Here is a 144,179-nt window from a genome sequence, read left to right on the forward strand (position 1 = left end):
GCCATTAGGTCCTGTGTTCTCAGGTTTTATAGCTCTCTTATTCACCAGCCCTGGTGGAAGGCTTTCTGACGTGCTTCTGACCGCTCAAGGATAAGGTCACATGGCACCCCAGGCCTGTGTAGTGAGCACACAAGCCTCTTTCTTCCATCCACAGGCAGTGCTGCCTGCGTGGTCTGGGCTCATGTAGGAAATGAACTAGATGTTGTGATTTGAGTAGTACTGGGAAATTCTCTCCTTCCTCCTTCCTTTGCCTCCACCCAGCCACCAACTTACCCAAATATTCCAAATATCTTTCAGGTGACTGATATCTGATCCCAAAGCCATCTTGAACTGTCAAGAGTGCAAGTGAAATTCATGTTGGGGGATGTTCACCATTAGTTTAACATGGTTCTCCCAGATTAAATGAAAATTCATAGGTTAAGAAAATGGTGACTATAACTCTTAGAGCTGTTGGTGTTTCCTAGAGAATCATCCACTGCCACTTCTTTAATAATTTCAAAATGCCTTACATTTATAAAGTGATCAATAATTATTTGCTTATTTGACAAAAAGAGATATAAAAAGAATGCAATAAAACATGGACTGGTAACCTCTCATATAGGACACATAGGTACTTACTTATTTCCCGACCAAATAAATATCAAGTATGTTATTTGACCACGTTTGCCCAAAAATCTCTTCCCATTAATGTTTTGCCCTAACTCTCTTAGTGTTTCTGATATCTTTCATGTTCCTCTTAAAGTTTAAACAAACATCTCTGATTGTGTCAGCACCCACATGGGCAAAATAATTTCAAAATTATGTTTTAAAAAAATCTCAAAATTATTATTATTATTATTACTTGAGACAGAGTTTTCGCTCTTGTTGCCCAGGCTGGAGTGCAGTAGTGAGATCTCGGTTCACTGCAACGTCAGCCTCCCGGGTTCACGCACTTCTCCTGCCTCAGCCTCCCAAGTAGTTGGGATTACAGGCACACATCACCATGCCTGGCTAATTTTTTTGTATTCAAGATTATTTTTTAAAAAATAATTTCAAATTCCTATTTGAGAAACAGAATAAGTTCCAGCACACTTAAGGAAAAAACAATAGTAAAGTAGTGGGAGAAGTGGATCTGGAGAGCAGTCTTAGCCCTGCTGCTGCTGCTACTGTTGGTGGTCGTGCAACGTATTGTCTAAACCAGACACTTGTGAGCGTGAAAGGAAGGTGCGAAGGCAAATTAAGCTGCAGTGACAGGAACTCAACAAACGAGGGTGCGAACTCATCCTACAAGTCAGTTTCTCTCAGAAACTCAGTTTCATGGTCTATGAAATTGAGAGTAAGACAAAATGCAGTTCATTCAACTCCAAAGCCTTTAGCTGAGAGCCAATTCTCATTTCTTCTTCCTAACTTCACATCTATTTTAAAACAGAAATGCATACTTTGTTTATTCATGTCTCCTCTCACGTCTCTATTCAATGAACATTTCTGGCCACACAAAATCATTCTGGAGATCAATTTCAGGAAATTCAGTTTTCCTAATAGTCTTAAAGACAGCCACAGCTTTCAGCACTCTGTCAGAAATGCTGTTACTCAAAGGGATGTGTGGACCACTATATCCACTCACTCTTCCTTGGATATAATTTTCCTTTTAATTAGAGCAGGAAAACAGTGATGGACAATGATGGGAAGACCAACGCAGAATACTTACTCTTCATAGCTGAGCCCGTTTTCTCCAACTGCCCCATTTTCATTCACAGATCTCCTTTTGCCACGTGGATAGATTTTACAGCTTCATTCTGAAATGGCCAATAGATTACACAGGCCCCTTCTTCCTGGCTAACAAGAATAACAATTTATTACTGATCCATGTATTATTTCAATTGATCCTCATAGCCATTCTTGAGAGATCTGTATTTCATGATTCAGAGAGGACAAGTGACTTGTATAAAGAGAGGCAGCTAGCAAGCATCAGGAAGAAGTGGAACCCATTCCAACTTTGTTATGCCACACTTTCCCTCGGAAATCCTATCATTAATGAAGTGAAAAGACTAACAACACTGAGTAACATTTGTGTTTTAATATATTTAAACTACTTAAATACCAGAAGTAGGATGGCATCAACACTGCAGTCAATTACATGTCCATGTATGAAACTCTTATTCAGCATTTGGCATGACTGTCCTTAATCCCCAGCTAAGGGAAAGTTAAGGATTATTCTTTATGAAAAAAAAAATCACAGGATGCCCGAATGTTAGAGCCAACACTTGTGGATTGTTCAATGATTTTATGTCTTGATTAAAACGACAACCACAAAAACTCATTTCATCTAGCCAAAAGGAAATGGACAGTATGAGAGAGAGTATTCTTAAAAGGGGTATCCATAGAACAGGTCTCAATCTTTGCTTTAAAGGACAAAGTAAACACCTCATTTAAAAATAGTGAGCAACTCAAAAGATCTTACATGCTTATTATGAAAAAAAAGTTGATGGGACTAAAGACTCACTGGGGAAAAAAACACTGAGCTATTTGGAAGTGTCCTCTTATTCCTTAATATGACTGCCAAAGAAACTAAGTTAACCATCCCCCAAAAGGCCCAGGATTGGATTTCAAAATTTAGGTGCTCTAAATAATCACTAAGTACTCTTGAATCCATGTTAAATGCTGAAGTATTTATAAATATTTCTTTTAAATACACAAAATTTTAAGTTCATCCAGGCAGGTGCAGGAATATATCATATGCCAACAAACTGTCAAAACTTTTGACAAAGAGTCAACAAATTGTGGCAATGTTTTTAGAAGAGCACACGGCTTTGTGTGACATAAAATTCAATGCCAAGAAAAATCACCAGCCCCATCTGCAGTAACTCATTTAAAAAAAAAAGATTTAAAAAATTCCCATCTTTCTACAGATGTCATTTTCCTTGCCAAGGAATTTAGTCTTGTAAACTATTACTATGCCTGACTTAGCCTTAAAAGCCTTTGGACCTAGTAACTGATCAAGGTGTGGGAACCACAGTCTAAATTCTGGTTCTCAAAGTTGAGTTGAAAGACAATGACAAACCTCAAGCAACCTTTGCCAGAGAACAATGAAGCTGCAAAAGGGATTGGAGTCAGAAGAGGGAGGATGCCAATGCTTTCTTAAAGAGCCACAGTTTAAAACAGGAAATTAGAATAATTTTTTAAAGTGCTGCTGAACAATTACCTTCATTACACACTGGTACGTAATTTCTCTTACAAGGTGCATTTTGTTTATGCACTGATTTTGACATTGTTTTCTGAATTTTTTTTTTCGTTTTAATAGAACAATGAGAATCAGAAATAGATGTGTCTGAGAATGATGGGTAAATTTCATGTATATCAAAAAGCAAATATCCATCGTAGAAACAATGAAGGCTAGGCTCTCAGCTAGGAATCAGAGGGTTTTAACCATGTAACAACAACAGCAACAGCTACAATGGTGTGACCGTTGTCTTCAGAGTCCATCCTGTAAACGGGGAGATCAGATATCTACACCTACCAAAATAACCAACAACTGCAAGGTAATAAAAGAGAAGTGCCTGATGAAACAAATAAGTAATAAAAGACAGGTCATTTCAGGATCCAGAAAATCTGTATGCAAGAGGAAGAACTGAAAGTGTGTTCTGAAGACTACGCAAGCATTAAACAGACAGGTAAGGGTAGAATTTCTGATAAGGGAAAGAGCTGGGTAAATTAGCAGAAATGAGTAACTATATGGAATGGGTGGAGAGTGGCAAATGAGTTTCAAAATAGAGCAGATGGACCATCCTGGCTAACACGGTGAAACCCCATCTCTACTAAAACTGCAAAACAACAACAACAACAACAACACAAAAAGCCAGGCTTGGTGGCGGGCGCCTGTTGTCCCACCTACTTGGAGGCTGAGGCAGGAGAATGGCGAGAACCCGGAAAGCGGAGCTTGCCGTGAGCCGAGATCACGCCACTGTGATCCAGCCTGGGCGACAGAGCGAGACTCCATCACAAAAAAAAAAAAAAAAAGAGCAGATAACTTCTATTCTACATACTGCTGGAAGTCCTAGCCAGGGCAGTTAGGTAAGAAAAAGAAATAAAAGGCATCCAAATAGGAAAGAAAGAAGTGAAAATTTCTGTGTTTGTTGATGATACGATATTATATATAGAAAAGCCTAAAGATTTTACCTAAAAAACTGCTATTACTGGCAAACAAATTCAGTAAATTTGCAGGATATAAAATTAACATTGATGAAAGAAATGGAAGACAACACAAATAAAGGGAAGTTATTGCATGTTTAAGGATTGGAAGACTTAATATTGTTAAGATGTCCATACTACCCAAAGCTATTTATTCAATGCAATCTCTATCAAAATTCCAATGTCAGTTTTCATAGAAATAGAAAACAACTGTGAAATTTTTATGGAACCACGAAAGACCCAGAATAGCCAAAGCAATCTTGAGCAAGAATAAAGCTGGGCAAATCACATTACCTGACTTCAAAATATGCTTCAAAGCTATAGTAATCAAAACTGCATGATACTGGACTAAAAACAGAAACACCGACCAATGGAATAGGGCAGAGAGTCCAGAAATAAACCAATATATTTACAGTCAGTTGATTTTCAATGAAGGTGCTAAGAATACAAAATGGGGAAAGGACAGTCTCTTCAATAAATAGTTTTGGGAAAATTATATATCCTCATACAGAAGAATAAAACTGAACACTTATCTCACATTATATACAAAAGCCTACTCAAAATGGATTAAAGACTTAAAATTAAGATCTGAAACTGTAAAACTACTAGAAGTAAACAGGGGGAAAGTGCCAGGACTTTGGTCTGGACAACGATTTTTTTGAATAAGACTCAAAAGCACAGGCAACAAAAGCAAAAATAGACAAATGGAATTGTATTAAATCAAAAAGCTTCTGCACAGCAAAGAAAACAATTAGCAGAATTTGTAGACAACCCATGGAAAAAATATTTATAGAACAAACATCTGATAAGAGGCTAATATCTAAAAGATATAAGGAAATCAAACAACTTAATAGCAAGAAAACAAACAACCTGATTTTAAAATGGGAAAAGGGCCTATATATGTGTGTGTATATATATATGTATATATATACATATATATACACACACATATATACATATATACACACATATATACACATATATATACATATATACATATATACATATATATATACATATTATATATATTTTTAAAGCTCAACATCTCAAATCATCAGAGAATGCAAATTAAAACCACTGTAAGATATCACCTCACAACTGTTAGGTGATCATCAAAAAGACAAAAGACAGCATGGACAACACCCGCATTGGTGAGGATTTAGGAAAATGGGAACCCTTGTAATGTTGACAGGAATGTAGATTAGTACAGCCATTATGAAAGACAGTACAGAACTTCCTCAACAAACTAAAAATAGAATCACCATAAGATTCAGCAATCCCACTTCTGGGTATATACCCAAGTAATTGAAATCAATCTATCAAAGAGATTATCTGCACTCCCATATGCATTGAAGCATTATTCACAATATCCAAGATATGGAAGCAAACTAAGTGTCCATCAACAGATGAATGGATAAAGAAAATGTACTTATATACAATGGAGTATTATTCAGCCTTTAAAAATGAAGGAAATTTTGTCATTTGTGAAAACATGAATGAATCTGGAGGACATTATGCCAAGTGAAATAAGCCAGTCACAGGAATACAAAAACTGCATGATCTTATGTACATGTGGAATCTAAAAAAGTCAAACTAATAGAAGCAGCAAATAGAATGGTGGTTACCAAAGGTTGGAGGGGAGGAATGAGAGGGGAGATGTTGATCAAAGTGTACAAAATTTCAACAAGACAGGAAATAAATTTTAGTGATCTATTGCAAGCATGGTGACTGTAGTTAATAATAATGTACTGTACATTTCAATTGTTAAAAGAATAGATTTTAAATGTTCTTAAGAGAAAAATATATATATATTATGAGGGAATTCATATGTTAATTGGTTTGATTTAATCATTCCATAAGGTATACATTTATCAAAATATCACAATGTACACCATAAACATATACAGTTATTATCAATTAAAATTTTTAAAAAGCACTTATCAGCCTTTGGCTGAGATTAAGTGTAGTAAAAATTTTTTTAATCATATAAAATAAAAATAGAGGCAGATAATGCAAGAGTTTTTAATGCCAGGTTAAGCAGTCTGTACTTTACAGGCATTAAAAGTCAGTGAGTATTTTTGAGCTGAAGAAAACAAGTAATGTAGTATGTATATGTAATGTATATATGAGATACATATATATACACATTACATTATATATAATATACATAATATATGCATATAATATACATAATATGTATAATATGTAAACATTATACATACACATCACATTATGCATACTATAAATATACATTGTTTACATATTGTCATATTAATATAATGTCTGTATGTACATATACTCACACATAGTCAGGAGCCACGAAATGACATTTCAGTCAACAACAAACTGCATACATGACAGTGGTCCCACAAGATTATAATGCTGTATTTTTCCTGTTCTGTATCTAGATATGATTAGGTCATGCTCTATAGGTTTGTAGCCTAGAAGCCATAGGTTACACCATGTAATCTAAGTGTGTAGCAGGCTATGACACCTATGTTGTGTATGTACACTCTAGCATGTTCACATGACAAAATCATCTAATGATGCATTTCTCAAAATGTATCTCCATCATTAATATATATTTATACATTTAATATATAAATATATGCATGACTATATATTCAGTCAGAATATGAGGTTCAAATTGGATTTAAGAATAAAAAAGCTAGAGTTGAGGGTACAAGGTAAGAGCTTATGCTGAATCCTAATTTGAGGTTATAATTCGAAGAACCAAAATTATTGAACCCCCAGGATATCTGAAATACAATGGCAGGTGTCATAAGGCATAAAAAATTAACAAGAGAGAATTTTGCTTGCTTTGAAAATTAGAAAAAAATCTCTGGTTATTTCAGTAAATTATGTAGTGTGCTTATTTGAGTGCAAAAACACAGAAATTCTATGAAATAAGAGATGAAAAAACTTTAAGAATGAAATAGAGTAAAATAAAAAGGCGGTACAATGAAAAGAGGGATAGGTACAATAAGGACAATATCAAGAAAATTAAAAATACAATAGTAGTAAAAAGCATTTTGAAGATTAAGAAACCAGTATAAAAAATAAAAACGGAAAATTAAATTTATGAAATCAAACAAAAATTTAATAACTGAAATGATTTTTAAGAAAAAGATACAGTATAGAGTAAAACTTCAAGAATAATATTGATTGCAAACACCAGATTATATTAGTAGAATCCAAAATCCAAAAATTGGGAAGACCTGGAAAGAAATAAAAGCCTGATAAATGTCCCCTCTTCGATAGTGGGAGATTTTTTTACTCTAAAATTGAAACAAAATAGATTAAAGAATGCTTTTGAAAACTTGGAAGGTAATCAGTAATTGAATGAAAACAAAATATATTCGTATTATTACACTAGAAAAGGATATAGCAAAGAAAGCATGACTTACATTGTAAATTCAGAAAACAACAAAATAATAAGAAAGTAATACTAACAAAACTATAGAAAGTGACAGGCGTAAGGCTAAATATATCAGTAATAACAATAAATATAAAAGAATTAAACATTCTTTTTTAAAAAACACTCAGGTTGCTTTAGAAGATACAACTTTTTCGATTTTAAAGAACATATCCAAATGAAGACAACACAAATAAGTTAGTAGTGAAAATCTAGACAAATATAGATAAAAATAAATAAAAATGCTGCTCTCTCGGCCTTAGCGCCATTTTCTTGGAAACCTCTGCACCATGAGAGCCAAGTGGAGGAAGAAGCGAATGCGCAGGCTGAAGCACAAAAGAAAAAAGATGAGGCAGAGGTCCAAGTAAACCGCTAGCTTGTTGCACCATTCAAGAGGATCAATATCAATAATGGGAAAGGAAAGGAGGCAGGATTAGACAGAAGATGTAGTACAGCTGTGATATAATGACCCTTTCATGCCATCCAAGGTTCTGGTGAGAGAGTTGGGTTGTAGGCCAAACATGTCATTCATAGCAATACATATAAAAAGAGTTAAACTGGCCTTGGGTCACCAGGGAAAGGAATGTGGCATTAGGTAGGGTGGCTCTTCAGTGGAGGTAATCCCCAAATGTTTTGATAACTGAGGGCTATCTACCTGCTGCAAATGCAGCAGAAATGCATATATATTTTATTCCTGAAAGAGAATCTGAGCTGTGCATCATAATAATCACTTTATTGAAAATGTTAGAAATAATTAAGGTCACATTTTCTGACAGGAAAAGAATAAAGCCACAGATTAAAAATGAAAATATAAATTAATTTCTAAAACTGGAGTACTAAAAGTCTTATTCTTCAGTAACTTTGTATTCAAAGAGAAAACCTAAATTAAAATTACTTTATGTTAATTATGAATAAAAAAGAATAATCTACATGCTAAAATAGAAAGATATGAAATATTAAATAAGATACATATTTTTAAATGTCTTACTTAAAACTTAATTATTATGCCAAAATGTTAAGAAAATAAATAGAGCAAGCTGAAGCCAGGAAGGAAATATTTATAATACATTTATCTAACAAAGGACTCATTTCCACAATATGTAAAGAACTCCTGCAAATCAATAATAAAGGCAACCCAATTTTAAAAATGAGCAAAATATTTGGACAGACACCTCACAAGTGAAGATAAATGAATGACCAAAAACCACATGAAATGATACTTTAATAAAATTAGTCATCAAGAACAGCAGTCCCCAAACTTTTTGGCACCAGGGACCGATTTCGTGGAAGACAATTTTTCCTTAGACCCAGGAAGGGATGGTTTCAAGATGACTCAAGTGCATTACATTTATTGCAGACTTTATTTCTATTATTTTTACATTGTAACATATAATAAAATAATTATACAACTCAACAAAATGTAGAATCAGTGGGAACCCTGAGCTTGTTTTCCTGCAACTAGATGGTCCCATCTGGGTGTGATAGGAGACAGGGACAGATCATCAGGCATTAGATTTTCTTAAGGAACACACAACCTATATTCTTCACATGAACAGTTCACAATAGGGTTCACATTCCTATGAGGATCTAATGCCGGTACCAGTCCACGGCCTGGGAGCTGATGAAGAAAATGCAAATAAAAATCCCGACCTACAGTCACACCCCAACAATAATGGTGAAATTAGAAAGATTGACAATACCAAATGTTAGTGAGGTGTGGAGCAAATGAAGCCCAGATACTTTGTTGATAGGATTGCAAAAGTTACAACTTTGGGAAACTGGCAGTTTTTTATAAAGTTGAACTAGTTAACTACCCTATAACCCAAAAATTTTACTATTAGCTATTCAGCTAAGAAGAATAAAAGCATAGAGCCATGAAAAACTTCTATGAAACTTGTATTGAAATAAATTTATTTATTCTTATTAAAAATTTTACTATTAGCTATTCAGTTAAGAAGAATAAAAGCATAGAGCCATGAAAAACTTGTATGAGACTTGTATTAAAATAAATTTATTTATTCTTATAAATAAAAAAACTTTATAAGAGCCTACAAAATTACAGACTCTTGGATAAATAGATAAACAAATTGGAGTATGTTCACACAATGGACTACTACTTGGCAATACAAAGAAATGAATCATGGATATATGCAACAACATGAACAAATCTCAAATACATGATTTAATTTATATGAAGTACAACAACAGACAGATGACAGACATCAGAACACACATCTTTGGTATGTGTGGTGGAAACTGACTGGCAAGCAGCATGCTGGACCCTTCTGCAGGGATGGCAATGTTCTATATCTTGCCTTGGATGTGGGTTACATGAGTGTATGCATTTGACAAAACTCATTGAACTGTCCATGAAAGATCTGTCTGTTCCATTTTCTGTAGACAATACTGCAGAAACACACACACACACACACACACACGAAGTTTGTTCTTTGTTGTCCTATGTGGTTTAAGTAATTTCAGAGCACCAAAAATATGAAAATCTCTCTGATATATTTCCCAAAGTTTCTATATCACTGATTACAAAAGCCAGTAATAATAGGGTATAAGTAGAGTAGAAAGAAACAGAATACAAACAGTGTGAATAAAGGAAACAAACAAAAAGACTCCTGGCAAATTGAATCTAACACTATGCTAAAAGAATAATAGATTTTGAGAAAATTATTTTTATTTCTGGCAGATGAATTGTATAATGTAACACAGCAACGTCAAAGTATTTAAAAAAACACTACCAGTTGAGAGGTGTTGTAAAAGAATTTGATAATATTTAATAATCCAATTCCTTAAATACTAAAAACATCGATAACAGCACACACAATACTTAATATCATAATAAATGTGAAATATTGGAATCATTTGCATTAAATTCAAAAACATAATAAGCCTAATGTTTAATAATTATTTATTTATATTCTAGAGGTTCTTATGTAATAACACATGTAAGAAAAAGGAGCATAAACAATGAAAAATTTGAAAGTGTACACCATGTAATAACTTTCCTATAAGTGTAATAAGGATGGATTACTCTATAAGTGGATGGGTACAATTTCCTAATATTTAGAAAAAATAAATTTCACAGCATACTCCAAGTACATTAGCAATAAATTAAACTTTATATTAAAAGTAAAGCATAAAGCCACTCAAAATAATAATAGGTCAAAATATATATAATTTCATGGTGATTAAAAGTTTTGTAAATTCAAATCCATAGAAAAGACCTTTAAAAAAACTAAAATTTAGAACAACTAGAGATCTCTAAAATAATTAAAATTTATCAAAGATTCTATATTCCTAATGCATAAAACCTGTTGAAAAATGTAGACAAAAGACAAATATATCAATACCAAAAAATGGGCAAATGTCATCAGTGAGAAAATTGCCAAACAAAGAACAAAAATGGCTAAGTTTGTTGTCTGCAAATTTAATTAGTTAATCACTGCTTTTACTAGACAAGTAAGATTGATAACATTTGAAATAAAAATGACAAATATTTATATCTAGGGTTTATAAGATAAATGAATGCTGCTCATAGAAGAGTAAATTGGAAAAATGATTTTGGAAGATTGTGCAATATCTATTATAAGCTTCAAAGTTGGAATGCCCATTAATACAGCAATTCCACTTCTGGAAATTTATTCTCAAGAAATCATTATTGAGGCTGAGGCAGGAGAATGGCATGAACCTGGGAGGCAGAGCTTGCAGTGAGCCGAGATGGCACCACTGCACTCCAGCCTGGGTGACAGAGCGAGACTCTGTCTCAAAAACAAAACAAAACAAAAAGAAATCATTACTGATATCTGTAGGTCTCTATGCAAGTTATATAACAGTTTCTAATATGCAAAAGTTGGAAGCCATATATTCAACAACATAGATGGATTAGGAAATACTGTACAGCCCATAAAATGGAGAAAAAGTTATAAATATATATTTTAGTAGAAAATATGGTTTACAGAGGGCAATGAAGAGTATGACCCCAATTTTTTTTTAAAAAAAGTGTCTAAAATTATGTATATTAAAAAGATAGGATTGCCAATATAGATATTGATATAAGAAAAGTAAATATTTTTGAATGATAAATTTGTGGTGGAGTTAAATTTCTTTATATTTTACATTTTCTAAGTTGAATGCAAAAATAATTATTTTAAAATAAGGAATATGGAAAATTAAATGAGTTTTTTTGTGTGCAGTCAATAACCAGTTAGAAATATTTGAAGATTCCATACAAATTAGCAAAAAGTTCAAAACGCTATAAAATAAGTTGAGAGAAATGTGCAGAAAATGAAATTTCAAAAAATGAATAGCTATGACATATTGCCAGATTGACTCACTACATTAAAATATCAGTTATATAAAAATGAATGTGTACACATAATGAAAATCCAATCACCCCTGTATGTACTTTTGAAACATCACAAAACAATTATAATATTCATCAAAAAGAATAAATTGGAGAGACTAGAAAATACTTTTTAAGTAATAATAATTAAGAAAATTTACTTAGCAAAACTTTAAAAGTAATAATATATGTTATACAATTAAATATGGATAAAGAAAAACATATTTCACTATATAAAGAAATAATTTCTTTAAGTAAAAATAAGTTATAAAAATTAAAAGGTCACATTCAAATTGGAAAATTTTTAGTATATATCACAAATATATACACCAAAACATTAATATCTTTAAGATGTAAGGATCTTCTACAAAGCAGTAAAAATACAGCTATTCCACAGAAAATCAACTCAGAATTTGTACCAGTGAGAACTGAAAATGTTTTAAATGAACAAAAATAGGTAATTGGGTAAACAAATTGTGATACAACTGTGTCATGAGATAGATACTTCAATTATAATTACGTTGTAGAAGAAAATATCATGTGAAAATACCGACAATTACTGTTTAGTAAATAAAATAGGTTGCCTAATATCTTGGGCAATTTAACATAATTTTTGAGACTACAGCATATACAACAAAATATTTAAAACATTGCTTTCTCTGAGTAATAGAAATATGAATAATATTTTTGCATTTGTGCTTTTCTTGCCTAATTTGTCTACATTAAAGAGAAATACATTTGTTTGCAATCAAAAGTGTATAAACAAATTATATTGATGTGTGCCATAATTTTTAAAGGAAACAATAACACTTTGTTATTATTAATGCCCTAATTTCATTTTCTGCACATTTCTGAAGGAAGGAAGGAAGGGAGGGAAGGAGGGAAGGAAGGAAGGAAGGAAGGGAGGAAGGAAGGAAAGAAGGAAAGAAGGAAGGGAGGATGGATCAAGCTAAGCACTGAGCATAAGATAGACTAATTTTTATTTTGGAATTTAATGGCTTCCTAATAACAAGAGTCAGAATGACAGTAAGTTTTCAAACTTAATTACTGGTGGTGTCACTCTCTGACAGGAAGGAGGAGAATAAGAAGATAGCTACCCAGAGTTAGATCCTGTAGAAGTGTGTCTCCCTGAAATATAAGTAGCAGATACATTTCATTAAGCTAAGTATCATCAGCTGCTGTGAGTCAGTGAGAGTTGACATAAAGCATAGTAGTGTAACACAATCACTAAAGTTTTGAAAACATTTCGCCCTGGATCCAATGTGGGCTATCAGTATAGATACCTGTGCTGGGCTTAATTTTCTGTTGGCACTGAAAAGTAGAAAAATATTCCCTGAAGCTCTGGCAGTGTTTGCAAGGTGGTAAGTATAGAAAATAGGAAATAATTTAATGTGGTTCAAACTGGTACTCCTGAAATGTCTCTAAAAATAAATCCTTTCTGACTCTTCATTATGTGGCACAAATGAGAGGTCCAAAAATTATGGATTGACACCCATCTTACATTCAAGGTCAGATAGGCAACAATCAGGCGATGATATTTTATTCTTCTGCACATATGAAATTCTGTTTGAACTCATCAAATTGAATTTATAGGTGTCCTAAACTATCCAATGAGAAGATTGGTTGTAAGTAGGACAAGTTCTCTACTTGGTTTCTTAATGCAAGTAAATTATAAGCCAGGCATGATTTTATTTGGTATAGAGGAGAGAAGTTAATAATTTTAGCCCCAACCTTGACTATAACACAGGTCTCCATTTTTATTTTTATTTATTTTTTTTTTTTAATTTTTATTTTATTTTTATTTTTTTTTTTTTTGCTTGTTAATTAGGATTATCTTTATTTTTTATTATTATTATTATTATTATTATTATACTTTAGGTTTTATGGTGCATGTGCACAATGTGCAGGTAAGTTACATATGTATACATGTGCCATGCTGGTGCGCTGCACCCACCAACTCGTCATCTAGCATTAGGTATATCTTCCAATGCTATCCCTCCCCCCTCCCCCCACCCCACAACAGTCCCCAGAGTGTGATGTTCCCCTTCCTGTGTCCGTGTGTTCTCATTGTTCAATTCCCACCTATGAGTGAGAATATGCGGTGTTTGGTTTTTTGTTCTTGCGATAGTTTACTGAGAATGATGATTTCCAATTTCATCCATGTCCCTACAAAGGACGTGAACTCATCATTTTTTATGGCTGCATAGTATTCCATGGTGTATATGTGCCACATTTTCTTAATCCAGTCTATCATTGTTGGACATTTGGGTTGGTTCCAAGTCTTTGCTATTGTGAATAATGCCGCAATAAACATACGTGTGCATGTGTCTTTATAGCAGCATGATTTATAGTCCTTTGGGTATATACCCAGTAATGGGATGGCTGGGTCGAATGGAATTTCTAGTTCTAGATCCCTGAGGAATCGCCACACTGACTTCCACAAGGGCTGAACTAGTTTACGGTCCCACCAACAGTGTAAAAGTGTTCCTGTTTCTCCACATCCTCTCCAGCACCTGTTGTTTCCTGACTTTTTAATGATTGCCATTCTAACTGGTGTGAGATGGTATCTCATTGTGGTTTTGATTTGCATTTCTCTGATGGCCAGTGATGGTGAGCATTTTTTCATGTGTTTTTTGGCTGCATAAATGTCTTCTTTTGAGAAGTGTCTGTTCATGTCCTTCGCCCACTTTTTGATGGGGTTGTTTGTTTTTTTCTTGTAAATTTGTTGGAGTTCATTGTAGATTCTGGATATTAGCCCTTTGTCAGATGAGTAGGTTGCGAAAATTTTCTCCCATTTTGTAGGTTGCCTGTTCACTCTGATGGTAGTTTCTTTTGCTGTGCAGAAGCTCTTGAGTTTAATTAGATCCCATTTGTCAATTTTGGCTTTTGTTGCCATTGCTTTTGGTGTTTTAGACATGAAGTCCTTGCCCATGCCTATGTCCTGAATGGTAATGCCTAGGTTTTCTTCTAGGGTTTTTATGGTTTTAGGTCTAACATTTAAGTCTTTAATCCATCTTGAATTGATTTTTGTATAAGGTGTAAGGAAGGGATCCAGTTTCAGCTTTCTACATATGGCTAGCCAGTTTTCCCAGCACCATTTATTAAATAGGGAATCCTTTCCCCATTTCTTGTTTTTGTCAGGTTTGTCAAAGATCAGATACTTGTAGATATGTGGCATTATTTCTGACGGCTCTGTTGTGTTCCATTGATCTATATCTCTGTTTTGGTACCAGTACCATGCTGTTTTGGTTACTGTAGCCTTGTAGTATAGTTTGAAGTCAGGTAGTGTGATGCCTCCAGCTTTGTTCTTTTGGCTTAGGATTGACTTGGCAATGCGGGCTTTTTTTTGGTTCCATATGAACTTTAAAGTAGTTTTTTCCAATTCTGTGAAGAAAGTCATTGGTAGCTTGATGGGGATGGCATTGAATCTGTAAATTACCTTGGGAAGGATGGCCATTTTCACGATATTGATTCTTCCTACCCATGAGCATGGAATGTTCTTCCATTTGTTTGTATCCTCTTTTATTTCCTTGAGCAGTGGTTTGTAGTTCTCCTTGAAGAGGTCTTTCACATCCCTTGTAAGTTGGATTCCTAGGTATTTTATTCTCTTTGAAGCAATTGTGAATGGGAGTTCACTCATGATTTGGCTCTCTGTTTGTCTGTTATTGATGTATAAGAATGCTTGTGATTTTTGTACATTGATTTTGTATCCTGAGACTTTGCTGAAGTTGCTTATCAGCTTAAGGAGATTTTGGGAAACTGAACAACCTGCTCCTGAACGACTACTGGGTACATAACGAAATGAAGGCAGAAATAAAGATGTTCTTTGAAACCAACGAGAACCAAGACACAACATACCAGAATCTCTGGGATGCATTCAAAGCAGTGTGTAGAGGGAAATTTATAGCACTAAATGCCCACAAGAGAAAGCAGGAAAGATCCAAAATTGACACCCTAACATCACAATTAAAAGAACTAGAAAAGCAAGAGCAAACACATTCAAAAGCTAGCAGAAGGCAAGAAATAACTAAAATCAGAGCAGAACTGAAGGAAATAGAGACACAAAAAACCCTTCAAAAAATAAATGAATCCAGGAGCTGGTTTTTTGAAAGGATCAACAAAATTGATAGACCGCTAGCAAGATTAATAAAGAAAAAAAGAGAGAAGAATCAAATAGATGCAATAAAAAATGATAAAGGGGATATCACCACTGATCCCACAGAAATACAAACTACCATCAGAGAATATTACAAACACCTCTATGCAAATAAACTAGAAAATCTAGAAGAAATGGATAAATTCCTCAACACATACACCCTCCCAAGACTAAACCAGGAAGAAGTTGAATCTCTGAATAGACCAATAACAGGAGCTGAAATTGTGGCAATAATCAATAGCTTACCAACCAAAAAAAGTCCAGGTCCAGATGGATTCACAGCCGAATTCTACCAGAGGTACAAGGAGGAGCTGGTACCATTCCTTCTGAAACTATTCCAATCAATAGAAAAAGAGGGAATCCTCCCTAACTCATTTTATGAGGCCAGCATCATCCTGATACCAAAGCCTGGCAGAGACACAACAAAAAAAGAGAATTTTAGACCAATATCCTTGATGAACATTGATGCAAAAATCCTCAATAAAATACTGGCAAACAGAATCCAGCAACACATCAAAAAGCTTATCCACCATGATCAAGTGGGCTTCATCCCTGGGATGCAAGGCTGGTTCAATATACGCAAATCAATAAATGTAATCCAGCATATAAACAGAACCAAAGACAAAAACCACATGATTATCTCAATAGATGCAGAAAAGGCCTTTGACAAAATTCAACAACCCTTCATGCTAAAAACTCTCAATAAATTAGGAATTGATGGGACGTATCTCAAAATAATAAGAGCTATTTATGACAAACCCACAGCCAATATCATACTGAATGGGCAAAAACTGGAAGCACTCCCTTTGAAAACTGGCACAAGACAGGGATGCCCTCTCTCACCACTTCTATTCAACATAGTGTTGGAAGTTCTGGCCAGGGCAATTAGGCAGGAGAAGGAAATCAAGGGTATTCAATTAGGAAAAGAGGAAGTCAAATTGTCCCTGTTTGCAGATGACATGATAGTATATCTAGAAAACCCCATTGTCTCAGCCCAAGGTCTCCATTTTTAAGAACAGCAAATTTAAAGACCTTGGCAGTGATCATTCAGGAAAATTTCTGAATAGGACACATTCACATAAAGCTTTTTTCCGTCTGCCAGCATCTCTATAACTACTAAGAAACTTGGGAGGAAGAAAACAAAATATTTGAGTATAAACCAAATGAGAGTTTTTATTCACTAAATTTAAATCTGAAGAGCTGTTCTTCTAGCATTGAGGGTTTGCTTGAATCCCACAAAATCCAGCAATAGTTAGAGCTTAAACGGATACTCTGTCCTTAGCTCACCTCCCAGTATCAGACTTCTGTGGGTGTAAAACTCATCATGTCAAAATGAAATTTAACATCTTCTTTGTGGTTGAAATCATATTGTATTTTTAGTTAGAGGTTTTCTTCTTAATATTTTAGAGGTGTAAGTTTATATATTCCAAAATATGCCTCCCCTGGGGACGGGAAAGAGGCACTGAACAGGGCAATGCCACAATCTTACAAAGGAATAACAGGCCAAAAAAATGTTTAGTTAATCCTTAATAGCAAAACAATAGAAGAAAGATTTGAAGATACCCTATATAATTAATAGAGTAGAACTAAGCATACCCTGCATGCTTCCAGGAAGATCACACAATGCACTGTGGAAATAAGCAATACAGTAGTTAATCACTTCAGATAAATCATGCAGAAAGTACTATATGTTCCACATCCAAGATAATGATCAAACCTCTTCAAAATCATCCCATCTGGTAAATCTTTTCCAAAGCTCAAATTGCACCAGGCCATCCTTAACCATCTTCCACCATAAGGGGCAAAACGCTAATGTGGCTGTAGTCTGACTGCTTCAGCAATTATGGCTACATGCAAATAAACATTATCATCAAAAATAAAATCCTGTGGCACATCTAAAAGACTTAAAAATGTTTGTAAGCTTAAGAATGCAATAGGCCATGGGTGACAAACCACCAGTTGGAATTTTCAGGAGTAGAGGGAGGCAATGTGTTTCAGGTCATTCTGAGAGCACACCCAAACTGTGATTTCTTGCACAAGGGAGGTGATCCAAACTCAAATAAGAACCGTGTCATTCAGAAAAGCACTCTCAAGAGCAACACATGATCTTTTGGAATAATTATAGAAAGAGCAACTGCATTTGAGTCATGTTAAATATTTACGTGTTTAAGAAACAGACTTTTCAGGCTACATTATTGGTTAAGCCAACTGCTCAATTTTAAGAGAGATTTTATGTCTCTTTCGTAATTCCTGAAATCTGTGCTGATATCCAGTGTTGTCCAAACTCATAGGATTGAGCTGTTATGATTTTAATTAAACTTGCAAAGCGGCATATTAAAAGCAGATCTGACCAAAGATACAATGAAGCAAGAGGGTGAGGCTTAAAACAATATTAACAACTAGTGTTTTGTGGTTTCTCTTCAAATACCAAAGGAGGTTGAATTGGAGTGAGGGAATATTGGTTAATAGATTTCCAGAGAAAAAAGAAACCACCTCTATTTGTAATCTTTAAGCACCAGGGAGAAGGAAGAACCTTAGTTAAGTATTGTTTACAATGTTTCTCTAAGTTCAATGCAGTGCAATGAATTTGTTGACACCTCAAGCAAAAAATATTTTATGTATAGAGTACATACTTAGAGCTGGATTTTCAAAAATATGCATAAAAATTTTCAGGAGCAAATGCTGACAGATTCTTAACTTTTGGAAGGCTAGGGAGACACCACCATCTACTTCAAAATATAGTGTGTAAGAATTGTTAAACAAAAGGTTAATAAGTCGATTTTACTTCCTTTTTCCTGCAGCTCTAATTTAAACAAGTTGTACACACAAATGATGCTACACGCATAGGGTTTTGCATTAAGTTTGCAATGTCAAGTTTGTTTATAAAAACCATATTTTTTAACAGCTTGCCCCTTAGCTCTGTTCTGAGCAGTTACAAGCCCTAGCCAATTTGGTATTGATTTTAGAGAGACAGCTCTCATTTCTATGAACTCTTTAATGGAGATATTTCAGACCTTGGAAAAAAATTCTTGGTTTAGACCTTCCATGGTCTTACAAACGTACAATTAAGTTTATTTACTTAGCACAGAAAGAGTACTCCTGTTTGCTATGACTGGTGGGTGGCACCTGCCAGCTCTTGGAAGACCTGCGGAGTTTTTATTCCTTCTCTCCTAGCATCATTTATGTGTGCAGCTTGTTTAAATTTCATCTCTTTCTCTCTCTCTCTGCGTGGTCTCCACTACTGTAAAGAAATTTCCACATAATGCCTTCGAGGGCATTTACCACATTTTTGTTCCTGTTTAGAACTTTTAACTCCATCCATAAACTCAGTGGTTACACAGTAGTTAATAAGGGAAAGAAATCTTTATAGACTTTTCCACCGTGGTTGAAATCCTGACTTCTGTAATTTATGCCCAGCCATAACAATGCTCGTAAGCAGCTGTGGAACAGAAGACCTCCCACCCATGGATTTGCTGCCACTTCAAGGAAAATGCTGAGACTTTGCCGAATATTTATGAGAAAAAATTGAGGGTATTTGCTTTGTAGTTCATTCGCACGTGACAATACTATAGTAGTTTTTGCTTTGTTCATACCACAGAACCTTAACCTGACATTTTTCTCCAGCCATTTTTTTTTCTTTTCGGCTGAAGAGCACCTAAACATAAAGTAAATGCAATCATTATGAGGTTCTAGAAATACACTGTAGCTGGGCTTCCCAGATAAGATATTCATTAAGAGGCTAACCTTTTATGGTATGAAAACTATGTGGGTTTCTATACTATGTCTTGAAATGTAAATATGGTTCGGGGGCCAAACAGCAATGACCCTCACAGCTAATTACTCATGCTTCATCCAGGAAGTACCATTGTTTGCAATGTGGCTTAGGCTTATACAAACTTAGTTCTTTGATATCAAAGAAATTATCCTGGGCAAAACTGTGTGTTTAGTGCAGTTCAGCAGGGCAAGCTTTTTGCTTGAGTTCACCCAGGGAAATAGGCAGAATGAAGACCTTTCTCTGGGCTGCTCACAAAAGTGCTGCTCTGCCACCACACCTCTTGTTGTATTTCTCCTAAAGCCCATTCAGAAAATGGCAGAAGTTACCTAAGATCTTGACCAAAAAGAAATGTCATTTTTATATGGCAATTTCTATGAGCTCCAGGATTGAATTGAGTCACATTTGGCGGTGGTAACATTGAATGAGGCAACATCCATGACTTCACGACACTGTAGTGTCAGTCCTCAGAGATGCATAGGAGAATCACAGCAGTGGGAAGGCTGACAGAAGTGTACCTAGGTCCTGGAAGGACTTTCCCTAAGTATGGACAATTGTGTATCATCTTAGAAAAGATCAGATCATCATCAATATCATCAATAACATCACCGCTTTCAGCCACAGCATCAAAGACCATTCACACAGTGCCTAATTTTGATAATACTGATAATACTAGGATAGCCCTCTTAATCAAAATACAAATTCACTCCTACACATTCAAAGAGCCCAGTCTAAGACATTTTAGCTGACATTTGTAATTTTATTTTTACAATTTTTTTATCTTGGGTCTGTTTCTTCTCTTTGATAGTTCTTGGATTTCTTTGGGGTAGTTATCTCATTCCCTTTGTGAGTAGTCTTAGTGGAATGGTAAAGCATCCCACTTGACAGCTGAAGAAATCTTTGGATAATCTTTCCTCCTTTATTCTCCTGGATTTTGATAATGGTCACATTCCACACTAATCTCCTTGGGTATTTATAGAAAATTTTATCACCTCTTGGTGATCACCATACTCACTTGTGATCCAGTCATCCCCAACATCTCAATGCTCGTAGTCAAAAAAAAAAATCAATTTCTTTCAATTGCAGTCTATATATTTCTTTAATGTCTTCTTCATCCCCTCTTCCCCTACTATCACAGTTTGGGCCCTTGGCATGTGTCTCCTAGCTTCATGTGATAGTCTCCTCACCAGTATGCCTGCCTCCCATTTCTCTCCATCCCAATTCTTTGTAATAATAAAAGTAATTCTAAATAATTGATGCCTTATGATGACCTAGTTATTATGATAAACACCTTTTTTTATTTGCTTGTTTGATTGTTTTTGTTTTTTAAGATGGAGTCTCACTCTGTCGCCCAGGCTGGAGTGCAGTGGCGTGATCTTGGCTCACTGTAACCTCCGCCTCCCAGGTTCAACTGATTCTCCTGCCTCAGCCTCCCGGGTAGCTGGGATTACAGGCACCCACCACCATGCCCAGCTAATTTTTGTGTTTTTAGTAAAGACGGAGTTTCACCATGTTGGCCAGGCTGGTCTTGAACTCCTGATCTCAAGTGATCCACCTGTCTTGGCCTCTCAAAGTGCTAGGATTACAGGCGTGAGCCACATCGCCCAGCCTTAAACACTTTTTAAAATTTAATCTTCACAGCTCTCCTGAAGAAGATACTTGTTTTTCCCAATTTATAAACAAGGAAATCAAGGCTAAGAGATATTAAGAGGGTTATATATGATCACCCAGCAAATAACTATTCTAGGTGGGATTTGAATTCTGTTCTATATGACTCCAAATTCCAGAGGAAGTAGAAATAGCTACCTCCCCTCACACTACTGGCAGAGTAATCTTTCCAAAACACAAATGCCACTTTTTATTTCACTGCTCATAACTCTAATGGTTCCTCCTCTATTGTTATACAATAAAGTCACCCACAAATGAGGCTTTCCATGCTTTAGCTTTTCTGGCCACCTCTTGCCAATCACCACGCTCACTTGTGATCCAGTCATCCTCAACAGCTCGGTGTCCTTAAAACAAGCTACATTCTCTGGTGCCTCTTCCTTTGTGATGTGCTGCTCCTCTGTGAGTCAGGCTTTTTCAGTTTCTTGTATCTGAAAAATCCCTGCTCAATCTTCAAGATGCATCTGACATGTAAATTCTCTGTGAGACCATCCTTGGATCCCCTGGCTAAGCTCATTTCCACCTCCCTGGTGTTCCCATTGAACTCCGACATTCCTCTACTTGGGTCCTCATCACACTGTATTCAAGCACTTGTTGCCACTTCTGTTTCCCTATTAGATTGTGGCTTCTGCAAAGCTCTGTGCTTTATTGGTTTTCTATCTTTTCAGCTTTCATCCCACCCCAACTTATTCTGCATATTGTAATGTATTTGTTCATATTCCTTTAGCCAAAACTCTTCAACAGTTTTCCATCATATTTAGAATAAAATCAGGAAGACTTAACATTGTCCAAAAGGTCTCATGTGTCCTGGCCACCTCTGACCTCATCTCCACCTTCTGCAGGTTCATTCATGTGGCCTCCCAACCGTTCCTTGAACAGATCATGGATATGTCGACCTGAAATCTTCACGCTGACCATTTCATCTGCCTGAAAGGCTTTTTCCCCAGAGGTCTGCCTGGATGTTCCCCTTTCTTCATTCAGGTCTTTGCTCAAATGCCAGCTCCTCAGAAAAATTTCCCTGGCCACCCATATGAAATAGAAACATAAAATCACAGCCACCAGCATGCCTGTTACCCTTCTTCCTATTCATAACACTGGCTATTATCTGTTACTGTCTTACACACCTTGGTGTAAATTTCTTTATTGTCTCCATGCCCACTGAAATGGAAGCCACATGAGGGCAGGCTTCTGCCTGCTTTCTTCAGTGCTATCCCCCCAGGGTTTTCACTTGCAGCTACTTAATAAATGTACATGAGTATATGGACCTCTTTTCCTGATTTCCAGTGTTTACAGCATTGTCAGTTATACTGCAGTACCTTAAAACATGCTTACTATATCCTGAGCAAACTGTTTTATAAATTAGAAGGAATTGCCATGGAATTTTCCCCTAATAAACTTGACAGGTTAAAGAAACATATCAAAAGTTCATTAAATAGCAAGAGGGTGCTAATTTGATGAGTAGTGAAGCAGGAAAGAAGACAAGGAAGAGAGAATTCCAAAATATAATTCATAAAATTATTTAGTGACCTTGCCCTGGCCTAATATAGGATGCTTTCCTGACCTTACTCTTTCTGCAGTTCCCTCCTCATACTTCAAGGCCCAGGATGAATCTTTCCACCTCCAAGGCCCATCTCTGAGCAGCCCCACTCTTTCTGAACTGTAAGGGCTCTAAATGTTGGCCACAACCACATGACTCACATGACTATTAATAGGATCATTCACCACATCTTTCTGTCTCATCAAAACTCATTGTTCCTATCTAATCAACTCCATAGCAGCAACTCAGCCCCTGACTTTTTTTTTCCATTTTAGCCCAGTCTGAGTCCATAAAACGAGCCACTAACGTACTCAATACAGCCATTTGTATCAAAGATGACAAAGGATTTATATTCTGATAGAATTAACCCAACATAAACTCCTCCTCAAAATGAGCTGTCAGAAGTGAGAGTCTCACACTGGATAAAAGGGAGTAGGCTGGGTGGACCTGCTGGGGGCTTTCCTTCTTGCATGAGCAGCAGGAGGGCCAAGACCTCCTGTACATCCCTGCCTGGACCTGGAGATGGTTTCAGTAGTACCTAGAAAATAGGACCCAAAGCAGCTGTCAACCAACAGCACAGGGTGGCTCTTTGATACCCCTTTTTCATCAGTTTTCATCTGGGTCCCCAACCCAAGAGGTTGCAGAGTGAACTGTGACTTATGGAAGAAAGGGGCACTTGTGGAAGAATGCTCCAACACACTCCATCTCTACATGGTCCACTTCAAGATTAATTGTTTACCCATTTCCTTAGCTCAAGCTTACTCTATACCCAATCTATCTAGGTGCTTCCTTATTCTTTTTTAACTCAGTCCAGTAGGAAAAGGCTGTAGACCATTTTGACCCCCCAGGAGAGTCTCCCTCCTTAATCTCCACCTATCCCTTGTGATTAGAATGATCTGTCTTTCCTCTCCTCTCTCCTCTTCTCTACTTATTCCCTTTCTTCCTCTCTCCATCTCTTTTCTCTCCTCCTCTCCTCTTCTCTACTCTCTTCTATTATTTTCTGTTTTTCCTCACTTAGTCTTTACAGCTTGTTTAACTCCGAAGACCACTTCAAGAAATTCTTACTTCCTAGCTCCAAACCCAACACTCTTTTAGCTCACTTTCAGTACAAAGACACTTTCTTCAGAATGGCATTGATTAAACTTTTGTATGCCTTTCCCACCTGTTTGTTGAGTTGCCCACATTGGACTGAACTCACCTTCTGTTTTCTTTTGCAACATTATAACAGACACACAGGGTGAGACGAATGACTTGGCAGCAGCCCCCACAACTCAAGGAGGAAATCAGCTAAAGACTGGCTCCTACCAGCTGCTCTCTCTGTTGACCCCATTCACCTTGACATCAGGACACTGGAAGAAGAAAGAGGAGAAAAAAATCACATGCATGGCTGTGTCCTTACATACTTCTGGGAGGGAGTGTGTCTTTGTGTAGTGGGGGTAGGGGAATATTTTTGTGCATAGAGGAGAGGGTTATGCAGTGGGGAAAGAGATAGATACCTCTCAGTGGTTATGAAGAAAATAGAGAGGAAATATTCCACTCGAACTATCCTGTACTTAAACTGGAGGATGCTTAATTCTATCCCAAAAGCATTAAGTTGGTTCATTTTTGCTGGGATGTAACTGTAGAGGTGTGGGCATGCAATTAAGATTTTCCTAGTATCACCCTACTTAACCCAGTGATACTGGGGAGCAGGATTTCCCCATTTTAACAGCTAGTTCAGAGCTCAAGAGGCAGCCCAACAGCAGCCACAGTGAGGAGAGGCTGAGTGGCAGTTCTAATTGACCATTTCTACCCATGTTCCTCTTAGAAACATACAATAAGAGCTGTCACAGCTTCCTGCCAATCACAAGAAATCTGACCTAGACAAAGCACCATCTCAGAGCGAGGGCTGTTTATATATCCAATAAATTCTGTTTCCATTGCATTATCTTATTTTTAGGCCATTGCAGAGAAGAGCATGCCTAATCATATCATAAAATCATGAATTTAGTAGATTATAGATGATGACTTCAAATCTAATTATGTCCTCTGGCTGCCCAAATAAGACACCATTTAGCATTTGACACCATCAAGTCTTGAAGTTGCAAGTTTGTTCTTTGGGGATACTCTGGAGCTTTTGCAGAATAGAAGCTTGTCAAATACTTGGGAGGCATTGCTGTTTTATGACACAGAGGAAAGAAAACAATGAATTTCTGTTCTGATGTGCAATGAACAGAACTTCAGGATGAGCTGTTTTATTGCATAAAGGGTTGAAGCAACAGAGGAGATTTATGCAGACAAGTTACATGCCACATTTGCCTGTTTTTTCTCCTTTTACAGTCGATGAGAGATTTTCACTCTGACACAATTTCGACAACACTCTTGTCACAAGCAATGGAAACTGGAAAGGCAAACTAACTAGACAGACAGCAGCTCATCAGTGCCACACACTCATGCTCAGCTCCTGTGGAATGATCTTGCCGTAATAAAGCCAGACATGTGGATTTTAAATGCCTCTACAAGTGGTTAGTTAGCAAGGTGGTCACACATCCATAGATGCACTGACAGAGAAACTCCATGAGACAACATGGTATTTCAGCTTGCAGCTGCCATCCCCACTCCATCAGGGAACACAGCTGGTGCCTTCTCTCTCAAAGATAGCAGGGGGCTGTGAGAAAGATGACAGGGCTTCAGATTCCCCATCCAACTCAGCAGGAGAAAGAAAAGGTCCTCAGACAAAGAAATGCTGATCCAAATTCTACATCATGCATGGGCACACACAGGTGTTCTCCCATTTTTTAAGTTTACATGGTTCAGCTTGTTGCTGAACAGTGATTAATTCCACAGGAAAAGGGCCATGAAAGCTCATAATACTGAAGCTTGAATGAAGGAGAATTACATTTCTCTCCTCTATTGGTGGGGCTTGGCCACAGGACTTTCTGCAGTCAGTAAAATATGCAGGAAATATGTGTCACTGACATGCAGAAGCTTTGAGAACCAGTATGTGGTTTCCAAGCTTTCTTTTCCCCTCTGCTCAATGACCAGCAATGTCCCGAAGAAAAATTGCTCTGTCAACCGGGTCGTGGAGTAAACAGAACATGGAGCAGTACTGAAGTAGACCCAAGATGGCTAAGAACAAGAAATAACCTTTTATTGTTAAGGGACTGAAATTTGGGAGTTGTTATTGCATTATAATCTAGCCTATTCTAACTGATACAGTCACTTTAAAATGCTATTGGACCATCTATTATAAATCTAAAAGTGGGTGACATCCTTGCTTGAAAAGTTCAAGTATTTTCTTCCTCTTGCCATACTCTCTTTTTTATCTGTAGCCTCTTTGTGTTTGGACTGGTTCCGTCTTTGATTTATTTATTAGCCTCAAGGAGGATATCAGATGCGGCAGATCTCTGAACTACAGATGTGGATATATTTTAGGCAGATGATGTTATGGTTAATTCGGTAGGAAGAGGTGAGCATGGATCTAACAATTACAGAACATATTATCCTCTTTCAAAAGCAGTTTGTTGCCTTTGCAATAGACATATTCATCTAGCATTACATGAAAGTGTGTAGATACTATCTCCTAATATTAGAAAGACTTGGTCATTGAGCTATATGGCAAGCAATACCTGTGATAACATAATATAATCCTATTAGAGACTTTACATAGAAAATGAAAAGTGTCCCAAATTTAAAATATTTGAAAACCATAGCAGTGTTAGAAGACATACAGTAAATGCTGAATTTTCAAGGCATCAAATCCACTACATGGAAGGATACTTTATTTTGTTAAATTCAAACACTATACGTTGATTATCTCCTAGGGCACAGCATCAGGGTTTTGCAGAAAATAGTTTTGAGACTCAACCATGTTCCTTATTTGTTAGTGAAAGGCAGCATCTACCTGTGTATCAGCCAAAAATCTTGAGTTTTTATCTCATTCTTCTCCTTCAGGTTTTAAGATCTAAGCACCTCAGCAAACAGAATCTCTAGATCTGAGTCAATGAGAGTTCCTCCAGATTGTCAATTAAACCATAAACTATAAAGAAGAAGCAGTGACAGGGAACTTTTCTGGTTTGACATTACAGTTAGGAAACAACATTCCAGAACCATGAAATGTTGGATTTGAATAAGAGAAAGCATCTGGGATCCTTATGCCCAGTGAAGTTTAGAAATTCACAAATAGCAAGTCACAAATAGAAGGGGATCTGAGATCAGACCTCCGGTGTCCTCTTTAGATGTTAGTCCTCTCCTTATAACTGCTTGTTAAGGATGGGCTAGACCATCTGAAATGACAGAAATTTATTTTACAAAGAATGTAGAGTTTGAGAGAATTAGAAAGATAGAAATAATGAAGACCAACCATCTTCCCCAAATGAACACTCTATTTAGGAAAACCCCAGCAACTTATCAGCCTGTGATTGAATGCCTCCAGTGACCGGGAGCTCACTGCCCTCTAAAGTGTCTGTTCTGTTGTGGGAACTTGCTGGATAGTAGTAATAAGGTCCTCCTTGGGATCAACCAACAGCATCCTTGTGGGCATTTCCATAAACTGATCATAGCTCTGCTCTGTTCTATAAGATTAATCTAGTCCAGTGGTTTTCAAACAAAGGGATTGGCTCCTAGAAGACTCCCAGATTTTGGACTCTCAGAAGACATTTGGTAAAGTCTGGAGACATTTTTGGTTGTTACAACTAACAAAAATGCTACTGAAATGTAGAGTATAGTGAGGCCAGTGGTACTGTTAAACACCATATAAGTCACAGGACAACACCACACCCCCTTAACAAAGAATTATCTAACCCAACATGTCAGTACCACTGAGACTGAGAAACTCTGACCCAGTTCAATCTCTATTTGACACTGTAACTCCTCACATGTCTGAAAGGGGCTGTGATATTCCTCCCAAGTTCTCTCTCTACTGAATCTCCTCAGTTTTCTCAGTGTTCTATATATGACTTAGTTTTACTATTCTGAAGTAATTCTGCTAGTCATACTTCAACATGTCCATCCCTCTTGTTAGGCTCAACCAGAAGGATACACTATCCTCGAGATCACACATAGAGCTTGGGACTCTTAATTCCCATGATCAAAGCACCTCATGTGCTTAGAGCATTGACAAGTACCAATAAACTATCGCTAGAAGCATAAAAAGAGTCTGGTGTCTTAGATGAGAGTATGGATTCAATAAGAGTTCATGGTAGCTAGATGATGGTAGCAATAGCTATAGCAGCAAAAATAACACCTACTATTTATTGAGTGCTGATGATATATGCCTGTCACCCTTCTAAGGGCTTTATATATATTATGTCATTAAATCTGTCTTGTAATTCTACCTCATAGCTTGTGTTATCATCATTTTACAGATGAAGAAACCAATGCTTAGATAGGTTTAAAAAACTTGTCTAAGGTCATGGAAGTTGTGATTAGATTGGCCAAACCTGCCTAACCTCAAAACCCATGCTCTTAATCCCACAATATGTTCTAATTCATCCTCTTCAATACAGGGATAACATGGTGTATTTTTCATAACAGTAACAAACTACAGTGAATTAACCAATGCATCAATCGTAACATGCATGCACATATCTTGGCCACAGTTTCATTACTTTGCAACCTAAGACCAGTACCAACTTTGCAAGTAAATAAAGCTATTAAGACAAACAGGCCTCACACTTAAGTTTCCAAAGCTTTGTTTTTAAGGGTCTCTTGGATAAAACAAATCAAGAGCAACATGAACAGAGAAGATTTTCATGGCCCTCTGTTCAAGAAAGTTGTCCCACTGAAAATTGATAACCCTGGTTTGGGCCATCCCAGACTCATGAGTGTGCTGGGACCTTACATACGTGAGTGATGGCTATAAAACTTTGTGCCTTCAATATATAGGGTTTCTTCCAGTTTTGAAAGAGTTTGGATATTTTCTGCTCACTGCTTCTACATTTGCTACCTAAAGGCTGGAGATTTTAAGCCTGTGACTCATGGATCTTTCCTTAGGAGGAGGGGAGACTATATTTTTTTCTTTTGGCAGCTCTTAAATTATTAGTCAAGTTACCATGTAATCTTTGAGTTTCACCAAGTGGCTTCAAGGATTAGATATTGAGAGCTGGAGAAAAGTTCTGGGATTACAAAGTTGCACTGTGCTGCAACTTGAAGCTGAATTTTTTTTCTTTCTCTTACGACCCAGGAACATATTTCTGCCATATTTATATAGTACTTTCCAGAAGACAAGGAAAACTCCACTAGCAGAAGTAAAGGAGGAGTAACCTGACATTTAGAAAGAAAAGTTCTTTTGGCATGAGAGCTCGCACCAAAACTCATCATAATTTAACTTTTTAAACTTGAGAGTCTTTGATACTGATCTCTATTTGTCAGCATAAATGTCTCCTCTTTCCTTACCCTTGGGAAGACTCCAGTTCTCTGCTGCAGCTGGAATACTCCTGTCGTAACTTTCTTATGACGCATTTGAAAAAGAATGCCTCTTGCTTGTACCATTTATCTGGCCTCACACCTCCAGATGTTTCTTAAAGCTGGCTTCTCCAAATGTCATTTCTACCTGCCCTGTAGGGAATGAATCTTACCCTTTCAAAAATAAGGGCTGGATCAGCTATCATGTAAGGTGGAGCTGATTCAGCTTGGAGCCATTAATAAAGGCAGATCAGAAGATCTCCATCTCCCCTAAATAACCCCATCCCTTCAACTTGCTCAGTGGGATTGAACACTCTATAGGCATCAGAAAACCTCCGTTTTAAATGCATGCTGAAGATGAGACTGAATGGATATTGCTCTTGGATCTTGTGGTCTCTTTTACCTGTCCTGATACCCAAAAAATCAGATGGATTTTTTGATAACTAATTAAGATAAGGGTATAAAATCTCTTTAATCATGGTAAAGCAACTCAAAAATTTAAAGGATGAATACTATTGCTAGATGTGAGGCTCTCAGCAAATTAAAAATAAAAAAACCAAAACCCTGGCCAGGCGCGGTGGCTCACGCCTGTAATCCCAGCACTTTGGGAGGCCGAGGCGGGCAGATCGTGAGGTCAGGAGATCGAGACCATCCTGGCTAACATGGTGAGACCTCGTCTCTACTAAAAATACAAAAAATTAGCCAGGCGTGGTGGTGGGCGCCTGCAGTCCCAGCTACTGGGGAGGCTGAGGCAGGAGAATGGCGTGAACCCGGGAGGCGGAGCTTGCAGTGAGTGTAGATCGCGCCACTGCACTCCAGCCTGGAAGACAGAGCGAGACTCCGTCTCAAAAAAAAAAAAAAAACCCTGCCCAGGTAAACTTGGAAATAAGACACACACAAATGAAACGCATTTCAAATGCATGAAACAAGCATTATCATCTCTTGGGAACCGAGTATTTCCTGAGCCCCCCAGATTTTATTGAATCCCTCTCCTCTTGATTTTCCCAAGTTCATACAACACTCTGTGTATATCTTTTAAAGCAGTGACTGGTGATTTTCTGTTCCCCTCTGCACTGAAAGCACCTTAAAATAAACAGGAAGTTCCTTTGTTTCTATCCCCAGTGCCTAGTCCAGTACCTGGTACATTACAGAAACATAACAATGGTCATCGATTTAATTAATTAATTAATTAATAATTAACAATACGAGTCAGTACATGCTGAGTGCTAAATAATAGGTAGAGAAAAGTGGTCTAAGATTCAAAGCAAGGATAAATAAATATAAAATATGTTAGTAAAGTAAAAGCTTTGTATAAGAGTTAAGGTTGGAAGAAAAGCAAGGATGAAATCTATCTGTCCATCCATCCATCCATTCAGCAAGTATCGCATTTTACTATATGCCAGGTCAATGCATGGACTAGGAGATGCAGTTTTAGGAAGGGGAGATGGTCAAAGCCTTAAAGAGTATTAAATATGAATATAATTATAAAGGAATGAGCTGAGAGGATTGTCTGGAGTGGAGAAGTTAGAAATTAGGTTTTAGAAGCAGGTTGATGTCAGATGATGCTAGGCCTACTTTATCAGCAATGAAGAGCTAGTGTGTAGACAGACGTGATAGATGAGTTGCAGAGGACAAGACCTGGAGGCAGAGCGACCTATTAGGAGGCTGTTGTAGAAATTCACATATGAGAAGATGACAGTATTCACAATTAGGCTACTAGAGAATTATCCCCAAAGGGATCTCTCTCTGCCCTAATTTAAATTGTAGATGCTCCTGTGAAGATATCAGGCATAAATTGCTTTGTAAGGCAGGACCTGGACAAGAGAAAGAGAAGGAAATGTGTGAGTATCAGAGTTAAGCATCATCTACTTCAAGGTTTTAGACTATTTCAGCTTTGGGGCCAGTTTCACTCAAGTGGTTGAGGAGATGCAGCCTGTTATATCTTCTTCTAGGCTTCTCCCCTCATAACAATGAACTTGTGTTTGGCAGGACATGGTGCTTACATCTGTAATCCCAGCACTTTAACAGGCCAAAGTGGGAAGATCACTTGAGGCAAGGAGTTTGAGGCTGCAGTGTTGAGCCACTGAACTCCAGCCTGGGCAACAGAGCAAGAAAAGAAAAAAAAAAACAAACAACTTGTGTTTTACAAAGATAATGCCAAACCATTTACAATTACATCTTTATCTCTGATTGGAATTAGATTAGAAATGTTCCGAAATATAATTCATCTACTTGCTAATTCATGCATTCTCTACTGGAATGATGAAGATGAATAAAACATAGACCTACTAAATTCTTAAGTTCTCAAAATTCGAAAAACAAGAATTGATCCTAATGAAACACTGACATTATTATTTGTAGGATGAAGTTTGTTTATACCCAATTAAAAATTTTTCTAGGATATTGAGATTCATTCAAGAAGCTTTCAATATATTTTAAAGAAACCAATTTTTTCTTCCACTAGCGATCAGGTCAAGTGACAGAAATACCTAAAATCAAGTGGCAATCTTATCTTCCCAAACATTTTCCAAGTGGCTCTTCCATTTTGGGTCCAACAGCAAGCTGTCTGTGACTAGTTCTCCCCTATCATTCCTCCATTCCTATTTTTACTTTAAATGCAAACTGTTTTTGCTGTTTCCCACAATAGTTTTAGCCTTTCTTGGCAATCTGGTGCCCTAGCCAATTTCCTGAGGTAAAGCTGTGTTTATATAAAAATTACTATTAGAAAAACAGCTCAAGCAATGAAAGAAGTCAGTGTACATTTTAATTGACAACTACATAAATAGATGGAGTCACATTTGGGGGTTTTGGATTGTTACATGCATTTCCTTGCTCCCTTGCCTGGACCTAAGAATTGACTGTATGTACACAAAAACTTATTTTGCAAATGTTTATTGAGAGCCTACTACGTGGTAGGCCTCGTGTTAATGAGCCTACAACAAAGAGCAAAACTGCAGAATACCATGACATTTGCTACTTGCTAACTTATGCTTTATCTACTGATACATGGGGCTTACTTTCCCAATTGGATTATAAGCTCTGAGTGGGCAGAGACCATGCTTCATTCATGACTTACTCATCTTTGCCTTTCCTGGGCCAGGTATAGACTAGACATCAACCATGAAAATCAGAAAATTTTCCTCCCTGGTAATATATCTTGCTTTGAATTCCTGCAATATGTCCACATGTACATGAATGATCAAATCTAGGCCTTGACACGGGAATTCAAGTTAGTTATTTGAACTTGCAGGACTCCAGCTTTCTCACGTATAAAATGTGTGCAATTCTATCTCGTGGTTATTCTTAAGTTCAAATGAGAGAATAGCATATGAAAGCCCTTTGTAAACTCTTCATAACAACACACATCTAAGGGTTTATTATATTTACTCTAAATTGTGCTGTTGTTTCAGAAACGAAGGTCTTGGCTCTTTAAGTTAAGCACAAAGCTATTCAAAGAGCCCCATGTTGCCTAGGACATGTTGGGCCTATAACGTAAGGAAGACAAGGATGAATGGATAATGCAGAGCATTGGTTCCAAAGCACACAGTCATATCTAGCGGAGAAACACATGCATATTGTGCTACTGACAGGAATATAAGCACATGAGGAGAGCAAAACAGCGGTAGTGAAATCTATCATCTGTCCCATCCCTTATGGTAGCCATTAAATACATGTGGATTATTGAACACATAGAATGTGGCTAGTGCAACTTGAGGAAATGAATTTTTAACTTTATTTACTTTTAATTAATTTAAATTTAGATAGCCACATATAGCCAGTGACTAACCCATTGGGCAGGGAAGTTTGTGGGCAGATTTTTGCCCTTGGTTAGGTACTGTGTGACCCCAGGAATGTCTGTTACCTTATCTGGCCCTTAAATTCTGTCAGATGGAGAAAGATTAATATCTTAGGTCCTCTTTTCAGTAAAATGTTATATCAAAATATAAGAATAACTGTTAAGACATGGGAGTCCAGTCCTGGCTTCATGCTGATTTAATTCTCCCATGTAGCATGTGTAAACATGTAAATGCTAGCTCTTAGCCTCTCTGTGTTTGAATTCCTTCTTCTATAAAAAGGAGATGCTCTCTAGATTCCTTCTCTCTGGGCAGGGCATCTCTGAAAGAAAGGCAGCAGCCCCAGTCAGGGGCTTATAGATAAAACTCCCATCTCCCTGGGACAGAGCACCTGGGGGAAGGGGCACCTATGGGTGCAGCTTCAGCAGACTTAAACATTCCTACCTGCCAGCTCTGAAGAGAGCAGCAGATCACCCAGCATAGTGCTTGAGCTCTGCTAAGGGACAGACTGCTTCCTCAAGTGGGTCCCTGACTCCCGTGCCTCCTGACTGGGAGACACCTCTGAGCAGGGATCAACAGACACCTCATACAGGAGAGCTCTGGCTGGTATCTGGCAGGTGCCCCCCTGGGACGAAGCTTCCAGAGGAAGGAACAGGCAGCAATCTTTGCTGTTCTGCAGCCTCCACTGGTGATACCCACACAAATAGGGTCTGGAGTGGACCTCCAGCAAACTCCAGCAGACCTGCAGCAGAGAGGCCTGACTGTTAGGAGGAAAACTAACAAACAGAAAGGAATAGCATCAACATCAACAAAAAGGACATCTACACAGAAACCCCATCCAAAGGTCACCAAAATCAAAGACCAAAGGTAGATAAATCCATGAAGATGAGGAAAAACCAGCACAAAAAGGCTGAAAGTTCCAAAAAACAGAATGCCCCTTCTCCAAAGGATCACAACTCCTTAGCAGCAAGGGAACAAAACTGTATGAAAATGAGTTTGATAAATTGACAGAAGTAAGGCTTCAGAAGGTGGGTAATAACAAACTCCTCTGAGCTAGAGGAGCATGTTCTAACCCAATTCAAGAAAGCTAAGAACCTGGATAAAATGTTGCAGGAATTGCTAACTAGAATAACCAGTTTAGAGAAGAAAATAAATGACCTGATGGAGCTGAAAAACACAGCACAATAACTTTGTGAAGTATACACAAGTATCAATAGCTGAATCGATCAAACAGAAGAAAGGATATCAGAGATAGAAGATCAACTGAATGAAATAAAGTTTGAAAACAAGAATAGAGAAAAAAGAATGAAAAAGAACGAACAAAGCCTCCAAGAAATATGGGACTATGTGAAAAGGCCAAACCTATGTTTGACTGGTGGACCTGAAAGTGACCAGGAGAATAGAACCAAGTTGGAAAACACACTTCAGGATATTATCCAGGAGAACTTCCCCAACCTAGCAAGACAGGCCAACATTCAAATGCAGGAAATACAGAGAATACCAAAAAGAGAAGAGCAACCTAGCAAGACAGGCCAACATTCAAATGCAGGAAATACAGAGAATACCAAAAAGAGAAGAGCAACCCCAAGACACATAATCTTCAGATTCACCAAGGTTGAAATGAAGGAAACAATGTTAAAGGCAGCCAGAGAGAAAGGTTGGGTTACCCACAAAGGGAAGCCCATCAGACTAAGAGCAGATCTCTCTTCAGAAACCCTACAAGCCGGAAGACAGTGGGGGCCAGTAATCAATATTCTTAAAGAAAATAATTTTCAACCCGGAATTACAGATCCAGCCAAACTAAGCTTCATAAGCAAAGGAGAAATAAAATCCTTTACAGACAAACAAATGCCGAGAGATTTTGTCACCACCAGGCCTGCCTTACAAGAGCTCCTGAAGGAAGCACTAAACATGAAAAGGAACGACCAGTACCAGCCACTGGGAAAAACATACCAAATTGTAAAGACTATTGACACTATGAAGAAACTGCATCAACTAAGGAGCAAAATAACCAGCTTAGCATCATAATGACAGGATCAAATTCACATATAACAATATTAAACTTAAAAGTAAATGGGCTAAATGCCTCAATTAAAAGACTCAGACTGGCAAATTGGATAAAGAGTCAAGACCCATCGGTGTGCTGTATTCAGGAGACCCATTTCACATGCAAAGACACACATAGGCTCAAAATAAAGGGAGGGAGGAATTATTTACCAAGCAAATGGAAAGTAAAAAAAAGCAGGGGTTGTAATCCTAGTCTCTGATATAACAGACTTTAATCCACCAAAGATGAAAAAGGATAAACAAGAGCATTACATAATCATAAATGGGTCAATGCAACAAGAAGAGCTAACTATCCTAAATATATATGCACCTGATATAGGAACACCCAGATTCGTAAAGCAAGTTCTTGGAGACTTACAAAGAGACTTAGACTCCCAAAAATAATAGTGGGAGACTTTAACACCCCACCCCCACTGTCAATATTAGACAGATCAACAAGACAGAAAATTAACAACAATATTCAGGACTTGAACTCAGCTCTGGACCAAGTGTACCTAATAGACATCTACAGAACTCTCCACCCCAATCAACAGAATATACATTCTTCTCAGTACCACATCACACTTATTGCAAAATTGACCACATAATTAGAAGTAAAACACTCCTCAGCAAATGCAAAAGAACGGAAATCATAACAAACAGTCTCTCAGACCACAGTGCAAACAAATTAAAACTCGGGATTAAGGAACTCACTCAAAATCACACAACTACATGGAAACTGAACAACCTGCTCCTGAATGACTACTGGGTAAATAATAAAAGTAGGGCCGAAGTAAATAAGTTATTTGAAACCAATGAGAACAAAGATGCAACGTAACAGAATCTCTGGGACACAGATAAAGCATTGTTTAGAGGGAAATTTTAGAACTAAATGACCATAGGAGAAATCAGGAAAGATCTAAAATCAACACCCTAACATCACAATTAAAAGAGCTAGAGAAGCAAGAGCAAATTCAAAAGCTAGTAGAAAACAAGAAATAACTAAGATCAGAGCAGAACTGAAGGAGATAGAGACAGGAAAAACCCTTCAAAAAAATCAATGAATCCAGGAGCTGGTTTTTTGAAAAGATTAACAAAATAGATAGATTGCTAGCCAAACTAATAAAGAAGAAAAGAGAGAAGAATCAAATAGACGCAATAAAAAATGATAAAGGGATTATCACTACCAATCCCACAAACACACAAACTACCATCAGAGAATACTATAAACACCTCTATGCCAATAAACTAGAAACTCTAGAAGAAATGGATAAATTCCTGGACACATTCACCCTCCCAAGACTAAACCAGGAAGAAGTCGAATCCCTGAATAGACCAATAACAAGTTCTGAAATTGAGGCAGTAAATAATAGCCTACCAACCAAAAAAAGCCAAGGACCAGATGGATTCACAGCTGAATTCTACCAGAGGTACAAAGAGGAGCTGGTACCATTCCTTCTGAAACTATTCCAAACAATAGAAATAGAGGGACTCCTCCTTATCTCATTTTATGAGTCCAGCATCATCCTGATACCAAAATCTGGCAGAGACACACACAAAAAAAGAAAATTTCAAGTCAATATCCTTGATGAACATTGATGCAAAAATCCTCAACAAAATACTGGCAAATTGAATCCAGCAGCACATCAAAAAGCTTATCCACCATGATCAAGTTGGCTTCATCCCTGGGATGCAAGGCTGGCTCAACATACACAAATCAATAAATGTAATCCATCACATAAACAGAACCAATGACAAAAACCACATGATTATCTCAATAGATACAGAAAAGTCCTTTGATAAAATTCAACATTCCTTCATGCTAAAAACTCTCAATAAACTAGGTACTGATGGAACGTATTTCAAAATAATAAGAGCAATTTATGACAAACTCACAGCCAATATCATACTGAATGGGCAAAATGTGGAAGCATTCCCTTTGAAAACTGGCACAAGACAAGGATGCCCTCTCCCACCACTCCTATTCAACATAGTATTGGAAGATCTGGCCAGGGCAATCAGGCAAGAGAAAGAAATAAAGAGTATTCAAATAAAAAGATAGAAAGTCAAATTGTCTCTGTTTGCAGATGACATGATTGTATATTTAGAAAACTGCATTGTCTCAGCCCCAAATCTCCTTAAGCTGGTAAGCAAATTTAGCAAATTCTCAGGATACGAAATCAATGTGCAAAAATTACAAGCATTCCTATACACCAATAATAGACAGAGAACCAAATCATGAGTGAACTCCCATTCACAATTGTTACAAAGAGAATAAAATACTTAGGAATACAACTTACAAGGGATGTAAGTATTCTCCTTTTCAAGGAGAAATACAAACCACTGCTCAGGGAAATAAGAGAGGACACAAACAAATGGAAAAACATTCCATTCTCATGGATAGGAAGAATCAATATCATGAAAATGGCCACATTGCCCAAAGTAATTTATAGATTCAATGCTATCCCCATCAAGCTACCACTGACTTTCTTTACAGAATTAGAAAAAACTACCTTAAATTTCATATGGAACCAAAAAAGAGCTTGGATAGCCAAGATAATCCTAAGCAAAAATAACAAAGCTGGAGGCATCATGCTACCTGACTTCAAACTATGCTACAGGGCCACAGTAACCAAAATAGCATGGTACTGGTACCAAAACAGATATATAGACCAATGGAACAGAACAGAGGTCTCAGAAATAATGCCACACATCTACAACCATCTGATCTTTGACAAACCTGACAAAAATAAACAATGGGGAAAGGATTCCCTATTTAATCAATGGTGCTGGGAAAACTGTCTAGCCATATGCAGAAAACTGAAACTGGATCCCTTCCTTATACCGTATGCAAAAATTAACTCGAGATGTATTAACAATTTAAATGTAAGACCTAAAACCATAAAAAACCATAGAAGAAAACCTAGGCAATAACATTAAGGACATAGGCATGGGCAAAGGCTTCATGACTAAAACACCAAAAACAATGGCAACAAAAGCCAAATTGACAAATGAGATCTAATTAAACTAAAGAGCTTCCGCACAGCAAAAGAAACTATCATCAGAGTGAACAGGCAACCTACAGACTGGGAGAAAATTTTTGCAATCTATTCATCTGACAAAGGGCTAATATCCAGAATCTACAAAGAACTTAAACAAATATACAAGAAAAAAATAAACAAACCCACCAAAAAGGATATGAACAGACACTTCTCAAAAGAAGACATGTGGCCAGAAACATGAAAAAAAAAAAAAGCTCATCATCACTGGTCATTAGAGAAATGCAAATGAAAACAACAATGAGATACCATATCGCACCAGTTAGAATGGCGATCCTTAAAAAGTTAGGGAACAACAGATGCTGGAGAGGGTGTGGAGAAATAGAAATGCTTTTACACTATTGGTGGGAGTGTAAATTAATTCAACCATTGTGGAATACAGTGTGGTGATTCCTCAAGGACCTAGAACCAGAAATACCATTTGACGCAGCAATCCCATTACTGGGTATATACCCAGAGGATTATAAATCATTCTACTATAAAGACACAGGCACACATATGTTTATCTCAGTAACGGGACTTGGAACCAACCCAAATGCCCATCAGTGATAGACTGGATAAAGAAAATGTGGCACATATACACCATGGAATACTATGCATCCATAAAAAAGGATGAGTTCATGTCCTTTGCAGGGACATGGATGAAGCTGGAAACCATCATTCTCAGCAAACTAATATAGGAACAGAAAACCAAACACCGCATGTTCTCATTCATAAGTGGGAGTTGAACAATGAGAACATGGACACGGGGAGGGGAACATCATACACTGGGGTCTGTTGGGAGGTGGGGGGCTGGGGAGGCATAGCATTACAAGAAATACCTAATATAGATGATGGGTTGATGGGTGCAGGGAACCACCATGGCACGTGTATACCTATGTAACAAACCTGCACACTCTGCACATGTATCCCAGAACTTAAAGTATACAAAAAAGGTTGGATGGGGGGGAGATAATAGAAGCTACATCTCTGGATTATTCTCAGGATTAAATAATTTAATAAATGTAAAGTAAGAGCACAGTGCCTGCTACACAGCAGTGGTGACATGTTAGTTGCTTTTATGGTTATCACTAACTACCTGTGAGAATTGTCTAAGTCTCTTTAACTCTCTAAGCCCCAGTTTCTTTATTTACATAAGAACTTTATAATAAAATGATATGACACCCACCATTTGAAATGTTAAAATAAAAAGACAAATATTTGTGTTTTTTTTAAGTTTTGAAATCAGTTAAGCTTTAGCTTAAATACAATCTCATCAGGTGTTCAACCAATATTTGTAAAGTGTCTACTATATGTGAAGGACGGTTTTTAGACGACAGTTTAGAGCAAAGAACAAAACAATGTCCCTGCCCTTTAGGGGTTTATTTGGGGTTTGTTCCACAGAGATACATGCACACTCACGTTCTTTCATAGTCTCTAGAGTCTGGCTGTCTCAGTTTAAATCCCAGCTCTGCTACTCACCAACCATATAAACTTAAGCAAGTGATTAACTTCTTTAAGCCTCCGTGAGCCTATCTGTAATAGGGGGACAATAATGGGGATGTCTGAGGATTAAATTCAATAACATATGGGCCAGGTGCGGTGGCTCACACCTGTAATCCCAGCACTTTGGCATGCCCAGGTGGGCGGATCGCTTGAGGCCAGGAGTTCGAGACCATTCTGGACAACATGGCGAAACCCCATCTCTACTAAAAATACAAAAATTAGCTGGACATGGTGGCATGGGCCTGTAGTCTCAGCTACTCAGGAGGCTGAGGCACGAGAATCACTAGAACCCAGGAGGTGGAGGTTGCAGTGAGTTGAGATCATGCCACTGCACTCCGGTCTGGGCGACAAAGCAATATTCTGTCTCAAAAACTCCCAAAAAACACAAAACAAACAAACAAACAAATAAATAAATACAATAACATGTGTACAGCACTTAGCACAGTACCTGGCACTCAGCAGGTATAAACAGAAGGTAACTGTTCTGGCTTTTATTGGGAGAGCATAGAAAACCTGCTTTCTTCCAGTGGCACAATTCTTTGCTGAGTTTTGGGTAATGGATGTGAAGTATCAGCTCAGAGGCCGTAGGGGATCCTGTTTCCTGTTTTTCATGCTTTTCTGGGAATTCTGAACTCCTTTCCATCTTGAAGTCTCCCAGATGGAGTCCTCAGAAGTACCAAGCCTTGAGTTTTGGGGATTGTTTAAAAGTGGAGGAGTCCTGACTTATTCTTCCTCAGATAATGGGTCTATCTTAAGGGAGGGTCTATCTTAATGGGTCTATCTTAAGTGGGTGAAACAGATTGCACACTTAAAAGTGTGGGGTCATGGTGGAAATGAGGGTGCAGGGGAAAATGAAGGATTGTCATCTTCAGGGTTACATGTTCCAAGCTGATCCCTGCATTTCTCTAGCATTTTCCTGGACTGCTTTTTGCTGACATCAGTCAATGCCTGGAGGAGAAGTCTACAGAGGAATGGAGATAGTTCTGTCAGATACCTTTTTAAAAAACTTACTTTGTCCTGTATACAGGCTGCTAATAACACAGCGTCATCATCAGCCATGAGAACCCCCTTTTCTTGTCCACACTGAGCATAAAGGATCTCCTACTGTGATGTTTTCCTCCTCTTTAAAACTTAACTTGAGGTTCATTCTAGCCTTATTTTCACTGCATGAAAAGACTGGGGGATCAGTGGGGTCACACATCCCTGAATGATGATTCCTGTTTTCTTGAGAGGGCTTGCAAGTATTCAACCCACAAAGTCTATGATAAATCAACAAGGAAGTTTCCCAGGAACAACCAGCGTTAGTCTGTGGCTAGGCAGCTGCCTGAATAACAATTTTTCATTATTCATGAAGCAGCTTTAACATCCAGAGCTAAAAGGATCCCAGGCTACTCTGATGCCTGTGATGTCACCATTGCTTCTTCCTTTGGAGAACGGCATTGAACACTTCTGACAAGAAGGGAACCCTGCCTGAGGAGGGTGATCCATGAAACCCCATCAGATACTCAGACATCAGAACTGATGTATCCTCTCGTCTCAGCTTTTTGGCTAAGATCAAGTGTCTAACTGATTGACCAGAGATCCACAGACAGGGAGACAGGGAGAGTGGGGAGCCCAGGAAAGTATTGAAGCGTTGCCCAGCGTAGGTGCTGTGCAGTGAGAAGTGGGTGGAGACCTGTTTGAGAGCTGTAGGTCCTTTGTGGGCAATGAGTGCTGAGAGTTTAGGTAGGAACAGGTATGAAAAGAAGAAAGAAAAGGCAGGGAAGGAGAGAGCAATCCATCTCTAATACCAGCACCTTTACTGTTTTGCTACGGGAGAGATTAACTGAGTTGTTACAGAAAGAACTGGTCAGGGTAACCCCATAATTCACAGTTTATTTTCCCTTTCTGAACACTGCAGTTGTGAACTTTGGAGATTTGGCAACATCAGGCAAGGACGCCGCCAGCAGGAGGAGAGATCCAGGACAACCGTGCGTGGGTCATCCCTTGCTCAGATCTCACAGCAATCTTGCCTTGTATGGCACTGGAAAAATAGAGCCTCTTTCTTCAGATGAAGTCTTCTCTTAGTGCCTCTTCATTATCTAAGCTGTGCACTCCATGAATGATTATCATGGCTGCTCACAAAGTGTTTAGACAGCTGTGGGGCCGTGACTGAAAAGCACGTTCTCAGGGCTTGTGACTTAGCAGAGGACTCACTCTCCTCCCTGAAAGCCCTTGGCTGTCCGTTGGCTTGCCGCTTCCTGAAGTTTGGGGTCCTCTCTGAATGTCACACAGCATCCCTCTCCTACACTATTTGGATAATTTAGTAAATTCTCAATGGAGCAAACATGGCTCCCTTTAAACACCTACCCTTTGCCCTCAATAAAACAGTTTAAGAGAACAGAAATTTCTCAGCAGACACTTGTAGTTAAACAAAGCATTTCAGAAACCTCTGGAATAAAGATGATATTTATTTTTCATTATTCATGAAACAGCTTTAATCTGAAGGCTGATGTTTGGAGGAGAATGCTCAGTTGCAACCTGGCATAGCTCACGCTGCATGGAAGCTGAAGATGTCACCCACGATAAACATGAACTGCTGTGACAATGGGAAGCGGAAGGTGAAGAATTGCCTCTCCAAGCAGAGTGGGGGTCTGAATGCGTGAGAAAGGGAAAGATGCATTTGATTGTGTTTACAAGATTCATTCACAGCACAGCAGGCAGTATTCACACTATAATATTCACCCTAACACAGATAATTTGATTTTCAACCTGGTTATCATGCATTCAGACATAGCAATACATGAAAATATATGCTTTAGCAGTGCATTTTAAACAAGGTTGCACACTTTAAGTCGGAATATATTAGAGGTGAGTGTTAAAGTTAGCGCTTGTAGAAGTCCTAGAAATCTCCATTCAGCACATGGCATGTGTTTTGAAATTACTAAAACAAAAAAAGTTATATTATGTTCCAGCTGTTTAATATATATACACACATGATATGCAGTGAAAATGATAAACTTGGTTGCTCCTTAAATTTTTCACGATTTGAAGAAAGTTTAACGTTCTTTAGACTCCCAAAGAAAAATGGAAGCATAACCCCATCCACACACATTGAAATTATAACTATTACTATTATTGCTGAACAGAAGATAACAGAGTATCTGGCCCAATCCCTCATGTGGTGTGTGAGGAAACTGAGTTGAGAGCCCTTTGGTGACTTTTTCAAGATCACACAATTAATCAGTGGAGAGTTGATGCTACATTCTATGTCTCCTGTATTTGTTTTTTCTGCCTTCTCCTCTCATTGGAATTGAATTAAGTAAAATGTAGGAAATAGTCTACCTTATGTTAAAATCAGAGTTTTTCTGGCACACATGGAGCAGGTGGGGGTTCCTACCAAGGCTTTGCCCATCCTGGTCTCCGGTCCTCAGCCAACATGTGTGAAAGATCAATTCACTGCAAAGGTTTCTCCTCCATTGCCCTCATTCTTCTACCCCTTATGTTATTAGTCAATAAGGAATATTTCTTGGCTATGGGGAAGTTATAATGGATAGCATTGGTCTTGGAACACCCTGGTCTTTTAATGCTAGAGAGTGACCTTCTGAGCCTTGGTATGACTCCCAGAGAAATACCAAGTTAAGTTTCAGTAGATTGATTTGTCTTTTCATTGGTGATAAATCCCTTTGTCAAGTGTGGTAACTAAAGACTTTGATTTGGGCCCTGGGTCAAACAGTCACACTCCACAGGCTGAAGACAATTGCTCCCTGATGCTAGTGGAACAAATGGATACCTGGGACACATTAGGATAGCAGGCAACTCCAGAAGGAAGCAGACAACTAGAGGTGGGAGGAAGACAAACAGATGGGGAGGCAGCCTCACCTCTCCTCGTACAAACCATTCAGGGGGCTGGAAATATGTCCTTGCTTTTCCACACTGTGCCATTCCCACATTTCTTTCACATCACATCAGCAAACGATTTTGCTTACAGAGTTCTGAGCAGTTCGAAGTAGATAAGACTGGAAATCACCCAGGGGACTAGGATAGCCCCTGAAGTATGTGAGAACCCAGTTAACAAGAGGTGATGACTCAAAACCTCCCCTCTCCAGGATACTGAGTAAGACTTTTAGGAGAAAGCACTTAGGCTTCCTGAGAAAGAGTTGCCTACATGTTGGAAGCATGTACTTTAGAATTGCCTCATCATGAAATGTTTACAAATGAATTCATTTCTAAACCGATACAAGCATGGGATTCCAGCAGTCTGGGACGCAGCCTGGTTTGCCGGCTCTCAACCCAGATGGCCCTGATTCACAGCCTGTCTCCAGCACTTGCTGGCAATGTGACCTTTGAGAAGTTACTTAACCTCTCTGTGCATCTGATTTTTCAACTGTAAAACTGACATATCTCCCTTATAGCCTGGTGAAGATTAAATTACTTAATTAATAGAATATACTTAGAATAGTGCCTAGCATGTACTAAGCACTCAGTAAAAGATTCAGTTCCATTTCTGACTCTGCTTTGATGCAAACATTAAGCCAGAAAAAAAGATGAGCGATTCCCTTGTTGCTACTCAATTATTCATAAATTGTTTCAAGAAGCAGGCTCTGATATTTCTTCTGGCACCACCCCTCAAAATAACCTGAGATTCTCTAGAATGGCATCAGCTGCTGAGAATATAGGGAATCTGTGTATTGGGAATGAGTATGCTGTTTGCCTTGCATCACATGATTAATTGTGTTTAAAGACCATTTTTATTAGGACCAGAATGGTGACAATAAAATTAAAGGAGCGCAGATTCAACATCACCTTAACCAAAAGGAAAAATGAAAACGCCATACACAAACACAAAATGCAAACACACGCCCAAATGCAGAGGCAAAAAATAAAACCTTTCCCCTTTCCTCTTTCCTCAGGCTTTCTCCATAAGCTGAGCTCTACCCAGACAAAGGCGAGAACTGCTCTATGTAAAATGATGGTCTCCATGGCTGCTTCCAACAGAATGCCCTCATTTTTCTAGAATCCAAATGCTGGCTTAGCCAAGCCACAGTCTGTTCCCGAAGAAGGATTGCTGCAGCCCAAGGTCTCAGGAGGTCAGCAGTGGGCCCAGGCTCACTTGGGCTCAGGCTGTGCTCCTGCAGCCTCCCTCCCATCCCCCAGCCTGGGCAAACCTTGGCAGACTCCAGGTTGCAAGCCTGTGCCTCCCCACTGATGTGGAAATCATTGGACTCAGTGGTGGTTTAAGTATGTTGTTGATGCTTTCATCAAAGCGTCGTGCTCCCACCTCATGCTAAGTAAAGCAGCTGGTGAATGTTATGTCGTGCACTGCAGATGGATTGGTGGTGGCAGGCCCAGAGCTCACCACATCTACTTAAACAGGTGTTTGATTCTGCATTTTCCAGGTGGCCAGAAGGAACCTGATTATTCGGTGAGAGTAGAAGCCATGCGGGAGGGGAATCGCTCCCCAGCATTGGCAAGGCAACTAGCCAGCCACTTGGCTTTAATTCGTCTGTTCACCAGACATGGTCTTAAAGCCAGAGTATTTCCTTTTGGGGCCCATGCTTACTTTGAATTTTAGTGGACAATAAGGGGATTCTGCTCCCAGCTCATACTCTTTTGTTGAGTGTGGTGTTTTGGTCTGGGGTGGGTTAGAACTAGGTCACCAGAACCAGCGGCCACTGCAGTTTGCAGTCAAGGCATCTCTGCTATACCAGCCCTGCTACCAGGTACAGCATGAGAAGCTGAAGTTGCTTCACAATGTTGTATTTCTCCAGAACCACATATCCACCTTCATGAACAGAGGGCAGTGTGAGGGATCCTTTCTAGTCACTGGGAATGACAGACATCATCAACAGTTAGCCAGGAAATCACAAATAAAACAGCTACCCCTAAGAAGGCAGAAATCAAAAAAGCATCAAAGCAGCTTTTTGCAGCAAGAAGATCCACAAGTGAGTTTTCCATACAATCTAGAGCAAAGGGAACTGAAACTCCCCATCCACTGGGGCTTTTTATGAAATGAGCCTCGATGCCAATGCAGTGTACAATGATATTTCTAAAACGAACCCAAGAAACTCAAAAGACTTTAACGGGAAAAAAACTTAAGGGAAAATCGCACAATACTAAGAGGAAAAAGCACACAACTGGAGAAACCAAGACTAGAAGAAACCCCGGCAAGTACTTCCCAAGAGAACATAAAGGAGAAAAAGCAAGCCGTTGCACTCCCCTTGTAGCTTGGAGCTTACAAATCCCCAAGGAAACCCTGCGAATAAACAGGGCACTCTAAAACGAGCTACAAGCGGGGTGGTGGAACCATTTCTCAGCAGTCTTGGAGTGAATTGAGTAAATCTGTCACAGTTTATAACTGGGGGGAAGTAGTGGGAAGGGCCCTCGTCATGGGGCCACCTGCCCCAGAGCTGGAACTGCGGGGCTGCTGCTCCTTCTCTTGGCTTCTGTGACTCTGCAGACTCCAGGGGGCAGGAAGGCAGCTGTCAGCTTTCACATGGCAGCCAAACCCTTGTCATGTTCCAATCAGCCCCACAATGGTGGAGCCTTCACTGACTGGTGGCAGGTCACAGGAGTGTGGGAGCTCATCTGCCTCCCACATCTGACTCCCTAAACCATACTGCCTCCCCTCCTGAAAGCCTGAAGAAGCCTATATAGGGAACTTCTTGTGCAGAGACCCTCTACACGACAAGTAACAGACATCACAAGGATCATGGATGGGTGTCTTCCCATGATAGTTTACTTATAATTTACCTTCTAAATTGTCCCAAACGACATCAAAGAATAATAAAGGCACATACACACATGTGTGTCCACATTTTAGTCTGGTTAAAATGGTTTCTAACCCTCAGCACTATTGAAATTTGGGGTCATGGAGGGGCTGCCTCATGCGTTGTAAGATGCTCAGCAGCCTCCACTAGGTTGCCAGTAGCACCCTCACCCCCAGCTGTGACAACAGAAACATCTCCCGACATTACCAAATGTTCCCTCGGCGGGGGGTGTGGGGCATAAACAATTGAGAATTGCTAGATTAAAATAAAGATATAATATAGATGTGTGTCTCTGCACGTGTATAATCAAAAATTATAGAGAGAAATGGAGAGTCTAATGTTCTCAGAAACTGAACATTATATTTAGTCTGGGCAAGTTCTGAATGATGGAAGCCAGGGTAGGCAGTCGCTTTGCTGTGATAGTCCTGGCATGGTTGAAATTTATTGAGGGCATCCCAGGAGCTCAAAACTGTGCCCAGGTTCAGTGCAGTTTCATGCATGAACTCATTTGGTCCTTATTATTATCTCTACTTTATGTCGAGAAAAATGAGGCTGACAGAGGTTAACTAACTTTTCTAAGTCTGTACAGCTAAAAGGTGAGAGAGCCAGAATATGACCAGTGGGGTGACTGTTAGCCACTAGAATTGTGCCCCCACAACATGACAGCCACAAACCACTTGTGGCCATTGAGCACTTGGAATGTGACTAGTTGGAACTAAGATGTGCCATGAATGTAAAAATGCACTCCTGATTTCAAAGACCTGGTTCAAGAAAGATAATGTAAAAATGTTTTATTAATGCCTTATGTTGAACAAATGTTGAAGTTATATTTTGGTATATTGGATTAGATAAAATATATTATTGAAAATAATTTTCTGTAATTCTTTTTATGCTTTTAATGTGTCTAGTAAACATGTTTAAGATCTGGTGTGGTGGCTTATACCTGTAATCCCAGCACTTGGGGAGGCCGAGGCAGAGAGATTGATTGAGCCAAGGAGATTGAGATCAACCTGGGCAACACAGCAAGACCCAACTCTACAAAAAATAAAAAAGTAATTAGTCAAGCATGGTAGTGCATGATTGTAGTCCCAGCTACTCTGGAGGCTGAAATTGGAGGATCCCTTGAGCCCAGAAGTTGGAGGCTACAGTGACCACTGCACTCAAACCTGGACAACAAAGTAAGACCTTGTTTCTAAAAAAATAAAAAATATGAATTTTCAAAATACATATCTGGTTTTCATTAAATGTGCTAGATAATATAATACTATCTCCCCTTGCATCATTTTAAAGAAAGACTAAAAAGAAAAATAATGTGTGCGGGCCAGGAAAGAGATACCATTAGCAATGAAACCAGTATCATCATCTTATATACAATTAACATCAGATAAATACTTTCGGAAATTAAGTTATGTGTAAAGTTCATAAAGGGCCAAGTGAATTCAAAATTAAACATTTCAAAGTGTTTATATTCAAATTCGTATGTCAATCAACACAATTATTCTCTTCACTGGCATCAAGTCATGATTGCTTGGTTCCAGGCTCAGCCCTGAGTGGACCTGCAGCTGTGACAGCTTAGACATGCCCTTCTGTCCCTCTTCCTAATCACTCCACTGGCCTTACTTGCCACCTATGCCTTGTTTCTGTGCATTTCAGTTGGTCCAAGGCAAAGGATGATTTCTAATTATCTTACAGTTCCAGATACTGGCCTTTCCTGAAACCTTTACTTAGGGGATTTTTTTTTTTTTAATTTCACACAAGTTGTCATCCAGAATGCTTCTCCGAGTGCTTTCTGGCTGCCTGTTCAACCCACAGTGCCCCTTGTGCCTCCTCCCCTTATCTAGAGATACTATCCTCCGTCAAATTCCCACCTCCCTTCAAGGCCAGCCACATGCTCAGTAGGTCTCATGTTGGTGGCCTGGAAGCCTGAGTCCATTTTCTCACCTCCTATCCATGTGATCATGGACTGGATCTGAGAAATGTGCTTGATAATATTACTAACCTGGTAGGGTTGTTGTGAGGATTAATAATTAACCCATGCACAACCCTTGGAATACTGCCTGGAGCATGCTAAGTGCTTCATAAACTTTAGCCACTGACATTTTCAGTTGTCTTTGGATTTAACATAAGGGGCCACATCTTGTGCGTGAGGATATTCTTGTTTCCATCTGACCCATGTACCTGTGCCTATCCTTCCTCTCAACAATTAGTGAGGTCAACTGCAGACACTTGAGCTCGGTGGCACCCCCAGGGACAGAGCAGGTAGCACAGCAGTGACAGAACAGCAGCAGGAAGAAAGCTGCTTCTACCACATTGTTATTAAGGCTGATGAACAACTCTGATCATCACACAGTTGAAAATTATGGGATTCAGGACCAAAGCTAAGGGATTTGTTTCAAATCGGTAAATCCCCACAAGAGGAAGTCTCTAAAGCAGACTCCAGGAGAGCACACCCAGAAGGTGCATGCAACAGGCTGCAAAGGGCTTTGTTTGAAAGGGGCTGGGAGCATGGAAGCGGGGGTGGGGTGGGGGGGCTGGTGCTGCACTCCATTCCAGCTTGGTGCTGAGCCTTACAGGATAGAACAAAAGCAGGCGACAAGCTGGAGACCCAAGGAATGGCAAAACACCCCCTACTCTGGTCAATAATTGGAGATGGATGAGAGTACCCGCTAAATAACGTCACTTTGCAACTTTTATTGAAAGGTTTGACAAATGACACCAGCAAAAGGTACAAGAAAGTGATTAAAACCAGCCCTTGCAAGAAGGCAGAGACAACTATCTTGGGGTTTGAGTCTCCTTTAGTTCCCCCATCCAATCCCCTCACCCCCACCACTGCCTTGAGTTTTATAGAGTTTTCCGGAGCTTTAATATACTTTTTTTCATCTGGTCACGTTCTTCCTTCCTCCCTTTGCCCTTCTCTGATACTTGAGCTTGTTCTTTGGGATCATTTTATCCAGTAGACTTTGTTCATTTAAAGAGCCAAAATGCTCATCAACTTGCTGTCCAGGCAGGAATTTTTGGCACGTAAGAACTTTCCCCAAAATCCTTACGAAGTCCCTTTCCTGTTGAGGAAAATCACTGGGGGCTCCTAGTACAGCCAGATTCTCAGGCTTCAGAGGAGACATTCTGAATCCGATTTTCTCTGGAAGAGGTCAGTCTTTGTATGACCAGGTGAATCTTATCATCAGAAAAGCCAGTGAAACTGCCAGGCTTTCTCCTGCCACTTGCCTGGCGAGTGGTTGCAGTGCAGGGTGGGGAAAGTCAGTATTAGTTCTCTGATGGTTATGCTTTGCCCCTTACTTGGCTGAATGCTTCATCAAAACATTGATGATTCAGGTGGTGACCCATTAAAGGGACCAACTCCATCAAAAGCAAAATCACAGGGCCCCAGAAACTCCCACTTGCTAATGTCTGAAGCTAACTGAACAGGGCCAGATCAGAGCAACTGTAGTCACACAGGGCTCTGTCCCCAGAGGCCCTGGATATGGTGAGAAATGTCAGAAGGCATTAATGATGTCAAGGAAATGAATTATGCTCAGAAATAGCAATACTCAACTTGGTCTTAATCTCCCCCTGCATTACTCAGAGCTATGGGGAAATGTCACCATGCCTGCTGGTAAAGATGTCAGTCTATAGTTCCTTCTACCACACTCATTGGCAGAAAAATAATACTCTCAAGCCCCATTTTTGAGTATGTCCCAACCAGCTTCCTGGTGGAAGAAAGACATGGATACAGGATGCATGTAAGCACCTTAAGAAAATGCACTTAGGAATCTAGCCCTAAAATAACAAATGAGTTGACTCCAAATAAATGTGCAACATGTCAGAAATCAAGTCCCCTCCTCCTGCTTACCCTGAGTAAAAGAAAATATAGGCTAACCTTAATAACCCGTTTTTTTCCAGTCAGTGGCTCTTTGAAAACAATCACTGCACTCTGGCGCTATGTTTGTTACTTTTACGTAATAAAAGTAATACACAATTTCTATTATTAATAAATTAGTAATTTATTATTAATAAATGACCACTATTATTACCTTGTTTATTACTTCCTGCATAAACATGGTGGATGATTCTAGGATAAGCCATAGCTAGGTTTACTATGCAATTTGTTGACACTGGCTCTTAAAAATAAATAACAAAGTGACCCTTACTAACAAAGTGACCCTTACAAACTCTGCGTTTCTTGTTTCCAACCATTTCCATATGCTTTACATATGTTGTATTAAACAAAAAATAGTTACTATTATATAAAATTCATGCCTGATAAACCCATGTGGAAAGAGGCAGGAGAAACAAGGTGGCCCTCTTTCAGGGTGGCATGTGGAAAATGATGAGACCATTAAGGCATTAAGACTAAGGACCTGTGAGGTAGGATTCTTTATAGGCCCCCATGACTGCTACACTTTGCGACACCTGTGCATGATAGCATGAAGAATAACGGAAAGATAATACTTCTGAACCCTATAAGGCAGGCCAAACTCACTTAAAATGACAGCTGTCGTTAATACAGATGTTTATTGACTTGTTGGGGGAGGGGAGTAATACTAAGTGTTGGGTGGGGGGCAGAATGACCTGGAATATCTAACAATAGCAATATGTAGACCCTGACTCTACTCTATGCACAAAAGGACAGCCATGACGTACATCACAATGAGAGTCACAAACGATCACCCAAAGAAATCCAAAGAAGAAAAGCTCCAAGGTAGAAAAAATGAGCTTGGTGTTACCTGTCTAGTTTATGACCTTTTCCCTTTTTTTTTCCTTTTTTTTTTTTTAAACTGTCCTTCAAGGGGGCTGAAAACCAATTTTCATGCTATAGCTCTAAATATCAGTTTATCCCTCTGACAGGGTTCTGAGCATGCCCAGTAAGAATGATTTAACACTGTGCTGATGACTTGCAACAGAAAAGCGTCATGTGAAAAGGTAGTCTGCCACAGCTAATGGGCTCTTGTTTCAAAGGGATGCTGTGTGTACATTACCAGCGTATGGAGAAGGTGCAGAAAGGCCCAGGCAGCCATTAGGAATGGAGTGTTGTTGATGATGAAAAGGCACTTTGCTGGTGAGGGAATGGTGGGAGAGAGAAGGCTTATCTGTCTTTTTGATTAGAAATGCATGCTTCCTTTCATCATCTGAGCTGAAAAATTGGCTTCTGCTCTTGGTTTATGAAATCATTTTTCTTTTTCCTTTCTTCCCAGGTTTGCAAACTGCTTAATAAATTAGTTACTGTGAGGTGCACGGGGGCCACAATAACCTTAGAGGCTTTTCCCAAATGCATCCTTAATATTTTATAAGTATTTAAATAGATTTATTCAATTTGAGCTGCCTGATTTATTAAAGCTGGCATTCTGGCACGAAAAGGGGGTTCTATGCAGATGAAAGCTGATCAAAAGAAAGAGGCGTTTCCAATTCATATGAGGTTTTTTAGGAATTAGAGCAAAACTTTTGGGTAAAGCTAATTGACCAAACAGGGCAAAAAAAAAAATCTGATATCATAGAAGCTTGAAATGGGAGCGTCAAGTCTGTGGTCACACAGGTATCTGAAAAACTCATTTGTTCATTCATTCATTCATTCAGTGAGTCAATATTATAGAGACTGTTGGGAATTGTGCTAGCTACTGGTGCCTTTCCGTCATTCTGTTAGACCCAGCCTAAAAAGATAATAAGACCAAAATTTATGTGCCTAGTTAGCTCTCAACCCAAGGAAGACAACAACAAAAGTCAGATAATCTTATCTACGTTTTCATTCTGAATTGCAAATAAAAGAGTAACCCCCAGTCTGACAGGAAGGTGCAAGAATTTTGGTTCTAAAAGTTTGTTCTTATCTCCAGGGAAAGTGACTGGGTCCACAAACAGTTCCAAGGAAGTGACTCCTGCATCAGCAGTTCTGGAGAGCCTAACCAGACCAGTCATGCCTTGGGGATCCATGAAACTCTATGCTGGGACTACAGCTTCTAAAGACCACCCTGAGCTACTAACCATTCGGGCAGAGCTTCAAAAAGTCAGATTCCAGATTCCAGTGGCATCAGACTCTCAGAAAGAATCCCTTGCCATGTGCCCAAGCAATCCGTGAGAAGCTAAATTCTATTCTACTGGATAAAAAAAGTGAACTTGGAGATTTAGGTCAGGTCATGAAAGCGTCAGAGAAAGTACTTGGAATTAAAGAGAACATAAATCACCTTCTCAAAATATATTTTTTCTTTTTTACTGGATTTCTACATGCATAATATTTGTCAAGTATTAAATCTAAATAGTCAGACATCCAGTCCTAAAGAGGATGAAATATGTTTGAAAGTACACAATAATCAGTGTCAGGTGACATAATAGATAATGCCCCAGTGATACTTTATAGAGTATAAGAACAATTAAGGTAATTATCAATACCAACTATTTTATAGAAATGTGCTACCAAAAACAAAATTATACTAGGGTCTAAGTGATAAGAAAGCTGCAGCCATAATGGGAGTCTTTCTAAGGCCTTACCTTTTCTTTTCTTCACTACTGTTTGACTAAGAGAGCTGAAAATTATACCATTTGTGTTAGCATCAAATGCAAATGGAATAATTGTCCCTTTTCTAATCAAAACACATTTGTGGATTGAAATACCACATGGGGCAATTTTCAGTTAATCATGGATGTTAATAAATATGACTCTAAGCTCATAAACAAACATTCCTTTGGCTAATATAATATAGGAAATTATTGTTAAGCTTGATCAGACATGTAACAAAAACTGAACTTTGCAGAAAGTCAGCAAATTAACCATCTGAAAATAGAGATGAGCATCAACAATAATAAAAGATTAGATTTAGCTAAAATGCTTAGACAAATCAGGCATTAGCATTAGGATATATTTAAAGCTAGCTTTGCTGAAAATGGAAAATATTAAGTATTATGAGAGCATTAGCTTCTCTAATGAGAAAAAACTAGATGCTTGGTGATTAGAGATTTTAAAAGGTAGAAAATCAGGTTTATCAAAATCAAAATTACCCAGAGCCTAAATTATATCAGAGCCTCTAACAATGAATGGTGTTTTCAAGTGATATAGAAATATTTGGTACTCATTCTATTTCCATTACTGAGCTTGTAAACAAATTTGAGATTCCCTCCTTTAGCCTTGCCTAAATATAAACTATATATTTATTTTGATGACAAAATACCTAAATAGCTATAAAAGTATTACAGTCATCTACAAGACCAGGGCTAGATCAGGCCTGTAGAGACGCTAAGCATAGAAACGCTTACGGCCTCACCTTTCCCTCCTGCTGAGCATTTAAAATAAAAACACCAGTCTTAAATCACAAAACTAATATGTGTGCTACAACTAAAATATCTTCTCTCAGATTTACTCATTTTGGAATTCTAATATGTTTCCCAAAGGTGAGCTTTTCTCTTTCACATGAGCGAGTGGGCTCGCTTCCATGTGCTTTCCGGGTACCCTAAGTGAAGTCCGCTCTTTGGCGACTCCGCACTTTGAAAAAAAGCCTTGAAATGAAAGCAGTATAAGTTAATATCATCATCCAGACTTTAAGAAGAAGAATATTTTGTCTGTTTTTGTTTTGTTTGATTCTTTGTTTTGTTTTTTAGTCTGTAGGTCAATCCGTAAATATCTACATCCCAATGCAACCTCATGAAGTACAAGTGTAAGATCGTACTGTAATTTAAACATCTAGGAAACACAAGCTTTCATCTGAAAAATTGCAATAACAAATGCAAAGATCCAGCACTTCCTTTGGATTGTTTAGTTAATTGTCATTCTTCCCCACTTCTACTGAAAATATACACCTAAGTCTAGAAAAGAAGAAATTTTGAGTAACAAGGCTGTGTGTTCAGACTCAGGGGGCCACTTTTCATTACGTGCAGGACTTTTTCATGATCTACTTTCTACTTTTCTAGAGCTCCATTCGATCAATAAACATGGCTAGTAAGAGTAATAATTGTTTCTATTTATGCGACACTAAGTACTCATCAGTCTCTTATTTATGTTGTCTTAACCTGTTAAACTCTTCTAACTATTCCGTACAGTAGGTACTATTTTTAATCCTCATTTTCTAAGTGAGAAAACTGAAGTTTAGAGAGCATAAGAAACTTCTCCTGGTTAATGGTATAGCTAGGATTTGAACCTAGAAAGACTTCAGAACTGCTGACAAGGATTAGCGAAAGCAAACGTACTTTGAGTGTTCTGAATTACTTACTTTAAAATATTCTGTGTAACCATGGAATACTATGCAGCCATAAAAAATGATGAGTTCATGTCCTGTGTAGGGACATGGATGAAATTGGAAATCATCATTCTCAGTAAACTATCGCAAGAACAAAAAACCAAACACCGCATATTCTCACTCATAGGTGGGAATTGAACAATGAGAACACATGGACACAGGAAGGGGAACATCACACTTCGGGGACTGTTGTGGGGTGGGGGGAGGGGGGAAGGATAGCACTGGGAGATATACCTAATGCTAGATGACGAGTTGGTAGGTGCAGCGCACCAGCATGGCACATGTATACATATGTAACTTACCTGCACATTGCGCACATGTACCATAAAACCTAAAGTATAATAATAATAATAATAATAATAATAATAATAATAAAGAAAAAAAAGAAAACTATGAAAAAAATAAATAAAAAAATAAAAATTAAAAAAAAAAAATTCTGTGTAAGCCAAGATTGCAAAATGTCCCTATTCTACATTGTGTAAGAAAAAATAACTACTCCTATTAAAAAATAGAATTTCTCTTTCTAGCTTTAAGTTCATAGCTTGTTTCATTTTCTCCATTATCAAGGAAATAGAGTAAAAAAAGTACTTATTGTGCAGCATGCGGATCCTTGTTTGAATCTACTTGCCCTTCTTCCTTACTGAAAACCAGACTAAACATTTCTGAATGTCTACATTTTAAAATTTCCAACAGTAATGAATCGACTGTACTTGGGTTACTCTAGCCGGATCCCCTCACTGTTAGCAGGTCTAACCTTCTACTGATATAATTGCATCACCACACTCATGGTCTTTCTGGTCCTTTCCTTGGATTTTCCAATATAATTAAAGTCCATGTAAAGCACTGGCTATTCTGAAAATTGTTGGAAGACTGGCAAGAAGGCAATGAACTCTCAAGGCATCATATCTTAAAGGAAGCTATAAATGAAATAGGTCAAGGATGAGGCACGTAAGTGGCTGGGAAAAAAAAAAAAAATCTCTGTTTAGTTTATACAACTTCAGCTTCCCTGTCTGTCCAGATTCCATATAAGGAATAGCAACTTTTTGAGCCAGCAGGCCTGGACATATTTCTTGGCCTTATAACTCACAGTTCTAGACATTCCAAGGTAGAGTGTCATTCAAACTGAGTTGTAATTTCTTGTGTATATTTATTTCCAAAGTATCTAATGCATAGTTTCCCAGTGAAATCATAGATGGAGGCTAGGGGAATGCTAACTGGGTTATTTTTCAAGCGTGCCTACAAGAGGCAGAGTAAAAGAACTGCTTTGAGCTTATCAAGCAGAAGTGCCAGAAGAGAGCTGGACCACCAAAGCAGGAGCTCTATACCACTGTGCAGTTCACCTGAACTCCAGCTTTGTCTGGGAGATGATATAAGAAGAGAAGAAGGAGAAAAGACATTCATGAGATTTAAGGAATAAATTCCCCTATTGTCACTAGTAGAGTGACATGCATAACACACTAACCAGGTTGATAGGGTAGTGTGATAGAGTCCAACAAGAATGTGCTGGGAGGTCAACCATCGGTATTTAGGTGTCTCCTCCAAATCCCAACCACTTATCAGCAGAGCAGTCCTGAGCACACAACTGGCACCTTAGTGCTTGGATTGCCTTATGTGTGAAAACAGGTTGGACACAGGAAGATGGCAGCATATTCTCTTTGCATCTGACAGTCACCAAAAATTAGAAGTCAAATTTTTCATATTTGAGTTTTTTTGTACTTGCAAAGTGAACAAATAGTATATTTAGTTTTATATCTTTAGGTGAAAATTAGGAAGGCAGGACAGATAATAAAACGAGCACAGTTTCTAAAAAGATCTAGAGTTGATCGTTATTAACTTTAAGATAATGAGAATAGTTTAATCAAAAGCATTTCTTAAACTTTCTTATAAATACTGAATTATCTGAGAAAAAGTTAAGTTACTGTCTAGTCATTCAACAAATATTTTTTGTTATCTGTTAGTTCATTCATTCAGGCTTTACTGAACAGATGCACTTCTTGGTACTTGGAATATATCCATGAATAAAAGAGATGGATCCAGGCCCTCCTGGATTACATTCTCCTGGGGCTGGGGGGAGGCTCAATAAACAATAAAGATAATAAATGAGAAAGTTCTTCTACAAGCTAAAACGTGTTATGTGCTAGGGAAGAAAGAGAAAATTTAGTAGGCTAAGGGAGTCAAGAGTTAGGAAGCTGGAGTTGGGGACTAAGGTAGCTTATCTCCCTAAATAAAGTGATGAGGGGCCAGGCAGGATGGCTCATGCCTATAATCTCATCATTTTGGGAGGCTGAAGCTGGCAGCTCCCTTGAGCTCGGGAGTTCAAGGCCAGCCTGGGCAACATAGTGAAACCCCTTCTCTACAAAAAATACAAAAATTAGTCCGGCGTGGTGATGTTCTCCTGTGGTCCTGGTTACTCAGGAGGCTGAGGTGGGAGGATTGCTTGAGCCCAAGAGGTTGAGGTTGCAGTGAGCTGAGATCATACCACTGCACTCCAGCCTGAGCAACAGAGAAAGACCCTATATCAAAAAATAAAATAAAAAGTGGTGACAGTAGACCTCATTGAGAAGATGACTGACATTTCAGCTAAGATTTCTAGAAGTGAAGATGTGAGCTATGCAGGTATCTGGAGAGGAGCAGTATGTGTTCAAAGAAAGGCAGATACCTCTAAGAACTGTGGCTCATTGCCCCAAGGAACATGAGAGGCCATCATAGGAATTTTCCCAGAGGAGAGTCACAACCTGTTTCTAAATTCACAAGTTGTACTAAAATCCATAAAGATTTTCTTTATATGTTTATTAATGTATTTATTGTATTGCTTAGTGAACTCCCAGATAATCGGGAGTACATATATGTACTCAATATTATAGCTATGTACACATACGTACCCAATATTATAGCTACAATATATTCATATTATAGCTACGCATTAAATATATCAATTTAACTTTACAGTTAAAATAAGTATGTATGTAAGTACAGTCTTCTATTCTAACTAATGCTCCCAAACCACCATCAGGCACTGAGTGTTGGTGTTCTAGTTGGGAGAATGGAAAAGTGTTACTCTATATAAATGTATTCACCCATCAACCATGAAGCGTAACTCAAGCATTTGTAGAATTTAACTCTACTGGCATTTATTCAGTGCTCACTTCTGTGCCAGAATATGTGTTAGGCAAAATTGGGAATGAGGAGGCCCCAGGGGGGAAGAGTACAAAGCACAGAGTTTGGTCACTTAATCTTGACCAAATTCACCTTCTCATTTTGAAAATAAAAAGAGAATATCTTCTATTGCTCAAAGTTTTTGTGGGGATTAAATCAGGAAAGGCATCATCTACCTACAATAGGGTTGGTCACATATTTTGTATTCACATAACAAATACTGCTTATCTCTCCCCTGAATTAAATAAAGATGTTATTATTTTTAAATTAACTAAGATGAAGCCAAGGGGGAATATCCAGTTTGCTCCTGGAGAAGTTTCCCATCAGTGTACAATCAGCGGAAGATAATTTTTTAAAAATAGGATTTTAAAAACCCATTTTGCAGATATAAAGAGTACGTATACATAATGGAGTACTATTCAGTCATTTAAAAAAACTGAGATTCTGTCATTCGTAACAACATGGATGGAAATGGAGGTCATTACGATAAGTGAAATAAGCCAGGTATGGAGAGACAAACTTACATGTTCTCACTTATTTGTGGGAACTAAAATTTAAAACAATTGAACTCATGAAGACAGAGAGTAGAATGATGGTTACCAGAGACACGGAAGGGTAGTTGGGGGTTAGGGAATGCAGGGAAGTGGGGATGGTTAATGGGTACAAAAATATAGTTAGAAAGAGTGAATAAGATCTAGTGTTCAGTAGCACAATAAGGCAACTGTAGTTAACAATAATTTATTGTGAATTTCAAAATAAAAGAATGAAACTGGAACATTCATAGCACAAAGAAAGAATAAATGCTTGAGGTGATGGATACCTCATTTACCCTGATGTGATTATTACTCATTGTAAACATCTCATTTACCTCATAAATATGTACATCTACTATGTACCCCCAAACTAAAAATTTAAAAAACACAACAACAACAAAAATATAACTTGGCATTTGAAAGCTTGGTTTCAGCCACTTCATTTTTGCTGTCACATTGATAAAATTACATAACCCATTGAAGGTTAGATACCAGTGCCTGGCATGTATGAACAAATGCTTAGAAATGACAATAGCTATTGCTCATTGACTGCTTTGTACCAGGAACTGCTCTAAGAACTTTATATTGTATGAACTCATTTAATAACCAAAGTCACTACAAGGGAGGACCTACTATCTCCCCATTTTACAGATAAAGTACTGAGACACAAAACAGTTAAGTGATTTGCCCACAATCACAATGTTCTAGAACCTATACTCTTAATTATTTAGTTAATAAATTACTTAATTACTTCTTCACCTTCTCTCATTCCTCTCCTTTTTCTCTTTCTTCTCCTTCCCTTCCTGTCCCTCTTCTTCCCCCATTTCTCCATCTTTTCCCTCTTATTTCCTTCCCTCTTCTCTTCTTTTTTCTTTTGGTGAAAGTTGAAATAGGGGCTGGGGTATGGTAAGTCTGGGACTGGGATGTATGGCCTGAGACGGCCACTTGCAAAGTCATGAATCAAGAAAATTTTCCCTTTGACTGTCTCACTCTCTTCCTCAGTTTCCGACGCTCTCATGTGTCCCCTCCCAGCATCTCCTACATTTCCTATTGGCAGGGAATTGCTTTCATCTCTGCCAACTGTTAATTATATCCATCTGAGATACTCTCAAAAGCCAAGGCATTAAACATCTGGGATTTGAGATGGAGAACAATCTAGCACAAACTGAGGTAGAGATATATTTAGGTGCAGAGGATTCTCAAAGTTCTATCACAGAAAGCAGCTACTGCCACCTTCTAGTAAGGTCAACCCAGAACAGGAGGAGTGATAAAAGGGAGAGCACAACAGTTGCTCTGGACCCCTGAACACTGGGCACCTGGCCACTCAGAGACCTAGCCTTGAAATTCAGGGTTGGGTGCCATATTATCAGCTCAGCCACAATGCAATCCACTTTCTACATGTGTCTGGCTGCTCCACCCACCACTTCCAACCCCCAACCTCACCCTCATGTTGCAAGGCCTGCAGGATCCAAGGTAAGAATTCTGGCTTAGACAGATCTATAAGAGGGCTGCTTTGCCTGAAAGCAAGGATCCACTGGAGTCTGGAGTACACATAGCTATAATACCCAATTAGCTGGGAGTTCATTTAGCAAACATAGTTCCCTTTATTTGATGTACTTTCAGTGTTGCTTATGAGCTATATTCTACTTAAGAGTATGAACTCACCAATTATTTGCCTAGCATTATGAATCATTTATCTAGTCAATCTAATATTCTTCCCTTATGCATCTTAATACCTCAATTAACCATTATGAGTCATTTTTTATTTGTATACCAGAAAACTGCTTTCCAAGTGATTACTTATTGGTCATAATCAATTAGGGAAGTTTTTAGACTATGGCTGTTTTATATAAATACACTGGTAAAGTTCAGCTCCTATGATTTCTGACAATTAAATTGTTCTGTCACTTGGGGACTCTCATTAATCTCAACTTGTCATCCTTGTTTATGCAGGTTATAATGGGCTATGTGTATAAGTGAAATGAGATGCTAAAAGGCTTTGGCTTTTTAACTCTTTGATGAAAGTAAAATTGAAATAATTTATTAAAGTGGTGACTTCGAATTGCACAGTTTGAAAGAACTGTATTCTGGACAGTGGCCTATGAACTTCACCATAACCCACAGCAATCTTTGTGTTTATTCACAATTAAGAAATTAGAAATATGTGAACTAGCTCCTGACACCCCCACTAGATTCTTAATATTTGTATGTCTGGAGAAGAAAACCTCAGAGAAGAAATCAAATTGTGTTGCTCTCCTTGCTCTCCATCTTTACCAATCAACTTTTAAAAGTTCTGGATATAACTATTATATAATTGAGTAAAAGAAAAGAAACATCATAGTGGTCAGAAAGGTCCTGGGAAAAATTTAGATGTTAAGTGCCATCGACAAGGATTTGATCAATGGCAGGGCTTTAAATACGGGGAGATTTTATAAGGAGTACTTCGGGATTAGTATTAAGATGTAATTTACTGAGCATCATTATTTATGATGTGAAATATGCAAACAGTGCATTAATTAAATTCAGGTGTCTCTACCTTTAGCAAAACCCCTGACGATAATTAAATCATACAAAATAACCCCAGTCAACAGATTAGAAATCTGAACAGAAATCTAGGAGCCTTAATAAAGTCATAAATCACTGTAAAAGGAAATGGTGGGTATTCTTATTACATTGAGAGAAAGTCTGAAAAGACTGTGCAATAATAGGGCTGATTAAAAAATGGATCTGAAATACAGCTAGAAGGAACAAGGGGAGCTAAGGTACCCAGATGAAGCTGCTGAACAGAAACTGATTTAAGAAACAATCATGGGACAAAAATATATTTTTTAAGGAATCCAGATCAACTTGACTTGCCAAGAAAATTCACGTGGTCCCATATTGTTGAGCTACATCTGCTTGTGGGGTGCCAAGCTGAGAGGGTGAAAAAGTTCATTCTTTAGAAAAAGGCTTTAGCAACTTTGAGTCTTCTGAGTGGTGCAATAACTTGGGGCCACTCCCCAAAAGCAAAGAAATCACTGTTGACAAGGACTTTCCTCCAAGGGTTGAAATAGGGTTACTACTTGGCATTAGACATCACTTCTCATGATTCCATGATTCTATTTTTAGTATTCTGCTGTCGCCTACACAATGCTACTGGTGCCTTTTCTGTGTAAATGCAGCTAACATTGACAGAATGCTTGTTACATGCCAAGCATTGTAGTACATCCTCATTTATCTGCACAATACTAGAAAGTAGATATTATCATCAACCCTGTTTTATGCATAAATAGCGTTTCAGTAATGTGCTCAAGGTTAAGGGAAGGATGTGAGCTAAATCTTCCTAGACCCCAACTTGAACAACTCCACTGGCTTGTCTCTCCCTTTGAGCTTCAATGTCCATGTCAGACCGTCTCCTCATTCACCCCCTTCCCCAAGTGAATCTGAGAACTGTAAGAGCAGCTAGATTGTCTATGGTGTCAATTCCTTGACAGCAAGAACTGCATCTTGTTTACTTTTCAATCTCACACAGAGTAGGTATTGATGGTACTGGACAAAGACAGTGAAAGAAAGAGGCAGAAGGAAGGAAAAGAGCTGCTGGACTCAGTGACTTGTTATACCCATCCAGTGTAGGCAGTCATGTGATAGAGAAATATATGGAATGCCAGTTAAGAGACATGGTTGTTTGTCCAGCTCTATTATTGGTTGGCTCTGAAATATGGAGAAAACAATTTAGTTTATCTCAGCCTTTGTTTCCTCAGCTATGAAATGAAGATTTGGCCCAAGTGACCACTATGATACCTTGCTGATTCCACATTCTCTGATTTTATATTCATGTCAAACGTGTTTCTTTCCAGTCCACTAGTGACCATGATAAACCTACCTTGCCCCAAAACCTCTTCCATATGCCAAGCAATTTGTATGCATTATCTTCCTATGAGCCTCATAACAACCCTGTGAGGATAGCACTGTCACCCCCATCCAGCAGAGTAAGGAAAACTTAAAAGGTTTACAAGCTTGAGGACATGTGGTTAGTAACTGGCAGTAAGGCAGATTCTGGTCTCATGCATTTAGAAATTTAGATGTCTACTAGAGCTTGAGAACTGTTGAAATTATCAGTTAAATAGCTTCTTAGAAAGCACAAAATACTGTCCTGTGACCTTGAAATGTTTCCAATGTGATTTCCTCAATCAACAGGGACTTGGGACTTGAGAAAAATGAAATCGTCACTGAAATGTGATTTTTGGAATCTGCCATGTTTGCAGTCACAACTGCATCTGTAACCCTGGACAAGAATCTCACAAATGCATCAGATCACTGCAAACCTGTCAACACTTGGCTGTCTCTGCCATCTCTCCCAAGGCCGGCCCCTGGAGCACTTTCTGTCTGTACCATTTGGTTGTCACTTAATCAAACACTCCCTCATCTAGCCTGTTGCTTCATGTGCCTTAGTCTTCCCTTGCCAACACAAACATAAGTTCCTTAAGTAAAAAACTGAGCTTTGTGTTTCCTTCCAGACTTAGAATATCTGTAACAGAGCTGGACCCATTAAGTAACTCTCCCTTTCATTCAACCTATGCAGCCCATTTTCAGCAGAGGATCAATCAATGTGCTCTTTCTCTGCTTCAATTCTACTATCCTAAAAGTATTAGCCATCCCACAGTTCTACTGTATTCAACTGAAAACCATAGAAGGGTCTTCAGTACCAGAGCATGCTAGTAAGCCTGGTATTTGACTGCCAAAGATAACATAATTCCAAGGTAAAGAATGTGGGCAGAGATGCTGCCTGCCTTCTGGAAAGAGGTTTTATTCTAATAGAGCTCTTCAGATGATAGTTCCATGTCAACCCAAAGCAAGTTCAAAATTAAACCTAAGAGAGATATAGGATGATGGAATCTCCAAGATCTTGAGGAATCTTGCCAACTTCTTCCCTTCCAGATATGCTTATATCTGCCCCACTCCTATCAAAGAAAGCTGTGAGCATGGAATCAAGATTCCTTCTTACTCAGCAATATGGATGACATGACTTTCTTACTTCTGATTTAAGAAATCCTGCACAGCAGAAAATCTTTCAGAAAACTCAAGACTGTAGGACCCAATTTAAAAACAAAAACAAAAACAAAACGTTATTCTAAAAGTAATTATCTGCCTGTAAAGCAAATGGGGCTTGGGTAAAAGGTCTTGATATCCCTTTGAGGACCTGTGGACTTTGCAAAGCAGAGCAAAAAGGATTAATCACTGGCCCTGAAACTCATCCATCTTTACAAGTCCTACTTTCCAGAGTGTGAGCTCCAACCCTCCCGGAGTAAGTTGCACTATAACAGTAGAGAGCTGAGTCACTTGAGGCAAAGTTGTTTGGTTTCAACAACTAAATACAGGGATATCTTCAGGATACATCCTAGAGTATTAGAGATTCTTTTCTCCCCACATCTGGAAAGTTGAGGTGCAAAATACTAAAATTCGTCATAGTCATAAGATCCTTTGTATTTTTATTATCTAAAGAAATAGGTTCCAAGTGAAGATGAAGAGATAATAGTAGAACCAAGAATACCCAGCAGTAACAGTTAATATGTTCCAAGTACATACTGTGTATTAATACTAAGCACCTTTACTTTGCTTTATTTAATATTCACAAAAACCCCATGAAATAGATGTATTATTCTGTTCTCACACTGCTATAAAGATACTACCCAAGACTGGGCAATTTATAAACAAAGAAGGTGTAACTGACTCACAGGTCCACATGGCTGGGGAGGACTCCGGAAACTTACAATCATGGCAGAAGGGAAAGCAGGCACCTTCTTCACAAGGTGACAGGAGAGAGAGTGAGCAAGAGAGAGAAGCAAGGAAGAGCCCCTTATAAAACCATCAGATCTCATGACAACTCAGTCACTATCATGAGAACAGTGGATCACTATCATGATCCAATCACCTCCCACCAAGTCTCTCCCTCAACACCTGGGGATAGCAATTCAAGAGGAGATTTGGTGAGGACACAAAGCCTAACCATATGAGTAAGACTTATTCCCATTTTGTGCATGAGATTAATAAGCTCCAGAGAAGTCTAGTAATAACACGGTTATTAGGTGGCAGAACTTGGATTCAAATCCAGAGCCCTCTTATTCCAAGTCCAGGAAATTAGCCACTGAACTTCAGTTTATTTATCTATCCTTGCAAATGGCTGGACTTTCAGGACTGATCTTGGAGTTTGGTCTGTGTGATTAATGAAGTTGGAGGAATTAGAGACAATTGCTGACTTGTGTGGATACCTGCACTTGGGCTCTGCTGAGTGGGTGCACTGGGTCCTTCAGGTTTGCTAGTTAAGGGACAGTGTCTCAATATAAGGCTGGTGTCAATGGGGAGAGTAAAAGTGCTGACTTTGAACATGGTCTTTGGAAGTAGTATTATTTGAAAAAGCTGTGCAGTGTCAGAGCTGACCAAGAATCCAGCTGTGAACAGCACTCTAAAGAGTGTTGATAGAATCTGGGCTATCCAGCTGTGAGGGGCCCAGAAGTGCTTGAAGAGGTGACAAGTGCTGGAGACCTCCTTTACCCCTCCCCAGCAGCTGCTGCTGCTAACAGCAGAAGCTGCAGAGACTCACAGCAGCCAAAAGTCACAACCACTACACTACACTCTCAGTCTTAAGGCATCACCACCAATCATGAGGGATGTAAATCAACTGCCCCCAAAGACAATGATGCCCCTGCAAGCTGCAGAACAGAGCTTGGACACTGGGCCACAGTAACAACCTAGCCCCACTAAGGGCAACAGAGGAGCCAAACCAGAGAAATTCTTGCTTGATCTTTCCCCGCCTCCTCTACCGTAGGCAATGGGTAGAAGTTGAAGCTAGAGTATGGCTTATTAGCCAGGGATAATGTAGAAAATGCTATCAGCGTGATGTAAAGCAATCAGTAGGGGCTTTGGAGTCAACAGTACCTAGATTCAAATCCTGATCTTTCAGTGGACTTGCTATGCAATCTTGCTAAGTTAAATAAGCCCTTCAAGTCTTTCTTCATCATTAAAGAGAATAATAGTAATTTCTGTTTAGAGTTATGGCAAACATTAAATGAGATACTTTATAACTTGAGATACATAGTGGATTTCCAAAAATGTTAATTTTCTTCTCTCCTCTCATACATCCACAGAGGGATAAAAATAGCAATTTTCTGCTAAGAAATCCCATGAGGTTGGGTGCCCAGAAATGCCAAGTGAAAAAGTAAGCCAACTATAGAGACTCTGAAGTGCAATGTAGATTGTCAGTGGAGATGCCACCAGGGAATGTGAGTGGGTTCCAGCAGGAAATATGTTAAAATGCTCAGACATGCGCTTTCCAGTTTTGATTATTTTTTATTCCTACAATGATGTAAGTGTCTGTGGGCAATGTGATGAACACAGAGAGTGCTTCCAACTCCAGCATCTTTTGAATCAGTATTTTAACCCAACTTGAAAACTGTATTCAACACTGTCAGATACAGAAGTTTGTAGGTAAATAAAAATGTTTGGAAGCTATGATCCCATCCTTACCTGTGAAGATACTCTCCTCATTCAAGGCCAAGTCCCACTGCCATATGCTTTATCAACATTTCTGTTGCAAGTAGCAGAAACCTCAACTTAAACTGGCTTAAGCTAAAAGATATATGGCTCAGGAAGATGAAGAGTCTGGTTTAGCTTCAGTTCCAGACTGATGTAGACCTGAAATTATGTCAGCAGGACTCAGGTCCTCACCGGTCTGCTTTGTGTTGGCTATATTTGAGGATCTGCATGGTGGCCCACAATAGCTTCAAGACTCCTGTGTCACAAAAACCCAGTATAACAGAAGAGGGAAACTGTCTCTTGGGTGGCACAAAGAAAAAATTTGAGATCCAGATTAGGGTTTTATGATTATTAGTAAACCCAACTTGGTCAGGTGGGTGGACTGGGAGCATTATCTTGGCTTGGAACATGAGATACCCCTGGGAATAAAGTCAGTGCCATTGTGAGTAAATGGGCTAAGACTAAAGAGGTATGGTAAACCCACAGCAAGTTGGGTACTGTTGACATGTAAGCAGCATGGATACTACGGAGCAAAATTTCCTCTAGTACACTCTAGCCCCTAGAACAACAGCCTTTACGTCCCTTAAACTTTACCAACTTCCTTTATGCCACTCATTTAGGGCTTACCGCATGCAACTTTATATTTCAGGTTAATGATTAGTGCCTCAAGGGCAGAAGGTATCTTAAATCTTCGTCTCCATCAACATTGTCTTTCATAGTGCTTTGCCCATAGTGAGTAAATTAAGGGAATTTAATAGAAATTAATGAATTTAACACAGGCAAACATTGAAAATGAGTAACTGGAGTCAAAAGTTGAAATAGTTGATCTGGGGAAGAGATTAAGAGGAAACTATGTTAAAATTATACAGTTTCCAGTTGAGTGGAAGAAAAGGAAATCAGGGGCCCTTTATGCAAAAGTCGCTGTCAGAGACTTTGAAGTGTAATGTAGATTACTGTCAGAAATCCCTAACTGCCTTAATGTGTCTGCTCAGTCATCAAGAGATTGAGAGGACACATTGCTTATGTGCACCAAAACCCCCATGGAAAACAAGTCTGAACTTTTCCAGTCAAACCAACAAGAAACATTACCTAAAAGATGAAGGAGGCAGGAGAATTAATTGGAGTGTAGAGGATAGGGAGGAGGCAAGGTCTCCACAAAGAGAAAAATGGTTTTCCAGTAATTCTATCAAGAATTTAGGAGAAAAAGGCAAAAGTCCAGATAGGAAAATTCACTATCAAAATTACCCAAAAATCTGTCTTCAGGATTAGGCCTGTTCACCATCAAATCTGTAGAAAGTCTTCATTGCTACATAAGACAGAAAAGTTGATTTAGTCTTTTAAATATAATCTCACTCTTTTAAAATTAACCTCCAAGCTTATCAGGGCATGGAATGTAGATTGCTTCTATTTTATTAAGAATTTCCCATTTCACCTTGTCAGGAATGCACAGCACTCACAAAAGTATACGAAATTTATTATAACCCCATTGTTGAGAATGACATTTCAACGGAGAATTTCCCTTTAAGAGAAAAAACTAAATATGTCTTTGAGACAACATAGAACAGGAGGTGGAAAACTATGGCAAGTAGGCCAAATTCAGCTTGATGTCTGCTCTTGTAAAGTTTTATTGTCACACAGCCATACCCATTTGCATACTGTTGTCTAGTGGCTGCTTTCTAAACCCATAAGAGTAGAGTTGAACCGTCCCAATGAGAATTGTATTAGCCATAAAGCTTAAAATATTTTAGCATCAATGAGAGCCCTTGACAGGAAAGATGTGCCAACCCTGGCCTAGAAGAAAGAGGATTCTAGCCCACAAGAAACAGGGGTGCTTTTTCTACCAGTTCTCAAAGAATCAGACATATTAATGGTAAGATGATAGCATGGTGTTTGTCATCATCAGTGAGGACTTACAGACTGTGAGTAAAGAAGCCAGGAACAGAGAAAGACAGAAGTGGAGTAGGAAGCCACTCAGGAATCCAGAGGGGCGAGATAAGGGAGGGCAGAGGTGTGCGTCAGGCCTCCATGGAGCAAGAGAGAAAGACAGGAGCAATTAGCAGAAAAGCATGCCGTGGCTTTGTCTGCCTCAAAATGTTTCTTTCCCCTGCTACTGCTGCACATTTCAATGTTTTATTTCTCCAACCCTCTGAGCATTACCAAACAGTTATTATCTGAGCTTCTAACAAACAATTATTCCAGCTCCTAATTTATATTTCAATCATTTTAACTACTGATCTTATGATCACATCCAGGCCCTGATCACATTAGTGTCTATTAACTATGCAGCAACCAATAAAATCTGCATGAGAGACTTATTCCATATATACTCCCTTAGTACAATTTATTAAAATAATGTGGACTATTAACGTTTAAACTAAATGTAATATATATATTTAATATAAAAATTCTCATTACTGTGATTAATAAAATTTTTAGTGTAAGCTGATATTTAGTTAGAGAAAATGAACAAGATAAGCCAACTGAACTATTTCACTTACATTAATTTAATTAAATATGACTTTTACATTATGTAGGATCACATACATACCACTGATAATTCTAACATATTTAAGGAATCAAAAAGTAGACCCACTATCAAAATTACAATTAAATCACTAATGGTCTTTTTGTTTTTTCAGACGGAGTCTCACTTTGTTGCCCAAACTGGAGTACAAGTGCTGTGATCTTGGTTCATTGCAACCTCTGCCTCCTAGGTTCAAGCAAATCTCTGCCTCAGTCTTCTGAGTAGCTGGGATTGTAGGTGCCCGCCACAATTCCTGGCTAATTTTTGTATGTTTAGTAGAGACAGGGTTTCACCATGTTGGCCAGGATGGTCTTGAACTTCTTTTTTTTTTTTTTTATTATTATTACACTTTAGGTATATCTCCCAATGCTATCCCTCCCCCCTCCCCCCACCCCACAACAGTCCCCAGAGTGTGATGTTCCCCTTCCTGTGCCCATGTGTTCTCATTGTTCACTTCCCACCTATGAGTGAGAATATGCGGTGTTTGGTTTTTTGTTCTTGTGATAGTTTACTGAGAATGATGATTTCCAATTTCATCCATGTCCCTACAAAGGACATGAACTCATCATTTTTTATGGCTGCATAGTATTCCATGGTGTATATGTGCCACATTTTCTTAATCCAGTCTATCACTGTTGGACATGTGGGTTGGTTCCAAGTCTTTGCTTTTGTGAAGAGTGCCGCAATAAACATACGTGTGCATGTGTCTTTATAGCAGCATGATTTATAGTCCTTTGGGTATATACCCAGTAATGGGATGGCTGGGTCAAATGGCATTTCTAGTTCTAGATCCCTGAGGAATCGCCACACTGACTTCCACAATGGTTGAACTAGTTTACAGTCCCATCAACAGTGTAAAAGTGTTCCTATTTCTCCACATCCTCTCCAGCACCTGTTGTTTCCTGATTTTTTAATGATTGCCATTCTAACTGGTGTGAGATGGTATCTCATTGTGGTTTTGATTTGCATTTCTCTGATGGCCAGTGATGGTGAGCATGTTTTCATGTGTTTTTTGGCTGCATAAATGTCTACTTTTGAGAAGTGTCTGTTCATGTCCTTCACCCACTTTTTGATGGGGTTGTTTGTTTTTTTCTTGTAAATTTGTTTGAGTTCATTGTAGATTCTGGATATTAGCCCTTTGTCAGATGAGTAGGTTGTGAAAATTTTCTCCCATTTTGTAGGTTGCCTGTTCACTCTGATGGTAGTTTGTTTTGCTGTGCAGAAGCTCTTGAGTTTAACTAGATCCCATTTGTCAATTTTGGCTTTTGTTGCCATTGCTTTTGGTGTTTTAGACATGAAGTCCTTGTCCATGCCCATGTTCTCAATGGTAATGCCTAGGTTTTCTTCTAGGGTTTTTATGGTTTTAGGTCTAACGTTTAAGTCTTTAATCCATCTTGAATTAATTTTTGTATAAGGTGTAAGGAAGGGATCCAGTTTCAGCTTTCTACATATGGCTAGCCAGTTTTCCCAGCACCATTTATTAAACAGGGAATCCTTTCCCCATTGCTTGTTTTTCTCAGGTTTGTCAAAGATCAGATAGTTGTAGATAAGCGGCGTTATTTCTGAGGGCTCTGTTCTGTTCCATTGGTCTATATCTCTGTTTTGGTACCAGTACCATGCTGTTTTGGTTACTATCGCCTTGTAGTATAGTTTGAAGTCAGGTAGTGTGATGCCTCCAGCTTTGTTCTTTTGGCTTAGGATTGACTTGGCGATGCGGGCTCTTTTTTGGTTCCATATGAACTTTAAAGTAGTTTTTTCCAATTCTGTGAAGAAAGTCATTGGTAGCTTGATGGGGATGGCATTGAATCTGTAAATTACCTTGGGCAGTATGGCCATTTTCACAATATTGATTCTTCCTACTCATGAGCATGGAATGTTCTTCCATTTGTTTGTATCCTCTTCTATTTCATTGAGCAGTGGTTTGTAGTTCTGCTTGAAGAGGTCCTTCACGTCCCTTGTAAGTTGGATTCCTAGGTATTTTATTCTCTTTGAAGCAATTGTGAATGGGAGTTCACTCATGATTTGGCTCTCTGTTTGTCTGTTGTTGGTGTATAAGAACGCTTGTGATTTTTGTACATTGATTTTGTATCCTGAGACTTTGCTGAAGTTGCTTATCAGCTTAAGGAGATTTTGGGCTGAGACAATGGGGTTTTCTAGATATACCATCATGTCGTCTGCAAACAGGGACAATTTGATTTCCTCTTTTCCTAATTGAATACCCATTATTTCCTTCTCCTGCCTAATTGCCCTGGCCAGAACTTCCAACACTATGTTGAATAGCAGTGGTGAGAGAGGGCATCCCTGTCTTGTGCCAGTTTTCAAAGGGAATGCTTCCAGTTTTTGCCCATTCAGTAGGATATTGGCTGTGGGTTTGTCATAGATAGCTCTTATTATTTTGAGATACGTCCCATCAATACCTAATTTATTGAGAGTTTTCAGCATGAAGGGTTGTTGAATTTTGTCAAATGCCTTTTTTGCATCTATTGAGATAATCATGTGGTTTTTGTCTTTGGTTCTGTTTATATGCTGGATTACATTTATTGATTTGCTTATATTGAACCAGCCTTGCATCCCAGGGATGAAGCCCACTTGATCATGGTGGATAAGCTTTTTGATGTGCTGCTGGATTCGGTTTGCCAGTATTATATTGAGGATTTTTGCATCAATGTTCATCAAGGATATTGGTCTAAAATTCTCTTTTTTTGTTGTGTCTCTGCCCGGCTTTGGTATCAGGAGGATGCTGGTCTCATAAAATGAGTTAGGGAGGATTCCTTCTTTTTCTATTGATTGGAATAGTTTCAGAAGGAATGGTACCAGTTCCTCCTTGTACCTCTGGTAAAATTCGGCTGTGAATCCATCTGGTCCTGGACTCTTTTTGGTTGGTAAGCTATTGATTATTGCCACAATTTCAGCTCCTGTTATTGGTCTATTCAGAGATTCAACTTCTTCCTGGTTTAGTCTTGGGAGAGTGTATGTGTCGAGGAATTTATCCATTTCTTCTAGATTTTCTAGTTTATTTGCATAGAGGTGTTTGTAATATTCTCTGATGGTAGTTTGTATTTCTGTGGGATCAGTGGTGATATCCCCTTTATCATTTTTTATTGCATCTATTTGATTCTTCTCTCTTTTTTTCTTTATTAGTCTTGCTAGCGGTCTATCAATTTTGTTGATCCTTTCAAAAAACCGGCTCCTGGATTCATTAATTTTTTGAAGGGTTTTTTGTGTCTCTATTTCCTTCAGTTCTGCTCTGATTTTAGTTATTTCTTGCCTTCTGCTAGCTTTTGAATGTGTTTGCTCTTGCTTCTCTAGTTCTTTTAATTGTGATGTTAGGGTGTCAATTTTGGATCTTTCCTGCTTTCTCTTGTGGGCATTTAGTGCTATAAATTTCCCTCTACACACTGCTTTGAATCCATCCCAGAGATTCTGGTATGTTGTGTCTTTGTTCTCACTGGTTTCAAAGAACATCTTTATTTCTGCCTTCATTTTGTTATGTACCCAGTAGTCATTCAGGAGCAGGTTGTTCAGTGTCCATGCAGTTGAGCGGTTTTGAGTGAGATTCTTAATCCTGAGTTCTAGCTTGATTGCACTGTGATGTGAGAGTTTGTTATAATTTCTGTTGTTTTACATTTGCTGAGGAGAGCTTTACTTCCAAGTATGTGGTCAATTTTGGAACAGGTGTGGTGTGGTGCTGAAAAAAATGTATATTCTGTTGATTTGGAGTGGAGACTACTGTAGATGTCTATCAGGTCCGCTTGGTGCAGAGCTGAGTTCAATTCCTGGGTATCCTTGTTGACTTTCTGTCTCGTTGATCTGTCTAATGTTGACAGTGGGGTGTTAAAGTCTCCCATTATTAATGTGTGGCAGTCTAAGTCTCTGTGTAGGTCACTCAGGACTTGCTTTATGATTCTGGGTGCTCCTGTATTGGGTGCATATATATTTAGGATAGTTAGCTCTTCTTGTTGAATTGATCCCTTTACCATTATGTAATGGCCTTCTTTGTCTCTTTTGATCTTTGTTGGTTTAAAGTCTGTTTTATCAGAGACTAGGATTGCAACCCCTGCCTTTTTTTGTTTTCCATTTGCTTGGTAGATCTTCCACCATCCTTTTATTTTGAGCCTGTGTGTGTCTCTGCACGTGAGATGGGTTTCCTGAATACAGCACACTGATGGGTCTTGACTCTTTATCCAATTTGCCAGTCTGTGTCTTTTAATTGGAGCATTTAGTCCATTTACATTTAAAGTTAATATTGTTATGTGTGAATTTGATCCTGTCATTATGATGTTAGCTGGTTATTTTGCTCGTTAGTTGATGCAGTCTCTTCCTAGTCTCAATGGTCTTTACATTTTGGCATGATTTTGCAGCGGCTGGTACCGGTTGTGCCTTTCCATGTTTAGAGCTTCCTTCAGGAGCTCTTTTAGGGCAGGCCTGGTGGTGACAAAATCTCTCAGCATTTGCTTGTCTGTAAAGTATTTTATTTCTCCTTCACTTATGAAGCTTAGTTTGGCTGGATATGAAATTCTGGGTTGAAAATTCTTTTCTTTAAGAATGTTGAATATTGGCCCCCACTCTCTTCTGGCTTGCAGGGTTTCTGCAGAGAGATCCGCTGTTAGTCTGATGGGCTTCCCTTTTTGGGTAACCCGACCTTTCTCTGTGGCTGCCCTTAACATTTTTTCGTTCATTTCAACTTTGGTGAATCTGACAATTATGTGTCTTGGAGTTGCTCTTCTCGAGGAGTATCTTTGTGGCGTTCTCTGTATTTCCTGAATCTGAATGTTGGCCTGCCTTGCTAGATTGGGGAAGTTCTCCTGGATAATATCCTGCAGAGTGTTTTCCAACTTGGTTCCATTCTCCCCGTCACTTTCAGGTACACCAATCAGACGTAGATTTGGCGTTTTCACATAGTCCCATATTTCTTGGAGGCTTTGCTCATTTCTTTTCATTCTTTTTTCTCTAAACTTCCCTTCTCGTTTCATTTCATTCATTTCATCTTCCATCGCTGATACCCTTTCTTCCATTTGATCACATCGGCTTCTGAGGCTTCTGCATTCTTCACGTAGTTCTCGAGCCTTGGTTTTCAGCTCCATCAGCTCCTTTAAGCACTTCTCTGTATTTGTTATTCTAGTTATACATTCTTCTAAATTTTTTTCAAAGTTTTCAACTTCTTTGCCTTTGGTTTGAATAACCTCCCATAGCTCGGAGTAATTCGATCGTCTGAAGCCTTCTTCTCTCAGCTCGTCAAAGTCATTCTCCGTCTAGCTTTGTTCCATTGCTGGTGAGGAACTGCATTCCTTTGGAGGAGGAGAGGTGCTCTGCTTTTTAGAGCTTCAAGTTTTTCTGCTCTGTTTTTTTCCCCATCTTTGTGGTTTTATCTACTTTTGGTCTTTGATGATAGTGATGTACAGATGGGTTTTTGGTGTGGATATCCTTTCTGTTTGTTAGTTTTCCTTCTAACAGAGAGGACCCTCAGCTGCAGGTCTGTTGGAGTACCCGGCTGGCCGTGTGAGGTGTCAGTCTGCCCCTGCTGGGGGGTGCCTCCCAGTTAGGCTGCTCGGGGGTCAGGGGTCAGGGACCCACTTGAGGAGGCAGTCTGCCCGTTCTCAGATCCCCAGCTGCGTGCTGGGAGAACCAGTGCTCTCTTTAAAGCTGTCAGACAGGGACATTTAAGTCTGCAGAGTTTACTGCTGTCTTTTTGTTTGTCTGTGCCCTGCCCCCAGAGGTGGAGCCTACAGAGGCAGACAGGCCTCCTTGAGCTGTGGTGGGCTCCACCCAGTTGGAGCTTCCAGGCTGCTTTGTTAACCTAAGCAAGCCTGGGCAATGGCGGGCGCCCCTCCCCCAGCCTTGCTGCCGCCTTGCAGTTTGATCTCAGACTGCTGTGCCAGCAATCAGCGAGACTCCGTGAGCATAGGACCCTCTGAGCCAGGTGCGGGATATAATCTCCTGGTGCGCTGTTTTTTAAGACCATCGGAAAAGCGCAGTATTCGGGTGGGAGTGACCCGATTTTCCAGGTGCCGTCTGTCACCCCTTTCTTTGACCAGGAAAGGGAACTCCCTGACCCCTTGCGCTTCCCGAGTGAGGCAATGCCTCGCCCTTCTTCCGCTTGCACACGGTGCGCACCCACTGACCTGCGCCCACTGTCTGGCACTCCCTAGTGAGATGAACCCGGTACCTCAGATGGAAATGCAGAAATCACCCGTCTTCTGTGTCGCTCACGCTGGAAGCTGTAGACCGGAGCTGTTACTATTCGGCCATCTTGGCTCCTCCAGTCTTGAACTTCGGACCTCCTGCCTCGGCCTCCCAAAATGCTGGGATTTCAGGCATGAGCCACCATGCCCAGCCACTAATGGTCTTTCTAGATAAAGCATACTAACCTCTCTCACTTTACTAGATAGGATCTCAAGAATTAAACAAGTTGAAAAGTAATACAGTAATACTGCTTTGTTTTCCTCCTTAAAAATCTCATTGTTTCAGGTTTTTTTGTTTGTTTTTTGTTTTTTTTTTTTTCCTTTTCAACTGCACTAGGTTTGCGTGTTTGTGTAGGGAAGAGACGGGGCAGGAGGTCGGGGCAGAGAGAAAGAGAAAGAGAGAAAGTTACAGACACAGAGAAAGGGAGAAGCAGATTCCATGCTGTTTCTGTGCATTATCTCTTTTTATATAGAAATCTTTCCCCAAATGATTTCAGGATGAATATGCTGGTCACACTCCACTTTCTTCCTTCTGACCTTCTGTCTCCACCTGGGCTGACATACCTGCCCTGACACTTTCTAACTTTGTGACCTCTGGTAGATAAGATAACTACTTCAGCCTGGTTTCTCCATTAGTAAAATGGGAATGGTGTTGGAGGTGGCTTTGTAAGGGTTAAGTGAGATAGGTAGAAACAGTCCAGCCTTCAGTTACTAGCTCTCAGAGCTGGATGCCTCTGCTGCTGCCTCTGAAAATGTTGATTGACTAGTTGTCTTCAAGCATTAGCACACAGCCAGTGTGACCAAATTACCTTCTACACTTCGAAAGTCTTCCCGAGGCTGCCATGGCCTTGAATCCACCCTATTGCTCTTTTCCGCTCTCCTTGTCTGTGCTGATGGCATTCTGCTGACCCCTACATTGTGCCGTGATGGTTAAGGACTAAAAGGTGGAAGAGGAGAGTGAATTGAGCACCAGTACTGGGGTCTGATGGATCTGTGCTTGAGTCTCCGCTTACTGACTGCATGGCACTGGGTAAGTATTTAGTGTCTTTAAGTCTTAGCTTTCATCTCTACTAAGTGGGATGACCAATAATTGTACTTACTAAAGGGTTTTTGTGAATACTAAATGGTTACTGCAGATAAAGTGCTTACAAGAGTGTCTGGCCCATATTAAGAGCTTAATAGCATACTATCAACAACAAATGAGACACTGACTCCTAGAACAAAAGCACTGCTCTTTGGTGGCTGGATCATGCACTTGTGGTGAGTTTAGGACTTGGGGAGACCCAGAAACATGTCTGCAACCAGCAGAGTAGCTGGCAGTGTGAAGATTCCATTTTTGAGAAGAACAGAGAGCTTTTTCTATATTATCCTGTTTCCCACAATGAGGTAGAAAATGGGACACTGGAAGACTCCAACTCCATGTTCATTTTTTGACATTAACTCATTAAAAGAGAAAAAATCCCCTAAACCAACAAGTAGTGTCAAGGAAAGTCACTGATGCTCCCTCCTTAGGCTCTATCAGGTTATTTTTAAAGGGTCTGCTTGAGAATCACTGAAGCTACAAGTATAGCCAGAAACACAGCCACTTTCAGAGGGCAAGATCAAAGTGAAAAGATGAAAATTTGCCCCTAAAAGTTGTCATTCTCTGAAATGCACCAAGAGCCCTGATGTTTGATAATCTGGTTTCATACCCCAAAGCAAGGTACTTCTGCCTCCATTGCTAAGAAGGGACAAGAATAAGCTGAAAACAAAATGCTGACTTTTGGGCCTACGATCTGCACTAATTTTTGTAATTCTTAAACCAGGAGGAGAACCTGAACCCAGCCTGAATTATCGCCCAATCTCCTTAATAAATGTGGACAGGGAAATCTCAGTAAAGGTGCTGGCTAATAGGCTGGAACAGATATTCCCACACCAAATCCATCCCAATCAGGTAGATTTATTTGGAACAGACAGTGAGGCAATAATGGGAAGCAATTATTAAATGCAGTACAGTGAACTTCTGGAGACAGAGAAGGGCCTGTGGCTGCCATTCCACCTCCTTCTCTGAAGGGCCTTTGATCACCTAGCCACTCTGCCCCTCCCCTTCATTCAGCAATAATTTGGACTGAAGGCAGCATTGTTCAGGGGGAGCTCTCAGGACTCACAAGTCCTTCCCACCCCTCTCAGTAACAAACTAGTTAATAGGACTTGTGTCATCACCTTTGTCAATTTCCCTTGCCCCATGACCCTTATTTTATTTCAAAGTTATGTTAGAAACCTGTAGAAGAGGCTTACTTCCTCTGTCAATAAACCCTCTACTTCTAAGAATCTGTCCTTTCTTTGCATTGTAAGGTGCTATTGCAGGGTCAATAGCATGGGCTCTGGAGCCAGACTCTCCCTGATTTGAATTCTGGACCCAGTAAGTATCAGCTGGGCATATGACTTAGACTTCCTGTTTCAGGATTTCTTTCCTGTGAAATGGGGATCATGTAGAATGAGCTTCACTGAGGTGTACAAATCAAACAAGCTTATGCAAGTCAAGAGCAAGTTAGTTAAGTTAGTGCCTGACACACAGTAAATGCCCAATAAATTTTAGCAAGCGTTATCATCACCATCCTCATCATTTTTGCAGGAGTTGTCCATTGCATCTGAGACTCCCTAGTTCCAACTTCACAAGAAATTGATCTCATTTTAATAAATAATTTAATTTTAAGAAATCTCTCTTCTCTACTTTATTTTCTGAATTCCACTTTCCTGAGTAAATCTTAGGTAAAACTCAGCTATCTGTGATTTTTTAAGTTATTTTCACTTGTTCAATATTGCCTCTAAAATTTGTTCAATGTCTCTTTACCCCTCTTCTGGAGTATTCTTGGGTTATCCCCTAACAAAGCTTTATTGAAAAGCCTTAAGTTGCATCTATTTCATGCCCAATGATTATATTATCTTTTTCACACATTCCACTAGCTGATATATATATGTGTGTATATATATGTGTGTATATATATACACACATATATATACACACATATATATACACATATATACACATATATACATATATACACATATATACATATATACACATATATACATATATACACATATATACACACATATACACATATATACACATATATACACATATATACATATACATATACACATATATACACATATATACACACATATATATACATATATATATATACACATATATATATATATACACATAAAATCATGCCCGTGTCTCTATCATTTAAGTTCTGGTTAATGTGTCAATTCCTCTGCATTTGCTCTTCCTCCTGTCAATATTTCCTTTAAGTACATTCTCAGTTTCAGGTATGGAATCTGTGCCTCAGATTTCTGTAAACTGCCCCTACTTCTAAGTAAAGTGTCTTCTTTGGGTTTAAGAATATAGATAGATAGATAGATGATTGATAGATAGATAGATGATAGATAGATAGATAGATAGATAGATAGATAGATAGAGCTTTCACTAATTTCCTGACAGGAAAGAATTATTGATGGCCCTTTTAGTATATGTTTAATATACTTCCACTTTTATCTTTAAGAAGAAGAAAAGATAAAGGTAGAAACATATATGCAATTTCATTATAAGATGCTATTTAAGGGTCAATGGCATGGGCTCTGAAGACAGACTCCCTGATTTAAATTCTGGACCCAACATATATCAGCTGGGCATATGATTTAGGCTTCCTGTCTTCAGGATCCTTAGCTGTGGAATGGGAATCATGTCGTATGAACTTCACTGGGGGGGTTGTACGAATCAAACAAGCTCACACAAGTTAAGGGCAAGTTAACTAAGTTAGTGCTTACCATATAGTAAGTGCTCAATAAATTTGAGCAATCATTGTCATCACCATCCTCATCATTTCTGCAGGAGCTATTCTTTATATACTTTGTATACATATATAGTATGTTTTATATACTTCCACTGATATCTTTAAGAAAAAGAAAAGATAAAGGTGGAAGTATATAAAGCATATGCTAAAAGGAAAAGAAAATCACATATTCTTTTACCTTCCAAAAATTCATTGATTTCTAAAAACTTACTGCATCTTAAAATAATGTATCTGTTGAAAATGATAATTTTAATAGGGCCTTGCAGATTAACTAAGTGCTTAGTAAGTTTTGTAAAGCTTTGCAATGAACTGTACTGAGTCCATGATAAGTTCCAAGACTTTCTTCATGGAAGTAAATAACATTTAAGTAAGGTCTTGAAGCATCAAGTGAAGGTGAGAAATGCACTCAGGGAAGAAGCTAAATGACCATGGGCCCAGAGGAAAGAATAATCTAGAGGCCTTTGGCAAGTCAGAAGTCCTGAGTAGAGCTAGGTATGTAGAGGTTATAGGATGAAGATTCTTTAAGGTAAGCCTGTTTTGCTTTGTTTTATTGTATATATATTTAAGCTGTACAAATGATGTTTGGAAACCTACATACAGTGGTTGTATACACTTATACATAGTGGTTAACCACATCCAAGCAAATTTACATATCCATAATCTCATATCTTTTAGCCATGTCTGAAAAGTTGGATGATGAGGTTGTGAAAAGCCTTGAGAGCTATGCCAAGGAATTTTGACTTCATCCCAGTATCTGGGTCAGGAGAGAGTCATAATCAGAGCAATCATCTGAGAGGATTTATCTGGATTAATAAGGGAAAAGGTAGGAGCAAGAGAGGAGACCCATTAGGAGGCTTCTGAAATGAGTTAGACAAGAAGTAATAAAGGTTTAAATGAGAGTAGTATCAGCTAAAAAGAAAAAAAAAGGCATCGCATCTCATAGGGGTGAAATTGAAAGGACTTGGCAACTAATTGGATGTAGAATTCCAAGTGAAAAATGCTGAAGATGCTGAGCTGGACCTCAGAGGGCTACACCTGGCCTCATGGGCTGAGAAGAAAGGCCGAGGTCACTGCAGTAATGAATGCTGTGGAAGAAAACTAGGGCTCAGAGGAGTCTGCAAAGGTGGAGGAGGACAGCCCTGCTGCTGTGCGGCAGCCCAGCAACCCCACATCCCCCACTGTCGTTACCACACCTGAGCCTATGGGGACTGATGCTGGGAACAAGTACATTAAAGCAGGTGGTGATGAACCAGAGTACAAGGACAGCTGGGGCTTTGGCTTTGGGGAGCTGGTGTGAGGAAAACTGCAGGGCTTCTCCTGGTGGCCACATTGTGTCTTGGTGGATGACAGGCCAGAGCTGAGCAGCTGAAGGCACCCACTGTGTCATGTGGTTTGGAGAGGTGAGTTCTCAGTGCTGTGTGTAGAGAAGCTGATACCACTGAGATCCTTTTGCAGTGTGTTCCACCAGACCACCTATAATACAACAAGCAGCCCATGTACCACAAAGCCATCTACGAAGTCCTGCCGGTGGCCACCAGTGTACAGGGGAGCTGTTCCCAGAGAGCCATGACAGCGATGAGAGTGACACTGCCAAGGATACAGAGGTGCAGAGCAAGCAGATATTCGGATGGATCTTTGGGGGTTTCCAGCCTTCTGCCCCTAAGAGACCGGAGCCACAAAAAGAGGAGAAGAATCCCAGCAAAGAAGTTTATGCACACGTGTGGGTTGACCCTGAGGCAACTGCTTAGGCACCACCCCCACCAGCCAAAGAGCCTCAAAAGAGCACATACGTGGTGGTATGTGCCTGTAATCCCAGCTACTGGGGAGGCTGAGGCAGGAGAATCACTTGAACCAGGGAGTCAGAGGTTACAGTGAGCCGAGATAGCACTATTGTACTCCAGCCTGGTGACAGAGCAAGACTCTGTTTCAAAAAAAATAAAAAAAGAAGCTCGACATCAAGGAGATTGTTGATGAACACACAAGAGTAGTTAGTGTACAAGGTGAGGAAGAAGTGCCAGAACATCAAGGACTTTTGTGTCTCTTGTGGGAGCCTCAATGTCACTCTGGAACAGCCCCTCTGACAACATTGCAAGAACTGCTTCCTGGAATATGCATACCAGTATGATGAAGATGGCTATCAGTTCTGCTGCACCATCTGCTGCTGGGAGCACGAGGTGCTCATCTGCTGGAACAACTGCTGCAGGTGCTTTTGCGTGGAGTGTATAGACCTCTTGGTTGGGCCAGAGGTTGCCCAGGTGACCATTAAGGAAGATCCCTGGAACTGCTACATTGTGAACACAAGGCACCTATGAGCTGCTGCAGTGGCGGGATGACTGGCCCTCTCAGCTCCAGATGTTCTTCCTCAATAACCCTAACCAGGAATTTGACCCTCTGGAGTCTACTTGTCTGGCCCAGCTGAGAAAAGGAAGCTGCCCATCCAGGTGCTGTCTCTCTTTTTCGGGATTGATATGAGGCTCTTGGTGCTGAATGGCTTGGACATTTAGGTAGATCACTACATGTCTCAGAGGTGTGTAAGGACGCCATCATGGTGGGCATGCTGTGGCACCAGGGGAGGATCACACACATCAGGGATACCCAAACCATCACACAGAAGTACAACCAGGAGTGGGGCCCATTCTCTGCAATGACCTCTCCATTGTCAATCCTGCCCACGAAGGACCCTACAAAGGCACTGGCCAGCAGTTCTTTGAGTTTTATCACCTGTGCATCATGCACAGCCCAAGGAGGGAGATGATCACCCTTCTTGTGGCTCCTTGAGAGTGTGGTGGCCATGGACATTAGTCAAAAGAGAGACATCTCACAATTTTTTTTATTCGAATTCCATGATGATTAATGCCAAAGAAGTGTCAGCTGCACACCAGAACTGCTACATCTGTGGTAACCTTCCCAGTAAGAGCAGGCCATTGGCATTCACTGTGAATGTAAGCTGGAGCTGCAGGAGTGTCTGGAGCATGGCAGGAAAGCCAAGGTCAGCAAAGTGAGGACCATTACTACCAGGTCAAACTCCATAATGCAGGGCAAAGACCAACGTCTCCCTGTCTTCATGAATGAGAAGGACAACACCTTAGGTGCACTGAAATGGAAAGGGTATTTGTCCTTCCTGTCCATTATACTGACATCTACAACATAAGCCATTGGGCAAGGCAGAGACTGTTGCATGAGTCGTGGAGCATGGCACAATTCTTCCCTCCACTGAAGGGGTATTTTGCTTGTGTGTAAGGGACATGGGGGCAAACTGAGGTAGTGACACAAGGTTAAACAAACTAAAAAAAAAAAAAAAACCCACAAAACATAATAAAACACTAACAATATAAGGATGGAGAGAAGTATCAGCACCCAGAAGAGAAAAAAGGAATTCAAAACAAAAACTACAGAGGCAGAAATAACGGAGGGCTTTGCCTTGCAAAAAGGGTTGGACATCATCTCCTGATTTTTCAATGTTTTTCTTCAGTTCTATTTAAAAACAAAACAAGATCCCTCCCCTTCCTCCTGCTCTGCCCTCCGCCTTTTTTTTTTTTTAAGAACTTTTGTTTTCTACTATTTTCCATCTATGTTGCTGCAAAGGACATTGATGGAGTTGGAGGCCATTATCTTAAGCAAATTAATGCAGAAACAGAAAATCAATTACCACATGTTGTCACTTATAAGTGGAAGCTAAACATTGCATACATATGGACACAAAGAGGGGAACAACAGACACAGGGGTTACTTGAGGGTGGAGAGAGGGAGGAAGTTGAGGATTGAAAAACAACCTAATCAGGTACTATGCTTATTACCTGGTAAAATAATCTGTACACTAAACCTCTGTGACACACAATTTACTTATATAACAAACCTGCATATGTACCCCTGAACCTAAAACAAAAGTTAAAAAAAGGATGGTGGGATGTATTATGTCTTTTGGCTCCGAACCCACTTTTCTATGTTAAGCTTTGGGATGCTGGGCATGGGACTCTACAAACATCTTCTCTCCTTGGCTAGCTGGATTCCTACTGTGTTCTACTGATGGGAGTGACAGAAAGAGACAGAAAAACTCAAGAGGCAGAAGGGGCATGCTTCTTCCTGTTTGCTCACTGTTCTAGTCAGCATCACCCCAGCTACAGCCCTTCGCTTTGGAAATGGCAGTTATTTCCAGTTTCCAGTTATTTTCCACTTCTAAAATCAGTCTCATGTTGCACCCCTTCAAGTTACTAGAGGGGGCTCTTTCCAGAGGTCCAACACCCAGCTTTGTAAAGACTTTCCTCCAAGTCTGTAGCTTCTAATAATAACAACCTTCCTCTTGAACCTCAGATTGGGTTTAAGATACCCAACTTTGTAAACTGTACACAAAGTTAGTACACAGTAGTTATTAAAAGGAGAACAAAGACTATTTTTTTCTAGTTGAGAATCAGGACAAGAAATTAGGTGGGTTGGATCATATTCCAAGGTCTGTGCTCTCTTCCCATCTTCTCTGTGCTTAAAGCACTCATTTGCTACCTAGGCTCGAGAATGTCACCTGTACACATGATTTGGGGTCAACATGGTCCACATTGTCCTTTTTTTGTCTATGCCTTAACTATTGGAACAGTCAAGAGGTAAACGCACCAAGCTAAGTAGACCCTTCCACCAGCATATCAAAGAGCAAGCATCTTGGTGGCACTGTCTTACTTAGAATTTTCTCTTCCAGTCCTTAATGGTGTCAGGCTTCCACAAGACACCGCATTCAACATTTGAGTTATTTTGCAAGAGAAAGTTTAAATCAATCGAAAAAAGCAGAATCGCCTTCAACAAGAAATACAACAGGAAAGGGGAAAAAGGACTCTGTCTCAGTAATAATTAGGCTCATCTTAAAATAAAATCTATTTCCTGAATGCACCATAATTTCTGAAGTCAGCAGACCTTGGTGCCTGTGCCTCATTGTTCTGTCTGTCAAACTAAAGGCCATGAAAAGCTCTGAACCACAATGGAAAAAACATTTCAAGATCTAAAAGTTGCTACCAAACACCTCTCTGGGGAACACCATCTTCATGGAATCACCAGAAAGAAGCCAGTCTGAGTCTTTAAGATAACTTAAGAAAAATTATGCAAATAACTCAACCTCAGCTCCAGGGACTTCCTCTTACTAAAATCGATGCTGACTCAAACACATAAAATGATTAGGACCACCTTTTCAGTATATAATACATGGTTTTGTTTCATTAACTAAAGAGCCCTGTGTTGTCTGAAACTATTAATAGAGAAATTAAATTGATCTGAGTTGCTGTTTGGGCCTGAATTTTGAAAAGCTGTGTCTCTTAATTCTACCCTGAGTTTAAAATATGGCACACCTGGACAATCTGGCTCTCTCCAGGGAATGTACTAACTCTGGATTTTTTTATCCATCTGAAGTCCACCATATGGAACAACTGTGTCATTAAAATGGGCATTAAAAAGATTTGTTCACTCAGCTAGATTTAGACAGATAATAATATTTGGCAATTTTATATAGTGCCTTTCACCTGTCCATCTCAAAGAAAGCAATTTATAAACACATATTTTTATAAACTTTTTATAAGCCAGAGGTATGTCAGCTTTTCCCTCTGAAGAAAACAGCTCCTGCGTGCCATACGCTAAGTCCATTCCAAGTAAGAGATGATGCAAAATCAAAAAACAAAATATATACACCTAATCTTTACTCATAAAAATTAAAAATAAAATTAAAAAAAACAGTCTGAGAATGTTAAGTACATAATATCTAAAATAGTAACTACAATTTGTCCACCCTGAGCAAGGAAAAACAGAAATACTGCATGTATGGAAAATATTTGTTTTCTTTTTCCTAGCCTTGGATCCACAAAAACAGAATTTTTCATAATATTTATAACACTGTTACTTAAATAACTGTGAATGAAATTGGTTAAAACCTCATAACCACTTCACTTTAGCAATTTGGTGTCTGGCAATAAGAATTAATAGTCTCCCTATGCAATTTCAATTAGGCTTTCCATAATTGCCATCCATTTGCATATCTAGCTCTTTAGGTCTATTTCTCAGTAGTTCAGAACTCAGAGGTGTAGAAAGATAGTTCATTGTTCTTTACAGACCACTAACATTCCTTGGCACATAATATATGCATATAACTTATTTATATTTCTCTTTTCTTCCAACCTCAGTCTGTCCATTAAACAATGCCTACCTTCCTTTTCACACCACCTTTACTCTGTGTCTTCTTTACTTGTGTAGCACAAAAGATTTCTAGGGGATAAATGTCACATACTCAAGAAAAGAATTGAGCTTCAGAATGTTTTCATTTATCAAATGTGCTGATACAGATTATTACAAAACATAAATATGGATTAAAAATATATCTTACATATACATACATAACTCCACAAAAGTTTGTCAGATAGGGTAGGACAAAGCTCATAGTGTCAAATTCTGCTCCTGGGAGGTGCAAAAGGGCCAATAGTGTGAATAGAACATCCAGGCAAACATTCCACAAGATATGAATGCATTGTTTGCAACTCAGTGGATAAATGCCTGAAGGGATGGATTTCACATTCTTCATGATGTGCTTATTTTACATTCCATGCCTATATCAAAACATCTTATGTACCCCATAAATATATATACCTACTATGTATGCACAAAAAAATAAATAAATACTTTTTTAATGATATGAATGGATGAAATAAGGCAGCCAGTTACAGACTGTCTCAGGTGATCAAAAAGATTCCTGTCAACATAGTCCGGAATATATGCTTAATATAACAATATCTTGTACTAACGATTCCCAGATGATAACATTTTAATGTATCAATTTTTAAAGAGGTTACTTATTATGAGCATGTTTTCCATAATGTTTAGGAAAGATTGGAAACTCAAACAGTTACAGGAACTAGACAGGTAACATTAATGAGTGAAATATGCAGGTGTATAATAACAGGGAGGAGTATATAATAACAATAGTTTGTTGTGATTTATATCCTAATGGAAATTCTTTTATAAGCACATAGCATATATGCTTACATATTTATTCATAGGTGTATATGTAAACATGTGGAAAATAAGTGCATACACACACATGCACATACATATATGTTCCATAATTTTTAAATAAATCTGATACAACCCTATTAAACTGGACACACATGCACCCTTTGAAATGGGTAGCTGCCTCTCAGCTCAAGGCAATCGCTTTCATGCAAGAATATAGGCCCAATAAGGACAGATATTCTGAATTCTCAACAAGAACTGCAAGTTTTCACTTTTTTGAAAGTGAAATATTTTAATTTTTAAATGTTGGCTCCAATTTTCTTTAAACCCTTACATGTCAAGTAACAGCATGTCAGTTAGTCAAATCTTGTGCCTTAGCTATAAGCTTGCAATCATTAGTGCCCAGTAAAGCTTGTATTTCGCATCTGGGAAGAAAACAAGGGGAAACCATACATTGTTTAAAGTTTAGTTTTTGGCATCCACGGAAATAAAGATTTCCAATATAAATTAAGTTCACTATTTGAAAATAGTTATATTTCTTGAAAAATTGTGTTTCTAAATGAGATTTTTCCTCAATACACAAAAAGCTTTTTTAAATCAGTAAGAAAAATAGGCACAAAAAGTTATGTATAAAAAATGTGTAAATTATATGAACATGCAAATATTAGAAAGAAAAAGCACATGACTATTAAACATAGAAAAGGATGGTTAACCCCAGTGTTATGCAACTCACTAAAAATTTTTTAAGGATTATAAATATCATTAAAATATCAAAAAACATGAATTATGTAATATAAATGAATAAATTTATATTAGATATAATTATATAATAATTATTTATATAAAGTAATAATTTTTATAATGCTTATATGTAATTATATATTATATATGCTAAAGCATAGCAAGGGTGACTTTTACTCCAGTTCCCAATAAGTTCCTCATCTGCTTCTGAAACCACCTCAGTCTGGACTTCACTGTCCATATGACTATCAGCGTTTTGGTCACAACCATTCAACAGGTCTCTAGGAAGTTCCAGACATTCCCTCATCTTCCTGTCTTCTTCTGAGCCCTCCAAACTGTTCCAACCTCTGCCTGTTACCCAGTTCCATAGCTGCTTCTACATTTTCAGGTATCTTTATAACAATACCCCACTCCTGGTGACAATTTTCTGTATTAGTTCATTCTCACACTGCTATAAAGAACTACCTGAGACAGGGTAATTTATTTAAAAAAAAAAGGTTTAGTTGACTCGCAGTTCCACAGGCTATACAGGAAACATGGTTGGGAGGCCTCAGGAAACTTACAATCATAGGAGAAGGCAAAGGGGAAGTGAGCACATATTCATGTGTTAGAGCAGGAGAAAGAGAGAGAGAAGGGGGAAGTGCCACACACTTTTATATCATCAGATCTCTTGAGAACTCACTATCATGAGAACAGCAAGGAGGAAATTTGCCCCCATGATCTAATCACCTCCCACCAGCTTCCTCCCTTAACACTGGGAATTACAAATCAACAAGAGATTTGGGTGGGGACACAGAGCCAAATCACATCACAATCTGTGAGTAAATAAATGGGAAGTAACTGAAAACAAGGAAAAGAAGGTATTTTTCTATACCAATAATAATGTTTTTTCTGCATTGTGATTACTAAAAGCTTTAACTCAACTATTTGTCTTTATTTTCAATTGGTTCCCATCTTACTGTTCTCTCTTACAAAGAAAAAAAAATCACCTTCTCTGGTGCCCCCTCATTAATTATAAAAATATATTTCTTGTTGTTCCTTTGTCTTGCATGTTTCTTCCCAACTCAAGTATTTTACTCAAAACTGACCTGAGCTCAATGTCAGATTTCTTTTCAACATTTCACCTGCCTGGATTATATCTGACAGACTCCTCTTTCCAGCTAAAGTTGTGACTATTGAAGACAAAAGCAGGCCAATGAATTTGGGGACATCGGGAATTATCTTGTTTTCTTACATCACATTCTACAACTAGAGGCAATTACTTTGTCACTGCCCTTGTCTTGCTTCTACTCATTTTTTGGTTTTGGAAAACACCATTTAACTATGTCGTGAACACCTTAGGCACTACTCACAGATGCACATCTCACTTGTTTCTTTGCTGTTGTTCTGAGCTACTCATGCTGTGCTCTGCCCATATGCCCCTTCCCATCAACTGGCATCCCTCAGTAGTGATCTGAGCCTTTTTCTTTCAAAGCATCTTCCCATAAAACAGAGATCAGAAAATTCCTCTTAGTCATAAACTTGCTGCTGTGTCTTTTCTCTTACTCATAAACTCTGACTGCTGTGTTTTCTGTCTTCAAACTCACAGCAAGCGCTATCCTTCCTCCGCCAGGAAAAAGTCATACAATCAGAGACCCTGCCTGACAGACCCTGTTTCCACCTATTACCCGCATACTCAAGATGAAATAAAATAAAAACAGCAATACATTTCCAACTTCAAACAAGAAAAAGAAGATACATTTTTCCCTATTCCTCCCACTAAGTACAGCTAAAACCCTTGGATTTTATATATAAAGCAAGCATAAGAACATTGTAAGAAGTAGAGAAAAGAAAACTAACTAGGAAACTCTGGACTCAAGAACAGATGTGGCAGTGTGTTCTCTGCATTTTCATTTGCTTTCTCTCTACCCTAAACTAGGTACTTGAGAAGGCTGTAATATATTATGGCTATTTTGGAAAAAGTTCTGGCAGGTTCCTGTAAAACTATACATAGACTTACCCTATGACACATCAATTTCACCCCTAGATATTTATGCAATGAAAATTAAATCCTATGTTCACAAAGTTCATAAAAATAACATTCATGGCCGTTTTATTCATAACAGAAAAAAACTGGAAACTGCCCATTGTCCATCAATAGAAGGGATAAACAAACTAATATTTTAATACAATGAAACACTACTCAATAAAAATGTATAAACTCTCAATACGTGTAAAAACATGGATAAATCAAAAATATTAAGCTGAACTAAAGAAGCTAGATACAAGAGTAGAACACACTATATGATTCCATTTATATGAAATTCCAGAACATGCAAACAATGCTATAGTGAAAAAGATCAGAATTGTTATTGTCTCTGAGGAATGCAACAGGGAATGACTGGGAATAGACATAATGAAACTTCCTGATATAATAGATATATTCTGTAACTTGATAGGGGATTATGTTAGACAGGGTATGAATTTCTTAAATTTCAGCAATTATAGCCATATTGTATATTTCATCATATATGAAGTTTACATCAGAAGTAAAGAATTGTAAAGAAATATTGAACTCTAGTTAATGTTATTCATGCTGAAATATTTAGGTTGAAATGTAGTAATGTCTGTAATTTATTTTGGAATACAAAAAATATGATAGATTAATGGATAGATACATATACAATAAGCAAGCATTATAAAATAATAATGGTAGAATCTAGGTGGTGAATATATTCACTATAAATTTCTTTCAACTTTTCTTTATGTTTGAATTGTTTATATTAAAATGTTAGAGAGTAGAAATGGCCGTACAAATGTAGTTCTCTTTCAAGACTCTATTTTGTTGGAACATTTCATTACTTGTTTATCCTTTAGCCAGTGCCACACTTTCTTACTTATTATAGCTTTATATTAAGTTCTTCTCCTTCAAGATTATCTTGACTATTTTTGACCCTTCACTTTTACTATAAATTTTAGAATGAACTTGTCAATTTTCACCATATTTCCTCTGAGATTTTGATTGAAATTGAATTGAATCTATGGATCAATTTTTATGGGAAATAAACACCTTTACAATACTGAATCTCCAATCCTGTTCCTCTACTTATTCAGATCTTTTTAGTTTATTTTAATAATATTCTGAAGCTTTCAGTATAGTAATCTTAAATGTCTTTTTGATCTTTTTTTTCTTAAGTATTTGGAATTGCTTTATTCTATTAAAACATTACTTTGTTTTTTAATTGATAGTTGTATATAAAAATACAGTGAAATGAACCAGAGATCCTTGGAGAAATGCCTAATTCTAGGACTGGAGCATTTTAGAGAGCCAGAAAGTAAGAAAGTGCTCAAAAACAGAACAAAAAATCACACATTGATGAGAGTATGTCAAAGGGACACAGGTGTCAACTGAAAGAGCTCTCAACAGTCAAAGCTGGAACAATTTGCACAACAAAATAAAACAAAATTGTGTTTACTGGATCATAAGCTAAAATATAAAATAAATATCCATGAGTCAATACTGATATCAATAAATTATTGAATAAATAAATAAATACAGAAAAAAAGACACATCTCTCAAGTAAAAGAGTTAGAAATAATTAAATGGATACCCATCCCTTAACAAAAGGGAGCATAAATTCCCACTTTTTCAGTGGGGGCTGCCCACAGTGACTCCATTTAAAGAGTTTGGTATAGAAGGGGAGGTAGGGCAGAGTAAATGGAAAATCCTGGCAAACATCAGCTCAACCGGGTGATCAAGGTCAACATCAACAGGATAAATCATGCTGATAGTGTGTGCCCTTTAGATGACATGATTTAAATGGCACTCTACCTCTGTGGTCTTTCTCCCAAAAAGCCATAACCACAGTCTAGTCATTAAAAAAAATCAAAATCAAGCATATTCCAATAGAGAGGGATGCTACGAAATACCTAACCACTACTTCTCAAAGTGTCAAGGTCATTAAACACAAGGAAAGTCTAAGAAATTGTCATAGTCAAGAGGAGCCTAAAGAGGCATAACAACTAACTGTAACATGGTATCTTGGATGAGATCCTATAATAGAGAAAGGGCATTAGATAAAAAACTAAGGAAATCTGAATGAAATGTGGGCTTTAGTTGATAACAATGTATAAATATTGGCTTATTAATTGCAATATTAAAGGAACTCTATTTGTTGAACTTGTATCCAGAAACCTTAATAAATTTACTTATTAAGTTTCATAGATTATGTGTATACTCTTCTGAATTTTCTGTATAGACCATCAGGTCATCTGTGAATAATCACAGTTTTATAATTTCCTCTCTAATTCATCTATCTCTTTTTTCCTTGCTTTATTGCTATGGATAGGACCTTCAGTACTACATTTAATAGAAGTGGTGACAGCACCATTTCGTTCCCATATAAAACAGAAAGTTTTCAACATTTCACCATTAAGAACAATTTTTATTAGAAATTTCCTGTACATACTCTATTACATTAAGGAAATTCCTTTCTATTTCTAGTTAGCTGAGATTTCTTTTTTATCATAAACGTGCTTTCTGCTATACCAATTAATATAGTCATATAATTCTATCTTTGTTTTATTAATGTGGTGAATTATATTTTGTGATTTGTTTTCAGATGTTAAACCAACGTTGCATTGTTTGAATAGACATCACTTGGTTGTGATATATTATCCTTTTTACAAATCACTAGATTACGATTTCTAAAGATGTTATTTACTATTTTTATATCCAGATTCATGAGAGGAATCAGCCTATAATTTACCTCTTATATGATTTGTCAAGATTTGGTATCAATACACTGCTAGCTTCATAAAGTAGGTTGGGAATTGTTTCTTGTTTTCCTATTCTTTAACAGCATTTGTATCAGATTGATATTATTTCTTCTTTCAATGTATGTGAGAATTTGCCAATGAAGCCAACTAGGTTTAGAGATTTCTTTGTGGCAAGGTTCAAATTGCAGATTCAACAGTAGTTATATATCTAGGACTATTTATATTTTTGATTTCATCTTGTGTCAGGTGGGATATATTGTCCATTTTTAGTAATTAATTCCACATGAGTCTTCAATCTCATTCTCAGAGTTGTTCTCTGACCTTTGTTGTTTTTGATACCTGAAGGATCTGTAGTGATATCTCCTTTTCAACTCCTGACATTGGCAATTTATGACTTTTCTTTTTTTCTTAATTAAACTTGATAAGAGTTTATTGATTATGCGGGGTTTTTTTTTCCCAAAGATTTGACTTGTGATTGGCCATATGACTTTCCTCAAATCCAGTTGAATGTCTATAAGAAATATATCCTTCTCCATGTCCAGCATCATGGAATTCCCAAGCATTCATATTCAAAAGCACAATAAAGTTTTTTTAAAAGGCACTAAAAATGAAACAAAAATCAAATCAACAAAAACTTTCCTAACTCTGAGCATTATCTAATACTCTCTAAACATAGAGAGTATTAGAAGGGACTATGGTAAGAAATAAAACTTGACAGAATGCATTTTTGAAAACAGTGTGCTTTGATGAAAGGAAGACTCACATTAAGGAAACATGCTTCCCCATAGATTGCCAGGAGGTCCTTCTGTTCTCAAGTTGAGATGGTCTGGCCAGGCAGCTACAAAAATGATGATGTGGTCATGTTGTGAAAACAATCAATAAACTTTGACAGAGGTGATGAGGGAAAGAGAAATTTTTCTAGAAGGGCCTAAGAATAGAAAATTTCCTAATTGTTCTATCTGTGTGAAAATTGAGGACACAGGATTTAATAAATGACCTCTTAAGGTTTCCTCCAGCTTGATTCATTCACAAGTCAGCAGAACCTGATTTAAGATAACAAAACTCTTGGATTTGCTTAAACACATGTACATTTGATTTTTGTAGTGCAACTGTCTTGAGACATTCAAAATTCTATTAATGTATTATTGCTCTGTTCAACTAGCATATCAAAATACAGTAAAAAGCTCACTAAACATACTTATCAGAATTGGAATTTTAACATGTCTTATATAACATAGTTATTTTATATATATATATATATATCTTTAAGTACCCATATGTCCTGTTAAAAATAAAAACTAGTGTTTAGGAATAGCTATTGCCTGATAAAACTACCCATTGACTTCTTTGCTAGAAAAATGCAGCTGGTAAATTGACACATTTCAGTCCATCTGTAAGTACAGCATGTTCCACATCACAATTATAATACAGGAATCTTAACTTTAAATGAGACAAAACAAACATAAAATTAGCACTAGTGGAAACCCCCTGCCATTCAATTTGTGTTGGGTTTAACACCTTCTTATTGTATATATTCTTCCACATAAACAGTTTTATATTAGCCGTGATATGGTGCCTTCCAACAATTCAATGTTGAGCTGTTTAAAAGCACTAATTAGCAGCTTTAATGCAGAAGAGAACACATGTATTAGAAAATTCCTGTAAACCCAGAATACCCTTTGGGCCCTGCCATTGGTGTGTGAAATAACTCAATAAAAAATATACTATATTGTTAATCACAAGACCTTTCAGGAATATAATCAATCACAGAGGAAATATAAACTGTACCTTTATAAACAAAAGGAGAAAAATGATAAATCTCATTTCAGCTGAGTATAGGAATCATCACAATGAGCAAATGCATTTATAAACTAAGCACATTTCATAACAATGATAAAACTATTACACTTATATATACATCCAATTGACATATATGCATTGCATTCAATTTTAGCACAACTGGCAACACATTTATTAAATTAACACTTCATTTATTTCTTTCTGTCACCTCCAACAATACCAAAGCCATGTTTACATACATATTAATTTTAACAGAAAATAAATGATCTTGAAGTATTTTACACTATTTTGAAAATATGGAAACACATTTAATTTTCAAGGTATTCTAGGAACACATTTTTCTGTAATCTGGAATGTTCACATAACCTAATTATTTCTTTTTAGGTAACATTTAATATAGCTAGCTATTCATAACTTCAAAAAATGTTTTTCTTTCCTCTAACTTTCCACATACCTTGATCAAATAGTTCTAGTTAATATTTCTAGTACATGTAAATAATTATATTCTTGAGTGCTTTAAAATTAGACTAATTTCTACACCATTAAGGAGCAAAAATATTTCTAGTTTTTGATTCATTATAAGTGGGAGATATTAATTTCCAGATGAAATTATGCATAAGCAGGGGAAAAGCTTTCTACTGAGATAATATTTAAACATAAAATGTTAAGCATCTCAGGATTTACAAATGATTAAAAGCAAATAAGAAAATGCAATCATATCGTATTTGGATTGTGGAATCCTCTCCCATCCATGCAATGTTTTAGTCCCCAAATCAAAAAGCATCTTTCTATTTTAAAGTTGTTTACTTGCCAAGCTAAATGGTTTGAACAGTAGCAGAGACTCAAAACCAAAGAAATGGCATACTTGAGTAAACATCTTTATGCTATGTCATATAAATGAATTATAAACAGTAGTAGTCTCTTCTGTTTTTTATCCTTAATACATTGTTATTTGCACAACCCACCACTAAGCAATGTAATCTCTGAAGCAAGTTTTGAAAACTTGAAGGAAATAAACTCATGCCAAATTATAGATATTTACTAAAAATAGTACTAATCAAGCTTTACTATTTGGGGAGCATAGCTTTTTTAAATTATCCTGAAAGGATGGAAGGATCCCACTGCAAGTAGAAATTTCCACACAATTAGTAATTTCAATGCTTTCCAGCTTTATTCCACTATTAGAAACAGATTTAGACAAGGACCTCACATACTTGTTATGAATATATTTTAATATATTTTCTCCAAAGGAATAAAGCAGGCTGACACTTGGGCTTGTTTCTACTTTCTTGTCTTGCTTTAAATGGCATTTTATGTTACGGACTAATGGGTTTCATATAGTGCATTTAATGTACTTAATGTATAGTATTTCACTAAAAACACTGAGTATTTCATTCTGGGGGGCTGCCCTGACACTTGATGAGCATTTTTAGGTATGCTTGCAGTATGTTTACAGTCATACCATCTTTTAGAGGCAGGTTCTCCTCTTCCTCCCCTTCCTCCCCTTCTTCGCCTTCCTCCTCTTCCTCCCGTCCCTCTCCTCCCCCTCCTCCTCCCCCTCCTCCTCCTCCTCCCCCTCCTCCATCTCCCCTTTCTCCATCTCCCCCTCCTCCATCTCCTCCTCCTCCTCCCTCTCCTCCTTCCCCCTCCTCCTCCTCTTCTTTCTTCTTTCTTCTTCTTTCTTCTTCTTCTTGACGGAGTTTCACTCTGTCTCCCAGGCTGGAGTACAGTATTGCAATGGCGTGATCTTGGCTCACTGCAACCTCTATCTCCTGGGCTCAAACAATTCTCATGCCTCAGCCTCCTGAGTAGCTAGGACTACAGGCATGAGCCTCCATGCCTGGCTAATTTTTGTATTTTTAGTAAAGACAGCGTTTCACCCTGTTGGCCAGGCTGGTCTTGAACTCCTGGCCTTAAGTGATCCATCTGCCTTGGCCTCCCAAAGTGCTGGGATTACAGGTGTGAGTCACTGCACCTAGCCCCCTTTTCTTCTTTCCAATATGGGGTTTCATGTTACTATTTGTGACAGGTGACACTGTCTCTTCATAAACGTATATCTGTCTATCTGCTTTGATGGAATTGGGTTAAGATGGTAAGGAATCAGGTAAGGGAAAAAGACAATCTTTCTAGTTCTTCACAGGCCTGCTATGTTGAATGATATGACTATTTTATTCATTTCCTCCAACAATACCTAGAACTGCTGTTAACAAAGTAACACACACTAGGTGGTTTAAACCAGACATGTATTGTGTCACAGTGCTGGAAGCCAGAAGTCCCAAATTAAGGTGTTAGCAGGAACTTACTCCCTCTGAAATCTGTAGGGGATATTCCCTCCTTGCCTCTTCCTAGCTTCTGGTGGTGGACATCAATCCCTGGCATTCCTTGGCTTGCAGCTGTGTCACTGTAATCTCTGCCTCTGTAGCCACTTGGTGTTCTCCCCTGTGTGCCTTCATATTGTGTTCTGATAGCAACAATGGGCAGATTGAGCTAAGGGCCCCCTTTCTTCAGTATGATCTCGTCTTTACTAAATATATCTGCAATGACCTTATTTCTAAATAAGGTCATAATTTTGAAGTACTGTGGGTTAGGACTTTGGCATATCTTTTGGGGCAGGAGGACCTACTTCAACCCATAGCAGCCATTAACTAATACCAGATATAAACCCAACTTAGTGTGCCTGGGCCTAAATGGTTAGCAAGGATCTTGCTTGGGATCTTCCCCTCTCCAGGGGTTCCACTGCCTGGAAATGGCTTCATGGACAGCCACCTTTCTCCTATAGGAACCAGTCAGGCAAAAGAAAAAGGAGTAAAGTGAAGAGGTCAGGATTGCTAACACTCATTCATGGACCATCCTGGTAATATGTACAAACATATGGTATTTAATGAACATCTTTTTGGAGAAATTAAGATGTACGGTAAGGCAGAAAAAGTAAGGAAAGAAAGCCCTCTCTCTTGCCACAGTTACAAACTCTTTATTTGAAAAGTTTCCATAAAAAACCTATTCCCTCAGTCCACTGAGAGTGTCCTGCTTCCCATTAATTCTATCTTGTGGAGATCACTGGTCTCTAGAGTCATTGTCATCCTCCAATTCACCAATGAAAAAACTGCTGTTGTTTTTGTTTTTCGTTTTTTTAAAAAAGGAAGAAAGGGCTCAAAAACAATGTGCGGGGAGTAGATTTGCATTACCTCCCACTTCAGCCTTTGTCTTCAAAGTCCCTTCTGCAGAGTATTAAATGGTGTTTGGCTTTTTTTTGTTTTTGTTTTTTTGTTTTTTTTGGAGGCGAGGAGAAGTCAATGAGATTTTTGAAAGGGCTCAGAACAGAGAGGTTACTTTTGAACAAATGACATGTAAGGCAAGATAAATTTGCATTTTGCAGACCTCAGGGAAAACAAGTCCAGCTTTGTCTGGGATTCGCTGAGAAGTCATTGAAGGTAAGCATCAGCTCCCCATTGGTCATGATGGAGTAAAAACCAGAGAAACATGAGCTAAAAAGAGTTTATATGTAACTGTAGGTTGATCATCCCCAACTTTCCACAAAGGCCTTTCATTTCCATTTGGAATAACCTAGACAGGCCAGCCCCTGTCACCAAGCACAACACTGGACTCCTGACATTTGCCTAATTATCTTTTCTCATCATCAGTCATTTCTTGAAGTCTCAGCTTCATTCAGATGCCAGGTATTTCCGAAATTAATCATGTCATTGAAAGCGGCATCTTTTCATGTAAATGGACTTTATTATCTGGATCAGAAAGCCCCCCCTTTGAGCACCAAAAGCCCATTTGTAGGGAAAGTGTCTGAAATCTGACATGCTGCCTTCCCAAGAAAGATTCTTAGTGTTGACCTCCCAGCGAGCACCAAGCATTCGTCACCGTGAGCTTGTGAGTGTGCATGTGTGTGCAGCTAAGAGCCTTGGGCTGGCTGCATGCTAATTTGCCCCATTGTTTCAGGGTGACTGCCTTTTCAGTATTTAGGAACAAAGCCTTTTTGCATACAGCTTTATGTATAATTATTTTATGTTTACTTCGAGGGCCATCATCTTATCTTTATCGCAACTATATTAGGGGATGCCAGAGCTGCTTTTTCTCCTTGTAAGGTTGCAGATTACAGACAGGGTTTAGCATGCTAACCAGTATACTCCTCTTTATTTAAAGGCATTTTACAAACTTTTAAGGATCCTGGACTAAATCAACATATGGCCTGCTCAGTCTCTTCAAATTCAAGGATGAGAGGCAGAAGACACATATGAGAGCTGGGTGAAGTGCCATCAAATTTCATTTTTGAATGTACAACATTTAGTTTATAAAGAATGGGCAAATAAGGAATAGAAAGCAAGAAACTCCCACTTGTGAAAATATCACCGAAACTTTAACAGGGCCTCTAAGAGAGTTGCATACTCAGGCTCACAAAAAATATATTGGCTGGGACATATCTAATTAGCAAGTAGGGGTGTCTGATGAAAAATCAACTTCTAGAACACACTTGCAGTGCAAAATCCCCTCTCCTCTGTGCATAATAACACATAGGTAAAGTTCGTTCTACATCTCAAACTTACTTTTCTTTTATTCTATGCTTTAACAACTGGGTGTTAGTGATAGAGGTATTTTCCCCCTTCCCCCTGGACAGATGGAAGAAGAGTAATATTAATAACTTACGATCTTTTCTCCTAGGTGGAAAAGAAAATTAATGTTGTGACATAAACTGACAAAAACCAGCAAATTAAAAGTTAAGGCTGAAACTCCTTTGTGGTGGTTTTTTTTTTTTGTCCTTTGCTCATGGCAAATGAATTTAGTGGGAATAATTTGCTGGAGGAAAGATCTAATTGTAGAGCTCATCAAGAAAATATACATATTTCTGAAAACTTTTCATCCTCTTTAATAGCAACTGGTTTTACCTGTCCCCTACTTTCTTTTATCCACTTCATTTTCCTAAACCTGAAAACTTTCTTAAACCAAAGGAAAACAAAATCCTCCTTTCATAGCTTTCAAAAAGCTAAGTAATACTTTTCCAAGTTTTCAAGACAAATTAATAGACTCAAAAAACATTGAGGGTATTCTAAATCAGAATTGGGAGAGAGTACAGATGATTTGGAATTTGGAAATACATCTTTGGGGTGTTACATTAACATCCAAAGTCTTATAAGACAAACACATATAAAAATCAACTTTTGAGGGGCCGCATTTAGGAAAGATCTTAACCCCTCCATTCTTTGTAGTGTTTGAAGATTCGCCAAAAGGGAGAAAAGGGAGTACAAATTCAAGGAATGAAGCTCTAGGCTCTAGGCCAGCAACTTTGAACATTCATCTTCCCCCCTCGCTAAAAAGAATTGTTTCTGGGGAAGAAGTTTCAAGAGGGCTTGCACTTCTCAGGGCTTTCCTGAATGCCAAAATGATTGTGAACTTTACCTTCCTTTTTGCATCTGCCTTTAGTCATATCAGTCTTGGATTCCTTTCATCTTTGGGGTTTACTGTTACAAACATAAATGGCTTATTCTGGTGTATTGCCATTCTTTGTGTTTTGATAAATCGTCTCCACTATCTTTTTTTTTTTTTTTTTTTTGAGACAGAGTCTTGCTCTGTCACCAGGCTGGAGTGCAGCGGCACGATCTCAGCTCACTGCAACCTCCACCTCCCAGGTTCAAGCAATTCTCCTGCCTCAGCCTCCTGAGTAGCTGGGACTACAGGCACCCGCCACCACGCCTGGCTAATTTTTGTATTTTTAGTAGAGATGGGGTTTCACCATGTTGGCCAAGCTGGTCTCGATCTCTTGACCTGGTGATTCTCCCGCCTCAGCCTCCCAAAGTGTTGGGATTACAGGTGCGAGCCACCGTGCCCAGCCTCCACTATCTTACTTTGCAACAATACCACCACCTCCTGGGCTGTTCATGATTTCCATAGCTTTTTGCACATCACTTACCAGGAAGTTGTTAAATTCCATACAGAACCATGAACCATGAAAAACTAGATTATAAGCTTCTTGAAGGAAGGCTTATTAAATACAACGACATATCTTATAAAATCAAAAGACTGGCCTGATACATGGTCAGAGGAAGGACATCATTCTGATGCATGAATTTTCTAATATGAAATAGTTAAAATCTGAACTACATAACAAACTTCAGGACACAAAGTCCATGTTTGCTTGCATTGAGCCCAGTAATATTAACAGTGCTTAACCTGTCCAACTGAACAGTAACCACCAATGAAAAATCATGTGAGATGTTCACAAAAGACCTTTCTTATCCACTGAACAATCACTGGTTTTTATCTATGTCTTAGGACAACGCGAACCAAAAATTTTCCTCTTTCTCCCCTGACCATACAGATGCAAATACACAGCCACAGATGGGTCATGTCTCAATCCCTAGCAAATGGTGAGTTAAGTCTTTTTAAAAAATTTACTCTTATTTGTTAGGCTGAAACCAAACTTGGATGGGCTACATATATTATATTTTTTTGGAATTCTAACACCTTGGAAGTTTAGGAATTGTCCCTGTCTTGGATAAAGTAATGTAGAAAGGTCTATGGCAAAAGATGGCAAATAAGCTGAAGGTAAATTTTTTTTTTTTTTTTTTTGAAATGGAGTCTCGCTCTGTCTCCCAGGCTGGAGTGCAGTGGCGCGATCTCGGCTCACTGCAACCTCCACCTCCCGGGTTCACGCCATTCTCCTGCTTCAGCCTCCCGAGTAGCTGGGACTACAGGCGCCCGCCACCACGCCCGGCTAATTTTTTGTATTTTTAGTAGAGATGGGGTCTCACCGTGTTAGCCAGGATGGTCTCAATCTCCTGACCTCGTGATCTGCCTGCCTCAGCCTCCCAAAGTGCTGGGATTACAGGCGTGAGCCACCGTGCCCGGTTGCCAAAGGTAATTTTTAAGGATGTGTTGCCTGCTAGGAAATCAAGAATACAGGGAGGAAAGAAGAGATCTGATCTGCTCTGAGATCAGTTAGATAAATCTTTGGGATTCCAAAATTGTTCTGATTTTAGGTCTTATTCCTGGACTGAGATGTTATTAGTTTAGGGTTTTTTGTTGTTGTTGTGTTTGTTTTTGTTTTTGTTTTTGTTTTTTTACAGGAGGCTAGGGTGTCTGCAGACACCAGCACCCTCTCTGTCTCTCTGCTACTTTGGAAAAGCAGAAATTGTTCCTACAAAATGAAGTTAAGCCATTAGAAATTGGGAGTGTAGACCTCATTCACGGTACCTGGGGTTTGAGGACCTCTCCGTGCCATAGACCTTGTCCCTGACAGAGCTCCAGAGGATGGAATTACAAAACTTCTCAGCTCAGTGTCGTCAAGGAATTCATAGTTCAGAGCTAAAAACCAATTTCATTGCTTTTCGCTCCTATTTCTTACCCGTGAATTTCTCCAACTCTTTATTAAAATTAAAAAACCAAACTGAAATATTATTCTTTAGAAAGGCAACAATCTTCCTATGGTATTTGGCAATAAGCTGGAAGAATCTCACTGAAGAATGTATAAGATGTCTTCAAGATTGAAGTGAATAGCATCTGTTTTGCTGCTCAATCATCCTAAAACCAGTGATTCTGTAGTTTCATTATCCATCTTAATTTCAAATGAATGATAACCTCAGACCTTAGGAGGAGGCATCAGTTACTTTGCTTCTTTTCTAAATTGGAGCAGTCAAAGCAATCTCAAAAACAATTTCAACAATTCATCCCGTCTTCTCCCGAAGTCTATTCAAGTTTTAGCCCTGATTGCTGCATGAGTAAATGAAATAATTTGTCTACCTCTCAAGAAATATTCCATACATTACAGTTAGAACACCTACATAATGACAATGGGCCTGTTTGTGAAATACCTCATATCAAGGCAAACCTAGAAATATACATCATTTTATAGCTTAATATTCCATATTTTCTGTCATGCATTTCCTTAAGAACTGCAGAGGAATGCATGTAATTTAGTTATTAGCATATTCTAGCTCAATGGTAATGTGTCTTGCTTTACATAATATATATGCTGCTAAAATATATATGTAAATTCTTTCACTTTTGGTAAACTTGGTCTTGATTTTATATTTAATTGTATGGAATTTCAGAAATTATAGCTCTTCATTTTAAATAATTTTTTAGTTGCTAAATACTTCAGAGCTAATTCAAGATATTTAATTCATTGACTATTTAATTGTCTAATATGTGCACAGTATCGTGCTAGAGAAATTAGACAAGTGCTGGCCTTGAGAAATATATGCATCAGAGGTAGAACTATAGAATAACACACACAGACACACACACATGTACTCATGTCTTTTTAACAAAAACTATTTTTCATCATAATTGCAGCTTAGCACAGTGGTTGAGGGTATGGGCTCCAGAGGCAAACGACCTGCATTCCAGGTGCTGCTCTGCCACTTACTAACTGTAGGACATCAGGCAAAGTTATCTAACGTCTCTGTGCTTCATTTGCCCGGAGTATATCATAAAGATAATAGTAGAACCCACATCAAGGAGGCTCCGTGAGAATTATATTTGGAGAGAACAGTGTCTAGGACTCAGTGGGCACTGCATAAACATTAGCTAATATTGTTATTTTCTTGTCTGAAAATAGGAATAATAACAGTACCTTTTATTGAGACAGTCTCTCACTCTGTCACCCACACTGCAGTGCATTGGTGTGATCACAGCTCACTGCAGCCTTGACCTCCCAAGCAATCTTCCCATCTCAGCCTCCCGAGTAGCTTGGATTACACGTACACACCACCATGGTTGACTTTTTTTTTTTTTTTTATTTTTAGTAGAGATGAGGTCTCACATTGTTGTCCAGGTTGGTCTCAAACTCTTGAGCTGAAGTGATCCTCCCACCTCTGCCTCACAAAGTGCTGGGATTACAGATGTGAGCCACCAAGCCCGGCCAATAGTACCTTCTCTATAGGGTAGTTGAGGATATTAAATGAGTTAAAGCATTTAAGCTTTTAGATGCTGTCATTATCACCAGCATTAAAAATATATCATCAAAATGTATATGGAAGCACAAAGGGGGTAGGGCCGGGGAAATTTAGATCTAAAGTATTGGCAAAGTTATCAGAAATGAAGTGAAATTCAAAATGGTCTGAAAAGAATGAGTAAGATTTTGATAGGCAGAGAAGAGAGAGGAGAGCTTTTCTGGGGAGAAAAAAAAAAAGGCTTTTCTGGAAAGTATGAGTAATGGTCCTGAAAGATAATAATGCATTTGGGCCTGGAGTTCAAAGGTTAGATGTGGTGGTTTATGGGCATAGGTATAGGAGAGATAGTTGAAAATTAATCTGGGGAAGTGTGTAAACCAGTTTACAAGATAAATATAAACAAATATAAACAACCCCATTACAAAGTGAGCAAAGGACATGAATAGACACTTTTCAAAAGAAGACATATATGCACCCAACAAACATATGAAAAAAAGCTCAATATCACTGATCATTAGAGGAACACAAATCAAAGCCACAATGAGATATCATCTCACACCAGTCAAAATGGCTATTATTAAAAAGTCAAAAAATAACAGATGTTGATGAGGTTATGGAGAAAAAGGAACACTTATACACTGTTAGTGGGAGTTCAGCCATTATGGAAAACACTGTGGCAATTCCTCAAAGACCTAAAAACTGAACTATCATTTAAGCTAGCAATCCCATTACTGGGTATATACTGAAAGGAATACAAATAGTTCTACCATAAAGACACATGCATGTGTATGTTCACTGCAGCACTATTCACAATAGCAAAGACATGGAATCAACCTAAATGCCCATCATTGATAGACTGGATAAAGAAAATGTGATACACATACACTGTGGAATACTATGCAGCCAAGAAAAATAGAGAGATCATGTTCTTTGCAGGGACATGGACGGAACTGGAGGCCATTATCCTTAGCAAACTAACGCAAGAACAGAAAACCAAATACCACATGTTCTCATTTATAAGTGGGAGCTAAGTGATGAGAACACATGGACACATAGAGGGGAACAGCACATACCAGGGCCTTTCAGAGGGTGGAGGCTGGGAGGAGGGAGAGGACCAGAAAAAATAACTACTGGGTACTAGACTTTATACCTGGATAGTGAAATAATTTGTACAATAAATCCCCATGACACAAGTTTACCTATGTAACAAACCTGAACTTATAAGTTAAATTAAAAAAAAAATCTGTAAAAGTGTGTTTAGCCCATATTATTGAAGGCTTACAGTACCTTGCATTAATAAATATACACAGTCATCAACCTGTAGACATGTTGAAGGCAGTAAAGTATTTTAAGCATAAGAATCACATGAATTAATCCATTGTATATCGTTTCAATAGCAACATGGAAGGTAAATCAGAGAGAAAAGAGTTTGGAAGTACAAGACAGCTAGAGCAACAGCATAGGTAAAAGATTAATAAATAAATAAATGGCAGAGAAATAAAAAAGAGATTGAGAGGGAGCTACGGACCAATGGACCAACAAATCACAATGTTAGAACCTTATTTGGAGTCTGACTGATAAAAAGTATTTTAAAAAATGTATGACATTTGTAAGACAATTGTAAATATGAACCCTGACTACATATTTAATGAATTAAAGAGTTATTGCTATTTTTTAGGGGTTGTAATAGTTTTGCAGTGTTTTTTTTAAAGTTTTTATCTTATACTGAAACATACTGAAGTATGTATGGATACAATTACATGATGCCTGAGATTTGTCTCAAAACTGGTTGGGGATATGAATAGAGCAAGATGGATTTTGGGGGTTCAGTAATGGGTACATAAGATTTTGTAGACTTTTATCTTCTTCTATGTCTAAATTCTCCACAATAAAAAAGGTTTAAAAACAGAGAGAAAGTGTCATAACAATGGGAAAGGAAGAGAAAAAGTGGGTTTCAGAGGTAGAAATCAGAGGAGCTGGCAGCCATTTGGAAGAAGAGATGGAGAGACAGGATTTAAATTTAATCCCAGATTTCTGGCTCCCATGACCAGACAGACAATAATGATCACAAGCAGAATATCACTTGTGAAAGTTTTTTTACAGTTTGCAAAATGCTCTTGGGTTTGCTTTTATTTAATCTTCAGAATAGCCTTATGAGATAACACTCTCATTTGGCAGATTGAGAAATTGAACCTTATGAATTTTAAAAGTGCAAACAGGGAAGCAGGTCTTAGAGAGCAAGACAGTGAATGGAGGCAGGGTCATACTGTGACTTCCACGAGCCCTAGAGGCACTTTCACCTTTATGGGCCCTTCTTCCCTGAAGAAATAGTAAATTGTATTCTATGACAGTGTTGAATATACTACTACATACAAAAACATTTTCTTTGACACAAAAATTCACTTTTTGTTCTGATTTTAAAAGACACTAATACATTTTATGAGCCCCTAACAGTATTGCAGGCTCTTGACACTGCATCTAATACATAAATTGACCCTCAATGGAGGGTGAAAGACATTGGAAAGCTTCATGGGAAACTTAACGCTTCTTAGAGTCATCTCCATAAATAGTGTATAATCTGACAATAAACAATTAGGCAAACTTGAGGGTCTCTCTTTTTAAAGATATACTTCTTTTTTTGCTATATTGCCCAGGCTGGTCTTGAACTCAAGACCTGGGCTCAAGCAATCCTCTACCTCAGTCTCCTGAGTCACTGGGATTACAGACATGAGCCTACAGACACCTGGCTTAAAGATATTCTTGACTGCTTTAAAGAGATATATGCCTTTATGATATCAAAAATCACCTAAGAACGTGTCTAAGTGCGATTGTATTAACTACAGAGTAATGGTTCTCATTTAACAGCTTACAAGTTTAATTTTTAAATGTCAAGGTGACCTTTTTTTGCATTTGAATGACAACTTCTTCAGGAATCTCTTTGTATCAGTTCCTGTCCAACCACCCAGAAACACACTGGACATCATATAAGGGAAGCTGAAAAAAACAAAAGGGAGGACGTCAAATTCAAGCTTGCTATTTCTTCTCTGGCAAGCTAAGGTTGGAGTATTGACATTCCATCCAGAGTCTAATTGGTCCTCCTAAAAATCGCATTCAGAAAATTCTTAAAAACCGTTCATAGCTAACGCTCTCTGAAGATTTTTCCCTTACTACCACTACTGCAGAAGGAAACAAAGAAAGTATAAAAGGGGGGAAATCATATTATATTTCAGTAATGTTTGACTTCTGTATCAGTTGTTTTCTTCATAATAATCTCGTTTGTGAAATTAAATCATCGTATCATCAAATCAGTTACTCATCAAGTAGCCTACAGATTTTATCTTATTTAGATGTTCAAAATATCATGTTGCTGGAACTCGATGAGTGCAAAGCTTCTTATTGCTGAAAAACTTTATATTCCCTTATCCTGAAAGGAACTATTTATTCCTTTTCCTTGTGATATTTCTCATGACTCTAAGCCACTCCCTGAGGCTTCACCAACCCTCAAGCACATATACACACACACACACACACACACACTTACACTTTCTCTCACAAACTTCTTTCTTACTTATATTCAAAAATAAATAGCTTCAAATATCAGATAGTTCTTGCATATTTAGCCAGGATGAGGGGATTCCATGAACTGCTTCTGGCTTGACAGTTTAAAATCTTATGTTCTGTTCCCTTAAGTAAGGTAAGGTTTGCTGTGTTGCTTTTATTTATCTTTTATTGATCAAAAGGTTTCTTCAGTTATTATTTAGTGTGTACAGGGCGAGAGCCACCCACCCCTTACTTTAACATGAGCTGCATACCATATTGTACAGCATGATGCCCCCAGTGCATCGGCCATGACCCCGGAGACAACCGAAGTCAAGCCACAAATCTTCCTGCCTAGAGTGGCAAGAATCCAGACCTTGTTATCCAGGAGCCACTGCTCGGGGAGTGAAAGAATGAGGGCAACCAGAACAGGCCTGGCTCACTCACACTAACCGTGGCTTTCCAAGAATATGCTGACGTTTCCATTAGGTCAGGATGGGCAAGATCCAAGTTGGAAAAACCATCAACGTATTTAGTTCATAATTTGCCGGTTTTCAAATCTTTGCTTTACAACATAAGAAATGAGAAATGAGGAACTAGCAAGACTAACAAACAGAATATATTAATGTACATGTGTGCACACACACACACACACGTGGATACACACACTCACACACAGACCCATACACACAAATTCCCAAAACTATTGCCTGTGTTGGGAAGTGAAAATTTATAAAAGAGAGACAGACATAAAAGAAGAAATTGTTTATTTGTTTGTTTGCCTTTATAAAACCCATTTGGGAGAAACATCTGAACAGATACATCAGTTATCTGGCTTGTCCCAGTTATACTGATGCTAGAGATGTCCTTTGTTAGAAATTAATGTGTGTAATAAAGTTTTACATTTTTCATATGTTTTGAAGTATATGAGCTATATTTCTTTTGACTGCATAATTACTTTTTGTATACAAGAAAAATGAGGTGCTTAGCCATAAGTAAATAACCTCAAAACAAACCAAGAATAATAGTTACATTCTTTTCATCTTCTAGGCTATATACAATAAATATTACCAGAAACTTTTTAAGTTACATTATTGTGACTTAAGAAAAAAAACTATATTGAATCAGAACTAAGTTCAGACAAAAATGTGTTCCACCCTCATATGGATATTTTGTTGTGTGTTTGTTGACAGTATAGACTAATTACAGCTACTAGTTTTTTTCCTAGGTTGTATTAATTTCCAAAGGGTTTTCTTTTTAGACTCTGAAGGTATCTTTTACTCATAATAAACCTTTGGGGAAAATAACACAATAGATTTAAGGCATTTTAAGTCATTTCTCTTTCTGGGGAGGTGCTTTAATAACTCTTAAGTTCTTGCTGAGGAGAATGTATTCAACAAGATTGTATGTTGCATTGATTACAATCCCTTTTCTTTGGATAAACTGTATCTTTAAGGCTAAAGCGTTTGACTGCTTCTAAACAATGGGACTACCTTTTTTAAGGAAAGGAAACCAGTTCTGTCATTCACATCTCAAAGATCCAATTTGGATCTTTAAAAATATTTATGTGGAGGCTGTAAAATCTCAAATTGGTGTGCGAGGAGACAGTGGTGCAAATGCTAACAGACTTATTAAAAGATCCCTAACCCTTTTTAGTACTGACTCCACAATAATTATCAGCTGGTCTGTTTTCTTTTCCTTCTCCAGTAATACTTATTATGACTTTGATTTTTTTTAAAAAAAAGTATTAAATTTGGTGAAGAAGCTCTAAGTGTTGCCAAGCTTGAATAAACCAGGAAAATACTGATATTTTAAGTTGCTCATAATGGACTCTATATAAATAACACAGCAATGTCATATATTTTCCTACATCTTGAGTAATAGTGACTGCAAATCAAATTTTGTCTAAAAATGCTTAGGAAAATAAAACAATTTTTATATCTCTTTGATTCCTAGATCAAAACCTGAGTACAGGAATGTGTGTGTGTGTGTGTGTGTGTGTGTGTGTGTGTGTGCATAGAACAAAATAGTAGATGCCATACATCCATATATTACCGATCACTACCTCTGTAAATTCGAATTCTCTTTGATTTTATTCTCCTCTATGTTTACCTGTGATTTGATTTATTCTGCAACAAATGATTATAATTGCATAATACGGAAAGTTACTAACTTTTTGAAGATTTTTATAACTAGTAAAATTTGAGAAATGAGCTAAAGGGGTCTTTTACACCTCTGTGAAATAAAAAATACTACCTTTCACTGAAAAACTGTAACTGCTTGGAGGACAGTGGAAACAGATGGGTTGATCTCCTAAGAACAATGAAGTAAAGATAAAAACTCAGTAGCAGCCCTTGCCAGACAGCAATCTGCCTGAGAGTAGTTGGAAAAGAGAGAACCAATATAAGTAATCAGAAAGGATTTATCTGAATAAATGAAAACCATATTGAGAGAAAAGAAGCTGGTGTGAGGAATGATGGAGGTGATATTTTATTAGCTCAAGAGACTTGTTTATTTGTTCATTTATTTGTTTGTTTAAATAATTTGCCTGTAAAGATTTATAGTACAATACCAGCAGCAAACACTGGGAGGAGTGGAGAAACTAAAAAGAGATGGTTTCAAGTTTTCAAGCACTGTGAGTTTCCAGAAGGATCATTCTCTGCATTCACTGACAAAAAGCCTTAAAATTAATCATCACTCCTAGAGCATGTAATCCTATGACTGTGCCTTGAATATAATAACCTCAGAGAGAGAGAGATGGAGAAATAGAGAGATTGACTCCATTTCTTCTGTTTCTTAGTCAGTATCTACCATTGACACAGAAATTCTTCATCATTCTGGTGGGTTATAGATGGTCAATAGGCCACGCTTTGTTCCATGTACCTTTGCTAAGATCCATCACTGGGAATAGGGAGCTTGGATCTTGGACTTTCAATCTTGCTAGAAGGTGTCACATAACTCTCGTGTCCACATCTCACGTGCTCATTTTTAGATATTGGTATAAAATCCTCAGTGGATTCCCATTACCACTAGAATAAATCCCAAGCTCCCCACCTAGTCTCTACCTTCAAAGCCCTCACCACTCCCCAACACAAACCTCTCTGCCTGCAGACCACCTTCCCTCTGCATTCAGTGTCACCTTCTCAAGAGCCATAAGTACCTGACATGCATTTCTAGCTTTTCAATTTTGCTCATCTTGCTGGAGGTACTTTTTCTAGATTCATCTGCTCCCTACCTTTAAAGATTCCATGGAAGTCCTACAAAATCCCACACCACACTGAACATTTCCTTCCCAAAACCTTCATAGCCTAGTGCCTAAACTCCATCTATGAACTTCACTATGTCCAGGCTTTTAGTGCAGACTTCTTATCTCTCTTCCTAGATCTGGATCTGGTCTCTTGGGAGATGAGCATTGCCAGGACAGAGAGAGGGCACAGAGTGTGGATGGTCTACAAGGACACATAATGTGAATTACTTGGGGGTTTTCCTGCTTCCCTCTCATCCTCATATCCTGCAACCATGTAAGGGAATCAGAACATTTTTCCAGAACTGTGACCTCACTGTTGACATCTGGCTGACCTGTCCTTCCAGCCTGCAGCTCTGCAAGCCTGGAGCATTTCAAGAAAATTAAACTCAAGCTCTCTGCAAAAATGCTCTCTGTTTCCTCTTTCCTTTTCTCACCTCCTGTTCCCACCCCCATGTCCCTTTACCCTATTCCAATTGAGATTGGAACCAGTTTACACAGAGGATTTTTCTTATGTCCTAAAGCAATTCAAAAGCAAATAAAATAAACACTGTCATTCTCCTTCATAATAAATACATTCTTATTTCTTTTAGTAAGAAAAAACAAGTTTCACACTTTAGATTCGTTTAGCTGGATAGAATCCAAAGACAGAGCTCTAAGTCAGAGGACAGAGTTTAAATGATGACTTGTCTGTTTATAGATGAGTAATTGGACTTGCTGCACTGGAGCTGTGGGATGGTGACTTGCAGGTCTGAAATTTATTTACATAAATTCACTGAATGTAACAGAATTTGAAATATAGCTTATAAACATTTAGAAAATATTTTTTCTAAGTACCTGCAGCATCTTTACAGTGTATCAGGCTATTTATTTTGAAACGCTATCTCTTTTTATTGAGAGGTAAGGTGGATAGCTGAGCAGAAATGCGTGCAGAGTAGAATATAATTAATATTGTGGGGGAGAAGGAAAACGAAATGGCTGTTAGATGGCGAACAATCAGTCCTCCCTCACAGAAAAGGCTTTTTTATGTAGATGAGGATGTTGCTCCTAGATATGCATTTGAACTTTCTACATTTAGTTGCCTTGATTTTATCATGTTTTAGTGGAAAAGGAATCTGTACAGGATCAGGAGGTCCTTCAGGGCAAAACAATAAAGGCTTGGTGATAGATTTCAAAAGTGGCCACAAACTCTCCCATTGCCCAGATTCATTTTCTTAAAATCAGACTTTGCTGCTCCATCCTTTTAAAGGTGAAATCTATTTCTCCATCACTTGAATCTAGGCTGCCATTATGGCATGCTCCAGCCAATAGATTGCATCAGAAGTTCATTGTACCTGTTTTGAACATATGCCTCAAAAAGCTTTCCACTTTCTGCTCTAACTCTGAAATACTGAGCATGTGCAATGTGGAGCTTGGTCTGGCTTGCTACATGATGAGAGACACATGGCTTAGTCACCCCCATCACCACAGGTGACAGTCAGCCAACTGCGGAAGCAGAGCCACCTAGCTGACTCAAACCTGACCACAGACGCATGAGTGAGCCTAGCCAAGGTGAAAAGAACCACCCAGCTTAAATCCCAGCCAAAATTGCCGACCTACAGAGTCATAAGCTGAGTAAATATTGTTGCTTTGAGCCACTAAGTTTTGGGCAGTCATTTCAGCAGCAAGAGCTTAACTGGCACAGGTTTACAATGGCTGTGGGCATGCAACCACCCAGAATAGCACTTATGGGTCATAACCAATGTCCATTGCCTCCATTGTGGCCATTAAGTAATCTTGCATCTACATGAAACAAGCAAGTCATTTATTCAACCAAAGTCTCTTGAGCATCTAGTCTAATTCAGGTACTGTTTGTTCAAGGTTGCTGGGGACACAATAATAAACAAGACAGATCAAGTTTCTGCCCTCCTTGAGCTTATATTCTAGTGATGAATAAAGACAATAACAAAAAAGCAAGTGAATATATAATATAATGCAAGCTAGCAAAAGTGCTATAAAAATAAAAATAAAGCTAGTAAGGTGAGTAGAGAGTAATGGGGGAGGCTATATTTGATAGGGTAGTTGTAGAGGCCTTGCCAAAAAAAAAAGACATGAGCAGAAAATAAAGTGCAGAAATGAGCCATATAGAAATCTAGACAAAGAATACTTACTGTTTTCTGGGGCATTTTAAATTAAAATTATACTCAGATGACTCTCTCAGTCCAGGATTCCCTTTGTACCTCTTTAAAAAGGTATCGTAATCTGGTCTAGTACTCATACATATGTCAGAATCAAATTTCATATTTTAAATTTAGTGATGAGGTCGCATGCTGGGGGGTTAAAACATTTTCTAATGTTGATTTGTTAATGGTAGGTAAAATCATATTTCCATAATTATATAAATGTATTCCTCTCATGAAACGTAAGTTATTTCTCCAGTAATCTTTCATTCAGTTTTTAGAAATATAGGTAATTAACTCTCTTATCCTTAGCAAACTAACACAGGAACAGAAAACCAAATACTGCATACTGTCACTTATAAATGGGAGCTAAGTGATGAGAACACATGGACACATAGAGGAGGACAACACACACTGGGACCTTTTGGAGGGTGGAGTTTGGGAGGAGGGAGAGGATCAGGAAAAACAACTAATGGGTACTAGGCTTAATGCCTGAGTGATGAAATAATCTGTACAACAAATCCCCATGACATAAGCTTACCTGTGTAACAAACCTGCACTTGTACCCCTGAACTTAAAATAAAAGCTTAAAAATATACAAAATAAATTTTAAAAAACTCTCTTCCTTTAACTCCTCAGAACTACCTCTAAGGTAAGGCAGGGGTTTTTGTGGTTGCTGTTGTTGTTTTTGTTTTTTTGCTTATTTTAATAAAAGTATTATGTAAGTGAGATGTATAATGATGCGTGTTTGCACCCATATGTTTATTGAAACACTATTTATAATAGCAAAGACTTGGAACCAATCCAAATGCCCATCAATGATAGACTGGATAAAAAAAACTGTCGCACAAATACACCATGCAATACTATGCAGCCATAAAAAAGAATGAGTTCATGTCCTTTGCAGGGACATAGATGAAGCTAGAAGCCATCATTCTCAGCAAACTAACACAGGAACAGAAAACCAAACACCGCATGTTCTCATTCATGAGTGGGAGCTGAAAAATGAGAACACATGGAAACAGGGAGGGGAACATTACACACTTTGGCCTGTCAGGGGGTGGTAGGGTAAGGGGAGGGAGAGCATTAGGACAAATACGTAATGCATGCGGGGCTTAAAACCTAGATGATGGGTTGATGCGTGCAGCAAACCACCATGGCACATGTATACCTATGTAACAAACCTGCACATTTTCCACATGTATCCCAGAACTCAAAGTAAAATAAATTTTAAAAAAGATGTATGTTGTCCATGGTGAGGAATAAATCAAGCAAGACATAGAGATAAAACTTTACAGCTCTTGTTCTGTGTTCGATTATTAAACAGCAATATGGAACCGTTTATTTGCAGAATTCTAAAGACATCTAGCAAAAAAAAAGCAAGTATGTTAACTTTCAATAGGGATGAATACCCCCATTTAAAAACTGATACAAATCACCCTCCACAAGAGAACTAAATCTGAATAGGAATTCACAGAATGGTTTAATAGAAGGTGAGGTTTAGGCATAGAGCAATGTGGCAAAGACTGCTGACAGTTCACTAAAACTGATTTTTTTTTTTTAATTTTCTGGGCATTGAGCTAGACTCTCTTTTCCGGCCTACCTTTCATTTATGTGTGGTCATGGGACTAGGTTCTAGCCAATAGAATGTGAGCAAAAGTGTTCAGTGCCATAGCAAGCTGTGGTCCATAAAATGACGACAAGAAATCATCTGTTCTCTTTCCTTTCATTTGGCCAAATATTGGTACTACGAGTAACCCTGTAAGTCTGTATTAAAAACAGCACAACCTCCATCAGTCTGGGTCCTTGAAAAGCTGCAGGGAGCAAAGCTTCTGTTTGCCCATAAAATTAGAAAATAATACACTTGTTTTGTAAGCTGTTCTATTTGGCAGGGGGTAGAGGATGGAGGGCTATTGTTTCTGCAGCCTAGCATGTCTTAATCCATGCAGTATCTACCATTCTGCCATGCCATCCACACCAGAAAAACAAATGTACAAAATTCTTCAGTGGTAATACTAAGGCAGGCAGCTGATGAATGAAAACAACTGCAAAAGAACTAACAACAATGAGTTTTATCAACACATACATCTTAAAAGATCTTGTTTGTAAATAGGGATCATGTCTTCTTTATTTTTGAATCCTGACAGGTGTAAAAGGTGTTGACTGAATAGTAGACTCTCAGAAAATATTGAACAAATAAGTGAGTGAATGAATGAGGTGGAGTGTCAGAAGACTTGGCAATGTCAGGAGACAGAGAGTTTAGCAAATGTTCCACTCTGACATGGCTATGTGAATTTAGATACGTTTCTCTCTCTGAGCATTAGCTTCTTTCTTGTGAAATTATGTGGTTGGTCTAAATTTCTCCAAGCTGGGACATTCTGAGCCTTGTTTCTGAAGGTAACTGGTCTTTCCAATAAATACATGAGCAGGACACAGAAGGTCTGAGGCTTCCACACTATGAGAATAGAGTCGTACAGGCCGACAAGCAATGTCTCTTAGGATTCAAGCCACAGTGTAAGCTGCCTCTTCTGCTTCTGGGGTGTTCAAGCTTAAGTACCTTCAAAAAATCATGAAAAGGACTATTAAATCTAGAAGAGGCCCTAAAGGGTATGCGGTCTGAATTCCCTCCCATCACAGATGAAGAAAATTGAGCCTTGAAGGTTAAGCCACACAGCCACTCCTCTTAGCCAGGGTTAGAACTTAGATTTTCTGACTTGCAATCCAGGTCCTCAGTTAGTCATACCACACATTTGCCTATGCTTAGCCTGATCCAGGCTTGAAATTATGTATATCCAGCCCTTGTAATGAGAATCTGCTGTATTTTGTTGGTTTAAAAGATTATTTTGTGTTATCAAGATCTGATCGTGTATTTTTTTCTTTATCAACTCCACTGTAGTCCTCTAAATCAACTCCACTTCTTGTTTTCTCCTGTAATAGGCATACTAAATATGTGTTCCATAATATACTAATCTGGAAGCTTTTCTCTACCACACTTCATCAGGTTGGTACTACGAACCCAGCTTCCAAATCCAAGGACACAAATTTGCTACAAATTCTGGTATAGTGTGACTTTAGACAGAAAAGCAAAAATATCTGAAAGAAAAACCAACGTGAGAGATAATAGTTATAGAGAATGTCATGTCTAAGAGGAATGATATCACAAAGACAGAGTGAAGGATGCTGAACAAACAGAAAACCTACTGATGGAATCAGAAACCCTAATAGAGGAAGCTGATATGGAAGAAACATAGAAGAAAAGTACCTAAGCCTTTAGCCCATTCATTCACTCCATGAATGGAGTGGAGACATTCTATGCCAGGAAAAGTAAGGCGGATACCCTTGAGGAGCCCACTGCTTACTGGTAAAGTAATTAAGGTCACTATCAAACTGGATTTAATCCACTATCCACATCCACAGGCACACACACCCAAACTCAGCTCCCCTTGGAAACCTTGAAGCCCTAAGTAGAGTGACCATTCTCTCTGTTTTTCCCTGGACAACTCAAGGTATCCCTGTTTTCCTGGAGTAATTATTAATAGCACCTTCATCTATTTAGGTTCATAGTAAAATTTAGCAGTAAGTACAGCAAGTTCCCATGTACCCCCTCCCCCAACATATGCACAGCCTCACTCACCATCAACAGCCCCCACCAGAGTGGTACATTTGCTACAACCGAGGACCCTACACTGACACATCATAATCATCCGAAGACTACAGTTCACACTAGGGTTCACTCTTGGTGTACTTTATGTGGGTTTGGACAAATGTATAATGACATTACTGTATAGTATTATACAGAGTATTTTTACTGCCCCAAAAGTCCTCTGTCTCTGCCTATTCGTCCACGTGGAAGGCTGGAATGGGCTGAAGCTATTTCCCTTTCCCCAGGTAGGTTAGGCTCTGATAACACCTGCATAGATGAGGCTCTGGTGAAATAGCTTCTGCTGAGGGCAGGCCTGGTTAAGAACAGAATGCTCTGGTATATTTCAAGATGGTCACTTTTTCCCTTTCTGTACAGGAAGCCCAAGGGGATTATTTTTCTCTGATCCTCACTGTGAGAACCTGCCTGATAGAGCTTTCAGAGACAGAACTCACAAAAGTGTGAGGGCTCCCCCAATAACTGGATCCACCTGAAATGTTTACCTCTCAAACTTGTCCACACTGAACCTCCAGCAATTTGTCAATTATAGTTCAGATTTTCCCACCCCAGCACTTCTTTCTATCTGGGTTTCTGCTCCTGTAAGGTGTATTTGCCTGTCTCTCCAATTATGGGGGCAAGGATCTGAGAAGAGCTGTTGATTTTTTGTTTGTACAACTTTTTACTTGTTATTAGGATGGAGTGAAAACTTCTAAGCTCCTTACATTCTGGACCAGGGAAATTTCTTTTTAACAGAATAGCCATTATGATCAAGAGAGAGAAAGTATAGATGAGTAGCCAGAGCTTGGTACCTGGGTTCAAAACCCACTGTCCTCTCTTGCTTGTTACTGATGAGGGGTCAGTTTGCACCCCCTGTTTGAGTCCAATTTCATCTCCTGTAAAAAAAAAAAAAAAAAAAAAAAGGACTCAATTGTAGTTTTGAGGCCTTACACACATATGCATATTCTAGTCCAAGATCTGGTGAGTCATAAGTCTTCAGTAATTGTTCATTCCTTTCTACTCCTTCCCCTTATCAGTTGCCACAATAAATCACTTAAGCTACCTGAGGCTATTCCTTCATCTTTCAGATGGGGATAATGATGCCTAACCTTATATAACCTCACAGGATGTTTTTGATAATCAAAGAGTTGATGCATGTATGGCACTTTGAAAACCAGGATAAGCTATTAAACAAAGGCAAGGCCTGAATATTAACACCTCATAATTATTATTGTTATTATTACAAATATTCAAGGCTGCACCTGGCTCACCTGTCTTTATGAAGTTTAACATTAAGTCATAAAAGTCTTACAGGACAATCCAGCCTGAGCTATTTTTCAGACCAAACTGGTCATTTAACTTGCTTAAACGTTTTTTTCTTCGATAATCAAAGCTTTTGTCTCCAAGAATCTATAAGACATGTCAAAAGAATTTTCGATTGCCATTCCTGAATTTCATGAGCCTGCGCTATAGAGGACTACAAACAAAAAAGTTATGGTTCTCCTCACCCTCCCACCCCAAAAGTAGAATCTTTTAGTCTTATGTTAAAAAATGCCAATACTTTGCCCACTCTCTACCGCCTATCAATTCAGATGAGATTACATCATTAAGCATATAAGTCATCAACTCTTCAAGACTATGGACATCACAGTGAATATTCTGTGCCCTGTAAAGCTAGAAGGCAGGAAAGGACCTCAGAAGTTACCCAATGTTTTTCTTTATCACTTTCATTGCATGGATATTTCCTGCAAAGCTTCCCATTTTCCAGAATATCTCACTCAATATTTTGACCCTGCCAGGCTTAAGTGACCAACCAGCTATTTCCAATATTACAAGACTTTTTAAAAGTCATCCTTGCCTTGGCTGGGCACGGTGGCTCACGCCTGTAATCCCAGCACTTAGGGAGGCAGAGGCGGGCGTATCACGAGGTCAGGAGATCCAGACCATCTTGGCTAACATGGTGAAACCCCCTCTCTACTAAAAAATACAAAAAATTAGCCTGGCATGGTGGCGAGCGCCTGTAGTCCCAGCTACTCGGGAGGCTGAGGCAGGAGAATGGCGTGAACCCGGGAGGCGGAGCTTGCAGTGAGCCGAGATCGCGCCACTGGACTACAGCCTGGGCGACAGAGCCAGACTTCGTCTCAAAAAAAAAAAAAAATTCATCCTTGTCTCACACTCAGTAACTTCATACTCTACTCTCCTGGAGCTCATTCCCTCAGGCCCCACCCAACTATCTCTTTGCCCGGAAGGTGAAGCCTAAAGAAGCCACAACACAACCAGCTAATGTGTTCCCTTTCCCTGCATCCTTTTCTGCTACTTCAAATAAAAGGGCCCTGCACCGTCAATTGATACTAAGCATCTTGCATAATTACTTGTCACTACATTATAGCCATTAGTCTGTCTTTCTTAACAAAAAAAATCTCCTATTGCTTGAACTTGTAGAGTCAGCAGTTTTCTTTATGGCGTTGTTCATTACTGTCCTCGAACTAATCCTATGCACTGTAATCCCTCCCCAGTCTGAGGTTTCCCTTCCTCTTCATATAGTTTGCTTTTCACTGTAGCTGCTGAGCAGCATAAATCAAAACAATGCGCACCATAAACACCACAAGTGCTAACCCTGCCAATTGGCTCTCTTTAATTGGTTTCAGCTAAAAACCTGTAAACCTATTTGAAGTGAAAAGGCAGACAAATCAAAGGCAAGATGAATGACCAGGAAGGCCTTGCTGAGCCAGGGGTTGCAAGCTCCAACATAGCATTTTTCATCTCTGTCGTGGGTTTTTTTTCTTTTTCCATTTCACTCTAGATCCTTTTTACTTCCCAGGTATTATGCTTCAGCAGCCTCCACATTCATAATTAGGGAAAGGAAAGTATAAATACTCCAGAGGCCAAATGGTGCATTTTAGTGATTGTGCTAATGGAGAAAGCAACTTGAAGAGGATTAATATCCCCCACAATTAATGTTACATTGACAATTTTTCATTATTATCTTCATTTCAAGTAAACTCAAGTCCTGATGAATTGCCCCTCAGATGTCACACACAAATGGCAGATTTGCTGCACATTTTTATTTATCACCATGCTGAGCTTTAAAAATCTACGGGTTTGTCTTGTTTCAAAATATGCATATACTTTTTGATTTGCATTGCTGCAGAGAGAGCCTGTGGTTCAGATATTGTGGTCTGTTTATCCACAATGACAACAGTGCCTCAGGACTGCTGGGTTCACCAAAGCCTATCATTCAGGGGAGGCTAACTGAGGTGATTGGAGGAGGCCATTTCACCTGAGGGGTCCCGGTCAAAGGTCTCTGGGAACGGCCTCTCCACTAGACTGGTCCTTAGTTGGCCACACTCCACTTTCTTCCCTTTGCCTTAGGTGGATGCTCTAGTCATGCAAATTAGTCGCTAGTTCATGATCAGAGCCACTGAGCCTGGAACCCTTTTCTAGAAGGTTCCAAATCTTGTCAAGCATGCAATGGTATTTGAAAAGGAGAGGTTGTGTTCAACCAACAATAATAAAAAATGTATGCTAAAGTAGTGACAGAAAAATCCCCTGGGTGGAAACATACCAAGATTGACACTCGTAAAAGGGCTTGTCAAAGAGTAAGACATCTGTGTATGCACGCAAACACATGCAAACACACAACACTGGAGGAAAGGCATTTTCATTGGATGTGGGCTCAGATGTGCAGGCTGTCTCACAGGCAGAGTCATCTCTTAGGCAATTGCCACATCTAAATTAGCATTTCAATAACACAATCATTTCATCACACTCTTGAAACCACTTTTATCTTCCATTCTATTTCAATAGGTGCTACAGCCAAATTTTAGGAGAGGCTGCGTGCTTAGGCAGCCCCAAACATGATTCATCTTACAGCCAATTCAGTGAATACAAATGCAGTCATCTGGCATGTTCATTCAGATCTTTCTTTAGTGTTATTATATGATTCTCATTAGCAGCCCTCCAAAAGCTACCAGCTCAGATTTCAAAGATCACTGTGAGGCTGAATTTCTAGTGATACCTTCAGAATGAAGCTGGTGGTACAAGGTCTATCCTGCCCAGGAATTAGATACTAGAAGATACCTACCAGGGTATTTTTAAAGCTAAGCAGCCAGCAGGGCATCCCTCTGATCCTGGACTCAGAATGGGATACACAGAACATCTCCTTGTAACCTATGCAAGTCAAGGTAAAGTAATGTTGTAGCAGTAAGTCCAGTGCTCCTGGTTTTGATTGATGTCATCGATCTTATCTCTCCCTGAGTTTTTGCATCCTATGATGGTGCTCATCCCTCCTTCCTTAACTTGCTCCTTAGGTAACACAGGAACAACTTCATTTACTGTAGGCACTGATGTTCCCCATTTTAAAATGACTCCCCAAAACTGTTTTCAACCGAATGGATCACAAAATGACCCATAATACTGGTATTTTTTTTGTTATAAAGTTTTTCCCAATCTATGAAGTTGCTGCTATCTAGATGTGAATGGGGACAGGTGGGGAAGCAGTTGGGTCTATGATAACTGGTAATAAATAACCAAAGAATTAGAAAAATGCTTTCTTTTATAGCCTGTTTTACAAATTTACCAGGAATTTTAAAAAATCACCTCCTCAACCCCGTTTTTCTATCAGTTGAGCTATTTACAAGTTCATTGCCAGAGGACAGCCAGGGATTTCCCACAGGTGAGCTCAGCTGGATGTTCAGAGGACTATCAATTTTGTTTAGTTTGTTCATAAACACACAGAAACAGTTAGGTTTCCAAGCACAGAATTTCTGTCTAACTTTCTCTTCCCGTAATATCCCTACCTCCACTAAATCCAAAAAATATGACTGGGCTTTGGCAAATGCATGCGATGTTGACAATCCCTATCTAATTGCAGGCTCATTTGAAGGAGATGTTGAAAGAGAAATTCTTCTGATTTACTATTCCACTTTTTCTTTTTCTTTTTTATTTCCATGGCTTATTTCATGTTTCAACTTTAAAGTGAAGATAAATCTCTACAGGAAAAGCAAAATATCCCCTTAATACAAGTGTATAGATCACTTAACCTTTTCATAAAAATAATTTTCATTTAGCTAAATAGCTTAAATATTAATGCCCCTTGAAAGAGACTAAGTACTAGACTGCAAAAGGTGAAATGGCTGTGCCAATTTCTAGCCATAATTAAAGTTTCACTATACCAGAGTCACTATGATGTTAAATTAGTGTAACTTGTGTTGGAATGAGCTGGGGGTATGTGCTCTGAATGTGGGGCTTATTGAGAATGTAATAGTGCTGCTTTTCTTGCTAACAGATCGCACTTATGTTCATTCTTTTTATGTCTGCCCTGAATCAAAACGAGTCTGTAATAATACAGTCAGAGAACATTTCAAAGAGCCTGAAAAACCATTAATGATGGACAGTGATATAGTTTGGAGGTGTGTCTCTACCCAGTTTCTCATATGGAAATGTAATTCCCAGTGTTGGAGCTGGAGCCTGGTGGGAGATGACTGGATTATCCGGAGTGGATTTCTCATGAATGGTCTAGCACCATCCACCTTGGTACTGTCCTCTCAATATAGAGTGAGTTCTCCTGAGATCTGGTCATTTAAAAGTGTGTAGCACCTCCCGCTGCGCTCTCTCGCTCCTGCTTTTGCCATGTGATCTGCCTGCTTTCGCTTCACCCTCTCCCATGATTATAAGCTTACTAAGGCCTCCCTGGAAGCAGATGTTGCTATGCCTGCAGAACCGTGAGCCAATTAAACCATTTTTCTTTATAGATTACCCAGTCTCGGGTATTCCTTTATAGCAACAGGAGAACAGACTAGTACATACAGCTTCCAAAAGACCACTGGAAACACCTTTTTATTTCCAAAGGTAAATGCATTCTAGCCAAGCAGCCCCTTCAGAGTTCTAGCAAGTTCTCTTTCTCCTTCTTTAACCATATGATTTATTTGCGGAAAATTCATCCACCCTTCTTTCTGATTTCACCATTCTGTCCCCATCTACTCCATAAGGTCTGGATGTTTTCAAAGAGAAAGTGCCCAACCACCTTCTCTCTCCAGTCTGAGTAGTAATTCTGAGCCAAATTTCCCACCACACTTCAGAACAACCAGCACCATCTATGTACTTTTGGGGTTTGTGTCTTCACAATTCAAAGGAATTTGGAAAGTTTTCCCACATCTCCAAACACTACTTTGCTTGTCATGGAGAGGCAAATGAAAGGGAAGACTTGATGTGGCAGTCTTATTCCAGACATCTGCCTGTTCTTGTCTCCTTTTTGAATGTCAACCAAAAATATATTTTCAATAAAAAGAGTGCAGTGAAAGTAAGATCAGCTAGAATTCTGGACGGCATTCCCCAGTGGCTTCCAAAATAAATGTGTCAACATTCTCCTTTAGCACCACCTGCAAGGAAAGTCTATGATCAGCATTCATGCTCAATAATGTAAAAATAAAGGTTACTACTTGGGAAATAGGTTTCAGGATCAGGTCTACAGAGGATAGCTATAAGCAACAGAAAAATTCCTCTTGTAGATAAAGTCTTCAGAATGCCTTACAAACATGCTAATTTGGAATTCACGTATTAGCTTCCTTCCCTTTTGAGTCACACTCATTCTTCTAAATCAAACAGCTTTCAAATGTAAGCTCAACAACATAAATTATGGAAATCTATTTTTTAACCATTCTTCCCAACCAAGGTTCCTTGAGATAATTAAGTCCCATAGAAAATGATTTCAGTCACTATTTTCTCAATTCTCCCAAGGAAAGTACTTAGCCAGTACTCTTCTAGATGCAGAGGAGATAGATTAATTTATTACATACAGTGGAGGTCTTAGGGCATGAGGACTTAATCCTCTAGAAAATTTTGAGAAGGGCTGCTAGGTGTTTCAAAGAGCACAGAAATGCCATCACAAATTAATGTGAGTAGTACTGCAAGGCCCTCCTTGTCCCCAAGTATTACTAGCCTGACCACCACTACAACAACTATTAGTAGAAGTAAAAAGAAGATTAAACAAAGAATCACGTTCATGGGCTGAGTGCTGACAACTGCGGAAGCAATAGAGAAGCTAACTAGCAAAGACTGAATTTGAACCCAGAGCCTGTCTGATTCTAAACTGCTAGGAGATAGAAAAAAGAATTGATTTTCCTGAGAAAGATGGCAAGGAGTGGTAGGGCTAGGGAGCTGATAGAACTGAGGGTCTCAACCTACCTGCTGGAACAAGCAGGAATGGGGAGCAGGTCAAGATGGAAGTCAGCTTGGTTAACGACAACAACCAAAAAGGTCAAGGCACAGAAGAAAAAAAAATGCCAGGAAGATGACTGCGATCCTAAAGCCAGTAATTGATTCAGACCAGGCACTGGGGTGCCTGGAGGAGTCTACCATATATTGGAACCCTAGGGCAAAAGGCCAAGTGAAAATTTAAGAAGCATTTTAAAATGGTAAGTAGATCCAATTTCTTCTTTCAAGGAAAGTACAGTCTTGCACCACATAATGACGTTTCCCTCAACAGTGGACTGCATGTACAATGGTGTTCCCATAAGGTTACAATAGAGTTGCCCTATACAGGGGTACATTTTTTAAATCTTTTACACCATATTTTTACTGTACCTTTTCTATGTTTAAGTAAACACAAATACTTACCACCATGTTACAATTGCCTGCAGTATTCAGTACAGTAACATGCTGTACAGGTTTGTAGCCTAGAAGCAATAGGCTCTACCATATAACCTAGAGGTGTAGTGGACTATACCATCTAGGTTTGTGTAAGTATAATGTATGATGTTTACACAATGACAAAATCACCTGATGAAACATTTCTCAGAATGTATCCTCATCATTAGCAAATGCATGACTGTGTAAGGTGTGAACAAATGAAAGAAATAAAAATAAACCATCCCAAAATTTCTGTTCTTGCATTTTGATTATTTTGAGCTGAAGGCCATTTAGAAAAAGCTGTAGGAAGGACTCTTTGACTTCCCTTTTTCTCTAAAAGCAGGGCATAAATTTTCCATGAGAAAGTTGCTCTCTCTGTACCAGGAAGAAGAGAACATTCTTATCACTGGAGAGAGGGAATCAAAGATGAGATGAATTTGTACAAAATCTTCAGAGATAATCTCCCATTAGTCCTCTTCTATGTTTCCCAGTAACTTTTTCATAACTTACCATCTCTAGCCCAAACTCCTTTTTCTTCTGTCTTGTCACATCTCCACAAAAACTTTATCATTCTTTGCTAAAATGGTATATCAGCTCTCAGGACTATTCATGTTTTGGGGTCTTCATTTCTTATATGTGAACCCTCTGTGTACATGTAGAAATATTACATCAAATACAACCTGTAAGCCTTTCCCTGTTAATCTGGTTTTTGTCTGTTTAATTTTCAGGTCCAAACACAGATCGTAATGGGATAGAGGAAAAGTCTTTTCTCCCCTACACAAACTTCTCTCATTCACCTCCACTGCCAATCCCAGCCTGCTTTTGATTCCCAAGGTATAGTGTCTCCAGTATGACTCTTCAGTCCTAGTGTATAGAGTATAAAGAAAACAGGGGAGCATGTCGGTCAGAAAAAAGATGGAAGCAGCACAGTGTTGACTTAGAACTGACTGCCTGGATTTGAAAGCAGTGTTCAAGATAAAAGTTCATGGCATGGCTACAAACCCAGTGATTTCCCTTCACATCTGGCCTAATTTATTGTCTTAGTTTTTTTCTTCCCCCTAGATAAGATTCTATTTCTAAAATTAAAAATAATTATAGAAAATAATTAATTTCTAAAGAGAATAAAGCAGCTGTACCCTCTGAAAGTCAAAATCAAAAGCTCTGGATAAAGACAACCATGTGAAATATCTCTTTCCCATTTTATAAAATTATTTTGATGATAGATTCAATTGTTTTGATGCTGAGAGGCTCTTTAAAATTCTTCTCAACATTGAACTTAGTGGTGTTGGATATCACAGATATGGTAGTTTTCTTCTTGTACAGTATTTTATTGAATGTAAGACTCGACAGATTGTAAAGCATACCATTATTTTCTCCACCACTAACAAAAAAGAGCCACTATTTAAACTACAACCAACCCCTAACTGTAAGAGATTTAAAAATGTGGGGAGAGAAGGAAGGCAGAGTATGTCTCAGAGACAATAAAAAAATGGCAACTCCTTGTCCTTTATTGCCCCCAGCTCCACAGTCCATATACCTCTGAGGGAGTTTGAGGGCTACTACATTAAATACACCTGCCTACTGCTTACGAGGACAGCCCTGCTGAGGTACCTAACACTGTCACTGCTTTTACCCTCTTTGAATTAACCTCTCAGCCCACTGAGAAGTGAGGACTGTGGTCTGTAGGTCTTGGGCATTTACTAGAGAGCTCAGCAAAGGGCCAGGCACAGAGAAAGCACTCAGTCATAAGCTTATTCAGTTTGTAAAGCACTTTTACTTCTACACTAAGGCAGCCGCATGCCCTGCACTACCTGACACATGCCACACTCATGAGATAAGCAGGACAGGAGTTACTATCCACATTTTACAGAAGAATAGAGATGCAGACAGATTAAGTAACTTCACTTGCCCAAGGTCACACCATGAGCAAATGGTGTTGCTGTTAGGAAAGCTCACAATTTTGAACTCCCAGAGCAATATTGTTTCTTTTTCTGTTATCTGTCTTAGCAACCAGAATAAAGTTCCAAATCTAAAGTTCCATATGGTGATTTCCACATATCTGGAGACCAGGGAGTACCATAAGCACCTGTGATCAGTCCCCCAGACGTAGCTCCTGTGTGGATGTCCAAGGGCATCTCAGAGCCACTTCCTCTGGGATGCCTGTTCCCAGCTCCCTGCCAACCTAGCCTTCCTCCAGGGTGGAGCTTCCTTATCTCTTGAGGCAGGAAGCAAAGGGAGTCACAGCCATGGGTTTAGGATTTATATTCCTGGCTTCAGCATTTTCCAAAACATATATATATAAATGTATATATATGTATAAATGTATGTATACATTTATATATAAATAAATGCATACATTTATTATATAAACACATTTATATATAACTATATTTATAAATGTATATATGTATATATACATATATACATGTATATATATTTGTTGCAGTTATATGAAAAATGAATCTCAAATCCTTGAATATTGGTTTCTCCTTGTGGGCATAAATAAGCAATGGCAACATCATAGAAAAGGTATGATTTTATGACCCCAATATGCTTCTCTCTCTGAAAGAGAAAAAAAATTAAAACACATTTTCACCGCTCTTTTCTTGCCATGAAAAGGGAAGCTTCACTAGCAGAAATCAAAACATTTAACTTATAAAGATTTAGGGAAGAGGAAGATTTCCAGGAGATAACTCTCTCTTGATTCAGATTCCTTTTACACTCCCCCACTTTTTTTCAGAAAATGAAGAAACGAATTCAGTTTTTTATACAAAGGGTATTAGGAAGGGTTGTGGCCATGATGGGTGCCTCACTGTGAGGACACACTCTCTATTCCTTTAAATAATAAAATATGCTATAGAGTCTCACAACTCCTCAGACCTGGGGGACATTAAGCCAGGCTCATCAAGCACCATCCATGTGGAAAGATATGAATATATTTTTACCTGGCACAGACATATTTCCTCTGCAGCTGCCCTAGAATCCTTGCTTCCTTGTGAACTGGAACTCTCTGCTTCCCAAAACAGACAAGAGAGAGGGAGAATGGGGGAAAGGGAGGGAGGATCTAATACCTACAAAAAAAAAAACCCTCGGCATTAAAAAGTATGTATTATTCTGAATAATGTAGTTCCTAACTCTTTTTGTTTATTTTGTTCTGTTCTCACTTATAAGGTGAATTTTTAGGTGGCTTGCTTTTAGTTGCTACAAACTAGGTTTGGGGTAACTTTCTGTTCTATTAATTGAAAGTAATCAGATATTTTATCTCTAACCTAATTTCATTTTTCTTTCATTTTGACACAAAACTACCAAAACCTCATGTTTATGCAGGGCCTTTTGAGGGTTACGTGTTGAAGCCAAGTAAAAATACAAATCACAAATTTCATTGCGACACCCACTAATTGTCAGATTTTTGTGGAAGACTCTAATGAAATCCCCTAGGAAAAGAACACCAAGCAGTGGAAAAAGAAAAATCAGCCATTTAAACAACTCTGCTAAGAGCTTAAACAGACACAGAAGAACATCCTTAAACTTTTTGCTTTTTTAGGCAAGAATAAGAAAAATCGGGAAGAGAGAAATGTTGGGATAGATAATAATATTCTAAGCATCTGAGAGGTAGCACCTATAAAAACTTTATGAGATGCGCTAAATTTATTCCAGACAAAAATCTTCATCGACTGACTGCCTATTAGATTGTCTTTATTGTCTTTCTTTCTTTATAGAGCTGTCACAGGGAGATTCCTCATGCTCAACCAATCATGGAAGATTTCTTTAAAATCCCAGAGAAGAAAGAGATTGGTATAGCAACCTAATCTATGTAGATGAAAACCCCTCCTCCAATTCCACTGACAACAGCTGCAAAAAAAAAAAAAAAAAAAGAGAGAAAAAGTGTCTTTTATGAGATGCTCTTCGACAGAACAAATGACAAATCCCCCTAAACATAAAACACATTTCTCCAAAAGAAAAGCACTAAACTCAAACCACAAAGCCCTCACAAAGTTTAACAAAGAAGAGAGTTCTCTTGACTGAGTGAGGCAAACTATCTTTCTCCCAGATGCAAATGTGAAAAGAGACATCAATGTCATATTCTTCATGATTTAGATATGCCAAAATTAAAAAGGTGAACTCATAAGTTTCATATTCATACCCCAGTAACACTCACAGAAGTCACAGAGCCAGGTCTCTGTCCAAGCCGTGCTCCCTTCAGACCTGATCAAAGATATTGGTCTTACCTTATTCCCTACCTTTGACATGATATTTCAAGACCAGCCAGGGATAAGAGAAGATGTGAAGGGAGAACTGGTTCAAAGAACTCCCTGGACTTGGTTTCCCCTTCTGCCTTATTCAAAGGCAAGGAAGCGTTTCCATGTTACCTAAATTCTCCAAAATGAGCACTACGGCATTTTTTGCAAAATTTCACAGGCCCTGAGGCTTCATCTTCCCTTCCCTGCAGATGAGCTTTCTGCCTGGTTATAAAGTAAACTGAGCCCTCCAGAAGTGGATGGACTCACTTTCCAGCCCCACCCCACCTCCTTTCTGAGCCCCATTCTTCCTTGCACTGGACTTCACCTCTAGAGAAGAGCTCCCTCTTCCTGTTAGAGACTAATGTTTGCACTCGAGGTTCAGCCTCTGCAGGGACCTGACTCCAGCAACAGCACCATCTCTCACCTATGCAGTGGACTTTGCCTTCTCTACTGATGCTATTTTTTTCTACCTATAAACAGACAGATCTTCTCCATAGTAAGAACTTCAACCATTATCTTGAGGTTGTACTTCTTACCATATCTATCACCCTGTTCACCAATTCCCTTTACACATTCTTGGAAATCAGTCTGTGTCCCACAATCTGGCTTCCATTCCCCTTCTGCAAACTGGGTTCTTGACTGGGTCGGTAGTGACCTTGACTTGCTACATCCACAGAACTCTTTACCTTCCTCCTTTCATCAGTTTTCCCTGTGGGATTTGACAATGTACCCTTTCCTCCTTGTGGAACTCTCTCCTTCTCTGAATTCTGTAAGGCCTTCTGTCCGATTTCTCCCTCCATTTACCTAGCTACTTGCTGGGCTTGTCATATTCTGCATGTTCACTCATATTCTCATTTTCTAGGTCATTTTCTGGCTCCCTCACTCATGCTAGGCCTCCAAAGGATCAGTACGATGGCAATCCCTGTCTGTAATTTTACCATCGCGTACCAGTCTCCACCATGTCTTTGTTTATGCCTGAAATAACTTTCACAGAGAAGATAAACCCCATTTCACCTGAAAGCTTAAAATTCAGATAATTCTTGGAGAAGTAAAATACCAGAAATCTTTTTTTTCTAAGACATCATTTTGATGGAAGAAGGGGAAGAAGAAATGCAAGTCAAACATTCTCTGTCTCACAATTTTTTATTTATCACAAGTGAAGTCATAACAATTGTCCTATCTATATCAGCCTTCAGAGAGATGAAATTGCCCTAAAAATTGTAAAGGCTGTGGTAATATTATTACTAACTGGAATAAATCCAACTGGTAATGCTGGGTAAGCTTTTATACCTCTATTTTCTTGCACTCTTTTCTAAGGCATAGTGCAACCATTTTGACTAGAATACCTCTCATAATTTTCCCTGTCATCTATCTTTGAAGATCTGCTGAGTCATCTCCATCTGATCCTGAATTAACTAGAAAACTGACTCTCAGGAGAGGTGAGAAAGAGTGCATGAAGGCATAAAACGGACAGGAAAATGGAAATCCCTAGAGTAAATATGGGCTCAAAATCCATTTTAGATCAAGCAGGACTACTGGGGCAAGAAACATCTTTTTTTCTTTTTCTAACACAGGATGTTTCTTGTGTTAACAAGAAAAGATATGTATATGTTTGCTTAGTGTTGCTTACTGTTCTGTCTAGGATCCAACAGCCAATACTAAATTTGCATGTTTGCAGTGGAACCTTGTACACCTTCTCAGAATGTGGGATGAGAAGGAAAGCTCTGGGATATAAATTAAGAGGCTGGCTGTCATCAAGTCACCTTCTTGTTCAATAACCTAAAATAACTATTTTATACTAATAAAGTTCAATAAATATGTCTGGTTCATTCATACACAGAGCCTTGGAAGTTAAGTTTATCTGTGCAACTTCCTCTGGCCAGCAAAACATGAGCAAAAGGAAAATATGACATTTTCAGGCAGAAGTCATAAATGTGTTTTTACAATAGCCATGGCAGGGGAAATGCCCATTGGCATGGGTTCTAGGGTGGGATAATGTTAAGAAACACCCCCAGCCAACCCATAAAGAATGTGAAACATGAGCAAACCAGATTTTTGTGACACATGTCTGGGTCCATACTGAATTACTATCACTCTCATCAAGTCTGGCGTCCTAAATGCTACCTAACTAGGCCCTTCCCTAGCTCTTGTATCCTTGTCTCTTAACATGTTCCAACATAAAACCGTTTCACGAAAAGAGGTGGTGGCTGAGTAACAAATTGAGCAGTTTAAAACAATGCCATTTATTATTTCAATTTCCATGGGTCCGGAATCCAAATGTGCCCTAGCTGGGTCCTGTGCTCAGGAACTCCAATGGCTGCAACCAAGGTGGCATCCAAGGCTGGGATTTTATCTGAGGATTGGAGTCCTCAGCTCCTAGACGCTACCTTTCCCCCTGGGCTGTTCACAAAATGACTGTATAATTTCTTCCAGGTCGGCAGGATAGTCTCTCTTATCTAAAGGCTCACCTCCTTAGGTCAAATGCACCCAGAACAACCTCCCTTTTGATTAACTCCATGTCAGCTAATTAGGAACCCTAATTACATCTGCAAAACTCAGTTCACCTTTGCATATAATATAATGTAATCTCATGAGTGACATCTCATCATATCACAGGTCCTGGTCACCCCACTCAAGGCTGTCACTGGGGGTCATCTTGGAATCCTGCCACCATAGAAAGCCATTCTGCCTTCTCACGTCCATATGCTTGCTCCAGCTCCTCTCGAGGCTGAACTGACACAATACCCCCTTAACTGCAAAACCTTTTCAGTCTCCTATGACAGTCCAAGTTTTTTTTCCATTCTTTATCCCAGAAACACACTCTTCCTCCCCAAAGCCTGCCCTAAGACTGTCATCCACATGCAGAGAACACTGAGATCTCTCTACTTTTCTCTTCTCTAATAGTCCTCATCACTATATAACCCATACACAACAGGAGTTCAACTCTTATGGCCTCAACCGTCTATGAAACACATGTATCAAGGTGATAAAGATTAAAAGTGAAGTACCAAAATTCAGTACCTATGAAACACCAACGTGAAGTGCAAGATGCAAATCTGCAAAGGGAATAACTAATGACAGGCTTCCAAAGTCAACAAACTTGTTTTCCCCCACAGGGAGAATAGAAAATAATTAGGAGAGTTGGAATTGTGAAAAAAAATATTTTGGTAATAGCTATTCAGCAGCCTAAAATCTCCCTTCTTGGCAATGGGGGGAGGATGCTACCTATTCACCCAAGCCTAATGAAAGGACTTCAAGGAATAGCCTGGAACTCTCATGCTGGGTCTACAGCAGAGAGTACAGAGATCCACACCAACCCACATCTGAGGAAGTTCAGCAGCCTGTGAGTGAACTGCACTTCCCTCCAATGACTGGTTAAATGTGGGAAATCCTGTGGACCAGATGTCACTTGTCCCCAAGAGAATCAGCCTGAGGTCACTTTTAAAAAGAATTATGTCTTACAGAGGAGATGAGGGCCCCAGCAGTAACAGGCTGGCAGAGGAAGTGGAGCTAAAGGTAGGTACAAGAAAGGGCAAGTCAAGAAATACACAGCCCTGGTGTCAAGAGAAGGGCAGGGGGTGTCCAGCAGGCAATCTCTGCACAGCTCTGAACTGTTTCCCCAGAAGAAAGCCATCTTTAATCATCTGTTAACAGTTTCCAGCCCGGAGAAAGCAAAGCCACCTTACAACAGTACCAGTCATGAAAGAACGGTCCTGTTTCTCTTACTTTTCTCTCTAACATCAGAAAAGCCTGGAATGAGTCCTAGAGCAGGCAGGAGGTGAGCAAGGAAGGGAGAGGGGGTCAGTTGGAGAAGTTGAAGAAGAGAGGTAAAGACTTACCTCTGCAAGAATATAAAAACATTGCTTTGCACTGCTCCTAATGACTTTTTCCCCTCAAAGTGGCCATTGAACTTTCATCACCTGAAAGTAAATAAAAAAGCAGTAGGGCTCTGAGTTTTCATCCAGTTCAGTTATCATTGAACAGGTTTAAAGGAAGAGATGGGGACAAAAATAAAGTTGCTTGAAGGGTTCTACTCCATGAGTCCTGTTCATTCTTGCCATAGGTTCTTACTTCCTGTCTCTTCATGTAGCTGTGAGCTCTTTGAGGAGGGGGCTACCACTAGACACCAAGTAAGTCTCCAAGAAGTACTTTTGATTTTAGAATTCAAAGTCATGGATTAATATCTGTTTTGTCAGCTGCATTGAGAACCAAGATGTGGTCTTTCTTGTCTTTTCTGAGAAAAAGATCAGAGCATATTTCGGCTACAGTACACACACACACACACACACACACACACAGATACCCCTACCTCCCCTACCTCCTCAGGTCTTTCTGAAAGGAGGCAGCACAATTCCTTGTACTACATGTATGGAACCATGTTGTTTCTTAAGCAGACAACCTCTTGATCTCAAATTAAAGGCTGCACGATGCCTCTCTGGTTATTCAACTTGGAAACAGGGTCTAAACAAGAATTTATGGGGAGGGACATTAAAGGGGAATTCAAAGTGGGGACCAGAGATTTTCTGCAATTGTGCTGTGACTCAAATTGTGAGAGAGCAATCTAATGGAGAAATTGCAACTTTTTCAGATGTTTAGGGAGGGAACAAAGGAAAGAAAGTGGGTGTCTTAAATACCCACTAGGTGTGTTATAGTGGGTGTGTCAGCTATAAAGAAAGAAAGCCCCACACCTCCACTGATTTAATTGAAGAAATAAATAATAAGCTACTTCAGCACTCTCAAACAAATAATTTAGGGGCAAAAGTCAATATATGTTTCAAAAATATCACAAAGGAAACACACACAGAGCTAAGTGTGTGTGTGTGTATTCACAGAGCTATAAATTAACTTTTATGACCCCCTCCCCCATTCCACTCTACCTCTGAAAAACAGAAAATATCAACTAGTAAAATTAGACATTGTTTCTAAAATGTCAATTTCCTGGATCAAGACTTTAAAAACATGAATTTCCAATTAAAAATACAGCCAACTTCTCTGATCTACTTCTGTCTATTGTGTACATTTGTTTGGGGTTTGTTACCAGTAAATCCCAACCACTTCAGCTCAGTAGATTTCTGTATCATACGATAAGAAATAAGCTCAAGTGATTCTTTCATTTAATGACACTCTACAAAGACATTTCCTGGTGCGGAAGCAGGCAGAGGTGTCCTCTTCTGGGATGCCCTTTCCTGAGACCCTCCTGAAGTTGGAGAAGTTCTCCGTGTGACTGCAACAGCAGCACTCACTGTGGATGAACCAAGCCTTGCACTTCAATCACATCCCACTGCAATGAGAAATCAAAGCTGAAGAAAAAGTGGAAAGTGATCCTGGATACACTGGAAAACTGTTAGGTCGGTGCAAAAGTAATCGCAGTTCTGACATTGAAAGTAATACCAAAAACCTCAATTACTTTCACTTTTGTACTAAACTAATAATTGGGGAACAAGGGCCAATAGCAGGTGTATTTCTTTTGTGAATTATCAGCAAAGCTCCTGGACGTACAGCTGATAAAGTAATGCAGATCAGAGTGTTATAGAAGAGGAATGAGTCTGGGATACAAAAGATATGGAAGGTTCTATTATGAACATTCATACTTCTGTTAACAAGGCCTTAAATGTGTCTTCCTTGTATTGAAGCCTCAAAGGAGCCTATGTCGTAACATGGACTTGAACAGTTCCTATTGAATCATAATCTTCTAAAAGCTGTTGAATTGCTCCTTCTGGGAAAAGAAATGAACTCCAAAGTGGACATTTCCCAGGAATAGGGATTTAGAGGATAAAAAAAATAATAATTAAATAAATGTTTTATTTTTATTTTTTATTTTTTATTTTTTTTTCATTTTTTTTTTACATATTTAATTTACATTTAACTACTGTTAGGTATGCAGGCTGTTCCTTTTTGCCTTTGGTAGAATATAGTTATATAAGTAGTTTCATTTAGATTCTTGGGACAGAACGGCCTGTGTATTGAACTTTCTTTTTTTTTTTTTAATTTTCAAGTTTTTTTTTCTTTTTATTATTATTATTATTATTATTATTATACTTTAGGTTTTATGGTACATGTGCGCAATGTGCGGGTAAGTTACATATGTATACATGTGCCATGCTGGTGCGCTGCACCCACTGACTAGTCATCTAGCATTAGGTATATCTCCCAGTGCTATCCCTCCCCCCTCCCCCGACCCCACAACAGTCCCCGAAGTGTGATGTTCCCCTTCCTGTGTCCATGTGTTCTCATTGTTCAATTCCCACCTATGAGTGAGAATATGCGGTGTTTGGTTTTTTGTTCTTGCGATAGTTTACTGAGAATGATGATTTCCAATTTCATCCATGTCCCTACAAAGGACATGAACTCATCATTTTTTATGGCTGCATAGTATTCCATGGTGTATATGTGCCACATTTTCTTAATCTAGTGTAACATTGTTGGACATTTGGGTTGGTTCCAAGTCTTTGCTATTGTGAATAATGCTGCAATAAACATACGTGTGCATGTGTCTTTATAGCAGCATGATTTATAGTCCTTTGGGTATATACCCAGTAATGGGATGGCTGGGTCGAATGGAATTTCTAGTTCTAGATCCCTGAGGAATCGCCACACTGACTTCCACAAGGGTTGAACTAGTTTACAGTCCCACCAACAGTGTAAAAGTGTTCCTATTTCTCCACATCCTCTCCAGCACCTGTTCTTTCCTGACTTTTTAATGATTGCCATTCTAACTGGTGTGAGATGGTATCTCATTGTGGTTTTGATTTGCATTTCTCTGATGGCCAGTGATGGTGAGCATTTTTTCATGTGTTTTTTGGCTGCATAAATGTCTTCTTTTGAGAAGTGTCTGTTCATGTCCTTCGCCCACTTTTTGATGGGGTTGTTTGTTTTTTTCTTGTAAATTTGTTGGAGTTCACTGTAGATTCTGGATATTAGCCCTTTGTCAGATGAGTAGGTTGTGAAAATTTTCTCCCATTTTGTATGGAAAACAAAAAAAGGCAGGGGTTGCAATCCTAGTCTCTGATAAAGCAGACTTTAAACCAACAAAGATCAAAAGAGACAAAGAAGGCCATTACATAATGGTAAAGGGATTAATTCAACAAGAAGAGCTAACTATCCTAAATATATATGCACCCAATACAGGAGCACCCAGATTCATAAAGCAAGTCCTGAGTGACCTACAAAGAGACTTAGACTCCCACACATTAATAATGGGAGACTTTAACACCCCACTGTCAACATTAGACAGATCAACGAGACAGAAAGTCAACAAGGATACCCAGGAATTGAACTCAGCTCTGTACCAAGCAGACCTAATAGACATCTACAGAACTCTCCACCCCAAATCAACAGAATATACATTTTTTTCAGCACCACACCACACCTATTCCAAAATTGACCATATATTTGGAAGTAAAGATCTCCTCAATAAATGTAAAAGAACAGAAATTATGACAAACTATCTCTCAGATCACAGTGCAATCAAGCTAGAACTCAGGATTAAGAATCTCACTCAAAACCACTCAACTACGTGGAAACTGAACAACCTGCTCCTGAGTGACTACTGGGTACATAACGAAATGAAGGCAGAAATAAAGATGTTCTTTGAAACCAACGAGAACCAAGACACAACATACCAGAATCTCTGGGATGCATTCAAAGCAGTGTGTAGAGGGAAATTTATAGCACTAAATGCCCACAAGAGAAAGCAGGAAAGATCCAAAATTGACACCCTAACATCACAATTAAAAGAACTAGAAAAGCAAGAGCAAACACATTCAAAAGCTAGCAGAAGGCAAGGAATAACTAAAGTCAGAGCAGAACTGAAGGAAATAGAGACACAAAAAACCCTTCAAAAAATAAATGAACCCAGGAGCTGGTTTTTTGAAAGGATCAACAAAATTGATAGACCGCTAGCAAGATTAATAAAGAAAAAAAGAGAGAAGAATCAAATAGATGCAATAAAAAATGATAAAGGGGATATCACCACCAATCCCACAGAAATACAAACTACCATCAGAGAATATTACAAACACCTCTACGCAAATAAACTAGAAAATCTAGAAGAAATGGATAAATTCCTCAACACATACACCCTCCCAAGACTAAACCAGGAAGAAGTTGAATCTCTGAATAGACCAATAACAGGAGCTGAAATTGTGGCAATAATCAATAGCTTACCAACCAAAAAAAGTCCAGGACCAGATGGGTTCACAGCCGAATTCTACCAGAGGTACAAGGAGGAGCTGGTACCATTCCTTCTGAAACTATTCCAATCAATAGAAAAAGAGGGAATCCTCCCTAACTCATTTTATGAGGCCAGCATCATCCTGATACCAAAGCTGGGCAGAGACACAACAAAAAAAAGAGAATTTTAGACCAATATCCTTGATGAACATTGATGCAAAAATCCTCAATAAAATACTGGCAAACAGAATCCAGCAGCACATCAAAAAGCTTATCCACCATGATCAAGTGGGCTTCATCCCTGGGATGCAAGGCTGGTTCAATATACGCAAATCAATAAATGTAATCCAGCATATAAACAGAACCAAAGACAAAAACCACATGATTATCTCAATAGATGCAGAAAAGGCCTTTTACAAAATTCAACAACCCTTCATGCTAAAAACTCCCAATAAATTAGGTATTGATGGGACGTATCTCAAAATAATAAGAGTTATTTATGACAAACCCACAGCCAATATGATACTGAATGGGCAAAAACTGGAGGCATTCCCTTTGAAAACTGGCACAAGACAGGGATGCCCTCTCTCACCACTTCTATTCAACATAGTGTTGGAAGTTCTGGCCAGGGCAATTAGGCAGGAGAAGGAAATCAAGGGTATTCAATTAGGAAAAGAGGAAGTCAAATTGTCCCTGTTTGCAGATGACATGATAGTATATCTAGAAAACTCCATTGTCTCAGCCCAAAATCTCCTTAAGCTGATAAGCAACTTCAGCAAAGTCTCAGGATACAAAATCAATGTACAAAAATCACAAGCATTCTTATACACCAATAACAGACAAACAGAGAGCCAAATCATGAGTGAACTCCCATTCACAATTGCTTCAAAGAGAATAAAATACCGAGGAATCCAACTTACAAGGGATGTGAAGGACCTCTTCAAGGAGAACTACAAACCACTGCTCAAGGAAATAAAAGAGGATACAAACAAATGGAAGAACATTCCATGCTCATGGGTAGGAAGAATCAATATCATGAAAATGGCCATCCTTCCCAAGGTAATTTACAGATTCAATGCCATCCCCATCAAGCTACCAATGACTTTCTTCACAGAATTGGAAAAAACTACTTTAAAGTTCATATGGAACCAAAAAAGAGCCCGCATCGCCAAGTCAATCCTAAGCCAAAAGAACAAAGCCGGAGGCATCACACTACCTGACTTCAAACTATACTACAAGGCGACAGTAACCAAAACAGCATGGTACTGGTACCAAAACAGAGATATAGATCAATGGAACAGAACAGAGCCGTCAGAAATAATGCCACATATCTACAACTATCTGATCTTTGACAAACCTGACAAAAACAAGAAATGGGGAAAGGATTCCCTATTTAATAAATGGTGCTGGGAAAACTTGCTAGCCATATGTAGAAAGCTGAAACTGGATCCCTTCCTTACACCTTATACAAAAATCAATTCAAGATGGATTAAAGACTTAAATGTTAGACCTAAAACCATAAAAACCCTAGAAGAAAACCTAGGCATTACCATTCAGGACATAGGCATGGGCAAGGACTTCATGTCTAAAACATCAAAAGCAATGGCAACAAAAGCCAAAATTGACAAATGGGATCTAATTAAACTAAAGAGCTTCTGCACAGCAAAGGAAACTACCATCAGAGTGAACAGGCAACCTATAAATAAATGTTTTAAAAGTCTTGATCCAGAAGGAAACTATATCTAAATAATTTGTCATTTACTGAAACAGAATTAAAACCTTAGCCACAGATTGAGGATCGGAAGTCAGGAAACTAATAATGCCAGACATGTGTCCATGTGTTAGTTCATTGAGCAACTGTGCCATGGTACATGTTGTCCCTAGGTCATGTGATAAATCTGTAGGGTGGGAATGGAAATATATTAAGGAGCAGTACACAAAGAGGACATTGTCATAAGAGACTTACATGCATTACCTCATTTAATCTCCCCCTACCACTATAAGGTAGGGTTTTTTCATTATCCTCATTTCACACATGAGGAAACCAAGACTCAGCAAGGATAAAGAACTCACTTAAGCTCAAGCAGATATTCATCGTTGGGGCCAAAAACAGTGTATTTTACCTCAACTCCAAGGTCCATGCTTTCAATTGCAACAGCATTCTGAATTTATGAGACCTCAGGTTGCAGTGTAACTGGAGTGGTGGCCTTGAAAGTGAAGGGGTCACAGAGCTAGATAGAAAATTAGTATGAGAAAAGGAGAGTGAAACCGTAAAATATGACGTAAGCATCATGCCTCCCTGCCATTGGGCAGGCAGATTCCTCTGCTAGAACACTCTTCCTCTTTTCTTCCTCCTAACTCCTGCCTTCACCTTGCAAGTGGGTGCTCTGTTGTCTTTATCTCCCTGCGACTCCCTCCTGTGGGTGTCTGTCATCTTGTATGTATTGTATACTTGTTACGCTGTGTTGTATTACTAAGTGTGCTTTACATATGCCTTTGTCACTTGATCAAGAACATCTCAAGGGCAGAACCAATTATAGATTAATCTCAATTGCCCCTGCTCTTAGCACAATGCTAGTGCATAAAAGGCATCTGTAAAATAAATAAATTAATGAATGACTATATGAATATGGAAAGTGGATATTGCATTCATCTTACAATAAGAAAACTAATTTGGGCACAGGAAAGTAACATGAGGAGAAAGGACCAAACGTGGCATTTGGGGTCAGACTATGGAGGTCATTCATTAAGTCCAAATTAAGGTCCATGGGTTTTATATGTTATGGGCAATGGGGAGACTATGTAGGCTTTAGGTCCGGGAAATGCCATGCTTTTGGGGGTTTAGTGGGTTTAGACAGGGTTTAGACAGACCTTGGCCACAGCATGATTGGGAAGCAGAAAACCAGTAGGAAGCTCATTGATAAAAGAGAGAGAGAGTTGGTGTCCCTACCACTAAACTTTAATCAACTTTACCCTTTTCTTACAACTTACAAATAATGAGCATGGGCTTGGGCATAACTCAGCCCTATGTTCAGATACTGGACATATCCACTTAAATAAGTTAGATAGATAGACAGATAGGTAGATAGATAGACAGACAGCTAGCTTTCTATGAGCCAGACACTCTTATGTGTTACATATATTGAACTTAATAGCAACTTTATAAAAGAGATCCTGTCTCTTTTAACAATAACTTTATTAAAAAGCTGTGTTTTCAACCCTGTCTCTTTATAACAAAACCTTTATAAAAGAGACCCTGTTGTTATTTTTATTCTACAGAGAGCTTAAATGACTGGCTTATGATCACTAGCTCAGATGGAGGGTTCCAGGGATAAAGTCCAGCCTCTACCATTTACCAGCAGATGCCATTTACCTAGGATGTATTCTAATTTGGGGGACATATTCAAACCATAGCACCTGCTTTCAAAATACATCTACAATATGTCCATTCCTTGCATCTTCATTGACTCCACCCTGGTCTAAGGCACCATCCACGCTCACCTGGACAAAAGCAACTGCCTCTGGACCAGTTTCTCAATCTCTTGCCCTGCACAATCTGTTCTTGACATAGTGGCCAAGGTAATCTTGTAAAAATTGTAATAAGTCACATCACCGCTTGCTGAAAACATTCCAGTTGCATCTCTTACTTTTCTCCATCCTGACCTGTAGCACTTGGTCTTCTTACTCCCTAGAACGTTCTTCTTTACGTAACTTGGTCCAGTCTCGGCTACTGTTACCTCCTTCAAGATGTCTTCCATGATCACAGTGTCTAAAGAAGTCTCTCTGCCAGGTACTTATTATGACATCACACAGCTTTATTAAAAACATTCATGTCTACCTGAAAGTGTTTTCTGTATTTGTCTGCTTACTTTTATATGTCTGAATCTCACAACTGGAATTAAATTCCTTAAGAGCAGTGGCCTTTCTTCTTTGTCATCTTCTTTTTTTTTTTCTTTACTTCTTTACACCCAATTAATAGAACAGTATCTGGAATATAGTAGGTGCATGTGTTGAACGAAATAAACCCTGACTCTGCTCCTTATTTTGTGTTTAATGTCGGATAAATGATTTGACTCCCTAAGGTCTACCCTATGGGATGGTCATGGGATTGACATAATATGAAGTATGTGAAGTATGTAACATGGTACTTTGCACATGTCAAAAGTTCAGTCTATTTCTGTCCCTCTTTCAAAGACACAGAATGCATATCCATGTGTTACCCCATTTTCTATAATTATTCATTCCACTGCTTGTTTCTGTTGCTGTTAAGCATCCTCCTGCTCTACCAACACTTCCTCCATGTGATGCTCCATTATGTTTCTTTTTATATTGTCTGAAACAGCACTGGGAAAAGAGGTGCTTCTGGGCTGGGTCACAAGATAACAAAAGCAGATTTTGCTAGTCAAAAGTGTCCAATAAAAATGGGAAGTTGCTTCCTAAATGTCTCTGGAAGTCTGTGGTTTAGTTCACAATATCTTAACAGATTAAGTTAATGCAAATAGCAGATGTATTTTGTAGCAACAAGACAAATGTTCAGCAGAATTAAAGTTATTCATGTGTAGTCACACTGGGAATATTTGCATGATATTTCGCTAATTGCTCCAAAATCTGACTTGCAGAAAATAAACAAATGGGAAAAAAATAAACCAGCAAAAATTATCCCCAGGCCTCTCTGGTTTCTCTTTCAAGCTCCCAATGTCTTTCTTCAATCAATCAACTTGTTCTGAAAGCCTGATGCCATTTCCCAGTCTCCCAGGCACTTTTTTGATCCCAGTACTTTTGTGGAGATGCTCATGGTTTTCCCCTAGTAATGGGATGTCTTTCAAAAGGACTTGATATATTTTCTCATCCTGAGTCCTAGTGTCCTCCTCAGATTTCAACTCTGTCTTCTTAGGTTTCCTAACTAAAGGGTCATCTTGATAGACTGCACTACTTGAAAATAGTTTAAATTTGTCAAGTTTTCTTAAACTATTTCTGGTGACTTTTTGCCAACATCAACTAGGTATATTATTTTCTGAGCACTGCGATAACAAAGTACCAGAAGTTGGGTGGCTTACAACAACAGAAATTGATTGTCTCAAAGTTCTGGAGGCTAGAAGTCTGAAACCAAGGCGGCAGCAAGGTTGGTTCCTTCTGAAGGCTCTGAGTGATAACCTGTTCAATGCATCTGTCCTTACTTCTGTGGATGGCTGGCAATCCTTGTGTACTAGCCCATTCTCACACTGTTAAAAAGAACTACTTGAGACTGGGTAATTTATAAAGAAAGAGGTTTAATTGACTCACAGTTCCACAGGCTGTACAGGAAGCATGGCTGGGAGACCTCAGGAAACTTACAATCATGGTGGAGGGGCAAAGGGGAAGCAAGCACATCTTCACATGGCAGCCAGAGAGACAGACAGAGAGTGAAGAAGGAAGTGCAACACACTTTTAAACAACCAGATCATGTGAGAACTTACTATCATGAGAACAGCAAGTGGGTAATCTGCCCCCATGACCCAATCACCTCCCCTCAGGTCCTTCCCCCAACGTTGGGGATTACAATTCAACATGATATCTGGGTGGGGACACAGAGCCAAACCATATCACCATGGTACTCCTTGACTTGTAGATATCCAACCTCTTCCTCTATCTTCACGGGACATTTTCCCTGTTTCTCTGGGTCTTCATATGACCTGTTTTTTTTTATATGAATGCCAGTTATATTGGGAATAGGGCCTACCTTACTCCAATGTGACCTCATCTTAACTAATTAAATCTGCATGTGAACTAATTAAATCAGAATGTGACTTCCAAACAAGGTCACATTCTGAGATACTGAGGGTTAAAGTCTTCAACACATTATTTTGGAGGGAAAACAATTCAACTCATAACACTAGAGGAATCCAAACTTTTATGAACATACACACCCAAAATTAAAATATATTGTGCACATACCTCATTATGTCTGTGTGGTTATGTGACATATATATACACACATGTGTATATATATATATATATACACACACACACACACATCTTATGTGTTTTATATATATGTTATATATATGTAATACACTAATTTACTAATATGTCATACCCATTATAAAGCAAACACAAAACTGGAAATTAAAAATAAGAAAAATGAGATTGAAGTGAAAATACTCAGTTCCCTCCTCCCTAGTGCATCATCTTGTCTTCCCTTTCTTCAGTGGACTCTGTGCTTCTTGAATAATTGTCAAGGTGGTGCACGCAATGCTGTGAGGCAGAAAAAAATCATTAAAAAGAGGAAAGGAAAATGACTGAAATTGAAAGATCTGGTTTTGACAAAATTGAAGAGTTTGGGGTTAAATGTACGTACAAAGTTTAAGATCATCATCATTAAAATAACCCACCATTTAATTGGAAGTGGGAATGTTGTTCTTAAAGAATCAGCATCAATGCATTCCACCCATTCTATTAGGATTCAGAAAGAGTAAGTAGGAAAATCTCATTCCCAGTGGCAGCAGTCTTTGCTCTTCCTCTGTTTCCCTTCTTTTCCTCCAGGAAAATGGATTATTCACCAGTATTGTTTAATCATCATAAAAGATAGGAATCCCAATGTAAAAGCAAAAGTCCTGGGAGAACTTAGTTGTGCCTAGCCCAGAGAACTTGAGAAAACAACATCTTCTCTCAAGGTCCCAGCTTCCGCATCCAGGAAATGGCTAGGAATACTTGCCTTATCTTACCCAGGGTTCCCGTGGACCAAACATGGCTCTAGACCAGAAAACACTTTGAAGAGCAAAATGTGCCGCACAAAGACCACACTGTAGCTCCCTTCACACAAGCCAGTTAATTTGCTGACTCAGGAACTTACTAATCAGGATCCTAGGGCAGATCACACAACCACAGTTTCTCTATCTGTAAATTGGGGATGATGAAGCCCATTCTATTTCAGAAGGCTTTTGGAAGAATAAAATAGGAGCATGTACAAATAAATACTTAATAATCAATAAAAGCACACTTTGCTACAACACAATAAGATTTTATTAGCGAATTGAGAAAGTAAGTGCAGCTTTCTAATTTATTAATATACTACAAGAAAGCAAAAATCAATCTTCAGCCTTGAGAGACCAGAGAGGAACTTTATTAGTGTGTCACTCCAGATCTAATTCAGAAACATTAACAAGAAACAAACTACAAGAGCAGTATAGCTCAGTGTCTGGAAGTATTAATACTTTCAGCTCTGAGGGATAAACTCACATCTAAACTGAAACATCCAAGTAAAACCTACAGTCCTAAATGTTCATGTTGTCACTACCTAACAAAATTTTAGAGAAAACTAGAGGAAAGCCTATCTTGTCATTATTGCTCATTGTCTATGAGTTCCTGGTCTTGCTCCTCGTTCTCTATACCTCTCACTCATCTCATTTGATCTTTTTTCTTCTGAGGTTTATGTTTTGTTTTATGAATTCAGGATGAAGAGGGGTTGAAACAGACCTGGCCTCTCCCCAGCCATCACTGTGAAAACAGGGGCTTCCTGTGTTAAATATCTAGACGAGGCCAGGCCTCAGTCTAGAGGACAGATGGGATTCTTGTTCCTTCTGAGAGCCCTGCTCACCCGGCTTCCCCAGCTCAGCACATACCTTTCTCTTGATCTCAAGCACCCCTTTGATTCCCCTTCTCTTCACCTCACACTCATCTCCAAACTTTCTCAAAAGCACTTCCTCTGGAATCATCTTGCCTATCCTCTATTCTCCCAATCCCCAGAATCCCATTTCAACAGCCTCTCTCCCAATGTTTCAACATTTTTGGGAATTTCCATTTTTCCCATCCACCTTTCCGTTATCAAAGAAATATTTGGAAAGTCTTCTTTAGCCAATACAGGTACAGTCATGCATCACTAAACAATGGGATGAGTTCTGAGAAACACACTGTTGGGCAATTTCATCTTTGTGTGAACATCAGAGTGACCTACCCACACCTAGATGGTATAGCCTGATATACACCTAGGCTATGTGGCATAGCCTATTGCTCCTAGGCTACAAACCTGTAGATCATGGTACTGTACTAAATACTGTATGGAAATAGTAATACAATGATTGGTATTTGTGTATCTAAACATAGTAAAGGTACAGTAAAAATACAGTATCAAAGATTAAACACCTCAATATGGCACTTACCATGAACGGAGCTTGCAGGACTGGAAGTTACTCTGGGTGAGTCTGTGAGGGAGTGGTGAGTGAATGTAAAAGCCCAAGACATTACTGTATACTACTGTAGACCTTATAAATACTATACACTTAAAGTTCACTAAATTAATAAAAATTGCTTTTCTTTCTTCAAACTTAAATTAATCTTAACTTATTGTAACTTTTTTACCTTATAAACTTCTTAAATGTTTAGTATTTTGACTCTTTTGTAATAGCACTTAGTTTAAAACACCTTGCACAGCTGTACAAAAATTTTTTTCATATCCTTTTCTATACGTTTTTTCTACTTTTAAAATCTTTTATTTATTTTTTTTACTTTTAAATTTTCTTAGTTAAAAACTAGAACATAAACATACAAATTAGCCTAGGCCTACACAGGGTCAGGATCGTCAATATCACTATCTTCCACCTCCATGTCTTGTCCCATTGGAAGGTCTTCAGGGGCAATAATATGCATGGAGCATTATCTCCTATAACAGTGCCTTCCTCTAGAATACCTCCTGAAGGAAATTCCTGAGTCTGTCTTACAGTTAATTTAGATGTTTTTTTTTAATCAGTAGGAGTTGACTCCAAAATAACAATAAAAACTATGAATACCATAAAACAGTGATATAACTGTTCATGATTATTATTATGTACTGTATATAATTGTATGTGCTATGTTTTTTTTTTACCTCCCTAAACAGTGTAATAAATGCTTTATGAATGCTCATTTAAAATGAAGAAAATTGTTTCGCAGCTTTTTCTTAACATTAATTTATTCTTTTACATTTTGTTTTCATAGAATGCCAAGCTTACAGAAAAGTCACAAGAATAATACAAGAAATTCCTATATGTTCCTTATCTAGATTTACTAATCTATTTTATTTTTATTTTCTTGTTTTCTTTTGTTTTTATTGCTATATAATAGATGTATATTATTTTAGACTACCTGTGATGATTTAATATATTCATATAATTTGTAAATATCAAGTCAGTGTATTTGACATATCTGTCACTTTCAAATATTATTTTTTATTTATTCTAGAAACATTTTAATTATTCTCATCTAGCTATTTTGAAATGTACAACAGATTATTGTAAACTACAGTCGCCCTACTGATTTATCTAATATTAACTCTTATTTCTTCAATCAAACTACATATTTATACTCATTAATCAATTTCTCTTCAAGTCCCCTCCCTGCCACCCTTCCTGGCTTCTGGTAACCATCAATCTACTTTTTATCTTCATGAGATCCACTTTATTAGCTCTCACATATAAGTGAGAACATGTGATATTTGTCTTTCCATGCCTGGCTTATTTCACTTAATATAATGACTTCCAGTTCCATCCATGTTGCTGCAAATGACAAGATTTCATTCTTTTTTACGGCTGAATAATATTTCATTCTATATATGTATGTATCACATTTTCTTTATCGATTCATCCATTGATAGGCACTTAGGATGGCTATTGTGAAAAGTGTGGCAATAAACACAGGAGTGCAGATAATCTTTCTGATACACTGATTTCCTTTCTTTTGGACATATACTCAATAGTGGAATTGTTGGGTCATATGGTAACTCTATTTTCAGTTTTTTGAAGAACCTCCCTACTGTTCTCCATAGTGGCTGTAGTAATTGACATCCCCACCAACAGCATACAAGGTTCTCCCTTTCTCCATATCC

General features: G+C 38.5%; 1 long non-coding RNA gene and 1 pseudogene across 1 annotated transcript; one reads left to right on the plus strand and one right to left on the minus strand.

Annotated features, from left to right (window-relative positions):
• Window positions 1-1,693: 1,693 nt before the first annotated feature.
• On the minus strand, window positions 1,694-115,196 carry LOC134759701 (uncharacterized). The gene is made up of 3 exons (XR_010136281.1): window positions 115,112-115,196; window positions 24,265-24,415; window positions 1,694-1,815 (listed from the first exon to the last, which is right to left on the minus strand). It is a non-coding gene; the product is annotated as an uncharacterized LOC134759701 (long non-coding RNA).
• On the plus strand, window positions 79,612-81,791 carry LOC100936809 (DNA (cytosine-5)-methyltransferase 3A-like; annotated as a pseudogene).
• Window positions 115,197-144,179: the final 28,983 nt, after the last annotated feature.

The sequence above is a fragment of the Pongo abelii genome, chromosome 12 (genome assembly GCF_028885655.2).
Source record: "Pongo abelii isolate AG06213 chromosome 12, NHGRI_mPonAbe1-v2.0_pri, whole genome shotgun sequence".
Taxonomy (NCBI): domain Eukaryota; kingdom Metazoa; phylum Chordata; class Mammalia; order Primates; family Hominidae; genus Pongo; species Pongo abelii.